The sequence below is a fragment of the Emydura macquarii genome, unplaced genomic scaffold, assembly GCF_026122565.2.
Source record: "Emydura macquarii macquarii isolate MOO-44397 ecotype Brisbane River unplaced genomic scaffold, CSIRO-AGI_Emac_v2 contig_2768, whole genome shotgun sequence".
Taxonomy (NCBI): Eukaryota; Metazoa; Chordata; order Testudines; family Chelidae; genus Emydura; species Emydura macquarii.
Window position 1 is genome coordinate 31,990,746 of NW_027132905.1, and position 139,429 is coordinate 32,130,174.

Here is a 139,429-nt window from a genome sequence, read left to right on the forward strand (position 1 = left end):
TTTCTCTGGCTTCCAGTCCAGAGGCCCCGTGTGAAGCAGCTAGAATCGCTTTTTCCCAATCTCTTATTGCTGCCTACCATGCTTCTCTTGTAGGCTGTTTCCCAGACTCAAGCTATATGATCTTCCTCCTCCTCCGGAGATCCAGGTACCTGGGTGGCTTCCCAGCAGTCTACTGCTCAAAGCCCCTGCTCTTAATAGTTCCTCAGCTTCTCTGGCAGCCCCCTCTCCCTGCTGCCCAGCAGCCTTTTTATCTCCCCAACTATTGCAGCACCACCAATCAGCCCTAGCTGAGGAGGCCGCTGCTCTCTCTGTTAACCCTTTAGTGGCTGGGACAGTATGAGGTCTGTACACACTATCACAGGCACCCAATAGCTTTAAGAAGGTCTGGGATGTCTTTGAAACAAAGCTCACCCTGATCCAAATGGAATCCTACAAAAGATGGGGAACTTGGGTGAATTGCTAAGGAGGAGTACAACAGAACAGCACAAGCAGGTAGGGACAAAATTGGAAAAACTAAATATAAAATGAGTTACACCTCACAGGGGGCGTAAAAGGGAATAAGAAGATGTACTTTGAATACATTAGAAGCAAGAGAAAGATGAAGGAAAGTGGAGGTCCTCTCCTTAGCAGGGAAGGAAGACTAATGACTGATGAGATGAAGAAGGCAGAGGTGTTTAATGCCTATTTTGCTTCAGTCTTTATTAGAAAGGTTCATGGTGACCAGATACGCAACACCATTAATATTAACAAGGGGGATCACAAGCCAAAATAGGGAAAGAACTGATATTCAGGTACTCCAGATGTATTCAAGATAGCAGAGCCTCATGAAATTCATCCTAGGGCACTCAGGGAACTAGCCGAAGCAATCTCAGAACTGTTACTCAGAACTGAATTATCTTTGAGAACTCATGGAGGATGGATTGGAGAATTGGAGAAGGGCAAACATACCTGTCTTTAAAAGGGAAACAAAGAGGACCCCAAAAATTCTAGACTAGTCAGCTTAACTTCGATACCTGGAAAGATACTGGAACAATTTATTAAACAATCAATCTATAAGCACCTAGAGAATAATAGGTTTATAAGGAATAGCCATCATGGATTTGTCAAGAACAAATCATGCCATACCAATCTAATTTTCTTCATTGTCAGGGTTACTGGCCTAGTGCGTGGGGGGGAGGGAGGGGAAGGGAAGCAGTAGACATGATATATCTTGACTTTAATAAGATGTTTGATACAGTTCTACATGACATTCTCATAAGCAAACTATGGAAATGTGGTCTAGACAAATTTACTATAAAGTAGGTGCATACCATACTCAAAGAGTAGTTATCTATGGTTCACTGTCAAACTGGGAGGGTGCATCTAGTGGGGTTTCACAGGGGTCATTCCTGGGTCTGGAACTATTCAATATTTTCATTGATTAGGTGGATAAAGGAGTGGATTGTGCACTTATACAATTTTGGGACAACACCAAGCTCTGAGGGGTTGCAAGTAGTTTGGAGGACAGGATTAGAATTCAAAATGACCTTGACAAATTGGAGAATTGATCTGAATACAACAAAATGAAATTCAGTGAAAACTAGTGCAAAGTGCTACACTTAGGAAAGCAAAATCAAATGCACAGCTACAAAATGGGGAATAACTGGCTAGGTGGTAATATTGCTGAAAAAAGAGCGGGGGCTTACAGTGGATCACAGATTGAATATGAGTCAGCAATGCGATGCAGTTGTGAAAAAAGCTAATATCATTCTGGGGTGTATTAGCAGAAGAGTTGTATGTAAGACACAGGAAGTAATTGTCCTGCTTTACTCAGCACTGCTGTGGCAGGGCATCACACTTTAATAAAATGTGGCTAAGTTGGAGACAGTCCAGAGGAGTGCAACAAAAATGATAAAAAGATTAGAAAACCTGACCTATGAGGAAAGGCTAAAAAATGGTCCCTTCTGGGCTTAAAATCTATGCACTGAGGATATTTAGTCCTGAGAAAAGAAGACATAGCAGGGACCTGATAGCTGCTGTTATAAAGAGGATGGTGATTGATTATTCTCCATGTCCACTGAAGGCAGGACAAGAAGAAATGGGCTTACTCTGCAGCAAGGGAGATTTAGGTTAGTTTTTAGGAAAAGTTTTCTAACTCTAAGGGTGGTTTAGCTCTGGAATAAACTTTCCAGGGAATCCCCATCACTGGAGGTTTTTACAAACAGGTTGGACAAACACTTGTCAGGGATGGTCTAGGTTTCCTTGACCCTGTCTCAGTGCCGGCGGTTGGACTTGATGACCTCTCGAGGTCCCTGCCAACCTGACATTTCTATGATTCTGTGATGACAGCCACCAGCACCTTCCAGCATAACAGCTCTACCAGCCCACCCCTGGCATGTGTCCAGGACCCCAGCACTCATCCCCGACACCTGCTCCTTCCCAGTGTGTTATCCTTCCTCCACAGCTAACCTTGTCCAAGAGACCCTGTGCCATCTGCTCCTGCCTGCTCATTAGCCTGACTCTTGCCATCTACTCCTACTTCCTCTGTCTTCTCAGCTGCCCCAGCCCCAACTGTCATCCCCATCCTGTTCCTTCTTGCTGCAGCTTTCTCTTGCCAGACGACCCCAGCCCCAGAGACCCCACCCCCTGCCTGGCCTTGCTTCTGCGGTTCATGTGACTATCTCTTGGTTTTTGATCCACATTACCCTGGATTCACTACATACCCACTGCACAAACGGAGGTCATTTAATGGCTGCTGTGACAGGCTTGAGGTATAATGGGACATGAAGTGGGTGCTGGCTGAGGCCTCTTGCCTTCTATACAGAACTGCCTGTTACAGCAATCACTCACAATCCTCCCAGGGGAGGGACCCAAACAAGACACAGGGTTTAGAAACATATGGTGTGACTGAGCCAGTGTTGCTGTGGTTGTGTTATTTTCACAACCAGCAGTTCTGTGCATAATAGACTGTACACTCTGATATTCTCTCAACAACACCATCACCGTGGCTGTGTACATGGACACTTCCTGCTCATCCGTTGTGTGCACTCACATATGCACACACACACAGAGGCTCTGATCAAACCAGAAACTAGTGCTGACTGTGTCTGTGCCATACACACAACCTGGCACCAACATATACATCAGCCTTGCAAAACTCTGCTCACCCTGAGTGGGGCTGGCAAATTCTCATGATAATGGTGCAAAGCAGATACTTCCACATACAGAGACACTGTGTGTGTTTGGTATCTGAGTGCTTCTAGGGACGCTATCCCCACAGTACCGTCTTCCCAAGAATTTAAAAAACAGACATGACAACAAATTGTTCTCTATCTTCCAAGTCCATATGAGAAATAGCTTAATTAGGAAGTGTTCCTTCTTGCTGCTGTGAGTGGGTGGGTGTGTTTGCTGCATGTGAACAACTTATTCAGTAGAAGCTAAGTAAAAAGAAATGAGCTTTGCATTCGTTTTGAGTGCATTGTGGCCTGTGGTCATTCTTATCATGTGTGAGAGTGAATTTCAGGTCCAGCTCCTGTGAAGGTTCTGTCCTGGCACTCACAAGAATGTCAGGCTCTCCTGTACTCACAGACCTGCTGGCTGGCACTTGCATTGTTTGGCTGGAATGCAGCTGTTGTGGGAGGTCACAGCTATGAGGGAGGGGAGGTTTCTCAGGTAGCGAGGGCCATTTGCATGGAGGGCTTTAAACAGCATAGCAGAAATCCTGAGCTGGACTCTGTATTCCATGGGGAGCCAGTGCAGAGAGCAAAGTGCTGGGTAGATGTGCTCCTGGCAGTATGCTGCTAGGTTGTATACAAGCTGGAGTCATTTCAGGGTGTGTGGTTTCATTCCTAGGTAGAATGAGCTGCAGTTATCAAGCCTGGAGGTCATAAATTCATGGGTTATCATGGACCCATCCATGTCTGATAGGGAGAGGCACAATTTTCTGGTCCGCTTTTGCCATTTTGATATTTGGAGACTAATAGCATGAAGTCCCAAAGGACCCCAAGGGGGCGAACTGCCATAGCCATAAGCAGGCAGATGCCTTTGACAGTGGGGATATTTGAAAGGAGGCCAGGTATGATGCTGGCAGACAAGGTGCCCGCTCATGCCAAAGCCCCAGGCCTCAATGAACACTTACAAATGCAGAGTTGGTAATTGCTAAATGTCTGACAATGTGTTTGGTGTTTAAACTTCATGAAAACTAAGACTGCCTGCACTTGTTTGTTTCCTGTTAGAATGTGATAGCAAACTTTTCCATCGTACAGACCGTCACTAACTAACCCATCACACCAGAAAGAAGCCTTGTGTTATGCAAATGAAGAACTTTAACAGGAAAGTGCTAATTCTGGTGCATTTCAAGGCCAGTGGTCATTGTGTGTGATGATCAGAGGTGAAAGGCTGTAAATACACTCCTCTCTCTCTCTCTCCACCCACAAAGAAAGAGACATGCAGGTAGTGACCCTGTCAGCTTGTTTTTTGTTTTTTGGGGTTTTTTGTGAGAAGAAGCTGTAAGTGTGGACACAAGTAAAAAAAATTTTCATATCTGGACTGTTTGGATTCTAACAGGGCAGAATAACTGAACGAGAAGACAAAGATCCCCAGATTTACTCTGGGTAGCCCTGAGAGACTTTTAGGGAACTGGCAGATTACTACATCTCTGCTACCATTTGGAAATTAGGGACTGACTCACCTGTACATATATTGTACCTGCTTTAACCTCTCAATAACTCCCATTTATTCTTCCTAGCTAATAAACCTTTAGTTAGTTTACTATAGGCTTGGCTACCAGCACTGTCGTTGGTGGGAAATCTAGGATATAAATTGACCGAGGTGTGTGACTGGTCTCTTGGGATTTGGTGTAACCTGAATATTGTGATTTTTGGTGTAAGCGACCTTTATCACATAGTCCAGCTTGCCTGGGTGGCAAGATAGACAGGAATGTCTAAGGGGACTGTCTATGACTCCATTATAAGAGTACAGTAGTACTTTAGGAGTTCACATTTGTCACTGGCTTGGTGAAATCTCATTGTAGAACATGCCACCAGTTTGGGGTGGTGTCTGCCCTGCTTTAGACAGTCTGCCCTGAGCTTGGCACTCCAGACAGTGGACACCAACTCTTCCAAGTGCTTCCCTCTTTTGCCCCATCTTGGCCTGGTTCAGCATTAGCCAGCTGCTGATTACCCAGACACTGGATGTGTAGGAGATGTGCAGCTGGGTGTCAGTTGTGAGCTGCTGGCATTCTCCCAGGTTGTCTCACCAGCTTTCCCAGTGGCTTCTTATATCATGTTAAATAGTGTGGTGGGGGAGGGTTGGGCCTTGTGGGACTCCACAGCTCTGGGGACAACAGCAGTTCCTCAGAACAACCTTCTGGGTTCAGTCTGAGAAGAAGGACCCAGAGCTGCTTCACGATGTTCCCAAACACCCCTGCAGCCTCTGGGAGATGGGGCAGGAGTGTTTGGTGAGGTGCAGTATCACAGACTGCTGAGGGTCCCGCTGGTGAGGATGTGCCTGGAGTTCCCTTGTCTTGGAGCAGGAGGAGGAGCAATCACTGCAGCAGTGAGAGTTGTCACTGTACTGGGCTTTGGCTGAGAGGGAGCCAGGGTTCTCACAGCTAAGAAGTTGTGCAGGAAACTGTTTTTATCAGGTTAGACCAGGCATAGATTGTGAAATCTCTGCCATCATAAGAGCACACTAGTGCTGTCATAATCATGCACACACACCAATGAACATGCACACCAGCGTTCATGTGTGCACAGGCACACATCCACTGGTACAGACATAATTTGGTGCTATTTGCTGTCATAAATACACAGGCTAGTGCAGATAAACTCATGTGTCTCCTCACCCCCAGCCCCAGCCCCACTCCACCACGCTGCCACACTCTTGATAACTATTATTTTCAGCATTGTCCTTTCAAAATCTCTCATTGCTCTGTAGCTGGCGAAGTGCTTTGGAAGAAAAGGTGCTGTAGAAATGGAGGCGATCGCTATTGTTTCCGTGATGCTAAAAGGTGTCGCTATCTGCCCCGCCTCCCCCTCCAGATGTGTGCAGCCTGCAAATGCTGGTTCGGTACCAGGGTCCCTCTTATGTGCTCCTTACAGCTGCCGCTGGCGTTGTCCTGGGGGAGCTCCCTCGATCTCTCCCCGCCCCCTGAGATACGGAAGGAGCTTCAGAGATTTTGTCGGTGTCAGAGAACAGGCAAGTCACGCAGGTGCCTCCTCTGACACAAAGCAGAGGGATAGACGCAGCCCAGAGCCTACTTGGCTTGCTCCTTCCCGAGGCCAGGGCTGGGGCAGGAGAAGGATGCTCCCAGCCGCAGCCAGCAGCAGGGATGCTGGGTTGCTAAGAGACAGGTGAAGAGGACAGATGTGCAGAGGCAGGACGCTCAGGTACCCGCTGCTCTCTGGCAGATGCTGGCCAGGGATGGCAGGAGGGATGGTGGCGGCTCCCAGCCGAGCTGTGCCCGGGCTGCCGACGCGGCCTGGAGTCCGAGAGCAGCCGGCTGAAGGACGCGGATTCCGGGACTAGCCCGGGGTGGGGAGCTGCGGCGGATGCTGAAGCCGGTGCAGCCCCCCCAGCTCCGGCTAGCAGGCGGCGCTGCCCGGCCGGCCGGCGCAGGGGCTCCGGGGCGCTCTGGGCAGGGCAGGCGATGCTGGAGCTGCCGGCCCGGCTCCCTTTGCATCTCCTGAGTGCTGCCTGCCGCGGGTCTAGTCTCGCTCGGCGCGGCTGAGCTTCCCCTCGCAGGCCCCCGGCCCCGCCGCTGTAAGTACCTGCCGCGGGAGGGCAAGGGGTGGGCAGCGGAGGCCGGGCTGAGGGAGGAGGGGGGCAGAGGGGCTGGCGAGGCGCAGCGAGCGCAGGGCTCCTCCGAGCTGCAGAGCCGGGTCGCGGGAGCTGTGCCCTTGGGGCAGCCGCAGCTGCGGGCCGAGACGGGAGCCGGAGCAGCAGGAACCGAGACACGGAAGAGCGCAGAGGGAGACCCAGACCCGGGAGAGCTGAGCGCAGGGCTGCTCGGAGCGGAGCCGGGAGGGAGGGAGGGACTGGCCGTGTCCTTGGGAAACCTGCAGCAGCGCAGAGAGCGAGGAATTCAGAGCGAGGCGGACAGGCAAACGGAACAGGAGCAGGGGGTCCCTGCAGCAACTCTGCCTCCCTGCCCTTGTCTCTGACCCCTCTGCTCTGAGCGCAGCCACGTGCCTGCGGGTCGCGCCCTGCTTAGGAAACCTTCAGGGGACCCAGACTGAGGCTTCCAAGAGTGGCCAGTTATTGACGCTGACCCTGAGAAAGGCCGAGCTGCGTCTCAGGAGCGGGCTCTGCACTGCCGGATGCACCAGTCACAGGGAGAACTGAAACCCCAGGGGAAAAGGAAAGGCCGTCCCATCCCGTAGCAGTGCGGGGAGGCGGTGTGGCGTGGCAGAGGGCCGGGAGCCGGTAGCAATGCGGCGAGTGGATGTGGAATGGCACAGGGCAGGGTGCAAGTAGCAGGACCCTGAGGTAGCATGGAATGGCAGAGGGCTGAGTGTCAGCAGGAGTACAGTGAGGCTGTGTGGAGTGGCAGAGGGCTGGGTTCCAGTAGCAGTGCAGCGAGGTGAAATGGCATGGGAGAGGGTAGGGTGTTGGTAGCAGTGCGGCGAGATGGTATAGAATGGCACAGGGCAGGGTGATGAGAGCAGTATGGTGAGATGGTCTGGAATGGCAGAGGGCAGTGTGTCAGTACGATTAAGGTGAGCCAGTGTGAATGGCCAAGGGCAGGGTGATGGTAGCCGTACAGGGAGACAGTATAGAATGGCAGAGGACAGGGTGCTGGTAACAGTACAACGAGGCGGTGTGGAATGGCACAGGGCAGGGTGCTGGTAGCAGTACGTTGTAGGCAGTATGGAATGGCACAGGGCTGGTGCTGGTAGCAGTATGGAGAGCCTGTATGGAATGGCAGAGGGCAGGGTGCCAGCAAGGCATTATGAAATCACAGAATCATAGGAGATTAGGGTTGGAAGGCACCTCAGGAGGTCAGCTAGTCCAACCCCCTGCTCAAAGCAGGACCAACCCCAGCTAAATCATCCTAGGCAGGGCTTTGTCAAGCTGGGCCTTAAAAATCTCTAAGGATGGAGATTCCACCATCTCCCTAGGAACCCATTCCAGTGCTTCGCCACTTTCCTAGTGAAAAACTTTTTTCCTAATATCCAGTCTAGACCTCCCCTACTGCAACTTGAGACCACTGCTCCTTGTTCTGTCATCTGCCACCAATGAGAGGAACCTAGCTCCATCCTCCCTGGAACCCCCCTTCAAGTAGTTGAAGGCTGCTATCAAATCCCCCCTCATTCTTCTCTTCTGCAGATTAAATAAGGCCAGATCCCTCAGCCTCTCCTCATAAATCATGTGCTCCAGTCCCCTAATCATTTTAATTGTCCTCCGCTGGACTGTCTCCAATTTGTCCACATATTTCCTGTAGTGGGGGCCCAAAAGTGGACACAATACTCCAAATGTGGTCTCACCAGTGCTGAATAGAGGGGAATAATCACTTCCCTCGATCTGCTGGCAATGCTCCTACTAACACAGCCTAATATGCCGTTAGCCTTCTTGGCAATAAGGGCACACTGTTGACTCATATTCATTTTCTTGTCCACTGTAACCCCTAGGTCCTTTTCTGCAGACATGCCAGTAAATGGCAGAGAGCAGGATGCCAGTGGCAGTATAGCAAGGCGATGTTGAATGGCAGAGGGCAGGGTGCCAGTGGCAGTAGGGTGAGGTGGTGTGGAATCGAAGAGAGATGGGTGCCAGTGGCAGTGCGGCAAGGTGGTGTGGAATCGCTGAGGGCCAGGTGCCAGTAGCAGTATGGAGAGATGATATGGAATGGCAGAGGGGACAGGCTGGTAGCAGTATGGTGCAGTGGTATGGAATGCCAGAGGGCCGGGTCCCGGTAGCAGTACAATAGCACAGTATATAATGGCAGAGGGGAATGTGTTCTGGGCTGTGTCCAGGGCTCTGAGTCGTTTTCCCTCCTGTCTCCTAGATCCCTATGTCAGAGCAGAACGGCACCAATGATGGGGATTCCGATCCCCATCACAGCATGTCCATGCTCTTCCTGCTTGTGCTGGTCTTCTTCATCATGGGTCTTGTGGGGTTCCTGATCTGCCACGTCCTGAAGAAAAAGGGTTATCGCTGCCGGACCTTCCGTGATGAGCTAGACCTGGAGCACAAGGAGGTGCTGACGGAGCTCCAGGCCAGTGAGTAATGGGACAGCAGGGTCGGGGAGGGCTCTCAGCTGGACCTGTTCTGCATGTCTTGGCAGCCCTCAACTCAGTCACAGGCTGGAGTTGAGGGTGCTGCGCCTGGGGAGCCTATGGTAGCCAGTGATGGGATCAGTTATCCAGTGAGTGGCTCAGAAAGCAGGAGTAAATGGCGAACTCGTACTGTGCGCTGCTGGGGCATGCAGCATGTATTCCTTACCTGTCACACAAGTGGGAGGGCCGGGGTCACAGGAAAAGCAGCCCATAGCAGGGTGGAAGAGAAAGTGGGCCCTCCTGTTAAATATGTCACCGATAGGGTAAATTCAGCCGTGGTGTAAATGGGTACAAGTCCCACTTGCAATCACACCTGTTTATGCCAAGGGCTGAATGCACAAGTTCCTCTCCTTTCCATTCACACTGAACGATGGATTGGTGGCAGTCACACTTACCAACATTCACAGCAGCCACATAATTTACACCATCATTTATGTTGCCAATGAATTTGGCCAGAGAGTCCAACTCTCTGTGACTGTGTCTGGCTCACAGATGCAGCAATGAGATACCTGGGGGATTTCACAGGGCCAAGATCAAGAGGGAATGAACTGTAGGGATGCTTTGCCAACAGCCCCTCACTGTCTGAACACGCCAGCCCAGCCACACACCTCGATTGCCTCAGCTGAGAGAGACCTCTGAGCACATCTGAGGTCACCACCACTGGGAACAAATGTGTGCCTGCATCCCCAGGGCAGCGCTGGGTCAGGATGGCAGCACAAGTCTGCTTTCATAATATAATCCCACGCCAACTTTGGAAAGCCAGAATTGGTGCTGAGTATGTTGCTCTCTAAAGCAGTGTTAATATAAAGTGATGGTTCTTAATGAAAGCTAGAAACTCAGTTCAGGTTCCCACACGTCATTTCTGACTCACATCCCCATCTAGCTTTTACCTACAAGCAGGAGACCCTCACTAGCTGACACAAAAGTCAGTCTGTCCTGTTGGGTGTGTGACTTCCCCTTAGATGCTCTCCAGTTGGCTGTTTCTATAGTTTACATGCACCCCTCAGCTGATATCATGCATAGGGGCTTCTCCACTATGGATCAGGAGGCTGTCAGGGAGGATTAAGGGTCCATCTTTGGGATCTGGGACCCAGGCTGGAAAGGGCCCCAAGATCTGGCAGTGCAGAGCTGAAGGCTGCAGGAGAGCTGCCTGTAACATGCAGGACAGGGACTGAGTGGGCAGAGGTGCAGGAGAAGGCTTTCCACCCCCTAGGATGCCTTGGTGTGAGAACTGAGGGAAGGGGATTTAGGGCAGTCAGGTGCTGCCGAGCAGGGCCCTCCAGACAGCAGCTCCCTTCTCCAACCATGGGGAGAGGAGTAGAAGGAAAGCCCTGCTCGGTATATGAAGTGTGCCGGGTGTGCTGCTATGTATGGCGAGAGGGTGGGGCAAAGTTGCATTTCTGGCTGGCATTTGAAAGATGGGATCTTCCATCCCTGCAGGGAGGGTGATTAGGCTAGGTGCAGCGGGGCTGCTAGAACACATTGGGAGGGTGGGCAAAGCAGATTGGAGTCTCCAGCCCAAAGTGGGACAGCTGGAGGGTGATGGAGCCTCTGGCCTGTTTGTGGGGAGCAGGTGCTCCCCAGGCAGTGGGCAGAGTGAAAGTGGGCATGGCAATGGGAAGAAGTCCTTGTTGCCAATGGGGATGGGTGAGAGGGCAGCATGGAGAGGGCAGAGTTAAGGGGGTATTGGAACCTTCCCCGCAAATATTCTGTCTTAATTATGTTTAATATTTTGTCAGACACTGAACCATTCTGCCAGCGCTGTTCCAAGGGGCCAGGCATGTATTATCTAACAGCCATAGCGCAGCCTGAGCCAGAGTTGTTGGGTAATTTCCTTAGCTTTTACTGAAGCGGAAACAATATGTGTTTTCACGCCCCTTTGGGAACTCAAAATGGCTGAGCAGCTCTTGCATCACAGCAGCAAGTCCTGCATTTCAGCAGTGGGCTTGGGAGAGCTACAGGCTCTGACCGCATGGTGCATCGCTGGCTGGCAGCGCTTACAATTCCACGGAGCAGGTGTGGCTCTCCCCAGCACCAACGCCCGGGCCCAGCTGTACAGGTGCAGCGTGAAACTTTCAGGGAGCCTCAGATCCAGGTTTGAGGAGGTTGGCTTTATGTGGAAACATATTTGGGCTTCCCTGAAATCATGCGCTGTGTGTGCTCAGCCAGCAGAGGACTCAATCCAAAGCCCGTTGAAATCAGTGGGAATCTTTTCTTTGCCTTCAGTAAGTGCTGGATCGGACCCAGAGATTGCAGCCATGGGGAATGCTTCAATTCAGGTCTTCCTAAAGTTACCGTCTCTGCTGGCATAGTACGTGGGGGGTCCAGAGCTCCACTTTTAAATAACCAGGAAAGTTTTCACAGGGCTCAAAATCCAGGGCCCCCTGTGGAAACCAATGACCCCTCTTGGACATTTTGCTCTGTCCACTGCAGGCAGAACACGTGAGGCTCTGAGAGTGGTCAGGCAGACCTGGCACCCTTACGTGCAGGTGGCCTTGGGAATGCGTCCCCAGAAAATGTTTGGGATGTCTGTCCACAAAATCGCTCAGGGTCATTCATTCAAACCATGTCTCCAATTGAAGTAAATCCTTGTGATGTATGGAAAACTGAACTAACATTGCAGAGCTAGGCTGTGAAATGCTCTGGGGTTTCCCGCTCCTGCTCAGAGCCCAGGGGGTTCTGAGGGACGTGTGTGAGCAGCAGCAGTCAAGTCAGCAGCCAGCCAGTCTAGTAATGCAGGGGAAGCTGTGCCTCTAGTTTAGGGAGTAGCCTGCTTTGTCTCTGGTTTTTGAGGTTCCTCTGTGTTAATGTTCTGAAGTTTAAATGATAAAGTAGGGTTAGATTGCAATCTTCCAGCAGTTGTGTGTGTGTGTGTGTGTGTGCACGCGCGCACGTGCCCATGTGCTGGGAACAGAACTACCCTTTCTCACCCTAGGTGGGAAGGATGAGGCAGGCCTGACTCAAAGGCAAAGCATCTGACACCATGTTCCCCTTTACTCAAGGAAGCAGGAGTCCAGCTTTCTGAGCTGGGCTTCCATGATGGCCTGCAGCCGCCTGTGCCAGTCCCTAGTGCACTGTAAAGTCAGGAGTGCGAGCGACAAAGGAATGTGCCTGCGGCAGGAGTGCCAGGTTCTGGGATTTTATCTGAGGTTGTTTCTCTTGGACATTGTGACATTCCTACCTTTTTATCTACAGGGGGCTCAGGAGCCATTGCCAGTATGGAGGGGAGCTGCTGCCCCGCAGGGTGAGATTAGAGATGGGCATTCCACCACCATCTGCCTCCCTGGGCACAGGCAGGGAGGCCCAGATCCTCAAAGATATTTAGGCTAGAGGCTTAAATACCTTTGAGGGTCTGGGCTGACGCTCCTACCACCACATGCCTTCTAAGAGAGGGATGTGAAGATTCCACCACTGAAGGAGATGCACCATGGCATCTAATTCCTGCTGCTGCTAGGGAGTCCCTGTAGCAACAAAGGCTAGGGACACTTCAGAGCATGGTTTTGCATCCCTGCCCAGCCACATGTCTGTTTGCCAGAAGCTGGGAATGGGCGATGGGATGGGTCACTTTGTGATTGCCTGTTCCGTTCATTCGCTAGGAAGCACTTGGCATTGGCCACTGTCCGAAGACAGTTGGGCTAGATGGACCCTGTTTGACCCAGTCTGGCTGTTCTTATGTTCTTTTGCAGTGTGTCAGTCCCAGGGCAGGGTCTCAGGGGAGCTCTGCGTTTCAGGGCTCTCCACATGTAGCTATGGGGCAATGGCAATGTTGTGCTTCATAACTGGGGCTGGCTGTGGATGGTCTCCTCCCTTCACTTGCTGCCACTTTCTCTCCTTTCAGATGAAGAGGAGGAGCTGAACGAGGACACGGTAGAGAAGATTGTGAGGTGCATCATTCAGAATGAAGGTGGGTGTTTCCTGGGTCCAGCTTGGAGGGCTTTCCCAAGCATCTGACTGCCCTGGCTGCTTCACGCATTTCCTCTTTCTTCTCTTTGCTAGCAAATGTGGAGGCTCTGAAGGAGATGTTGGTGGACAGTGAAGGGGATGTGCCAGTGCCCATGCTCAGGTGAGGCGAGATCCACCACTTCATGACCCTTGCAAGGTGTGGAGGAGTGGCTGGGCTCAGCATAGCAGCTTTTTCTTCTCTGGCCCCCCTGCTGGCAGTCACTCCTATCCTGGAGCGATCTGCCCCTTCTCACGACTCGGCCCTCTGGCCAGGTCACATTTAGCCTGACCCTTCTGGGTAACAGGGAGTCCAACGTCCTCACATCAGGTCTTTGGCCCCAACACTGGGGCCCATGGTCGTTACGTCCTCTTATCTCAGGGCTCTCAAAAGTCCTTATCCCCTTATATTAGGGGGCATCACACCACCTTCCCCAGTGGCTGGCAAGGGAACCCAGGCCCACTTTCCACACTGGGTTCCAGTTCAGGGACTTTATAACCAGTAGCCCAGATCTGCTCTATCAGCCACTCGCCTTCTTTCAGGGCCAGGACTCCCAAGCCTGTCTCCTAGAATCTGCTAATAAATCCCAAATCAAAACCAAGCTCTGCCCTCCACGAGCACCACCTTTCATCCTTCTCCTTCCTTTGCACTGCTCCTCCACTAACACCTCGCAGGGCTGTCACCTTTTATCAGGGTGCTTCACCACTGCAGTCTGCTCTAGCCATCTGCCTGCTTTGTGTCTCTCCTGGACTCTTGCCAGACTTCTCTACTCAGGCAGGGATCCCTGGGCCAGCTCTCCCCCGGGCTTCCTCCTGACTCCTACCAGTCCCTGGTCTCTCTACTGCCAAGAGAGGGACTGCAGAGTTTCACTCTGCAAACCTCCTCCCCTCCCAGGGTGATGTGATGGGCTAATTGGCCTCTCCAACTCCAGTTAACTCTTCCAGAGCCTGTCACACCAAGATCTGAGGGATCAGCAGTGCCAAGGGAAGTGTTCCAATTCAGAGACCCTCTGAGTTCGCTCCAGCTCCTTGTCCAGTCCCACTCAGACTCAATGGCTGACTGGAAAGTATCTTGCCATTGATGAGGACAAGTAGAGCTTGAGGCCTTATGGCTCAGCTGTGGAGGGGCTAGATCCTCCAGTATATGGGGACCTTACTTCTTTGACTCCATGTGAACACACTGGCCTGCTGTCAGGCTGGCACATGCCTTCCCTGCCTCCGTCCTATGGGTCACATTGCCCACATGCTGAGAGATAAAGGGGTGTTTCCTCAAAAGCTGCTTCTCAGGTCATTGCACAGTGAAGCTGGGCCAAGGGGAGGGGTAGAGTCCCCCAGGTGAAGGGAACTCACTGTCTTTCTGTTCGCTGTCCTACTGCAGCCTTTGTCCACATCGAACCAGCCAGGATGGGGGCCAGCCACATCACCACACGGTGCACCTGGGCTCCACACAGGCACCGTGCATTCACTGCAGCAAGAGGAAGAGGCCCCCACTGCACCGCCAAGGCAGATCCAAGGACGGCAAAGGCAGGATGCACCCTGGAGAGACTACCGTCTTCTCTGTGGGCAGGTAGGTGGCAAGAACAACCACTACATGTCTGTCTGCACTGGTGCTCTAGTCATGTTGGTCCTAGGTTATGAGAGAGACAAAGTGCGGGAGAGACAACGTGGTTTTATTGGACCAATGTCTGTTAGTAGAAGGTGTGGTGCTTGAAAGCTTGTCCCTTCCACTAACAGAAGTTGAGCCAATAAGAGATTCACTCCCCCACTGTGTCTCCCCCACATTTCAGTCAGCCTTAGTAGTTGTGTGTGACGCTCTCCTCAAGGACCCCAGAACCATATGCTTCTGTTTTATCTCTCTGCCCTAGCAAGAAAGAGCTCTGCTGGCATTTGAACGGTGTGTCAGCTCCCTGCCACACCAGCCTGCTGTACTACTGGCTCCTCAAGACTCTGCCACGCTAAGCTTCACCTTACAGTAACTGCCAATGAACCTCAGCTCCCCTGGTCCTCAGAGACATCCCCGGGCATTGTCCATTCCCTTTCACTGGGTACTTACAGAAATTATTAGGTTCCCTGTCTCCAAAGAGCCAGCACACCACACTAGCCTATTAGCCCAGCCGAAGGCACACACTTGACCTTAATACACAGCACGGAGATGGTTTATAATAAAACTACAAATAAGTTTATTAATAAAGAGCAGCGCTTTAAGTGATACTAAGCAAGAGAAAAAGAGACAGGTGCGGTTACAAAGGGAACACAAATAACACGCTTTCTAGTGACGACAGATCAACTTCAGCAAACTATGATCTTTGCCTAAGCAGCTTTCTCACTTCCACCAAGCTGCCAGCATCACCCCCCCCCCCCCCCGGTCCAAGGCAGGAGACTCTACCACTCACAGGTTCAGCAGGCGCTGACCCCTTTGTCCTCTAAGTGATGGGCAATGAAGGGCTTCTCTCCCCTGCTTTTTATTGTCTACTAACCTTTTGCAATACATTCCTTTCAAGCGCACACTCCAGCCCAAGTGCTTCTCCCCCGCTGGCGCAGATGCCCTGCTGTCATCCTCAGCCTCTGCTCAATTTGCTCTTCTGATTGGCCTAATCACCTTGTCTCGCGGAGCTGTCAATGTCCGTCCATTGCCCATTGCTTGTAATCAAGCCATGCCGACAGGGAAATCCACATCCCTTCCTCTAGCGCAGGCTTGTTTAGCAGCGGCCTGCAGGACATAGTTTAAGAAGACGTTCCCAACCCACATGCACAGCTCTTTATCCTCAGCCTGTGCATGCATCATACACTGAGCGCCATGCCCAGCAGGTCACTTGGCTTTCCACGATGCCATATACGGCACTGTCTGGGTAACTGTTCTGTGTCCTTTGCCAGTTGGTGTAAAGGGACTCTTAGGGTTCACACTGAGCAAAGGAGAAGGAGCTCCTAGGGAGAGTCTCTCTCCTGTCCCCTTACTTCTTCCCACTTAATTAATGCAGCCCAACGGGTCCCTGGCAACATGAGCCAGGGCCTCCCACTAGGTGTTTACGGCTCTGCACTGCACAGTCTATGCAGAGAGATTGGTGTCTATCCATGGTGACACTGCCCTCTGACATGTATATCTACCCGAGGAAAAACAGAGAGGACAGGGTCTCACCCAGTCATCTCATGAACCAATGGCAGAGCAAGAAACAGAGTCCAGGTCTCCTGGCTCCCAGTCAAACACCCCTTCCCCTTCCTCTTCCCCCCTGCCTCACTACAGTCCATATTGGCACAGAGAGAGCATCTCCTCTCCCCAGGGTCCAGTGCCTACTTGCCTTCCATACAAAGCCAAAGGCAAACCGATCCCTGCTGTCCTCTTCCCCTAGGGAAAGCAGACAGTTCCAACTTCCCTGGCTCGGCTCTGCTGGCTTTGTGATGCATGCTCGCCAACAGTCAGAGCAGCGCCCTTTGCTCACAGGCCCAACACCCCAATAGTGTGCAATTTGTGCTCTCCTGCCCTGCACCACTGTTGGTGTCAGGGGTCTCCTGTGGCCATATGGGCAAACGGTCCCTAAGGCAGGGCCTGACACCAAGCTGCCAGCAGCCGCCAGTGGCAGGCAAAAGGCAGAGTGAAGCAGCACTAATAAAGAGCTGAATATGTCAAAGAAGGGCAGTGCTGGGCCCCTCTTCTGTCAGAGGCTGGCAAAGCTTCCTTCAAAATCCATGACTTGCAGGGGCTAATGCTCTGCTGGCTAGAGAAAATGCCTTCTCTCCAGAAGCAGAGCCAGACAGGGCAATGCACCATTTGGGAATCACATGGGACTGACACAGTCACTTTCCCATGCGTGTCAGAAGGAAAGTTAACCAGATGATCTTCCTGCCGACTGGAGCGAGCAATAAATAAATGGAGACACACACATGCCTTCTCCCTTGAGAGGGTATTGCCCACTTAAACTGCACACTCTTTGGAGGATGACTTCAGTCGGGCCTCGGCTTACATGGTCAGGTTAAAACTGGTGGCTGCTTGTCTGTCAGCCCCTCTCAGAGCTTTGTGACCAGCTAGCAAGACAAATATGACAGCAACAGCCATTCTGCAAAGCATGAAGGGAAATGTGCACAAAGAAGAGGATGAGGGTTAGGACAGTATATCCAAGGGTCAGAGGTCAGGATGGGCACGCCCAAGGGGCAGGAGCGAAGGGTCAGGATGGGCATAGTGAAGGGGTTTGCTTGAAGAGGGTCAGAGGTCAGGTGTCAGCATGCATATGTGGTGTGGAGGGTCAGAGGCCCGACACCTGATGGCCTGTGGAAGTGGGAGGTCATTAGTGACATCTGGAGGGGTTGGTCTGAGTGGTCAGAGGTCAGCACCAGCATGAAGGAAGAGTTCGGCGTTCAGTTACAGTATGTTGAAAGACCACGTAAAGGAGCCGGGGTCAGAGACTGGAGCACAGCCGGGTTCACTACTCACGATTGGTGCCTCCTGGTAGCTGTGGCTGGAGTTTAGCTCTGCCAGTCTGATGCCCCTTCCTGTTGGTGCTCACTCGCTCCCAATCTCTCTCGTGACTCAACTGCTCCCTCTTTGTGACTTGGCCCTCTGGCTAGGTCACTGCAGTTTTCCCCTTCTGGGGTCAGGGGCGGAGGGAAGGGTACCAAAGTCTCTCTGTACCAGCCATCCCAGCAGCTTTCCAATTCACTGCCCCCCACTCATGCTCCTTCCACAGTGGTGGGCAGGGGAACCTGGGCCTGCCCTCTTCTTTAGTTCCAGCTCAGGCAACGTACAACCAGTGGCTAACATCTGCCCTGTCCCACCCCGGCTGCTGATTCCCTGGGCTGCTTCCTACATTGCCTCTATCAGGCTCCTTTTCCACACTCCTCCAGGTACGCCCATCCTGCCAGGCCAAGCTCCCTGCAATCCCTAGCCTCAGACAGAGTGACTGCAGGATTCCTCCCTGCAGTCCCCTTCTGCCCTCAGCTACCTGGCTTTATACCAGCCTTGCCTGTTCCTGTCCAGATGAGCTCATCCTTTAACTAGTCCTCATTGCTCCTTGGCTTCCACTCCAGGTGCAGCCTAGGAGGTTAATTGGCCCATCTAGCCCCCTTAAGCCCTTCAGGGGCACGTGGGGACAGAACACCCCATCACAGATGGAAATGAGGAGTTGGAGGCTGGAGGTCAGTGCCAGCACAGTGATAGGATGGTGTCGCAGGGTGAGCCCACCCCATCCCCCTTTGGGGTTCTAATTGGTTAGGGAAAGCAAGACAGTATGGCCCAATAGCCAGAGTCAGTATCACTGCCTGGGGGTTGTGAGGCAGGAAGGCCCAATGGCCAGAGTCAGTGAGCAACCCCTCCAGGTCAGGGCCACGTGGCCTGAGTCACCCATGCTGCCCAATTCTCGGGGACAATAGGACAGGATGGCGGAGTCGGGAGCCACCTAAGAGCATGTGGCACCCAAGGTAAGGGGGCTCAGGCCCACCCTGCTCTTCTGAGCCCCAGCCGAGAGCCCTAATGGTGGCTGGGGTACTTGCTACTGAGTCAGCAGGGATCCTCCCCCACAAAAGCTGACTCTTCGCATGGGTCGGGGCTTCCCTGGGCTACTTCCTACTCTGTCTCATCCAATGGTAATTCATCAGGCTTCTGGGTCCTTCAATGTGTCCAGCCTTCGGGCAGGCAGTTGCAGGTTTCTGGGCTTCTTCTGAGTCCATTGGGTCTCTAATCCTCCCAATTCCCAGGTGTGGTGGTTCCATAGAGGGAGCCTCCAGCAGGGCTCCTTGCTTCTCAGTGGTCAGCCCCAAATTAACTGGGCTGCTCCCTTTTATACTGAGATAGAAGTTGGAGCATGCCCAGCACAGTCTAAGGGGCGGGACTTCCTCCACCCATAATACAGGGTCAGCTCCCTTGTTTCAAGTGCAGCATAGGCACACCCTATCACACATGGGAATGAGAAGTTGGAGGCTGAAGGTTGACATTGGCACAGCGATAGGATAGGAATGAGGGGTCGGACACTGCTGATGGGGACCGGCAGAGAGATAGGGTGGGAATGAGGGGTTGGAGGCTGGAGGTGGGCACTGGCGTGCAGAAGGGCTAGGTGGGATTGTGGGAGGGACCTGTCACCACTTGTGACTTGACTGTTTTGCCCTGGTAGGTTTCATGTTACTCACATTGAGAAGAAGCCCATTTTCCCAGAGCCGCAGGATGAGTCCCTTCCTGAGGGCAGCAAGGAACCTGGTGCCCGAGACTCGGTGGCCCACAGCAATGAACAGCTCCATCAGGAGGGTCTGCAAAATGGAACCATCCAGACAGATGCTTGTTCCAATGGACTAGGCCAAGAAGGTTCTTTAAATGCCCCCGCCCAAGGGGAGGCTCCTCCCAATGCACCAGCCATGTCGGATGCTCCCACAACTGGACCAGAGGGGAAGGGATTTGTTAAGGCAGCTTCACTGCAGGATGCTGACCCCCAAGACATTGCCTCAGGGAATGGAAGTGACCAAAGGAAGGGTGAAGGGCTTCAGGCCCCAGGAGAGCAGGGGGGTGGAGCCCCTGAAGCCTTGCAGGAGGGGGTGAAGTGGGGTGAGCCACACAATGACCCACAGCAGGCGACTGTGAAAGGGGCAGCTAAAGAAACGCCGCCAATTAAAGGAAGCCCAGGTGTGCAAGGACCCCGAGCAGCTGCAGCTGGGAACGAGGATGCCAACAAGAAACAAAGTGGAGAGGAGGCCATGGGGCAACAGGTAGGGTCTTTTCCACTCTTTTCTCTCCAGTGCAGGGTCTCAAAATCCGCCCGGGGCTCCCCAAGCAGCAGCTCTTCAGGGAATCGTGCTTGAGAGTTAGTGAGCTAACGAGGGGGGTCAGAAAGCTCGGGCAGATAGCAGAGTTCTTGTAGTGCATCCAAAGCCTTTAAGTGTTTGGTGCTGCTGAATAGCCCAGGACAGGGAGTCCCCGGATCCACAGATGTGGTGCAATGCTGAGGGCTGGAGCAGCAGAGAAGGCGCAGTGCAGGACAAGCCACCAAAGCCGTTCGCTGCAAGTCATTACTCAGATTCCTGGAGACGGGGATTCTGGAGACAGGGAGCAGATCCCCCCACTCCAATGTAACCACATGCTAAAAGGGCTCTCCGAGGGCAGCTCCCTCAGTGCCAAGCCTCAGGGAAAGGAACTGCAAAGACCCCACAGACCTCAGCCCATTAATGAGATGGGCTTCAGCTCCTTGAGACAGAAATCGCCCAGGCCTTGGGGCTGTGAATCTGTCTACTTCCCCAGAGCAAGGCCCAGGGGCTGTGAGCTCCTTCCTTGTCTACAGATACTGATGGGAGGAAATGTCCCCTTTTCTGGGAGGGGCAGGGGAAAGGCCAAGTGTGTGCTCCGGGAGCATGGGGCACCCTGCATGGGGTGGCTGTGACAGCATCTCCTGGGGCCATGCACAGCCCATATCACTGGTGGTTAATGGAGTGTTTAATATTAAACTTCATTCTGGCAAAGAGAGCCCCTGAACCTCCTCCCCAGTGAGGAACCAGCCCACGGATGAAATGCCCCATTGCTAGTGCTGACCCTTGGAACTGGGTACTCTATGTGATCATCTGTTAGCATTTCCATGTGCTTGTGTCTCCCAGCCTACACAGGCCAGCACCCATCACTGATGCCCATGGCCCCGCCCTTACAGGCAGGCTAGGAGAGGGCAGCTATTCCTCCTTCCTTGAGCACTGCCAGCATGGGTCTGTGCTCTAGTGCATGCACCCTCGAACCTTCTGGAGGGCAGCCTGCACCAGAGGCTGCACCAGCCCCTCCCATGGCATCACTGAGGAGCTCAGGATCCAAGCCCCCAGTGTCACCCAGCGTCTTCCGCAGAGTGGCAGCAAGCAGTGAGCAGGAGCTCAGTGGTGTGCACTGCTGCCCCCTTTGGGGAAAGAGCAGATGTTTTAATTGTAGAGTGGGATTTTCAACAGGGCTTCCCTGGTCTAACTCTGCAGTGAGTCCAGTGGGAGCTGTGTTAGGCAAATGCTTCTGGAGCCTCCCATGTAGCTGAGGAGAGTTAGAGTTGGGACAAGCTTTTTAGACTTTTTGGACCATTGGGCCATTTTTTCCCAGGATGCTGAGTTTTCTTCATGTTCTCAGGCCTTTCCTTTCTAAGTGAGGCCAAGTCCTCTGGCCTCAAGCCATGTCCCTTCTGTGATGGCATCAGGGCCATGGCAGAAGAGCCCAATCGGTTTCTTTTCTGCCTGGCGGAGGGGCACGTTCCCCACAGAGCTCTTTGTGCCTAATGCACACACAGAGCTTCAAAGAGTTGCCCTGAGCTCCAGCTACCATCATGGCCCCATGGGCATCTCTTCCTGGTCTGACTGTGCAGAGGAGTCGACACCTGGGCCCTAGCTCGCTGAGTCAGGAACAGGCAGCCAGGTGGTTCTGTGCCGGGGTTGGATGCAGTAGCCAGCCCTGGATGATGTTGTCCCACACACGAGGCATCAGGTCTGAGAGTCAGTCTGACAAGCCTGCAAGGAACTCTCTGGCCTCTTTGTCATGTTCCCAAAAGTCAGCAACCAGAGTGGGAAGAGGCTGGCTCCACCCTCAGCACTAGCTGACTTAGAGGAAGAGTCCATGGACCAGGCCTAATGAAGCTTCCCAGAACTGGTTCCTGGCACCATGTTTCTCCCTCCATCCAAGCTGAGGAAGAAGGAGAAACTAAGTCATGAGTCACACACCTTGACTGCATGGTGCTATGCCAGCTTTGATGCCCAGAATGATGGGGACCTGCCCCTGGAGCCGCAGACCGGAGAGTCTCTGCTGCACTGGTGTGGAGCGGTCTGGTGCTGGCTGCTCTGGGCTTAGTCGCCTTGGTGAGAGGCCTTTTAGCCCTAGATGCATCAAACTCTCTCCGCTGGTGCTCAGTACTTTGACTAAGGGAGCCTGAGCATTGGCAAGGTCAGTCTAGGACATCGGTTACTGGCATCATCTGCTGCTTTGGCTGAGATCCCAGACACAGATCTGGGTTCCTGCCCAAGTCATAGTTTCTATAGGTTTTGTTATTGTCCTCTATGGCTCTGAGCCGGGAACCTTTCACTGCTTCCCTTGTTCATATCCCCCCATATCACATCCTGAGGGGTCAGTCCTGTGGCTATTGACTTGACCTCACTGCCTTCTGGGATGGTGCCTGAGGTTCACCCCAAGATCATTTGCCTGTATGGTCTACCTACCTGTCTCAGCTCGCGTAAGCCCATCTGCAGGTCCACCTTGGTATCCCTCTGGTTCATGAGTCCCTCTGGGGATGAATCCACCTTACCACTTGTCCCTATTGAATTCTGTGGACCCAGTCATCCGAGACCTTGGGAGGCAGCCGCTGCTGTGCCAGAAGGGCTGGGGAGCTCCCTGCCATCTCCTTTTACAAGACGCGTATCAGTGTCTTCCCAACATCTGTCTTCTCCTCAGTTCTCATTGGCTGGGAAAGCTTAGACTGCCAGAGACCACCAGTGCCCTGCTCCAGAGGTCTCACCACTGCCTGCTCACTTCCAGGGGACTACGGCACAGGATTTTCTCAGTAAGGACCCTTTCCTTTGGGAACCATTTCCCCCCCAGATCCCTGCTGGCCGCACTCTGTTGAACATCAGGACATGCTGCTAGACTCATCTCTTTAGCTCAAGGATGGGGGTGCTGCTCTGGGGGGTGGGTAATTTTTCATTAGTGCTGTGCCATTTTTTTTAGCCATTATGCTTTGTGGGTTTGCTGCTGGCTTCTTTCAGTGCATACCGATTGTGTTTCACACCTGGAGTATGAAACAGGCAGCTCTGGTGGTCTTATATTTCTAAATAAGCCATCAGCCATCCCATCAGACTGTCAGTTGCTTTCCAGTGCTCTGAGACCCTGGCTGAAGCCCTGGATCTGGGGTCACCCCACTCTCTTGTAGACTTTCTTCAGACATAGCAGCATGGGAGACAGCTTCTGCCATTTCGCAAGGGTAATTTGGAGCTATCTAATGCAGCCTCCAGCCTCCAATCCCCCCACAACTAAGGTTGCTGATTGCTTTCATTGGATCTTAAATACTCCGTACTCATTCAGTCTCCAGTTCCCTAGGTGTTTCTGCAGCTCAGGAGAGGTCAAGATGAGGCCAGATGGGGAGGGCCAGACTAAGGGATAGAGAACCAATGTGCGGAGATCTAGGCAGGAGGACATACTCAGAAACACTTTGCAAATGTAGACTTCAAACTATCAAGCCATGCTCGCTAAAAATATGGCTTTGGGGCTCTGCTATTATCTGGACAGGCTAAGAATGAGGTTAAAGCTGTGATCTCTGAAGGTCAATGGGGAACATGCTTGCAAAGCTGCCCCATCAACTCATCTCTACCATCTGCTGTGCTGGCAACAATATTTCAGGGCTAGACTAGGTCACCAACGTCAGGCCACAATCCAAAGCCTCTGGGCCCAGGAGCCCAAACTTCACCTAATATCTTGGAATTGGGAACAGTCTGTCAAGCCTGCCAGCCAGCCCTGCCTTGCCTGAAGAGCATCTGGTTCCAGCAGTTAGTGGACAATACTGCTGCCTTTTGCTAGAGCAGCCAGCAGGGTGTGGCCTATCTGGGACCTCTGGCTCAGACGGCCACCACGCTTTGGGGCTGGCATGTTGATCATGTTGCACCCACAGTGCTCCCTCTTCCAGGGCCAGAGAATAACTTTGGCAAGAAGCTGCCCATCATGAATGGTCCCTGGAGCAGTCAGCAGCCAGCATGAGAGCCTGCCAGGCGGCCATGTCTGCCACACAGTACCATGCCAAATACCATGCCAGTTCTGCTCAATGAGCCCAGGGTCTGCAGTGCATTCACTCCTCTAGGCCTGGAGCCTGTTGCTTCTCCAGGCTTTCCTTGGATTCCTTCCATTCCCAGGGTTCTGGCATGGGCCAGGCAGGACAGAGTCAAAGTGCTGCTCTTTAACCCAGCTTTATAGTTCCTGCTGCTTAATCTGCTGTATTTCCTGCCTGTAGGAAGGTGCAGTGGCCTTCCTCCATGCAGGTCCAGACAGAGAAAGGGCCGGCAGCCCAGTCTGCCCGGCAACCGGGAGGCCGGCTCGCGATAGGGCCTGCTGGCTGACCAATCCAGCACCAGAGGGGCAGAGTCTCAGCCAGGGCTGAGGATACAAAAAGCAGGCCCCACAGCTCAGAGAGGAGGAAGCTGCCGCCGGAGGGAGACATGCGGCCCCGCCGGCTACAGCTGAAGCCCGAACCAGGCCGGGCCGCTGACACAAGCGAGCGCCTCCTGGGGCAAAGACCCCGGGAGCAGCCCAAGTGACCAACCGCTAAGGGTTGGGTAGGGCCCCCGAGCCCCTAGACTAGCCAAGGCCTACAGGCCCCCTGGATTGGGCCAAGCCCATAGGCCATAGTGATTGGACTGAGTCCCCTGAGGCAGAGGGCTGGGAGACCCCCCCCCGAGGCCGGACCTGACCTAGAGGAGCTGCCCGAGGCCAAGCCATTCCCCGAGACAGGACAGGACCTAGAGGAGCTGCCGGAGGCCGAGCCATCCCCCGAGCCCTGGGACCTGGAGGAGCTGCCCCTCGCCGAGGAGCTTCCTGCCTTGCCGCCTGTGGACATTGAGGGACTGGCGAGCCTGCCGCGGGCGGTCTACCCCAGTGACTCCGAGGAACCCACAGATGCAGGTACCTGGGGATACGGGGAGGAAGTAGCCCAGGGGCAGCCATAACTGTGGCTGAGACAAAGGCAAGCCCCGTCGGCGTGTTGCGGCAGGAGCCCCATTGACTTAGTGGCATGCCTTTGCCACTGTTAGGGCCCTGGGCTGGGACGCAGTGGAGTTGGGTGGGCCTGCATCCCTCTCCCATCCCCCTTATCCTTGCCACCCAGAGAGTGAGTACCGTCTCCTGCACTCCTGACTCGAAAACCCTGCTTGCTTGCCCACCCTGCCAAGGGCTGGGACACCAGACTCATATCCGCAGCGAACATTCCCCTTTTTAGGAAGGTGCAGTGGCCTTCCTCCGAGCTGGGGCCCGAAGAAGGGCCACAACCGTGGGGCCAGAAAGGACCTCGTGTTACACTGCCCCAGAGGTGAAGCCAATCACCCAATCAGCAGTCTACACCCAATCAGAGGTCCCTGAGTCTGAGCCTGGATGCTAGCTGGTTGACAGCCTGAGCTGAGGTTACCCACTGAACTCTCTGCTCTATGAGATGGAGGAGGTTTTCCATCAGATCTTCATTCAGGAATATCTGCTTCACCCCAAGCAATTGGGCCTCATGCTCAGGGTAGGATTTCAATCTTCTGCCATGTCGTCTCACTTACAGGATGCTTAATGGTCTGATTTCATTTTTTTCCTCCTGCTCCAGAACCACCTGGATCCTGGGATGTAAATGTGACACTCCCCAAATTAATGGAGGCCCCTCTCCCTCCTTGAGCCATTGCCAGGAGATCTCTTGCTCCATCTCTCACTGCAGACAGAATTGCTGCTGTCTGATATATAGGCACTGCAGGATCACCTAGCCCACATGGTGCCCCACAAGGACAAGGGGGTTAATGCCTACACCCCAAATTCCTATCAAAAGCAGCCTCCAGTTTTCACCAACCAGTCCATCAGCCTACCTGCATTGTTCTGAGCCCCAGCCACTCCTGGGGAAGTCAGGTTACAGTGTCTAGGGCTGTTAGCAATTTGAACAGGACCATGCCTACTATCTGAGCAAGACATAACTCACCTAGATTGTAGGGCATACAGGTACTGCTAGGGACCAGGCAGTTTCTTCCCTGATACTAACTGAATCCCTGCATATACGCACAGGATTCCACTACCGACCACTGTTATAGCACGTGCCGCCAAAGGGAAGGCAGCCTCTAATCAATGCCTCAGAACTGTCAAATGGCTAAGATCTGGCCAGACCGCTGCAGCCCTACCTCGGGTCCAGACTCCGGGGAAGGCCACAGCGCCTTCCTAAATGGGGAACAGCATCTCCGTATACATCGTAGTCCGGACCCTCAGGGAGGGCGACTGTCCAGTAGTCTATCGCCCCGGCCCTTGGCAGGGCGGGCGAGCAAGCAGTCAATTGCCCTTAGGCAGAGCAAACAAGCAGTGGGTCCGCTATCTGCAGTGGTATGGAGGCGTAGGCTCTCCTGGGATGGCTAGGGAAGGGAGGGGAGGGGGGGGGGGAGGACGCAGGCCCACCCGTCTCCACTGCGTCCCAGCCCAGGGCCCTAGCAGTGGCAAAGGCGTTGCCACTGAGTCGGCGGGGCTCCCACCACAACACGCCAACAGGGTTTGGCCCCTGTCTCAGCCACAGCTATGGCTGTCCCTGGGCCACTTCCTCCCCGTATCCCCAGGTACCTGTCTCCTCAAGGTCCTTGGGGTCACTGGGATACTCAGTCCGGGGTAGGCCTGCCAGTCCCTCCTCGTCCACAGGTGGCAAGGCGGGGAGCTCCTCTGTGAGGGGTAGCTCCTTCAGGTCACAGGGCCCATGGGATGGCTCGGCCTCAGGCAGCTCATCCAGGTCCTGTCCCGTCTCTGGGGGCTCGGTGTCAGGCAGCTCCCTCGAGGTCCCGTCCGGCCTTGGGGGATATCTCCCATTCAGGTTGCTCAGGGGTCTCGGTGTAGTCCCAGGGTTCTGGTAGCTCGGTCCAGTCACTGTGGCCTGGTCCAGCTGCCCAAGGGCCCTACCCACTCTCCAGGCCCTGAGGCAGGATTGGGGAATGGTTGGGGTCTCTGCTCTGGGAGGCGAATGTCCCTGGTGTCGGCTCGGCTCCATTCCTCCACATCTGCCTCTGACAGCAGTCTCCTTACTGAGCTCTGGGGCCTGTCTTTTATACTGCCCCTTCCTGAAGGGACTCCACCCTGCTGTTGCTGGTTGGGCGGTTCTATCACGGCCCAGCCTTTTGGTTGCCAAGCAGACTGGCATGCCGGCCCTATCACAACCCAGCCTTTCTGTTGCTGGGCAGACTTGTCTGCTGGGCCTGTTTCAGTCCAGCCAGGTCGCTGCGGCCCTTCCTCAGGTCCAGACTCCAGGAAAGGCCACAGAGCCTTCCTACACAGGGTGAATACAAACTGGCTGTGCTGCTTCTTCCTTGTTCTCTAGTTATATACAGACAAGAAAAGAAACATTATCTATTTACCTCGATGATCTTCATTTTCTCCCTGGCCCATGGCGGCTGGATTCCTGCCTATCCCCACGACTTCCAAACCTCCCATCCAGTGGGCTGTGTTCATTTTCACAGTAAGTCCCTCCCCTCATTCTCCAGCTGCCTTCCCCACCACTCCATCCAGAGAGAAACTCCTGCCCTGGTGCACTTGTAGGTGGGCTGGCCTGGATAGATCTGAAAAAGCTCCCGGGGCTGGGAGGACGCTGCCCCAGCTGCTGCGTTATATCCACCTCCCCCTGCAGATATTGCAGATCCAGCAGTGACTGGTCTCTCACTTTCTCTCAAGGTTCAGGCTGTGCCTCTAGAAGGGAGAGATGGGGCGCTTGCCCCATGTGGATCCAGTGCAGGCGATGCACCTGGGCCACATGCCCCGGAGACCCTCACTGCTTGTTTTAGGCTTTCTGAGAGGAGACAGGGGAGTTCACTCATGCCCCCATCTCCTCCACTGTCATGGTTGTGCCATTCCAACCTCCTCTTCCTCTTTCTGCAGCTCTCACCTGAGTCTGCATCCTCTGGATGCCCAGGCACATGCACATACCCACCTCCTCCTCTCTGTGCTGCAGGTACCTGGGCTCTGGGAATCGCATGCAGCACTAGCCTTCTACTGCCAGCCCAGATTCAGAGCAATGATCAGCCCAGACCAGCTAGTTTTGGTCCCTCCGTGGGAAAACATGGTTCCTTCCTTAACTCTGCCTCCGGTTCCCCATCCACTGTGTACATCTGCCTGGGACCCATCTTGACTGCACTTTGATTTCCAGGAGAGCCCTCAGTGTCACTGTCTTCTCGCACCATCTAGTCAGTGGCCAAAGCCCAGATCCTCAAAGGTATTTAGGCTCAGAGCTTCCCCTGATTTCAAAAGGAGTCAGGTACCTAAATATCTTTGAGGACTGGGCCAAGCCAATCCCAGCCAGTTTGCTACGTACAGCCACAGACTTAGCCTCTACCCACCTCCCTTGGTGGGCTCTAAAGACACCAGAATCCCCCACTGCCCTCTACTGGCCAAACAACTTAACATCACCACATTTATGATGCTTTCCTTACACAGACTGGATGCAGCAGCAAGCCCATATCCCCATCTGTCACCAACAGCACCTTCACATGCAGGAGGGGAGCGACGCATGCACCTCTTGTAGGACTGCCTTGTGCCTTGAAGGGGCACATGGGCTGTGGGCATCCCCCACTGCAGGGTTTGCAGAGAGGAATTCTGGCTGATGCGGCAGCTCCACCACTCTTTAGCAAGTGCAGCATGCACCACACAGAGCTTAGTGATTCTGCTAGCCTGGCTCTGCTCCTGAGACACATTGCGGCTGAGCTCTGAGCAGGCCTGAATGGAGGGAAGGCCCCTCAGCCTCACACATCCATGCAGAGACAGCTCCAATCTGTCCTCTGTGCTGCTCACATTTACTGCACACGTCCAGGGAACCCGCTCACTGCCCTGTGCCGTGAGATCTTCCTCAGAGAGGGGGAAAGAATTGATGTAAACACAGACAATATGATATTGATCTTGCTAGTCAGTCAGCAGCACTTTAACATCCTTGTGTCCCACGGGCTGGGTGATGAGCAGGGCCAAAGGTGAAATAATGAACTAACTCCAGCCATTCAATCATGTTTGTGAATTTCATGTTTCGTTTTCTAGTTACTGCCTTTTTCTTTTTCTTTTTGTCAGTCTTGGCCACTGTCTTGCTGTCTTAACAATGGTTGTTGTCTGGAAATTCCCTTATTTTATTTTTAAGGGAGTTGATTTATTTATATAGACATTTCCGAGTGTTCATTGTACTTCTTTCTAACACTGTTTTAAAGCAGTAACTGTCTGGGAAAATGCATAGGAAAGAATAAAGACAACTCTTAGGGAATTTCCCTTGTATCAAATCCACAAAAGCATTGAAGCAGAATTAGCGGGGGCGGCTTGTCACCTCCCAGGAGATCTGGGACATGGCATTGACAGGGCTGCTCTTCACTAGCTGGGATACTTAAGGAATGGAAGCGCTGGTGAGTCACTCCCTGGCGAGAGATCCTAGGAGGAAATGATGGTTCCTTTTCTCTCGCAGGCAGCAACAACTCTGCTTACTTCCTCACATTCTGCAAGCACAGGACCTGTTAGGCCCTCTCAGAGAAATTGGTGTGGGAGGAAATTCTCATGGAGAAATTGTCCTACCTGATAGAGTTCCATGGTGGAGGTTTCTATGCAAAGGGCTTCTATACCCAAAGTTTTGTTGTAATGCCCAGAACAGCTTCTACACAACGAAACTTCCACAGATGTCCTCCCACATACAAACACATTGGCTAGACGTTTGCTATGCAAGGATTTCTGAGTTGGAAAGTCTTGGGTGCGAGGGACTTGGGGCGAGAGCTTTCGTTCCGCTCCCTGGGATGCTAGGGAGGGCTCCAAGCAGGTGTGGTAATTTAGGCCCAGATCCTATTTCAGTTTCTCGCTTCCTTTGCTATCAGTGGAAGTTAGGAGCCTAAACACCTTGGCAGAATCTGGCCCTTAAATTGGGGATTTTAAAAATAGGCCCTTAAGTGCCCAACTCTTAGACTTTCATTTTCTGCAAACTGCTACCTCTACCTACCATTGGCCATGATAATTACACGACACCACATCTTTCTCCTAAAGATTCACGTTTGGCTGGCTGTAGAAATGACAGATACTGGAAATCAAGGATTATTACGTTATAGAGAGAGCAGAAGTGGCCACTATAATTAAGATTGCAGTAGACTTCCTTTCTACAATGCTGGCCTTAGGCCTTCCTAAGACAAGTCAGCAAGAACTGGGCACTTAACTCTCCTAGGCCCCTTTGAAAATTCCAGCCTTAATGATTTCTCTGATATTTCAGCCTTCCGATTTAATGACTGAAATTGATTCAGAGTTATTTCAGTTGTGAGACTTACAAGGCAGATAAGTACCTTGAGTGCAGCTGTTGGCCTTTGATCCTTGAATGAGCTACCATGGGTTCATGATGATCAGCACTGAATAAATGGCCTGCAGACTTTGTAAGCTTCATAGCAGCACACATAGACTTACCAGATCTGTAGGATGAAGGCAGAGGGTCTTGTAAAGTGTGGTGGGCCTTTTTGTTTCTGTAATGATCTTGAGGGTTCCTTAAGAACAAACTATTGAATGAGGAAGGAATAGAACTTTAATAACACAGACGGAGTGACTCAGAGGAATACAGCTGGGAGCAGCTATGTGGGACACATCTCCCAATTCACACAACACTGTCCCATGCTAGGGAGCATCTCTAAATCACAATCTTCTACAAGCATATCTCTACAGCTTCCCTCCTATGGAAAACAATTTAACCCTTAGATACATATTTTAAAAAATCTATCTAATGATGCATGCACTAACATCTAATAACTCATAACAACTATCTAATAACACATGCATTATACAATTCCATAAACTCAATGTGTCAACTACCTAGAGAGGAGAGGTTACTAGTACATCACTCTCAAGTGAGTCTTTACCCCCACTTTCCTCACATATTCTATCAAGTCTCTATATGTCTTTCTGGATGTTTGATCACCCAATCACATCTTCTCAGCACCAGTCCTTCATTCGAGTCTGTGTTGTTCTCTTTTTCCCTGACAGTTTCTTCACCATGTGTTGTTGATACCAGCTCAGTCAGGAGATATGCTGGAATCTACCTCAACTTTCACAGTGTTGGAACTCTCTGGGATAACTTGTAAATCCTCTCGATTACGTCTAAATGTGTCCCCTTCCTCTGTCTGGACCACGTAAGACCGTGGATGCAGCTGTTCTTTAATGGTACCCTTTTGGCCCAAGTATTAGAAATGTGATTCCTCAGGCACACTCTGTCACCTGGGTTATGAGACAGGAGATCACGGGCCCTTCTATCAAAATATTTCTGCTTCCACTTCTTATTTTCTTTTGCCTTCCGAGAGATGGCATTGTTCTGAGATTGCAGTAAATTATCAGTAATGGGTAAATTAGATCTGATCCTTCTTCCCATTAACAGCTGAGCTGGAGAAAAGCCATTCACCAGGGGTTTACTTTGGTAGACCAGCAACACTATACATACTGGGAACTGTGTGATTATGCGAGACTTTAACTTCCCAGATATAGACTGGAAGACAAGTGCTAGTAGTAATAATAGGGCCCAGATTTTCCTGAATGTGATAACTGACGGATTCCTTCACCAAATAGTTACTGAACCAACAAGAGGGGATGCCATTTTAGATTTGGTATTAGTGAGTAGTGAGGACCTCATAGAAGAACTGGTTGTAGGGGACAACCTTGGTTCTAGCGACCATGAGCTAATTCAGTTCAAACTAAATGGAAGGAGAAACAAAAATAGATCTTTGACTAGGTCTTTGACATCAAAAGGGCTAATTTAAAAAAATTAAGGAATTAGTTGGGGAAGTGGACTGGACTGAAGAACTCATGGATCTAAAGGCAGAGGAGGTTTGGAATTACTTCAAGTCAAAGTTGCAGGAACTATCTGAAGCCTGCATCCCAAGAAAGGGGAAAAAATTCATAGGCAAGAGTTATAGACCAAGCTGGATGAGTAAGCATCTCAGACAGGTGATTAAGAGAAAGCAGAAAGCCTACAAGGAGTGAAAGATGGGAGGGATCAGCAAGGAAAGCTGCCTCTTGGAAGTCAGAACATGTAGAGATAAAGTGAGAAAGGCCAAAAGCCAAGTAGAGTTGGACTTTGCAAAGGGAATTAAAACCAATAGTAAAAGGTTCTATAGCCATATAAATAGGAAGAAAACAGAGAAAGAAGAAGTGGGGCCACTAAGCACTGAGGATGGGGTGGAGGTTAAGGATAATCTAGGCATGGCCAAATATCTAATCAAATACTTTGCCTCCGTTTTTAATGAGGCTAATGATAAGTGTGACCCGTCTGTGCCCAGGGTAGCCAAATGATAATGCCAAGGTCAGGGCAGGCTGCAAAAGGAGAGCAGATTCTCACTGCGCTGGTGGGTGACACTGAAGTCAGGCTTCCCAACCAGCCACGAACTGCTTCTGATTTCCCCACACTGGATATCAAGAAGCCAGTTCACAAATGCCCACAGTACCAGTTCAATATAAGTTTGGATCTTACCTAAAATACCACGCTGTCAGCCAATCCTTTAGTAACCAAACCAAAGGTTTATTGTAAAAAGAAAGAAATAAACCATGAGAGAAATGTTAAAGGGTTAAAGTAAATCACAGATATAAATGATTAAAAGTCCATATACATCAGGTTTCTGGAAGAAATGTGGAGTTGCAGGCTTGTATAGTTCCCTCTGGTTCACATGCAAGGTCTTGGAAAAAAATATGCAAGGTCTTGGAAAAAAAGTTTGAAAGAGAAAGTAGTTAAGGACATCAAGGTTAACAGTAATTGGGATAAAATACAACATGGCTTTACAAAGGTAGATCATGCCAGACCGACATGATCTCCTTTTTTGAGAAGATAACAGATTTTTTAGACGAAGGAAATGCAGTGGATCTAATTTACCTAGATTTCAGTAAGGCATTATTAGTTAAATTGGAAAAGATGGGGATTAATATGAAAATTGAAAGGTGAATAAGGAACTGGTTAAAGGGGAGACTACAATGGGTCATACTGAAAGGTGAACTGTCAGGCTGGAGGGAGGTTATTAGTGGAGTTCCTCAGGGATTGGTATTGGGACGAATCTTATTTAACCTTTTTATTACTGACCTTGGCACAAAAGTGGGAATGTGCTAATAAAGTTTGTGGATGACACAAAGTTGGGAGGCATTGCCAATATAGAGAAGGATCAGGATATCAAACAGGAAGATCTGGATGATCTTGTAAACTGGAGTAATAGAAATAGGATGAAATTTAATAGTGGAAAGTGCAAGCTCATGGATTTAGGGACTAAAGAATTTTTGCTATAAGCTGGGGACGCATCAGTTGGAAGTGACAGAGGAGGAGAAGGACCCGGGTGTATTGGTTGATCACAGGATGACTATGAGCTGCCAAGGTGCTGTGGCCGTGAAAAAAGCTAATGTGGTCCTAGGATGCATCAGATGAGGTATTTCCAGTAGAGATAGGAAGGTGTTAGTACCGTTATACAAGGTTCTGATGAGACCTCATCTGGAATACATGTGCAGTTCTGGTCCCCCATGTTTAAGAAAGATGAATTCAAACTGGAACAGGTGCAGAGAAGGGCAACTAGGATGATCTGCGGAATGGAAAACCTGCCTTCTGAGAGGAGACTCAAAGAACTTGGCTTGTTTAGCCTAACCAAAAGAAGGTTGAGGGGAGATATGATTGCTCTCGATAAATATATCAGAGGAATAAATACCAGGGAGGGAGAGGAATTATTTATGTTCAGCGCCAATGTGGACACAAGAACTAATGGATATAAACTGGCCATCAGGAAGTTTGGACTTGAAATTAGATGCAGGTTTCTAACCATCAGAGGAGTGAAGATCTGGAATAGACTTCCAAGGGGAGCAGTGGAGGCAAAAAACCTAGCTGGCTTCAAAACTGAACTTGATAAATTTATAGATGGGATGGTATGATGGGACAGCCTAGTTTGGCTTTGAGTACTGGTGGTAGATATGCCAATGGCCTGTGATGGGACATTTGATGGGGTAGGTTCTGAGTTATTACAGAGAATTCTTTCTTGGGTGTCTGGCTGGTGAGTCTTGCCCACATGCTCAGGGTTTAATTGATCGCCATATTTGGGGCCAGGAAGGAATTTTCCCCCAGGGCAGATTGGCAAAGGCTGTGGGGTTTTTTCACCTTCCTCTGTGGGGCATGATTCACTTGCTGATGGATTTTCTGTACCTTAAAATCTTTAAACTATGATTTGAGGACTTTAATAACTCAGTCATAGGTTAGTGGTTTATTACATGTGTGGGTGGGGTTCTGTGGCTTGCATTGTGCAGGAGGTCAGACTAGATGATCTTATTGGTCCCTACTGACCTTAGAGTCCATGAGTCTATATCACCCCCACTGTCAAAAGTCTTTTTCATCAGGTTCTTTACCGTCTGTATAGATCTTTCCACCAGTTGATTTGATTGGAGGTAATTTGGACTGGAGGTTTCATGATGAAAATCCCAATCCGAGGTAAATTGCCTAAACTCTGTGCTGAAAAATTGTGGTCCATTATCACTAAAGACCTCATCTAGAAAAAATTCCTTTCATGCCAGCTATCACCGACTTACTATTACTACCGTGCAGTATGCAAATTTCTGGATGCAGAGAGTAATAATCAGTGACTATTAAGTAATCCTTTGAATGCCAGGTAAATCAGTGCCAACCTTCTCATAAGGCCTTTGTGGAACTGGATGGGGTCTCAGTGACTCTGCCTGTTGGCATGGCTTGTACTTCAAGCATGAAAAGCAGTTTCTTATCACATTAGTGATGTCGTGATTGATCCGCAGCAAATATAGCCCCTCTCATGTTCATTATTTGCACTTCTCAGTTCCTAAATGACCCTCGTGGATCTTCTGTAGCATTTCTTTTCAGAGGCTCAGCAGAATTATGACCTTACTGCCCTTGAAAATCGCCCCATCTATCACAGTCCTTTCATGTCTGCAGTTCCAATAGTCTCTTATACTTAGACAGCAACTGCTTATTTATTCAGGCCACCTTTTAATTATCACTTCTTTAAGAATCCCCAACAATTCATCTTTCTCCATCTCCTCTTTTATTTGTTGCAGTCTCCTGTTAGCTGTGGGAATCGACCTCATAATCATATCTATGTAGGCTGACACCTCTGTCTCTACTATCTTCTTGGGTGCCGTGGGTGCCACAGCTCTGGAAAGTGCATCTGCTGCGAATATAAATTTACCAGGCCTTTGCAACTTTATCATCATTCTTTGAATCCTTAAGGTACAGTCATTTAGCGGTTTGCTAAATAATGGAATCAGGGGCTTGTGGTCTGTTTCAACTTCCACTGTCTGTCCATAAATATACTGACTGAATCTCTCACAGGCAAACAAGATTCCTAAAAGCTCCTTCTCAATTTGTGCATTTCTAGTTTCTGCATCAGTCAATGATTTGGATGCATATGCCACTAGTTGCCAGCAATCCTCATGCTTCTGTAAAATCACTGCACCCAACCCAGACTGTGATGCAACCACTGAAATCTTAATAGGCCTTCCTGGTGCATAGAACGTCAATACTGGTTCTTGAATCAGGTGTTGTTTTAGCCCTCCCCGTAATTCCTCATGTTTAGCACCCCAACACCATCCATTTTTGTCCTCTAAGAGTTATCTCAATGCCGCTGCTTTAGCAGAAAGATTGGGTCTGAATTTTCCAAGATAATTAACCATTACCAGGAATCATTGGACATCTTTCTTTGACGGGGGACATGGCATCATTTCAATGGCTAAAATCTTCCTCTTATCAGGTTTTACACCTTCATGGGAAATAATGTCTTCTACAAAAGTCAGTTCTCTAACTTCTAAGACACATTTGTCCCTATTTAGTTTGTGGTTTGCAGCTCTAGCTGCATCCAGCACTATCATGCTCCTCTTTTGTTGAGCCCCAGATGATGATGTTGTTCATGGAGGTGTCCACACTGCTAATATGTTCATAGCTCATGTGTATGATTTTGTGGTACACCTCTGGGGCTGAAGCTATATTGAAGGGTAAGCATAAAAATCTGTATCTTCTGAATGCAGTATTAAATGTGCATAATTTTGAGCTTTCCTCCATTAATTGTAGTTGCCAAAACTCTGAGGATGCATCCAATTTACTGAAATATGAAGCATTTGCAATCTGAGCCATAATCTCTTCTCTGGTTGGTAGTTTGAAATGTTCTCTTTGTAAAGCCTTGTTGAGGTCTCTGGGATCTAAACACATGTGTAGCTGGCTGGTGCTTTTTTCCACAATACTAGGGAGCTCACCCATTCTGCTGGTTCCTCTACTTTTTGTATTACGTGCATTGCTTCCATCTTTCCCAGCTCAGCCTTGAGTTTATCCTGGAGTGCAAATGGCACCTTTCTACACAGATGAATAACTGGAGGGACCTGTTTGTTTATCTGGATTGTATGTTCATCCTGCAAGCAACCCAATCCCTGGAACAGGTCTGATATTCCTGAAAGACTGCCTCATAGCCAGGTGCAGTACAGTCTTGCACCCTTTTTACCAGATTGAGTTTCTCACATGCAGCAAGGCTCAAAATTGGTGTCACCACCTGTGGCACTACAATGAAAAGGAGCCTGTATATGGTGTTTTTAATGGTTAACGCTAGCAAAGCATTGCCCCTGCACTGGTATATTTGTTCCAGAATAACCAGTTTCTTTTAAGTTTGTTGGTCCCATTTGAGGTCTTATTTTCAGTCTCTCATAATCTCATGAAGATAGAATATTGACCTGAGCTCCTGTGTCCAGTTTCAGTGGAATGACTGTTCCATTCACTGTCAGAGGCAGTATCCAGTCCCTCTCACCAGGCTTGCTTGATCCCAGTACATCTACAAAAAACTCCTAAGTCACATTGTCAGTAACTAAAAGCACTTGACTCTTCTGCCTTTGGGATCTGCAGCAGTTTGCAAAATGATTACGATTCCTGCAGTTATGACAGAGTTTCTCATAGGCAAAACACTGGGGCCATGCCGTGATCCACACTTGCCACATAATTGTCTAGACTCAGTCTTCTCTTTAGCAGGGATTGGTTCCACATTGTGATTTGAGACACTCTGGCTATATGCTGCTTTCCTTAGTGCATGGATGCCCCCTTCTGGTGAATTCAGCTGTTTTACTTGTGTTTTTACTGTTTCCTTGGCTCTGCATACTTGGAGAGCTTTGTTCAAAATTAACTCCCTCTCCTGGAGCAATCTCTTTCTTAACACATTGTTTCTATGCCGCAAATGAGTCTGTTTGTGATCAGAGACTCTGTCAAGCCACCAAAGTTACAGGTTTTAACTGAGTTTCCTTAATTCTGTGACATATTGCTCTATAGTGTCATCTGGTTTTTGCATGCATGTAAAAAAATCTATGTCTCACAAAAGTGATATTCATTTTTGGCATGTATTTAGTCAGTATTATATTTAACTTCTTGGTTTCAGCTTCCTCAAACTCAAAATTATTATATACATTCAGTGCCGCCTCCCCAGCAACATGTAAAAATCTAGATGATTTTAGGTTTGCATCTTTGTCTTGTGCCCCAATGGCAGACAAATACAAAAGAAATCGCTGCTTAAACTTTATCCAGTTTCCTGCAACATTGCCTGACATTTGCAGACTGGAAGGAGGCTGTAAAACATCCATTCTTAGAGTTGTGCTTTCACTTACTCGCTGAAGGCTGTTTGTCTGTGCTTTCAGGTATGCCCTTTGTTTGTCTGTGCTTTCAGTTGCAGAAACAGGAGTTCTCCTCCATATCCTTGTAGTTTCCAAACTCATTCACCACTACTGACACCATGTAATGATCTTGAGGGCTCCTTAAGAACAAACTATTGAATGAGGAAGGAATAGAACTTTAATAACACAATGGGAGTGACTCAGAGGAGTGCAGCTGGGAGCAGCCATGTTAGAGCTGATGTAGGGCACATCTCCCAATTCACACAACACTGTCCCATACTAGGGAGCATCTCTAAATCACAATTTTCTACAAGCGTATCTCTACAGCTTCCCTGGTGGTACTACTGGGCTGTGATGCCATCCAGCAGCAACCACCAAGCTCAAGGTGTCTACAAAGCTGATATCACCATGAGGAAATAACTAAGGACCATACCCCCTAGGGCACATGGAAGGGTGGAGTACCCTGTCTACCGCATCACTTCTCCTCTTTATACCCCACAGGAGCCACTTTAGGGGGACTCCAGAGTCAGGGGTGAGAGGGGATCTGGGGCCAGGAGGGAGGGGTGCTTTCTGCACTCCTATGCCTTTCGCAGATAGATTATTGCTGACCCCATCAGCTTAACTCACCCACTGTCCCATACTCCTGTGTGAACCCTGCCTCCTTAGGAAACTGCTGGTGCATGGGGCTCTGGCAGGAGGTGCCCATTAAGCTGGGAAGCAGCACAGAGGCACAGTGCCTCTGTGCAAATGGCCTGGAGCGCCTGCAGACCTCAGGGAATAACAAAGGAAAATCAATGGGTGCAAACCTGCAGCATTTCCTGCAGAGAGGTGACTATGACCCTATGCAGATTAGACACCGTATGAGGCTATTCACCTTGACCTCTGTGCTAGGCCCCCCGGGGCATATGTGTGAGATGAATTTGCGAACGTTAGCCCAAGCCATTTTTCAAATAGGGCCAATATCTGAATGGCTTTTCAATGCCTGGCACTAATTTTCAGTCACGTGGCTCCCACTCAGTGTGCCACGTCCCCCGGTGCTTCGCCACGGGTAAGCACAGCGCGCACAGTGTCGACCCAGGAGCCACTGACAAGGAGCTTGAGTCAAAGCTAGAAACTCTCTCCAAACCAATGGTGATGTCGCTGCTGTGACTTCACACTCCCTTATTGATCTCACCCGGGTGCTGGGAGGAATCATTAGCTGCTCTTTGTAAAGCCCTTTGAGATTTTCTGATGGAAGATTGTTGGGATGGTTGAAGCACTATTGTTCATTTGTCACCTTGCTCCTTGCTTCATTTGCTCCTCACCTTGACCGACAGTCTCCCGCAACCAGGGCAGTGCTCATGCAAAGTCATTTCAATGGAATACATGGGCCCAAAGAGTCAAAGGGGTTAACGTGACCCAGTCACTGTCCAGCACTAAACAGGGTTAAACCAGGGTTCGGGTTTGCCACCCAGAGACCTCAGCCTGCTTCGTGCCGTGACGAACATTAAACAGGCTGTTAACCGTCTAGTGGAGAGACGGCAATGAAGGAAAACAGCTAAAGCAGCTGAAATGGAGAGCGTTAAGTAAGACTGTCATTTTAACCATGTCCCTTGTTCTCTTCCCTGTTAGCTGGAGACTAGAAGGAAACTCCCCCCATGTGGCCGTCTTTTAAAATGGGAATAACTGTCCTTTTGGGGGCCAAGAGAAGAAGTCCGTCGAGATGGGCTGGAGCTGGCATTGTTAAAGTCCAATCCCATTTCTAAAAAACAGGACGAGACAAATCGCCATAGCAGGGCACAATCCAGGCCAATGAGTAGCAGGGTCACCCCTGCCTCTAACTTGGGATGCCCTTTACACTGCCTTGCAGCCTCCAGCTTGTCAGTCACTGTCAGCTATGTCTGTGTGTGCTGCAAGCAGCCAGCCTTAACGATTACACAGGGTGACCCCAACACACTCCCGGGCCCAGATTTTTCCCCAGAAACATGTCCTGTACTGCCCAGCCCTCTCCTGGACAGTGCAACTATAATCAGTCTGTTATTCCTTTAAGGGAATAATATGCACATATCTTGTGACCCCAAATGGAGTTACCCAGACACTTCATCTTGAGTATGCTGGATTAGATAAAACAATAAAACAAATTTAACAACTACAAAGAGAGAGATTTTAAGTGAATACAAGTGATGAGGCATAAAAGTCAGCAATGGTTACAAGAAAAATAAAGATATAATGCTTATTGATGCCTCACTTAACTACCTACATTCGATTCAAAGCAAAGTTTTCTCACCACATGCTGTTAGCAGTCTTACCAACCAAACACCTTAGGTCACAACCTCTTCCCTAGAGTTCATCAGCTGCTTCCTTTTTCTCCTCAGAAGCAGTGAATGTGATAGGCAGGGGGAGAAACCCTTGAGGTTACTATCCCTTCTTTTTATAGATTTAGTCCCCCTCTTGAAAAACATTTTCCAGATGAGAACCAGGAGCCAAAGCGTCTATGTGGAAGGATGTTCCCTGCTGCTTTTTTCACCTTTTTGAACTTCCTTTGTCTTCCCTTTCTTCTTGATGACTCTATTTATTGCTTAGATGCAAATGAAGCAGAGCTGTGTGGTTGGAATGTGTGTTAATAACATCACACAGGGAAATCTTATAATATCACATGCAATGTTGCCACACATATTTTACCAGGACAATACTGACCAGCAAATTATGAGTTGTAAAAGAATACCTTGCAAAGATTAGTACAATAGTGTGTGAACACAGGGGTGTATTCTGTCACACAGACACACACTGCAGGGGAGAGGCAAACAGCAAAGACAGGAAAATGCAGTTTCTGGCTCTGGTGTTGACTTTCATTTGCAACCTCACTGCTGGAGAAACACAGGCCCATTGCACAGTCTGATCAGCCTCTCTGAGACTTGGCACTCTTGCCAGTATCAGGCTGTTTAGAGCATTGTTTTTAGCTGCTTCTTTCTGGTTGCAGCTTCTCAGCAGCATTGCAAAATATACAGGCTTGGCTGATCGAGCTAGACTTTTATTAACCAGATGGCGAATAGAGAGAGAGGAAAGTGAAGAAATAAGGTGCGGAAGGAAAAGGACCCACGAAGTGTGTGTGAGTGACAAAGTCTCACGTCCCAGATGGTGGCTAGGATTTAGCTGGTGGAGGTGGTGATGTCATGAGGGTTGCTCTCGCTGGTCCAGTCTAGGCAGGACAAATGCCCAGCAGCATTAGGGTCGAGCCCAGTGTCCCAGGAGATTTTGAGATGGTGGCTCCTTTCCTGTCCTCCCAGCCAGCAGTTATAGAATCACAGACAATTAGGGTTGGAAGGGCCCTCAGGACATCAACTAGTCCAACCACCTGCTCAAAGCAGGACCAACCCCAACTAAATCATCCCAGCCAGGGGTTTGTCAAGCCGCGCCTTAAAAACCTCTAAGGAGCGAGATTTTACCACCTCCTTAGGTAACCCATTCCAGTGCTTCACCACCCTCCTTGAGGAAAAACTTTTTCCTAATATCCAACCTAGACCTCCCCCACTTGAGACCATTGCTCCTTGTTCTGTCATCTACTACCATTGAGAACAGCCTAGCTCCATCCTCCCTGGAACCCCCTTTCAGGTAGTTAAAGACTGCCATCAAATCCCCCCTCATTCTTCTCTTCTGCAGGCTAAACAAACCTAGTTCCCTCAGCTGCTCCTCAGAAGTCATGTGCTCCAGCCCCCTAATCATTTTTGTTGCCCTTTGCTGGACTCTCTCCATTTGTCCACATCCTTCCTGTAGTGTGTGTGTGGGGGGGGGGTGGAACTGGACACAATGCTCCAAATGTGGTCTTACTAGTGCCAAATAGTGCATAACTACTTCCCTCGATCTGTTGGCAATGCTCCTACTAATGCAGCCCAGTATGCCGTTAATCTTTTTGGCAATAAAGGCACACTGTTGCCTCATATCCAGCTTCTTGTCCACTGTAACTCACGGGTCCTTTTCTGCAGAACTCCTGCCTAGCCTGTCGGTCCCCAGTCTGTAGCTGAGCATGGGATTCTTCCGTCCTAAGTGATCGACTCTGCACTTGTCCTTGTTGAACCTCATCAGATTTCTTTTGGCCCAATCCTCTAATTTGTCTAGGTCACTCTGTATCCTATCCCTGCCCTCCAACGTATCTACCACTGCCACAGCTTAGCATCATCTGCAAACTTGCAGAGGGTGCAAGCCACCATCTTTCAGATCATTAATGAAGATGTTGAATAAAACCAGCCCTGGACCAACCCCTGGGGCTCTCTGCTTGATACTCGCTGTCAACTAGACATCGAGCAATTGATCACTACCCATTGAGCCCGATGATCTAGCCAACTTTCTGCTCACCTTATAGTCCATTCACCTAACCCATACTTCTGTAACTTGCTGGCAAGAATACTGTGGGAGACTGTATCAGAAGCTTTGCTAAAGTTGTCAAACAGCTTCTTCCTTTTCCCCCACCAAAGTCTGCTCTTGTGAGAACCTCAAAGCAGAGTTGTGGGTGGAATAGCCCGTCTCCTCCTTATTTTGGTCACTAGTTAGGCCTAATTTCTGACACACCAACTTTGGTTAATTGATTTCCAATCCCACATGCCTCTTGTTTAACAGGCATGATCCTAGCACAGTGCTTGAGTTATAGCAGGAAGCCTCTTTGTTGGGAATTACTTAGGTTTTTTTGTGTCTCACTTTGGCACCACTTCCCATCAACATTCATTGTTATGGGTCAGTGCGACCCTTTATGCACTTTCACTCACTGGTCACAGTTGAGCTTGTAAATTTGTGGGCAAATTTATCACACCAGGCCTCATGCAGCTCCACCACTGCACCTGAATCTTGACAAACCCTGTTCCCAGCTAGGGGTCCCTGTGTAGCTCTCCCAGTGCACCCCAGTCTGACCTGCAGCACCTCCCCCACACACTGCCGCTTTGACGAGCGAGCCACAAACCTCTCTGTGTTTTTGTCTCTCATGCTTCTTTCTTCCTCTCCCTCAGGAGCACAGCTCTGCGGTGCAGGACCCAGGAGTGACTGTATGACGTAAGTGCCACTTTCCAGCTAAAGACAGCAGGAACCAAAGCAGAGAGAGAGAGAGGGAGAGAGTGGGAGAGTGTGTGTGTGTGTGTGTGTGTGTGTGGACACGTGTCAGGGAGAAGGGATTTAACTCTGACTGGCAGCAACACTGTCTCAGGTTGTGATTCTCACTGATGTCACAAGCTAACAGGCACGAGCCTGCAAATATCTGAGTAAGAGACAGCTAAGGAATTCCCAGGTGCTGCAAGAAATGGAATTGATGACTCATCCCTGGTCCATACTCACCTGGTGATTTGGCAGCAGTCGACAGGAGTTACGCAAACTATGCAGAGTAGCATGCGTAACTCACGTTGACTGCGCTGCTTCCCTTTTGCGCGCTGTCTACACTGCGCTGCTGTTCCCGTCGACGCAGCGCTACGCTACTTGAGGGGGTGGTTTACCAGTGTCGACTTCCTGATCGATTGACCAGGTCTACACTGACTGCTCAATCGATCCAGAAAGATCGATCTGGCGGCGGCAAATTTGCCACCGTCAGTATAGACATGGCCTCAGTGGGCACACACCTCCCTCAGGCTGCATTGACCCCTGTGCCCTAGGGTAGCTATAATGGGCTGGTATAAAGCCAAGATAAAGCCCTTGTACTTTTCTGAGGTGTAGGAAAATCAGCTTCAGTTGCTGGCTGGCTTCCGTCTTGCATAGTTACATTCTGTCTCTCTAGACTTGCCGCTGCATTTTCAGCCAGACACAACATTCTCCCCTGCCCGTGCTAGGCTGCTGTGTTCCACTCCAGAGGCAGCTGCAGTTCTTTGAAAGCCGGCCCACCCAATCAGATTTTAAGCAATTCATCCCGCGTTTTTATCAGCTTCTGTTTTACTTGTGCCACAAGGCTTGTGCCCACCTGCCCTGCCAAAAAATCAACCACAGGCCCCACCAAAAAATCAGTCTGGCTACGCCTCTGGTGGCAGGTGAAGTGCTGGGGAGGGGAGGAAGCCATAACCAAAGATCCTGGGATCCCTCTGGCTGGAAGCCAATAGAGAAGTGCATTATAGAGACAGAGGAATCAGTGCAGTTGAAGGCCAGCAAGTTGCCAGCAGTGGGCTGTGGGTCCTTGTCCCTTTAACATTCCTGTCTCCTTGCAGTTGAGGCATCTGAACCCATAAGATCAGGGCAGAAGGGACCCATGAGCTCAGCGACTCAGGCCAGGCCCAGCAGCGGGGTGCCCTGAACAAGAATGGGCGGCTTGGTGGGCACAGTGGGGGTGTGTATGTTTTGGGCTAAGACTGCAGAGGCAGATGAGGAGCTTCTCTGCCTTCACATTGTCAGTCACCTTCCTCACCATTCCCATAGCATCCACCCACCCATAGCCATCTGACAGGCTTCTGCACGGGATCCCAGTCTGCCTGTGCGTGGCAGGGCAAGGGAGAGAGCAAGCACTGGGGAATGCCAGCATGGGGTCGGTCAAGCCTAAATGAAATTACTGAGCAGACAGGAACCTCCCTCACCTGGAGACCCCACTTCATGGGGACATCCTTTCAATGCAGGAGCCTAGACACTGCTCAGGATCTGGGTCACTGTGCCTGCTGGCCCTTCCCCTTATGTTCTCCATTGGTCCTGTTCTCTTCCATCCCTGCCTCCAGAGATTACCTCCGACTGCAGGCACGCCACACCCGCGGATTCCTATCCCTCCTGTGTGTGCGTGCTATGCCCTTGGGACTTCCCCTAGCCCCTACCCACAGGTTTTTGGTGGAGCCAGCAGCGGTACTGGTGTTTGCACCGTGAAAAGCAGGCCTGGGAGCTACAAGGTCCTGCTTCTGAACTACAGCAACTTGGTGGGATCTAGGCCTCCACGGAAAAGCGTCAACATGCTCGAAGTGCACTGCCTGGGGGGAGGAGGGGTGCCCTGAAATGGGTCAGCAAGGGCCAGACCCTAGCCCAGCTTTGCTCACCCGTCCTCTGTGATAGAGCAGCTGCCCTACCAACTGAAGGGCAAGACAAGCGCCTAGATGAAGGGTGCCATAGTTGGGCCTCACAGCTAACGCACCTGGCCCAGCACCAACAGGAGGCAGGAATTTCACTACCTTGAGGTGGCAGCGATTGCCAAGGTTGGGGAGGGCATGAATCCAGGATTAGGAAGCAGCCATCTGGCAAAGGCCAGGAACCCCCTAGGGTTGCCATGTCAGGTGTCTGGTTTTAAAGGGACCTGTCCAGTGTCCAGTCAGAAATACTGACCGGACACCAAAAGTCCGGTTAGCACAGGCGGGGCAGGGGAGGAGCAGGGTCATCAACTTCCACCAGCCCCTGCTCAGCCGAGGCCGCCTCCTACCTGCATCTCGTGGGCAGGCAGTTTGTGTCAGGCTGCAGCTCCCAGCCAGGGAGCAGAAGGAGCCCAGCTGGCGGGTGGGGAGGGCTGGAGGATCCAGCGAAGGGGAAGAGGAGGGAGCAGGGGGAGGATCCAGTTTTCAGAAGTTGGAAAGTTGGCAACCCTATGCTGGGGGCTCCCCACTCACCCCAGAGCTAGGCCCTGGCCAGTCCTGCCTCTTGTGGTTTCTCAGGTGACAGCTTTAACCAGCGCCAGCCAGAGCAGCAGAACCGCAGGCTCCAGCTTGTGAAGGGCCAGTGGCTGTGCCGAGCTGGCAGCTGCGGGGAGGAGCGGATGCTCGATATGGTTCTGTTCATTCTCTCCTCTCGCAGCTCCTCTCTGCCGAGCGAGGCCTGCCAAGCAGGGACGCAGCCAGCCAAGAGAGGCTTAGGGCAAGGAGCCAGCAGCGCCCACGTGGGAATGGTAGAGGTGAGCCCTGGCCCAGAAGAGCTCAACTGCGCTTGGCATGGCCAGAGCGCCACACGGATGCACCACTTCAATGACTGTACTTGGCACCAGACTCCTACCCATCCACAATAGTCACCTGAGGCTCCCAGCCCCCAACCCACCACCAGCCCTCCCGCAGCCTGAGTGCACTGCCCAGCACCTGGGGGTCAGCAGCAGCTCAGCACCCCACATTTGGCCCTCAGCTCCCCCATCCAAACTGACGCTGGTAGGAAACCACCAGCCTCATAAGCCTGGTGTTAGTGTGCTGGGTGCCCCGGCTGCTGTACAGATAATCCCACTTCCACCATCCGACTGGGGAGGATGCCAGGTCGGTGAGCCAGGCTGCAGGGCACAGGCCAGGGAGAGCCCAGCCATGACACTTTGACAGGCTCCACCCTGTGCTTCCCCCCAGTGCTTGAGGGACAGTCTCAGCCATAGAGCCCAGGCTCCAGCCTGGCAAAGACGGTCCCAGCTCTACCTCGCAGCCTTGGTGCTTTAAAGACGCCCACCCAAGGGGTGACCAGGGCCCAGTGCTTCTGAGTCACTTGGGATTCTGAGGTTCTGGAGCGGCCCTGGAGGAACCGCTGTGCCCACTCCGCCCCTCTGCCATTTCAAGACTAACCTCATCTCCATCAGCCCAGCGCCAGGCACCCCCCTCGGAAACACCTGGTGAGTGCAAAGGGGACATAGCAGGGTTAGTGTGGCCAATGCTGGGCACAGGCAAGGCTTCTCGCCCTGCCTAGTGCCTGCTGTGGGAGTTGGGCATGAGGCAGTACCCCCAAAAGGCCAAGCCCAGGCATGTCAGGAGCACATCTCCTGCTTGGAGAGCTAAGTGCAATGCAGAGCAAGACACCTGGGGCAGCTCAGGCAGGGTCTGTGTGCGTGAGGCCCCACAGAGCATGCTGAGGCAGACAGCTCACACCTCTGGCAGGGGCCTGACCCAGACCAATACCAGCCAAGGACTGGCAGAGCTGGTTCTGCAGCCGAGGACAGCACAACCAACGGTACCATCTCCTGTTCTCGAGTCACTCATTGCAACGCTGCTGCCCAACAAGCAGATGGGAGCTGCCTGGGAGAGTTCGGCTGTGGGGCGCCCTGGCAGGGGCAGACCACATGGAAGAACTTGGCTGGGGAAATGGCTTTCACCCAGCCCTGTAGCAGAGGGGCAGAGGCTCAGTGCAGACCACGGCAGCCTGCCCTTCCCAGCCTAGCTAGGAAGAAGGGGCCCAAGCCTGGCTCTGGCGCTTAGCCAGCTTGAAGCAGCATCCCCCATAGTTACATTGCTGTGTGTCGTAGTGTCGTAGTGTCAGCTGGGACCAGGGCAGCATGCAGCCCAGCTGCTGGGGGCCAGCTTTGGTGTTTATCTGCACTGTAAATAGACAAGCTGAAACCATTAAAGCTGCTGATCACACGTGCAGAGTGAATTCTGTTTATTGGGGCACAGCGACAAGGCCACTCCCCCCACTGCCCTCCCCAGCCCAGGCCCAGGGGCCAGCCAGAACAGAGAGCGACTCAGCAGAAGCAGCCACTGCTGGGCCCGGCAGGAAGAGGGGCACAGAGCCTGGGCACCTGGTGCAGCCTTTGCCAGTCCTGCCACACACTCGTCTGCAGCCCTGCTCTGTGGGGCAGGTCTCACGGGAACAGGCTCCTGGTGCCTTCCTGGAGGAATGTGCAGAAATGCCAGCTAGCAGCAGCTGAGCAAGGGAGGGGCAGGATGGGCGCTAGGGACACTAGATACTCTGCATCTGAAGAGCAGGATTAACCCCTGCATTCCCACAGCAGGGCCCCTCCTACCCCTGGGGTGAGCACTTGACAGGGGCAGGGGGGCTGGCAGAACTGAGAGCCCACGGGAATGGGCAGCAGAAGAAGGAAGGAGACAGTGTTGGCTACAGGCCCCCAGCTCCTCTCCAGCCTCCCTCTCCTGGCCTGGCGGGGGGCACCCTACTAGCGGCTGCCTGGAGGGAAAGTGGCTGCAGATGTGCTTCTCTGTCCCTCCCCTGCAGGTCTCCTAGGGGTGGGGGACCTGCTGTTCAGCCCCTCCCCCCCCAGTGCCTGGGGAGTGGGCAACATGCTGTCGCTGCATTCAGCAGTGCTCTGTGCTCCCCTGGGACCATGCTCCCACAGAGCGCTCCGGAACCATCAACCCACTGGGGCTCAGAGAGGTAGCCCAGGCTGCTGATCTGGTTCTCAGCCGCACTGGGGGTGTGCTCCAGCACACCCATCCTCGCGGTGGGCCTTTCCCCTGTTCTCCGCTGCCGACCAAGGAGGAGCGAGAAGGCTCTGAAGCAGTGAGAAGCCAGTGCACCCCCAGGGTGGCGAAGTCGGTGGCAGCAGTTTTGCTCAGGTGATGTGCTGTGCCAGCCGAAGGGACTGGGCTGGGCCAGGGAGGAGGCCAGAGGACCAGTACAGGGCAGTTGGGTAGCGTCAGCTGAGGCGTGGCTCAGGCTCAGGTTCCGGGGCTTTGGCAGGGGGTGGAGGCGGCGCTCTCAGCTGCAGAGAGAGAGAGATTGATTACAAAGAGCCTAGACCCCTGCACCGTACCCACACGCCCTGGCTCTGTGCCATCTGCATGCCTTCCCTCCCCAGGCACGGGGCACACAGAGAGCTGGATCACACGCCTCTGAGAGGAGAAACTGCCCCAGGCTAAGGCGTAATTACGGGGGCCTCTCCACAGCTTCCATGTTGAGAGGGATAGCGATGTCCACAGTCTCCGTGGGAGGCCTGGAAGCAGTGAGCAGCACAGGATGGTCAGAGGTTGTGTAACACACTGAGATCAACAGAGGATCCCCAGCCGCAAGCCCCCAAACAGCACGGAGAGAGCAGGGGTGAGGAGGGTCTTGCGGACGGAGGCTAGGGGAGAGGGGACAGGCTGGGGGGATTAGGGCGGGATGATGGCTGTGGAGCTAGCACAGGGCAGGAGCAGGGTGAGGATAGTTGGACACTTGGGAGGAGGTAAGAGGGGGTGACATTGCGAGGAGCCCAGGCAGGCTCAGGGTTCCCCAGGAAGACTTTGTCCTCACACCTGGAATCCAGCCTGCACATGCCTCTTACCGGGCGGATGCGCGCTGCTGCCAGGTCCGGAGAGCTGTGTCCACTGGCTGTGCCATCCTGCCTGCAGGCTGGGAACACAGGCCGGGGTTAATGGCAGGACACTGTGAGGCTCTCCATGCGCTTGCACACCAGCTCAGCAGGGAGCCCCCAGATGCTGGGCCCAGCCTCTTTGCATCCTCACCAGCTGTTCCCTCCCTATTCCACCAACCCCCACAACACAGACACCCCATACGCCCCTACCAATATCCCTTCCACCAGGAACCCCCTTCCCATACACTGCTGCCGTCAGGGGCTAGTGCACAGAGGGAAAACCTGCTGTCTTGCCCCTTCTGAGCGTCCTGCTTATCTCAAAGCCCTTAGGTCCATCTCCTGGAGGAAATCACTAGAGCAGCTGGGGCCAGAAACCCGGGAGGCACTCACCGCCCAGCAGCACTTCCGGAGAGGGATTGGAGCCCAGTCTGGCACCGGGCGCAAGGACTGGAGGGGAGAAGGCTGGAGGAGATGGTGAGGGAAGCTCCTGGAAATATAAGCACAGGCAGGCCCAGATTAAAGAATTTTGAGGCCCTACGCACTATGGAAATGGCTCCCCACACCTTCCTTAAAACTCCCCCATCCCACACAGACCCCAAATGCCCCTCCCACCTCACAAATAACCCCAGGCCCTGCGCCAATTACTATAGTGAAGGTGCTGAAAGCCACTGAACCAAACTGTAAACGCTGTACACCACGGAAGCCCGGCATTCAGCTGCTATTATTACTTCAAGCTGCCACACACCCAGCACCCCAGTTCCAGTGCCCCAGTGTACCCCAACAACCCTCCACCAACCCTCTCTGATCCTGACAGCCCCCCAACATCTGAGACATGCATCCCAATCGCTGCAGCCCCCACTCACCCCCAGCACTCCCCACTCTCCACATAGCCCATCACCAACTTGTCCTCACCTACTTCTCCTGGGACCTTCCTGGTCATTGACTGGCGCCCCCCGGCCGGCTCAGTAATCCATTCCCATCTCAGGCTAGGGTGACTCCTCCCAATCCCAGGGGCCCATCAGCACTCACTCTGCCCTGTACTTCGACAGCCCCGTGCCACTCAGGCATGGCCAGACAGAGCCCTCAGGGTATGGGGCAGAGGAGGGGAGCTCTGCAGACGTGGTCCCCAGGCTAGGGGAATGGACTTTCCATATGTGATATTCAGTTACCATGATCCAGTAGCAGAGCCTGGAGGGAATCTTCATTCAAGGCAGTGCCCCCTCCTGGGTGTGCAGGGGAACTCAATCCACAGGCTGGTCCTGGGAGGAATGGGGCGCACAGGCCTTGTCTACACTAGGGAACTTCAATACTTCTGAGGCCAGCAGTCACGTTAGCTGACCAAGGCTGGGGACTTGGAGGCCCTGTCCACACTTACAGCTGCTCTGGGCTCAGCCCCGGGCCACTTGTGCCATGCTGGGAATGGGGACCTGTCTCTGTGGGGTCATTCTGTTCAGGAGGAGGACACACAGACAGCCCAGCCCAGCTGGAGCACAGGGAAGGGGCAATGGAGACCAACCTGCCCAGCTGCTCCTGTGGCTCCAGTTATTTCTTCCACCACCAGTGAAGGGAAGACCCCGACACGCCCGTTGAAGTCTCCTTTCCAGAAGCCATCGTCCACTTCCCCCTCCTCTCTGGGGAGCACTTGGATGATGGCTCCCTCAGGGAAGGACAGCTCCTCCGCGCTCTGCCCCTCGTAATCATATAGGGCTCGTACCAGCCTTGCTGCAGGCAGCCAGAGAGAGCGGGCAGGCTGGCGCCAGCTGGGCACACAGCCGCTCAGCACATACAGACATTGACAGAGCCTCAGCCGCGTGGGCCGGGCTGAGCCCATTCTCCTGACTGTGAGGCAAAGGCACCAAGGCTTGAGAGCACTTGGCAAATGCTGATCCCAGCTTGAGGCACTGAGGCCTTGGTTTCAGAGGTGCTGCGAGCCCACCTCCACACTCCAGGTCAGGGAGGCCCGGGGGCGCCAAGCACCCCTGGGAATCAGACCCTTGGCCTGCCCTGGAGCAGGCACGCGAAGTCAGAGGCCACTCTTGGTAGCTCTGGCCAAAGGTTCCTGAGGGAGTTGGTAGCAGCGAGCTCCTGGCCCCAGTCCTGCGGCCAAACCAGCAGCCAGCCCCCCTGAGCCATGTGGCAGGCAGAGCTGCCAGCCCCCAGTCACCCAGGGACAGCCTGTGGGAACTGAACTCTTCCCCCACCCGTGGGCGCTTAGGGCCCCCCTCTGCCCACAAGCAGACACAACCCCAGTGTCCTGGTGCAGCCACACACAACCCCCACAACTTGCCACGCACCTCCCGGTTCCAGCACCAGGTCCATGGTCATGATGCTAGTCAGCTCCCTTTCCAAGGTGGTCTCGGAAGGGCCCTCCTGGCAGTGCCCGCTCAGCGTCCTACACTCACTCCCCACGGCGTCCAGGAACAGCAGGTACTTTTCAGGGACGTAGCCCACCTGCCCTGCCTGGTTCCGCGCCTGCAGACCACCACCAGAGGGCAGGAGAATCGGAGAGAGAAGGAGAAAACAAGGACACAGCCCTGAGCCAACTGAACTCCTGCGCGAGAGCCTAGGGCAACTGCCCTCCAGGCTCCCCCATCCCAGCCCCAGCCACAGGCCAGCACCCAGGAGGGAGAGTCAAGGGAGCCAGCGCCCACAGCCTGTTCCCCAGCCCCCTCCGGCATCACCTCCAGCCAGTGGAGACTAGCCAGCTGCTCTGCTGGAAGGGACAGCGTCCAGTGCGGCTCTTCATCTCCCGTCGCAGACACGTGCCCACTGCCCAGCACCCACCTTGACCCATTCTTCCACATCGCCGTCCTCAATGACCTCCAGCTCCTCGCCCTGGCAGATGGACAGCTCGTCAGACTGGCAGGCCTGCACAAGGGACACAGCGCCATGGGACAAGTCAGAAGCAGCACTCTCTGCAGCCAGCCGGTTGCCATGCCTGGAGGAATGCTATGCCCAGCCCAGAGAACCTGCTGCCAGCAGGCACTGCCCCAGCTGGGGGCACAGGGTCCTTCACTCAGGATCCAGAGCTCCCTGTAAGAGCACTGCATGCTTCAGAGGGTTCCTGGTGTGGACAGTCCTGGGTGCCAAGCTTGTGTCCCTGGGGCTGGGGACCTTACCTGGTACCCGAAGAACACCCTGCAGTTGGATGGGTAGGTGCGGGCGGTGCCAGGGCAGGGGCCAGCATCCTCAAAGAGCTCCTCATTGTCATCGTAATCGTCAAACTCCGCCAGATCAAACTCTTCCACCTGGTGACAGAGCCAGCGTGAGAGAGCACCCTGCATCCAGTCCCCTGACGCTCTCCGGACACACGGCGCAGCCACAGGGCCAAGCAGCACCCTCCCTTCCAGCCTGCCGCTCCTGGCCCACGCCACCCCTCCCTGCCGCTGGCACAGAAGGCTCCGGCCATGGGAGCTCTCGGGGGCAGATGGGCAGCCAGGAGTGCAGGGGCACCTCTCACCGTGGGGGTTGACTCCTTGTCCGACTTGCGGGCCTCGCTCAGCCGTCGCTCCTGCTCCAACTCCTCCAGCACTTGCCCCATGGCCCCTGCCACCCAGGTGTCCACATCTAGGCCAGCCTGGCACAGCAATGCCAGCCGGGCATCAGCCTTCACTCTGCTGACCTGGAGGGACAGAGGGAGCCAGCGCCTGGTCAGCCTGGGCCTGAGCACCTGCCATGGGCCTGGGCCCTCAGCCCCACCTAGCCAGGCTACCCACCATGAGGAAACCCTCTCCTCCCAGCCTGCTCACCCCAAACACAGGCCCACGCAGGCCCCAGAATGTCTCAGTTTACGGCCCTCCGGTGCTCACCTGGGCAGGGTCTGTCATTTGGCAGCTGGAGTCTCTGCCCCTCGGCCGCACCCCCACACTTGGAGCGACACGGACCAAGAGCTGGACTCAGACTCCGGGGCTGTTCTCGCCCCCTCAGCTCAGTTGACTCCCACAAAAGGCTACAAATCCGCCAGGGGCTTGGGGCAGGGCATGGGCCGCATCCGACCCACACACTGGCTCCTACACCAGGCCCTGGTGCTCCAGCTGGTGCCAGACACGAGAACAGTTCTGCATCAGACCAGGCCAGAGAGGCCAGCACATTTCCCACAGGCAAAATGCATTTTAGAGACAAACCGTCACCTGGCCCTGCCCTTCCGCTCCCCGCATGCACCAGGAAAAGAGACACCAGGCCAGGGACAATGCCCAGGTATTTTTAGTTACTGTTGGTGCATTTAGCAGCATGAGATGGGGAGCGGGCCCCACGGAGTGTCAAAGGCCCCTTGGCTCTGCACTCCTGAGGGCTGCTCCTTCCCCCACCCAACGTCCTCTCCCAGCCCTCCACTACCGCAGCCTCCTTCCTAGCTCTGCCCGGCCCCCTTCCAAACGTTCCTGCCCAGTCACCTTCCCCTTCCACCACACCAACCACCGCTCCCAACCCCGGCACCCACATCCCAGTTCTCATGTCAGGTCCCTGGTGCCCTCCAGCTCTTCTCAGTTCCTCGCTTATCCACCCCTCCATATCCTTCCTCACTTGCCCACTCTGCTCTGCTAGCCCCCACTCTGCAGGCACTAATTGCCCAGCTCTCCCAGGAAGATCCCAGGTCTCCCAACCCATGGGGAGCATGGTCTGCAGCTGATTTGGGCTGTGGGTTCCTTGGGGCATGGCCCTACAGCACGGAGCCCCTGAGAGAACTCAGGAAGTTTCACTGCGTCCTTCACTGACAGACAGGTACAGGGGACAACACAGAGGGTGTAAGTGGGACCATCTGTGCTGGCTGGATGCATGAGTGAAGGTCAGAGTTAAGGGTATCACTGAGACATGCCAATGCTTGTTATGCAAGTGTAGTGAGCAAAGAGTAACAGGTTACGGAAGTAAATGATCTTGGCTGGGCTGGATTTCAGGGGGCTGTGGTGCCCATGGCTGAAGCCTGGAGCCCCAGCACCCTCACAGGTTAAAGCCCCAAGCCCCGGCATCTCTGGGGGCTGAAGCCCAGAGACGCAGGTCTAAAGCCTGGAGCCCCGGTTCCACCACGGGATTGAAGCCCGAGTTGTGTGTCTGCCTGCGGAGCCCTGCAGGGCAGAAGGCCTGAACTCCCTCCCTGCTCAGAGCCCCATCGGCCTAAAGCTCTGAGCCACCCCCTCTCCATGGCTGAAGCTCCGAGCCCCCCAGGGATAAAGACCCGAGCCTTCCCCCTCTCCACCCAGTGGCTGAAGCCAGGATCTCCTCGCCACTCTGGGCCCTAGAATTTATATAGCACGTTGGCGGGCCCTCAGAAAGAAAAAGGTTGAGAACCTCTGGACTAGATCAAATGTAACAGAATAACAGGGGCCTGGATGGGCTGGCAGATTTGCCACTACACGAGCCTCGTAGTTAACAGTGGCCAGAGCAGACTGCACAGAGTCTGCGGGTGCTGCCGAAGTTATTCAGATGCATGCCACATACATGGCGTGAGCCAGAGACACTGGGCAAGGCCGGTGCTAGTGACAATTCAAACACTGCACAACGCCGCATGTGGACCAGAGACTGAAGGGCAGAGCCCTAGGCTACTCTGTTGGCTTGAGAAGAGCTCATGGACATGTAATTTGAGACCAGTGCCTCTGCTAAGGGGCAGAGGAAGGGAGGGGCCCACCTGTAGCTCTGCCGTTGCCTGATTCTGAGCAACACACGTGGCAAGCAGCACGTTCTCTCCACGGGCCTGTGTGCTCAAGTGTTAGCAACAGGGATGTCTGCATTGTGCTGGCCCACAACCTGCCATGGGAGCATAGTGTGTTGGGGACTTGATCACCCAGCCTGTCTGCCCCCTCACACGCCTCCCTGCCCCTCATTGCTGGGATTTACTTCCTGGCCAGTCCTTCCCACTCCATCTACTGGCAGCAGCAGTGGGGCAAACTGGTGGGCACAAAACGCATAGTGCATACAGGGTGCACACAGAACAAAGCCAGCAGACAGAGGGATGTGCAGCCCCCCAGACCTGCCCCCTGCCTACCAGACCCACCTCTGCTTTCCGGATGTTCTCGCTCACTTCTTCCATCCTCCTCTCCATGTCGGGCACCTCCGCTTCAGGGGCCTGCTGCCTCCTGGCTTCCAGCCTCTGCAGAACCTGCACGAGCCCAGGCCATACTAAGACCCACTGCCGCCTGGAGCTACGGCTCCACCACGGCCCCGCTGGCCCCAGGCCCCTGCCCCAGAGAGAGACCAGAACCCCTCTGTCAGGGGCTCCCCATGCCTCCCCTTGACAAGGCCAGAGACCCCCTGGCCATGCCCCACGGGAGGAGAGAGGTTGTTTGGGGTTGGGGAGAAATAGATCCGAGATTTAGGGCCCTATATGTTGTCCCCCCCCTTGAGGCAGAGGACAAGCCCTGCAGGGAGGGTGCTCCTTGCAGTGGAGTGAGCTCTGGGCTGAGGCTGAGCCTGGCCACTCACCTGCTCGCCATGAGTCTTTATTTTGTAATCTCTGGCTGTCCGGGTGGCCCATCGCCGCACCTCCTTCTCCATCCCGCTCTCACCAGCGCTGGCGCTCCACGCCTCCAGAGGTGCCTAGGGACAGAGCACCCCAGGTCAGAGTATGCCCTGCCGCCCTCTGCTCCCAGCCCTTGGACGGGGCTCTAGCAAGCGTCTCTGGCCCCAGGCAGCTGGCCACCCTGGCATCACACAGAGAAAGCTCAGTCCAGGGAGTCCCTAGTCATCACAGCTGCGTAAGACCAGCCTCCCACCTTACCTGGTCGGTGCCCGTCGGCTGGAACTGCTGCTCTGGAGTCAGGGTGAAGGCAGCGTTATCCTGCAGGAACAGGAGGAGGTTCTGCTCCCGGCACACCTGCAGCAGCAATACAGGGAGGGTGAGCAGGGCGGCATGCAGGGCCCTGAGGACGGGAATGGGAATGGGGCAAGGGCAGCTGGGGCCAAGGCACTGCTTAGTCACTTGGAACCCATGAAACAGTTGTCAGGGCCCTGGGCACAGTGTTGGCCAAAATCTTGTTTTTGAAATATATGTAAGAACAGAGCCACAAACACCCCCCCTTCCTACCAAAAGGCACATCAGTCTGAATCAAAAGCTAAAACCTCAAACTGACTCTTACTGTTCTACCCTTTTAAATGTTAATTCAAGTCTGTCTGCACTTTGTATAATTTTAAGATTATTTGTAAATGTCTGTACTATGTCCACTGGCCAGTTTATCTGTTAATTTTACCTGCTTCCAATATATTTGTAAAAATCCTATTCTAAGTACAAAAAGCCACACTGTGCAATGTAATGTATGTATCTAATTGTGAAAGACACTGTCAAAAATGAAATAAGGTTTGCTCTAAAAATAATATGTAAGTTCTTCAGCTAGGAGTTGGCCCTGAGTGATTGAAGTGTGAATGGCTGAGTTGGGTGTAGACAAAAAGAGTGATTGAACAATTGGTCTGAGTAAGGGATATCGAAACAGACATGAAGAAAACACCAGCCTCACCTAAAACGCTTGAGGGAAGAAGAAAGAAGCAAAGATGATCAAATGGCCGAAGAGGAACCCACCCTGATAACTTTGGAGCCAGCACATTTCAAAGGACAAAATCTGATCAGGCTTGCAACAATGTGGGTGATTAAGGATCACACCAAGTATGTAGTTGCAGCATGACAATGCAAAACCCATAGACTGACATGGGGTCCTTTCCCTATAAAATGGGACAAGAAGATGAAGGCTGGAGGTTCGGGTCTACAACATCACATCAGCCAGGAGTACCGATGCGCATCGGCAGAACCTTGCTCCTCATCCTCATGCTCTAGTCACCTGGCCAGTGACTATCATGAGCACCAAGAGGCTGGTAACTATGACATCTGGAAGATCCCGAAGTATATTTGTCTGTCTCCCTGTCTGTGTATGCCTGTCAGTCTGTGTGAGTGTGAATGAAAGCATCAATTGAAACATGTGTCTCTGTAATTGTAGTATTGATATAATGTTAATACTGTTTTCCTAGTGTTTACATTATTATTAATGTTATTTCATTAAGTAGAGCACAATATTAATGTTATTACAGTGTTGATACTTTTCTTTTCTTTGATACTATCTACAGAAGTTTCTGTGTTCACAATAAATGCGGCTTGTTGCCTTATCCCCTAATAAGATCCTGTAATATTTGTTATTTGAGTAACAACAGCAGTCCACCTCCAAGCCAGAGGCAGGGTCACAGGAGTCCTGGGGGGCTGGCACCATGCCATCAGGTGCGGGTGTGGGGACAGCCACCCTCACAACACAAGGTGGGGAGATGGGGTGGGACTGGCCCCTTCTTGCAAACCAGGGAAGATCCTAGTACCTGTGCAGAGGCCTCCAGGATCCCCTGAAACCGCTCCTGTGTGGCATGGCAGGCCTCCAGTTCTGTCTGGCTGACCAGGGTCAGGTGCTCCCGGAGCCGCTCGTACAGGTCACCATCCAGGGTCTGGGAAAGCACAATCAGGCCAGTTACTGAGGAGAGGACAGGGCTGGCAAAACTCTCCAGGAACGCCCTTGTCTGCCCTCAGGAGAGAAGGGTCCTCCTCTGAGATCTGCTGCACTCATCACACAGACCAGAGAAAAACTGGGATGGCTCCTCAAAGGGCAAGAGTGCCCCCTACTGCCAGGGTGGGGAGAAGGGAGCCAGTGAGGGACAACAGTGAGGTCTGCTCGGGGAAGAGGCAAGGAGGCCAAATAGGGCAGGGGAGAAAGGGGTCAGAGCTGTGAGGGGGTTTGGGTGGATTCAGGCTGATCCACGGTTTTTGTTCCCTGAGCTGGCACCAAGGGACATTCTAGGAAAGAACTGAAGGGACAGTGCTTGGCTAACGGGATGGGGCTACACACAGGGAATGCAGGGATTCCCCCTAAGCTGCTGTCCCAGTCACCCACATGTGAGTCTGTGGGCCTCTCCCAGCAGGGGTCGCTGTGGGGAGCGGGGCAGGAGGGCTGGCTGGGGGGAGCTCACTATCCCAGCCTCCCCCAGGAAGGCTGCTGTCCTGCCAGGGACTCGTTCAGCCCACCTGCAGCCTCACGCACCAAACGAAGAACACGCTGCTCCCTGCCCACGGGACACAGAGCTGGGGCTGCCCACTGGCAACAACCTTGGACTCCTCCCCTCCCAGAATCACGGTGGTTCTGCCACGCTGGAGGTACATGAGAGGAGCAGGTGGTGCCCCCCAGCCTGGCACAGGTAGATACATTCAGCAAACCCTCTGTGCCAAGAACCAGCCCCGTGTGCAGAGGCAGAGCCCGGTGGGCAGTTGCACAGGAGACACACCAGGCCCTGCCCCGCACACTGGGGCTCCAGGCAGCTTTGGCCTGGCTTGAGGTCTCAGGGGAAGCCCAGCGGGGGGGAGGGGCCTTCACCCAGCTACACCTGCAGCTGCACGGCAGAGACGCTTGCCAAAGCCAACCTGGGCCTCGAGCCACAGCTCCAGGATGGATCCCACACACTCCTGGGCTAAAAGGCTCCTACCCTCAGTGGGTTATGCAGGGAACCGCTGCTGCCCCCAGGATGCTGTCGCCCTTGAGAAACCGGCACAGAGAGGGGCGGGGCACCCAGGGAGGCAACAGCACAGCTGGGAACAGCCCCAGGAGTCTGGGTTGCTAATCCCCCCAGTCACTAGAGTTCACCCCCTCCCCTGGACTGGCTCCTAAGGGCAGGTGAGAGTGTGAAAGTCCTCCCGCTGCAGGAGGGGCTGGATGGATGCAGGGTCTTCTACCTTCATGACAGCAGGCAGCGCCACGTGGTAGTAGTGTTCCAGGTGGGCACTGGCAGCCCCCAGCGTCAGCAGGTACTCGTTCCGGGCCACTGCCAGCTGCTGCACGTACTCGGCCAGCTGCACGGAAAACTGAAGGGGAAGGAGAACTCAGCCTGGGAAACGGCTGCCCTGTGCCCTCTGCGGGGCTACCCCCACCCAGACCAGCCCCTCGGGGGCTCATCTTCCCCTGATCAGCCCCTCTCCCTGTCACTGTCCCATAACAGACTATCCTCCCAGCAGGCTTTCTACCCACAGCGCCTCCCCGCCCCACAGGGACACCCACACTTTCCCCACTAGGCCTGCTGGGTCACAGAGGCCCAGGCCTGCAGCGACGCTGACCTTGGTGCTGAGCTTCTGCAAACTGGCCTTGGTATGGAATATCCCATGGTCGCTCTTCCGCAGCCTGCAGGAGAAGGGGCATGGCCATCAGTGCTCACTCACAGGCAGATCACTTCCTCTTCTCAGGGGCCCCTCCACATCAGGTACGCCGGTCCTACACTGCAGGAGCCACCCCTGCAATGGGGGCTCTCTCCAGGGCCCCCCATATCACCCTGTTCTCATAGGCTGCAGCCAGACCCAAACTGGGCAGTCAGGAGATTCCCCTCCAGGTCAGCCAAGCCAGAGCAGGGTGGGACCATGTGTCCTGCATGGACCCCCTGACCAACACCCAGGCACCATGGTGCCCTCTGGCAGATGCCCTTACAGGCCCGCCCCAGCCCCGATCCACAGGACAGGTGCATCTCGCTCACCGGGCCTCCACGTCAGCCGCTTTCTCCTTGGCCACCTCAGTGACCCGCTGCAGATGCATGTAGTGCTTCTTGGATTTGCCAACTTCCTTCACTGTCTCCAGGAGCTCGGCCTGCACCCTCTGCAGCTGCTCTGTGCTCTGGGGCAGAGAGGGGGTGTGAACCCCATAGCCATGCAGACCTGCCCCCAGCTCACCCAGCACCTGCCCCTGCTCTGGGAAGCCCCCTGAAGAGGGGCATGTTGGGGCCTGTATCCCAGTCTCTTCCCCCCGGACCGTACCTTTTTAAGCAGGTGCTCCTTGGACAGCCGGGTGGTTTTAGCCACCTCCAGGCTCAGGCTGCGATAGGTCTCTGAGGCTGTAAGCCTGGCCTGTCCAGCACACACCATGCCATCAATTGCCCCCTTCCAGACTGCAAAGGCACTCCTGCAGGGAATGGACATCAGAGGGAGCCATGGTAACATCCACAGAAGAGCCCCTCCCCCAAATTGGCCCTGGAAATAGCCCCATCTTCCCCTCCCCCCATCCCCGCCCCCATCTCTGCAGGGGCTCCCCCATTGCACCTGGACAGCCACCCTGCTCCAGGGACCCCATGGCTCCCCCAGCCCTGGGAGAGCCTGGGGTGTTGCACACAGCCCGGCTGGCTGGCTCTTCCCTGTGGTTTTGCCAACATGCAGTCCCAGATCAATCCCGGCACCATTACACGGCCCTGCCTCTGGAAGCAGCAAAGCCATTTCCTGAGCCCAGCCCTGCTAATGACGGGCCACCCTTGCAGGCCCTCGGCACAATTGTGGCAGTCATGTCTGGGTTTTGGGAAGCCCCATCCCTCAGGATCTCAGAGATGATCAGAAAGTCTGACCCAGAAACACAGCAGCATTAGCGCATGAAGCACGCCTGGGGCTCTGCTTGCTTCTCAGTTCCTGCAGAACAGACATGGCCTAACACCCCATGGCCCATGACAGCTCCCTGCCCAGCCGCCATCCCCCTCCTGCCCCCTCCAGCTCCTGGCTCTCCCTCCCACTGGCCTCCACTTTGGATTTCTCTCTGGCCCTGGAGTATTCTTCTCTCCCCACATGTGCTCCATCAGGAGGGCAGGTCATCTCAACCTCTGAAGCACTGTCCCTACCCCTCCATGCAGAAACCCCTTCCCTCTCATATCTTTCTCTCCTGCCTCTTCCCTTCCTCCACTGCACCTCTTCCTCCTCATCACCACCCAGAACCCCAGCTCTCCAGACCAGGGCTGCCCTCCTCACACGCTCTCAATCTCAGTCGACACCTCAGGCACGCAGCAGGCGCCACAATGCAGGGGACAAGAGCCCACATTTTAAAGCCATTGATGGGCTGTTCCAATGAGCCAACGGGTCTTCTCTTCCTTTATGCTTCACCCATCAAGTATCTAGTAACAGCCCCTATATGTTTCTCCCCGTGATCTGAGCACTGTTAGTCCAAGAACCTTCTGTCTGCAACTCCTGGTCCCTGGACTAAGCTTTCTGCATCTCTCTGTCTCACTGGCTTTTGCCCTCCTCATCTCCCCAGTGAAAACCTCTTCGCCCCTCCACTTCCCCTCTCGTATAGCAGAAAGTAAATAGCTCTGAACGGTGTTTAGTGGGAGCACCTTCACCCTAGAATGCCAGAGCTCTCAGGAGTGCACATATGTATGCACATACACGTCACTGCAGTGCACAGTTAAACTCTGCCAAGTTTCACCCCAGAAGTGGCTGAATTTTCCTGGGAATCTTACATAGATATCACTTGTTCTGTAGATGTAGCCACTTCTGTGGTGAAACATGGCAGAGTTTAATGCCACACAGCCTGTTTGGAGGATGGGAAGCGAAGAAGAATCCTATTGTGATGTTGGCAGACCAGATGCCAGCTTATGCCAAGGCCCCAGGTCTCACTGGATGCTCACAAATGCATAGCTGCAAACCAGTCTTGCTTCCCTGTGTGTTAGCATCATCAAAATCGATACTAAATATTAAGTTGATATGAATTCGTTTAGTGTTTTATAGTGCGTCTAGGATGCTGCATGTATTGTTCTCACCCAGCTATGCCCCATATTATTAAATGATAGCAAGCACTTGCATTGTAAATTTCTGTGACTACCATCAAAAGGGGAAAAGCCTTGTGTAATGCAAAGGATGGTCTCTAAATGTTAAATCCTGTTCATTAAATGCAAAAGAGTCATTGTGTGAAACCAAAGACTTTGTTTAGTGCTTTCCTTCCCCCCCTTCCCCCGGGTTTGCCCAGAAAGTCTTTTTCAATGGACAGATTACTGCATCTCTGTCATCTTTAGGAATCATAGATGGAAACTCATTTGTGTGTCTGTGTTTGCTTTAACCTGTAAATAACTTATTTCCTTTGCCCAGTTAATAAACCTTTAGGGAGTTTACCACAGGATTGGCTATAGGTGTAGGATCTAGGGGACCAGTTGTTCTGGGATAAGTAACTGCTCTCTTGGACTGGAAGCAACCTGAATATTTTGTGAAGTTTGGTGTAAGTGATCATTTATCACTAAGTCCACCTGGCTGGGGTGACAACATGGAAAGCCTCAGGGGACTGTCTGTAACTCCCTGGCGAGACTGATATAGTGATCCAGGAGTTCACATTTTTTACTGGCTTGGTGAAATCTAATTTTAGAACACACCACCACTTTGGGTGTCTGCCCTGCTTCTGACAGTCTGCCCTCAGCTTGACGCTGACGGTCGTGAGCCCCAGACAGTGTGACAGCCATATCCCGTTCAAACGGGCAGAAAGATAATTGCCCACATTCAGTACCAAGAAATTCCAACAGCTAAGGCACACAGGCGGCATCTGCACTGAGCACTTGCAGTGCTTTCCCCATGGTTAGCCTAGCACCACTCCAGCTCTGCCTGGGGTAGCAATGGCAGGACCCATGATGGTTAGACACCGGTGAAATGCCTGCAGCCAGGTCTACACAATGGCTCCCACCAGAGTAGTTGAACTAGCGACAGGGGAACAGCAGGGCAAACACTGAGTTCTACTCTAACAGCATTAGCTAGCAGTGCTTCCCCCCCACACCAAGACCTAGCAACACCCTCATAGGATCTACACCCTCATACAGACACCACCCTGCCCACAAGACCTAGCCACACCCCCTTGGGATCTAGACCATGGCAGACACCCCTACTCCTCCGAGACCTAGCCACATCCCCCCAGTCCTGACACCCTGGGAATGTACACTCTGAAATGGACACCCCAGGAATCTAGCCCTTCTCCCCCGTGCTCCATCCTTCTGGGATCTTGTACCCATCCACACCCCTCTCCCCTCCTCGCAGATCAGCTGCCACAGCGAGGCAAGTCTCCACAGCAGGGGTGGGTGTGTCTGTGCTGGTGCAATTGGGGTGCAACACCCCTTCGGCTCTAGCTCCACCATCCCCCTCACAGCCTCACTGGCCCAACTCCTGCTGGCTGAAAATCCAGGATGTTCAAAATGGGACTGGTGAATCCATGTACGAATGTCTACATAACCAGCCAGACTGTCAGAGTGCGGTGCTCAGGGACTGCCTGCTGGCAATGGGGGGCTCAGCACTTGCAAATGTCAGGTCATGGAGAGGAGCACCTGAACAGCCTCCCTGAAACAACGCCCCATTGTTTACATTCTTGGCCTGAATTAGCAGCGACCTCCCCAAAGCCACTCCCCACAGCACCCCTGCTGGGAAAGACAAGGACTGGAATAGCTGGGAGCTGTTGTGATAATTGGGCCTACACATGTACCCTGCCTGTGAGCCTACTTGTGGGGTTTATGACATGTTCCAGTAACCGATAACAATGAAGTTCGATGGGAAAAGGGCAAAAGGGAGACAAAGAAACTAAATTAGTTCAAACAAAAGAGCCTCCCGTTACAGCTCAAGGACTGTGCTAGGACCATGCCTGGTGAACAAGAGAAGTGTGGGACCAGAAATCAATGGACCAAAATTGGTGTGTCAGAAATTAGACCTAAGAGGTGAACAACAGACTGAGAGGATGGGCTAATTCCACCATCACTCCTCGTGTTCTCAGAAAGACAATTTGGGGGGAGCTGGCCACTGTGACGCTGGCTCACTGAAAGAAGGGGAAGGAGCAAGCATCCCATGGTTACTAGCCCCACCATCTCCTGGGACCCCAGACCTTCTTTGTCCTCCATCTGGTCAGCAGTCCTGACCAGACCGGGCCAGAGAGGGGACCCAGGTGACATCGCCACCTGCACTGCTCCGGCTGAATCCCACCCACCACGGGGGATGTGAGACTTTGTTTCTCCCCCTCCAAACGTCCTTTTCCTCCTCTAACTTCTTTCTTCTCTTTCCTGGCCCTGATTTAACCCCGTTTAGTGCTGGACAGTGACTGGGTCACGTTAACCACTTTGACTCTTTGGGCCGATGTATTCCACCTAAGTTAACAGAACAGAGCTCCCCTGGCAGCCAGCTCTGCCCCTCTCCTTACAGCGCCCCCTGCCAGGAGAGGCTGGACTGAAGTGATGTGAGCTGGTGATCCTGTGCTGGTAGGTCTAGGACGAACACAGCAGAGAACTGCCCCGGCTAGGGCTCCCTCACAGCACCTGAGGTCAGCAGGGCAGGCTAGCCCCACCGAGCTGTCCCACCTGGAGTCGTTGGTCTCACTCCGGCCCCGCTGCCACTCTCTCTTCAGGAACTGACTCGCCAGCCTCTGCAGAGCCTGCAAACAAACTCTGGATCAGCCATCACCGCACCTCCTCTCCTGTTCACAGCCAACGAGGGGAGGGGCACCAGGCTCCTCCACCTGCTGCTTTGTTCCCGCAATGCCCCACTCAAAGAACAAAACTGCGGCTGTTCCCACGCACGCAGCCAGTGAGGTCCGCTCCCCGCATTGGAGGCAGCCAGGAGACCTGGGGAACGAGGGCAGCACTGACCTGGGCTGTGCAGTCATTCAGCCAGGAACAGAGCTAAGTGCGTTGTTGCTAACCATGAGCTCCCCTCCTGCCCTCCAGCCCCTCCCTCTGGGAGAAGCCAGCAGTGGAGCAGCGAGGAGCCAGCACTAAGCACCCTCCCTCCAGTGCCTCCTGCTGGGATTGGCCACTGCTCTCTGCTAGGTAGCAGGAAACACTGTGTGACGCTGCCCCTCTGGAATCCTTTGCTGCCTGCCACGACAATGAAAGGGGGGTGGAAAATGGAAGGGAAGCGTGAACGAGGGGACAGCTTGAGCTAGGTGGGAGGCCAGCAACAGAATGAGGCAGCCGGAAAGCAGAGCACAAGAACCTATTAAAGAGTACGCCTGGTCTGCGAGGGAGGCAGGGAACCAGGCCACTGAACTAGAGCTGAGCAGAGCAGGGATGGCAGAGTCACAGACCAAGGGCAGGCTTTGCCAGGATAGCTATACGGCTGTACTACCTTGGCAATGTGTTCCTCACGTGGCCTGACTGCACAGACACCTTACACTTCACTGACCCCCTCCCAGAGAAAGCAAGTAGCTGTGCTGCAGGGGCACGTCTCACTCCTGGGCATCATGCAGAAACCAGAGGCCTCCCAGAGGCAGAGGACATGGCAAACTCTGCTGAGACTGTGGCATTATCACATGATTGGACGGGGGAGGGCTTGGTGAGGCAATGACCACCCCCACCCAATGCAGCCCATCACCTCTGTGGTGCTCATGAAGGGTTGTCCACACAAGGGTGTTGTGCTGGTTTAACCCAGTGCATGAAACCCCCGTGTGGATGCTCTTATTCTGGATTGAATCAGCCTTTTGTCTGTTTTGGTTCAGTTGAGCGGGCCAGGTTTAAATTATGTGGAAGAGACAGTGTCCACAGCGGGATTTGCACCACTTTAACAACACCGATGTAAATGAACCTGGGGCACATTTCCAGTGTGGATGCAGGATGGCTAGAGCACCCACAAGAGGCAGCAATGCCAGCTAAGGAACAGCGGCCTGCAAATGCTATCTGTAGCTACCGGGAGGCCGGCACGTCACCTCCAGAGGGGCCACATTCCCCCAGCGAGGTGGAGAGCATGGAACCCCAGGGAGGAGCTGGGAGCGGAAGAACCCAGCTCTGTCTGGCACCGGCCCCACAGGAGTTCTCTTTGGCTAAGGAACTGATCCGGGGAGCCCCAGTGCCCCCAGATCTTACAGAAACCAGAACATCTGCTGGCTCAGCTGGCAGTGTCTGCAGCTCTCAGGAGCCTTCTAGCAACAGTTACCCTATAGAGCCACCGCCAGGGGACTGCACCCAGCCATCAGGCTCGACAATAAGCATCCGAATAACGTGATTTGGAAAGGGAACTGTCCTGCTGCTCCTGGGCCCTGCTCACCCGCCACGGGGTCAATGAGTGACAAGATGAAAGCAAACAACAAACAGTGACAGTTTTCAGCAGTGACAGCAACTAAAGATAAAGGAGTGAGGTCAGAGCCCCCGGGCAAGCTGGAAAGCCAGCAGCGGGCCAGAGTCCGTGGTTATGAAACACTCAATCACTCAGCCAAGTCACTTGCAACTTCCCAAAAAATTCTCCCCCAGCCCAAGACTAAAACCAAGAAATGTCAGGCCTGGAGGAGGGGCCTGGGGAGTTTGAGTGTGACAGCGAGTTTCCCTTCTCTTCCCCATCCCTCCAACTCAGACTGTGCCCCACCAGTGAACGTCCAGTTCATACTATGGGAAGAGGTGCCCAGCCAGGCTGCCCCAGGGTCCAGTTCCAGATACTCAGTAACAGCCTGGCAGACTGGGGGCTCTGCTGACAACACAGAATGATCTATGGTAATCAAGGTTGGGAGATTTAACCTAAGAAATGGGACAAGATGGCAGCAGACGGAATCGACACAGACGAGTGGAATGCAACACACAGCGGGGCCAGGTCAAGTACTCACACACCGCTGGGCAGGGAGTTAGCTGTACTCTCTCGAGCTAGGCCTAGGTGTCAGCATGGGCAGCTCAGTGAAGACGTCTGCTCAGCGCCCAGCAGCAGCCAGAAGAGAGAAGAGGAGGTTAGGTCGGAGCAGGGGCAGGCAGGGAATAACACAGGAAGGATGTCGTGTGAACAGGAGACATCTCTGCACTCTGGCTGCTGCACTCAGCTCGCCTCCCCACATCACAAGAGGATTGGTCCAGACAAGGAGACAGGGCGGCTAGAACATCCGCCAGAGGAAGCGACACAGACCAGGGCCTTTTCACTTTGTAAAGGAGAAAAGCAAGAGGCACTGACAGGCCCCAGCCCCCACTCAGAAGGGCATGCAGCTCTCCCCCTCCCCCCTCAGTGTGTTCCAGGTGCCCAACTCTGCTTTGCTCACGGTGCTCACCCATGTGGTGACACTGCTCCACTCTTGGCCAGCGATGCCATCAGCACACTGAGGGCCTCCATCACTCCCTCCACCTGCCCTTCTCCACTTCCTTTTGGATGAAGGTAATTTAAACAGGGCCTGGTGGCAGTGCCACCCTCCTCCCCAGGCACACCCCATTTCCTCCTGGTGTCACCACTAGGAGCCTCAGCTTCTTCTTTAGCCAGCCTCTCTTCAGCACACCCACGCGTCTAGCCTTGTCGTCATCTCACACCCCTGCCGACGGGGCCAGGGCCTCCATCAGCCCAGACAGCAGGACTCCCATCTGCTGGCTAGTCACACCTCTCATTTTCCTTCTTCTCAGCCACCCCCCCAGTCGTCATCTTCACTCTTACACAGCGACAGACCTTCAGGAGAGCACACACTTACCCCCTCTGGGAAATCTGGCCCAGCCAAGTGTGCCGAGCACTCGGGAACCCTGACCTTTCATGCCACAGGCTGACCCAGCGCTCCTCCCCTCATGCCCTCCGGCCACTCCCTTCACTCCTGTCTCCACCAATCCTTCCTCTCTCTACTAGCTCCAGCTCTTTGGGGTGCACTCATTCTTTCCTCTATTTCAAACCCTCTCTTCATGTGTCTTCCCGTCCTCCTTTTGCAGGTTCAATATTTGGTTCTCCCGGGGGCTGCAGTTCAGGGTGGACTGGTGTTCTTTATTGCCATTCTGAACAGAAGCTCTGTACCAATAAACACACCATAATATTGGATAATGAACACTCTTGAGAAGGCCAGTTACAGGCTTTTATTGCCCAAGAACAAGATGGTGCATGAAGTAAAAAGGCTAGTGTTCTGAATGAATAAAAGGAAAGAATTCTCTGCAACATGCCGCTAACCTGTGGAACTCACTGCTGCAGAACATTTGAGGCAAACCGCTTAAGCAGCATCAAAAAAAAGACCTGACACTTAAAAGATCAGCAAGCTCCATTGCCCTAGCAAGGAGAAAAGGGCAAGTGGGCCTCATCACCAAGTCCCTGAAAGATTCTAGCCCGCCCAGAGATATCCACTCTCTGCAAAATGGAGATTGGACTGGAACTTGACAAAAGGCACTTGCTGGACCAAGACTCTGGATTCTCCATCTTCAGGGCACAAGGTGAAGCCCAACCATGCTTAGAGAGGAATTTGCTTCCAAGGGGTAACATTGTGGACATAACACACAGCGTGACAGGGATTTCATGTTTTACATCAGGCCAGTATCCCGTTTAGGAATGATGGAGTCTCTGCTTCTATTGTAGGTGGGAGTGGGGGGATCAGGGTGTTTGTGTGGAAGATGGTGAAGAGGAAATCCAGATAAAGAGAGATGGGGAGATCTGTGCGAGTGCAGGAAGCATAAGGATTTTGTTGAATGAACACAGACTCCTCCTTGGGCCCAGTTCTACAGTTGCTTAGTCCCTCTCACGGTCCCGTTGGCACCAATGGGACCATGTGGATGAATTACTGTAGGATCAGGTCCTCTCTAGATATTTCTATTGCACCCATCATCATGGTCTCTCTCTAGCACCGGGAGAAAGCAGCCTCGCAGAAGGAACCAGATGCCCCTGTCTAGGAGTGGACACACAGCTCTTTCTCATGGACGCTCTCTCAGGCGTGAGCTATGCTAGAGGAGAAGCAGCTGGGCTGTGGGGGAGCAGCAGGAGGATAGGAGGGGCTAAAGGCAGCAACACCAAGTTCTGGTGTGGACGGCCTCGCCTGTTCCAGCAGTCTCACACCCAGCACTGCAGGCAGCAGGACAGAGCGAGCAGAAGCGTGTAAGCACAGCAGAGAGAGGCAGAGAGAAGCCCCTGGCTGTTATGCCCAGGGCCTTGCACATCACCCAGATGGTCTCCCCAGTGACAGCTCTGTGCTGGTGTCAACTGACACCGGAGGCGGCATCCCTGCTGGGCAAGTTAGTGATGAAATACGGATGCTGCACCTCCCCAGCTCGAGTACCGCAGGTGAAGGAGAGCTGACTCAGAGCTCTGTCTGGCGGAGGAACGGTGAGAGTCCGACACTCGGCTCCACCACATAAGATTTCAACAGATCCTTTTGAACCACAGCTGACGGGCCCAAACCTGCCGAGTTCAGTGGGAACAGTGGGTTCCAGCCCCTCATTGGACAGGGCCCAGTCTGGCTTTCCTGAAACATCATCCCAAGGAATGGATGTGATATGTGACCCAAACTCTGACTGCCTGACAAATGTGGGCTCCTAACAGACCAGATCCCAGCCCTGGGCTTTGGGCTCCCTCGTGTGTACTCTGATGGCTCCAAGGCACCTACGTGCACAAACAACCGAAGCCTCGGGAAGCAGATGACGACAACCACAAATCTCCATCCTCCCCCATACTCCCCAGTGAGGAAGTGCCACCCCAGGCCAGGGATCTGAGGTTCACTCTGCAGCTCGAAGGGCACTGCCTTGGAAGGGTGGAGCAGCCAATTCCTATTCCTCCCTCGCGGCGTGACGTTACTGGCAGCTCTGAACCATGACGGACGGACCATGCCAAATTGCTTTGACTTCTTGCCCTAATTGCCTTTGAGTCACCCCTGTCATGGCCTGTTATTAGCTACTTGTGATTCAAATGACACACACTGGTAGTGGACGTCTCGGTGACGTCTCTGAATAGAGGCCGAGAAGTGGCCTCTCCTTACCTGGCCATACTCCCTCTCGATAGCAGATCTTTGCTTGCTGTAGGACCTGCAGGGAGAGCACACGGTAAGTGGCTGCATGCACATGGCCCAGCCTGTGCCACAGGACATACCCAGAGCCCCTCACCCTTCCTCGTTCAGCACAGCTTCATCGCAGCTCCCCATCCACCCTGCAGGGCCACTGGGACACCACACCTTGACCTCAGCTAACCATGCATCTGGGGGACTGCCTGTATCAGAGCTGGTCAAAGGGTATGGAGCCTTGCACCTCCACGGCACCCATCCCACCAGACTCCAGGTTAGCAGTGAATGGGAGCAGCTCCCACACAATGGCTGTTCTGTGGCCCACAGGTGTAATGAGCTACTGAGTCTCAGTTCAGTCCCGAGTCGATAAGTGTTCTCTCCATGTAAAGTAACATCACAACCAGCACCAGCTTGCACCAAATGAAAAGGCCCTGCAGGCGGCCACACCATGTCAGGGCAGGGAGGGGAGGACGAATGGGCCCCGCAGGCGGCCACACCATGTCAGGGCAGGGAGGAGAGGACGAATGGGCCCCGCAGGCGGCCACACCATGTCAGGGCAGGGAGGAGAGGACGAATGGGCCCCGCAGGCGGCCACACCATGTCAGGGCAGGGAGGGGGGAGGGCAGGAAGCGTACTGCCACTGCCTACACCTTACAGGGCTGAGGGCTCAGTCTCCAGCTATGGCCAGTTAGTAGCTGCTAAGTGCATTTAAAATTACTGTGGCTTTAACATGTCCCCACTCCCCCTGCATTCCTGTGGGTCTCTCTCCATTCCCTCAACAATGGCCGGATCAAGAGCTGCTGGTGCACAGCCAGACCCAGGACCCGGCCTCCACTAAGCAGAACGTTTTGCACCAGTCAGCACAGCTGGGCTACATCCCCCAGGGCAGCGGAAGAAAGGAGCCAGCAGGCTCCTGTAGCCCTGCCTGCCCCTCAACTGGCTCTGGTTTGGGCCAATTCTGTGCAGCCAGAGCACAGGGATTCCCAGAGATTCCAGCTCCGCAGCTGCATTGAGTCTCCTTTTCCGTTGCCTCCACCTCACTCGCTGCCGGGGGCGGGGGGCGGCTCCCCAGCCGGGCACAGTCTGAGTTTGCAGGTCTCAGCTGGGAACCCAGCAAGGACGATCAGCCTGGGGCCTGCAGGGTAGCGACGAACAAGGCTCAGGCCAGCCAGGGCACATTTGACCTCCAGTACCTGATGTCCTCCAGCAGCTCTGTCTCTCGCTGCTGCTTGTTCTGCAGACTGGACAGCTGCTCCAGGAAGCGCACTTTCACCTCCTGGGTCAACTTCACCTACCAAGAAAGGAGTTCTTAGCTCAGGGCACCCACCTTTGCTCTCACCCTCCGCAGCACCAGCCTGCTCCGCTCAGACCCTGCCCACACCCCAAAACCACCCCACTGCTTGGCCTGACCTGCCCTCCCGGCTAAGCAAGAGCCCAGGAACGCCCTGGAAAAGCAGGCGGGGCTGAGGGGCCAGAGAGCAAGGGCAGGGGCTACTGCATGCAGGTCATCAGAGCCGAGCGGGCAGGGCCTAGGCACGGGGCATGACTGTGAGCTGCAGGTTCCCCGCGGGACTGCTCAGCGCCTCTCTGGCCAGGTGCAGGAAACGCTGCGGCTGCCGCAGGGGTCAGAGAAGGAGGCAGGCGGGGGACGAGCGCGCACCGCGGCTTTAGCCACACCCCCACTGGAATCAGTGACCCGAGAGCCGGGGGACTGAGAGAAGCAGCGGGGTCCCCTACAGCCAGCCCCGCCGTGCGCCCCTCTCCTCCTCCCGCATGCGGGAAAGGACCAGGCCCCTCCTCCGAGAGCTACAAGCACCCACCCGGCCGCGACCAGGGGCAGTGCCCGGGCGGGCAGGAGGGGGGCGAGCTGACTGCCCCGGGCATCCCCCGCCAACGCAGCCCCGACCCCGGGAAGCGAGGATTGAGCGTGGTAGCGCCGAGCCCGCCAGGCTCGGGGGGCCAGAGTGGTTCTGGGCACAGGGCTCGCACCGCCCCGATGCGCTCCCCGGCGCGTCCAGACCCACCTTGCGGGGAGGCGGCTGCATCTCCCCGGGCTGCGCAACGTCCTGCTGCAGCTGGGGCAGGGGAGCCCGGAACTGCCGGGATCCGCCCCCGCCTGCCGGCTCCGCCCCGGCCTGGGCCGGGCTCCTCCTCCCCGGAGTCCCCGACCCACCCCTCCCTTCCCCGGCCCGCCACCCCAGAGTCCGGTCAGAGCCCGCGGGCGAAGCCGGCGTCTCTCTCCAGCAGGGACCGGCGGGGGGCCCTGAGCACGGACCGGCGGGGAGAGAGGGATGGGCACCGTGAAAACGCTGCTTGGCGTCACTGTTACACCTGGGCTGTTGGTGCCTCTGATCCGGGCCCTGCGCCCCGCCTCTTCTCTCCCAGTTGCAGTTTTCGGTGCTAAGGGAGCCCCGTGGCTCTCTGGGGCAGCTGGTGTCCAGTGTTGGTGCCAGCTGCTTCCAGCTCCCTCTCCTTGCCTGAGCTGGCCCTCACAGCCAGCATTGCCCTGAACTCACCACCACAACCACCACCTGGTGAGGGGGGATCTTTCAGCTGGAGAATGTACAGTAGGCCCCCAGCCGCCCTTCCCTTCACCTCTTCCCCATCAAAGCTAGCTTCAACTCAGGCTACAGGATCCAGGATCTGCTTGCCTGGGGCTTGAGCTCTGCCCCAGGTATGGCCCTTGCCCTGCTGTGGCCTAGAGGTGAGGACAGTGTGGGACACATACCTGACTCCTGTGGGAGCTGGAGGGCTGCTGGCTGGGCCCTTTGCGGTGACTGACTGTGGCCTCATGGCTCTCTTCTGATGCCCATAATAGCCCCCGGGAAAGTGAGGGTTGTCACATCTGTGCCAATGCCGTTGGGGGGGGGCAGCATGACCAGAAGGGAGAGGGGCAGGTAAGAGCTGCAGCCTCAGCTCCTGGAGTCGTTTCAATCCCTGGGAATCTGGACAGGCTGGAGGACAGGTTTCAGTAGCAGCATGCCTGCCCTGCCACCCCAGGTCCTGGTGGTTATCCTCGCCAGCCATAAGGGATTGAACGGCAGCTCTGTCCTTTCCAGAGCTGGCATGTTCACAAGAAGCATGAGTAATGTCCTCCCTTTGGGGAGGGCACACGAAGGCCCATATGGGGGGAGATTGGAGGCAGGTGAAGCCTAGGTGGGGTGCTCGGATTGTGCCTGCGGAGAGGGCTCACTGGAAGAGACTGAGATTGTCGCCAATAAAACTGTTGCCATTCAGTGCCAGGGGTCCAGGCCAATCCTGCATTTGCATCCAACATGCACTAACTGCAAAGCTGCCGTTCCTTGCTTTCCCCTGCCCTCTCCCTACTGTCATCCCCATCTTTCTCTTCCCTTCTGCCTTCAACTCCCTTTCGCTGGCTCATACCATTTCCTATTTGATACATTGCACCTTGATTAGTCTCATTTCCCGTGACTGTTAATAGTGCCGTATTCTCCCAATCCTTCCCTTTGCCCCCATTCTCCACAAGGAGCTTCCCCGACCAAGGGACCTAATGGGATGCTGCTGATGGTGCTTCATGGGATGGAGCCAACCTAGGGTTTGGCCCAAGGAAGCCAGGCTACATGGGAGGTGTGTGGCGCATGGAGACTCCCAGAAAGATGCTGGAACAGAGATGGAGTAATAACTGACTGTTTGGTTTGGTGGCAATTCTGGAAAAAAGGGGGAAAAATTGGTTTAGGTCCAACTGAATCTGGAATTTTTGGTGAATTGAAAACGTCCATGTGGGGTCTGTTCCAGAGCCAGGATTCAAACCTTGGGCTCCTCCATCCCAGCTCACTACTGAGCTAAGGGGTCTGGGGCTGAGATGTAGGAGCATCACCACCTGCCTTCTCTTCCCCTGTCCAGTTTGGGAATGGCTGGAACTATTCAGGTCAAATGTGCAAACAGGTTTTGGTCGACCAAAACTGCCTTTTTCATTGTCCAAACAATGTTGCCAGCTGTACCCTGGAAGGGGAGCTTAGAGCTCCCAGTCCTGGGATGGGGTGCGTCCTGAGGCAGCACTGGGCACGTGGTGCTGTTGGTTAGCCTGGCATGGTGGTCCTGGAGAAAAGGGTTTGGGAACAGGGCAGTTTTCAGTCCTGGGACTGAAACATTCCAACCCAGCAATCGGGGAGCTTTGGGGGACCTGTCACTGGGGAGTGCCAGCTTTGAAGAGAGGCTGTGTCTGTGGGTGTCTTGCCCCATGCAGCACTATGGTCCTAGTGCGGTTTCCTCCTGTCCTGTACCATATACAGTCACAAAGCCTGAGTCCAGCAGGACAGTTTGTCAGCCCGTCACTGTGCAGCTAACGTTGACTCCTTGCTCAGTTATTTTGCTTTTGGCCTGCAACTGCTGCTCCAATGTAATCTGGCCTGTGGTGCTGAGCTACACAGTTCAGTGACTACTATTTAAATCCCCAGCTATGGGCATTTGCTACTGCATATGCTTAGTCTTGCATTTTCAGCTGTTATTTTAAACCAATTAATGGGTCAAAGCTGCTCTCCCCACTGTACTCTAGTGACTTGCCCATTCTGAACAGCGATCAGCCACGTCCAGGCTCTTCTCACCTACACAAGGTCAGAACTTTGTATGCTGGGAAAATCCCTCTTTTGACTCCTACCCCAGAAACACAGCCTGACTGTTTGGAAAAGCTTCCATGTGAGGAGAGATTAATAAAACTGGAACTTTTCATCTTGGAAAAGAGATGACTAAGGGGAGATATGATAGAGGGCTATAAAATCATGAATGGTGTGGAGAAAATGAATAAGGATGTGTTATTGACTCCTTCTCATAATACAAGAACTAGGGGACACCAAATGAAATTAATAGGCAGCAGGTTTAAAACAAACAAAAGGAAGTATTTCTTCCCATGACACACAGTCAATCTGCGGAACTCCTTGCCAGAGGATGTTGTGAAGGCCAAGACTATAATGGGGTTCAGAAAAGAACTAGATAAGTTCACGGAGGACAGGTCCGTCAAAGGCTATTAGCCAGATGGGCAGAGATTGCTGTTTGCCAGAAGCTGGGAGTGGACAATGGGATGGATCACTCGATGGTTGCCTGTTCTGCTCATTCCCTCAGAAGCACCTAGGATTGGTCACTGTCGGAAGACAAGATATCGGGCTAGATGGACCATTGCTCTGACCCAGTGTCCTATTAATTATTATTTCAGATTCACCCTAGAATAGCCTGTGTGCCCCTGCAGGTGAAGGTTTCAGCTGGTTCTATGGGTAGATAAATAGGATGCTGTTTTACATCTCTAGCATAGGAACTGTTTTGGAGCATTAATCATAACGATCACACCCAGTTTGTCAGCCCCGATCCTGTAGTCAGATCCAGGTGGGCAAAATGATGGGGCTCTCATGGACACAGGTAGGGTCGCCACCTCTGAGGTACAAAAATACAGGACATATGTGCTGATTCTGAGCCCAGAACTCTGGCCATCTGGTGGTGTGCACTGAGCACCTGTCCAGATTTCCTGACACAGCTACCTCAAATAATGGATGCTCTGGAGAAAAGCTGGGGCTCCCGCTGCCCAGATCTGACTGAGGGACTGCGACCTTAGTTAGTTTACTAGTGGTTTAAGTGGCACAGTCTGGGTCTCCCTGCTCCAGGCCCATTCTCTGTCTAGCCCCAGGCCCAGCCTGACCTCTAGGAAGAGGTGTCATGGGACCTTACTGCTTCTGAGCTCTGCCATGTTCTCCGCCGCAGGCCGGTTCTCTGAAGCGTGGCTCTAGCTCTGATGTTGCTAGGCCTGGCTCCTGCAATGTCCCTGCCGTTCCCCATTCCCGCAGCCGAGCTCCTCGGAACGCTCTGAAACTGGAATTGGTTGAATAATGCAAAAAATCGCTGAATAATTTATTCCCCCAATAACAGTATTATTCACTGACTCCATTATACTGCCAGCTGCACAGGAGCCCAGCTCGGGGCTTTCTGCTGTTCAAAAGGCGCCACGTTGAAGGAGAGCTGAACAACCCCGTCTGCACTAGTCCCGCTGGGAAGTGGCGGGATTTCTGCTCTCTCTGCTGGTGCTTTATTTATTGGGTTAAGATAGCTCAGGCTGCAGGTGAGGTAGACTCTGGGCAACAGCACTACAGCCTGGGGCTGTTAGTCACAGCTTGGAACTTGGGGTGAGATGGGAGCCCCCAGCACACGCTCCCCCCTGTTCACCTCTCCCCCCGCATAGTCTGCTGGCCTTTCCCTAAAGTGCACAGGGAGTTGGGCCATGTTACCAGACTTGCCCGTCACCTTGGGGTATGCTCATTTAGTAGGGCTAACTTCCTGGTGGGGGTGTGTGTGATTCTATTAATGTATTGCTTGTGTTACTTGGGGTGTACGTATCTATTAATGTACTACTCGTGTTACTTGTGTGCTCATATGGCTACAAGTCCCCTCCCAATGGAGCTATCCTGCAGGACCTAAGGTTTTCAGAGCTGGGTTCCTCCAGCCCCAGATTCAAATAAACCCTCCACAGATACACACACACATTCCAGATTAATCGAGTGCCTCTGAGCAGACCGGGCTATCAGCACTCTCAGCTGACCCCTTATATGTCCCTGAACTCAGCAGGCTGGGCGACACAGCACTTTCAGCTGCCACCCTTATATGCCCCTGGACTCCATAGGCTAGGCAGAGCAGCACTTCTCAGCTACCTTCCCCCTCACTCTACAATTGTTCTAGCAGTAACCCCCTTGATGAGCAAACCCCATGGGATTTTTGGGCACTCCAGGGATCTTTGGTTAGGTAAAAGAAGCATTGCTGCAGAGCAAGATAGGGAAGCCAAGAACACAAATGAGTAAATGAAGTTGGGAGAAAGAAAGATTGGCAACCAGCTTGATTATAACAGTTAGTTTATTGCCAGGTATATAGAACTTATGATACTAACAGTGATACCATGCAAGGAGAGAAAAACAATCAAACACAATACTACACAATTACAGTTGGGGTATTGGAGAAAACTATCCCAGGTTTGATTATAAAAGTAGAAAGTTATGCCTGGACTAAAAGAGAGAGAGTGTGTGTTGGGCTGGGGGAGATGGAGGGGTCTCACCACTTCGTGCAGCTCAGAGGTTCCCAGAAGACAGGCTGTTCCACGTAGGGTCTGGAGCGCTTGAGAGAGGCAGAGCCCCCAACATGATCAGTCAGGAAGAGGGGAAGTTCCAGTGGAACTGATGCAGAATTTGGATCCAGGCATCAGAACAGGGGGTTGAACTTGGGTAGGGGTTTTTGTAGACACCAGGTTTGTTTATGGGTAAACAATGTCTCAAGGAAGTATCCCAGAGTGGTTTTCTTTATGCAGGACAATAGGAGCTGATCACTCCTGGCTATGGGCAGTGTTCCTTGAGGGAGCTCACAATGCAATCAGGCAGATTCAGTGTTTTGCATATCAATAACTGGAATGGTCTGATAACTGCAGAGCTGGATGTGTGCAGGTGTGGGTTCATTTACATCAGGTGCAGAGATCTCCCATCATGCTGTGCATCCCTGCTTTGCCAATCCCAGAGTTCAGTGCGGTCCCTGCTTTGGAGGTTGTTTCTCCATTCGCTATGCTAATTCTTGTTCCATCTTCGATGTAGATGAGGCTTCTGTTCTCCATTCGATGTGCTAATTGAGATGCCTCCTTTTTACATCTTTGATGTAGATGAAGCATGGGGAGTTGTCTTAATCCTATTGTTACCCTTATTTGGAGGGTTTTAGATGTGTCTTCCGCTGCCTTTTCATTGCTTTTGGTTTCTGGTTCAAGCAGAGGCTGGGGGGAGGAGGGGGCAGGGGGATTCAGGTGAGCCAGAGAGAGTCGGGGTTTTGTGCACTGGTTCCCCAAGAACACAGAGCTGCCAGATAACAGCCACTGGGCCTTCTCTCTTCTTCCCATCACTCAGTGTCCCCCCCTCCATCTCACTGCAGGCAAGGGAGGAGCTGCTCGCAGGAAGCCGCCCACTTGGCTGTCAGGAGAGGGATGGGTGGGAGAAGGGAATCATGGCCAAGATTTCGAAAGTGCTCAGCCCCGGAGGAAGGACGAGAGTGGTAGAGGCTGCTGGTTTGCCAGCCTGCTACCAAGGAGGTGCCCAGACTGCCCAACTGGGGAGCAAGCTAAAGGCAGTAGGAGGTGTGTGGGGCACTGGAGAGCAGACCAGGAAGCTGCAAGTAGAGGCAGGCTTGCTGCTGCAGCGTGGCCCTGCCCCTTTGGCTCCTGCCCGTACACCACGGGGGGAAATGGGGTGTGTGGTCCAGCCCCGCTCCACAGGAGGGAATTTGTTCTTGCAGCAGCTGCTGCAGCTAAAGCAATGACAAGTGCTCCCATGCCACGGCAGTGCCCCGAACGAGTGGCAGCCGGCTCAGTGCCAGCCTCAGCAATAGCTGGACACCTTCACAAGCAGACATGGCATTTCTGGGAGCCTGCAGCGTGCCGTCCTCCCCTCCACCCACTCACGCATCCGATCCCTGCCATGCTGGTCACCCCACTATTCACAGCTCTCGGGGAATCTCCCACCATCACTGGTTGCTGGACATTGCAGTGCGGTCACCCTGTGGAAAAGTCCTGCAGGGTGTAAAAGAGAGTGATGCATTCCCAGAAACTTTTTGGCCCACCCTGGAGAATGTACTGGTGAAACTGACCTCTGCTAGCGAATTCTCTAGGATGGGTGAGGAAACCTCTAAAAGGACCCATCTGGTTCTGTATGAAATGCCCCAGCTTTCTAGACTCCTTTCTGTAGGCCCCCACTAAAGGTCTAGAGAACCCCAGTGGCTTAATCCTGTTTACAGTTTGTTGGTCTTTCCCACAAGGGTGTAGGGGTGGGGAGGAATCTTTGGACACCCGACCTCCTGCTTGTTCCTTTCAGCCCTAGTAGCTGGCTGCCACCTGTGGACAGTTCCAAGGCCCCCTCTGCAAGGACCAGGGCTAGAGATGTTGAGTCAGAGTTTGAAATGTATTTAGGTGCGTAAAGCTGCAGAGGCCCCGGCTGGGACTTTCCAAAGTGCCTTGGCGTGGGCGGCTAAATCCCTTTACAAATCTGCCTCTTGCTGCTGAGCTGAGATTCTGCTGCATAGGGCCCAGCGCTGGCTCCTTGGGCTCCCCAGGCACCACAGGGGCGTCTCGCCCCCTGCTGGCTTCCAAAGGCACACGTCTGGGTGCTCAGGCTCTGATCGGTGAGAGTGGTGGGGGCTGCTGCGCTCAAACGCAGACACAAAGAGGCCATGACCTGAAAAGAAAAAGGAACAGAAAGCGACAGAAAAGGAACCAGAGAGAGGTATTTAGCAACTGCCTCATCACCGTGATGCTCAGCTCATGGGCCAGCCCCTCATCTTCATACTCTCCAGACCACAGCAGGGCACTCAGCATGCTCTGCACTTGCTGTTCCAGCTCAGAGGAAGCCGAGCCCTCGTAGGCTGCAAACATGATGCCCTTGCAGTCTGTGCCATGCTCTGCAGCTCTCTGCACTTTGCTCCTGCTCACCTGTGCCTGGCTGGGCTGGGCAGAGCAATGCTCCACAGGTAAGGTGCTGCGAGGCTCCTTTGCTCCCCAGAGGCAGGACTGCCTGGCAGTTCCCCCTCTGCTTCAAGCTATCCCAATGCCCAGGGCTCCATTGCCTTGGGAACGCTGCAGCGGGGGTCAGGGGAGCGACTCCAGGGGTGACTCTCTGTAATGGCTGGGTGGAACTGGATTCATGTGCACAAGGGGGATCCAGTGGAGATAGTGTACTTTGATTTTCAGAAAGCCTGTAACAATGTCCCTCACCAAAGGCTCTTAAGCACACTAAGCTGTCATGGGATAAGAGGGAAGGTCCTGTCCTGGTTCAGTAACTGCTTAAAAAGAGAGGAAATAAAGGGTAGGAATAAATGGTCAGTTTTCTGAATGGAGAGAGAGAAATGGTGGTGTCCCCCATGGGTCTGTACTGGAACCTGTGCTGTTCAACATATTCATAAATGATCTGGGAAAAGGGGTAAACAGTGAGGTGGCAAAATTTGCAGCTGATACAAAACTACTCAAGATAGTTAAGGCCAAAGCAGACTGCAAAGAGGTACAAAGGGAACTTACAAAACCGGATGACTGGGCAACAGAATGGCAGATGAAATTCAATGCTGATAAATGCAAAGTGATGCACGCTGGAAAACATAATCCTTACTAGACATACAAAATGATGGGATCTAAATTAGCTGTTCCCACTCAAGAAAGAGATCTTGGAGTTTTGTGGATAGTTCTCTGAATACATCCACTCAATGTGCAGCGGCAGTCAAAAAAGCTAACAATGTTGGGAATCATTAGGAAAGGGACAGATAAAAAGACAGAAAATATGATACTTCCTATGTATAAATCCATGTTATGCACACACCTTGAATACTGTGTGCAGATCTCATTACCCCATCTCATAAAAGATATATTGGAATTGGAAAAGGTGCAGAAAAGGACAACTCTAATGATTAGGGGTATGGAAAAGCTTCTATATGAGGAGAGATTAATAGGACTGGAACTTTTCAGCTTGGAAAAGACACAACTAAAGGGGGGATATGATAGAAGGCCATAAAATCATGATTGGTGTTGAGAAAGTAAATAAGAAAGTGTTATTTACTCCTTCTCATAACACAAAAACTAGGTGTCACCAAATGAAATAAATAGATAGTAGGCTTAAAATGAACAAAAGGAAGTATTTCTTCACACAATGCACAATCAACCTGTGGAACTCCTTGCCAGAGGATGTTGTAAAGGCCAAGACTATAACAGGGTACAAAAAATAACTAGATAAGTTAATGGAGGATAGGTCCATCAATGGCTATTAGCCAGGATGGGCAGGGATTGCTGTTTACCAGAGGTTGGAAATGGCCGACGGGATGGCTCACTTGATGATTACCTGTTCTGCTCATTCCCTCTGAAGCACCTGGCATTGGCCATTGTTGGAAGACAGGATACAGGGCTAGATGGACCATTGTTCTGACCCAGTATGGCTATTCTTATGTCCTTATGCTGCTCTCAAGATTGCGTATGGCAAGTGAGTGCTTCCATCTCCCTGATGAGAAGGTGCCCAGAGCTGCCTGGTGGGTGAGGGCAGGGCCCCACAAGTTGTTAGGGGTGAATATGTTGCCACAGCTCCCTCTTTTGGTGCATGGATTTGCTCCTCCCAGAGGCCTCAGTTGGACACCTGTCTGATAGGATTTACAGACAATCTCTCTCCCATCACCTGAAGGGAAGGAATTCCCACCCAATAGCCCAGGGCTTGGTACTGCATTTCCTAAGGAGACTGAAAATGCCCACCCCAGGCAGGCTGGCCTGGGGCTGTCCCCACTGTGACCCACTGGGCAGCCATTGCCGTTGTCAGGATGTCTGGGCCCCCGACATCTCTGTTATGGCCAGAAGGACCAATGTCAGCAAGGGAGCTGAGCAGGGACGTGCTAGGACGTGTGTGAGGTCTGCAGGCTGTGCATTTCCTCCTTCTCGCTTGTAGACTTTCAAAATGCAAAAAGCAGGCTCCCTTCCTCCTGCCTCCTTCCACCACATCGTCTGGGCAAAAAGAACACACAATGTTCCTCCTGGCCTGCAATACTCCCTGCTTTGTCCGATAACCAAGGGGAAGGATTTGGTGCAGGCTGCAGGAAAGCCATCAAGCTGTGTCTGAGGTCGCTCCATACGTACAGCACTGCAGCGGCACAGCTATGCTGCCAGGAGACAGTAAAATTCTCCCTGCTGTGGATGCTGGCAGAGAGGGATGCTAGAAAGGCTTCACAGACATAGATGGGGCCGGCACGCTGGGCTCATGGTATAATATTCATCAAGCACTTTGTGGGCATCATGAGCACAGCAGGTTGATGGATAGACAGTGTCTGATGCGCTCCGGCCATTCAGCCAAAGGCAGTAAACGGGGGCTGGGAGGAGCATGGCTCAGCAGAACCCTTATGGAGTACAGCGTGAGCAGCGCCGTCTGTAAAGCCAGGTAGCTGGCTCCACGTATCTAAGCTTAATGCATCGTCTTGTAACATCCCCTCTGGCACGGGCACACACAGTACACGAATGCATTAACCATCCAATCTGCGCTCTCTGCCAGACAATAAGTCAGCACTAATGCCTGGGCAAAACGCTCCATTTTAAGCAACAGCAAACAGAGACAATGATTCCAACCACTGTCCCGCCTGGCGCCTGCTGAGTCTCTCTCTCTCTCTGCCTAACCCTGCAATCCAGCTGGAGTTGCAATCGGGTGCATCCCTGCGCTGCACACAGGTTGCTTTCTCAGTTGGCTCAGGCGCCAGTGGGAGCTATTTCAGTTTCCTTTGGTATAATTAATGTCGCTGTATCTCTGAGGAGTTTTCTCTGATGTCACTATAGCTGCCTTGCCAGAGTGTGTAGGCAGGGGCCTGCTCCCCCTTTCCAGCGGGGGGTGGTTGGAAATGCTCAGGCAGTGCTCCGGTCCCTGGGTGGAAGCACATCTTCACTGTGCAATCCGTGTATTGGGTGCTCAGTTCCTCTTTCCCCAGTTCCTTGTTGGCTGTTGAGAGCAGGGTGCAGGTTCCCCAGGACATTTGCTGTCACAGAAGTAGTCCAACGGGCCAGTGCCAGAGCTTGCAGAGCGCTGAGCATTCATGCTGACTCAGCCTTTCTGCTGGACAGACTGGGCTGTGTGCCTGTGGTCATGTGCTCCTACACCCAATCTTTGGCAGACCGCACCGACTCAGCACTATGAGCTGAGCACCACTACCAATTGTCACTGCCATAGGCATGTCTGTTCCTTGCAGCTGGCCAGTGGAGGCTGTGTTAGTGTCTGTGATCCATCTCCCAAATGCCACCCATCAGCTCTTACCGAGTGCTCTGGCCATTCGCTGTTGCTCAGCCCAGCCTCACTTGGTCCAAGCTGGGGTTGCCATTTCATGTGTTATATGTGGCTCCCTTGACTTTGATTACATGCTTTAGGGCCTTTCACAAGGTCTCCAATTTCCAACTCCCCACATGGTCAGAATTGCACCTCTTCAGCATTGCAGACACACATCTGTGGCTCGGTCAGTAGCGAGGACCCCTGCCAACGTCTCAGGCCTCAGAGCTCTGCATCTGACGGTTCTGGGCCCTTTGTAAGTGGGACCCATGCTGCACGCACCTTTCCTCTTCAGATCCCCTATGCTGTCAGCACTGGTGTCTTTCCCATCTAGTCGTCCTGCTGGAGCAGTTGCCTCAGGGCCGTGGGGTCTTGTTTTGCTATTGAATCTAGGTCAGGCACTGCTCCAACACACACAGGAAATCAGCAGGGCAACTGTTCAGGTTGTGCACTGAAGGGTACTAAGGCAGCAGTGAAGCATTTAGGCTGATAGGCAGGTGTCGAGTCTTTGCTCTCTGCACAACCTTAAGAACATGAAGAAGCTACACAGGCACCGCTGTGTTCCAAGTGACTGTGTTTGCAACCACATGCAAACCAGGCTTAGCTCTCTACACGCTCACATGCACAGCACACGCACGTGCTCTGTTAAGATCTGGTGGCATCTGCAATTAAGAACCGGGAGTCTCACTGTCCAATACCCATCCATTATACAAGGGGTTCTGAAGATATTCTTTAGAGGGGCATGGTCCAAATTGACACTAACCACATCTCAGTTATGGTTGCATCTCTCACACTCTGACATTTAGCACGGATTGGGTCAGGCTCCTGCAGCCAGCAGCGCACCATGGCGTGAGGGGAATCCAGCATCTGGACTCTGGCTTGTTTTAACCCCCTGAGTGTGAACAGTGTGCAGGCACTACCCCAGTCTTGGGGTTCCTAGGCACACTCTCAGGGTGCACACCATCGATCTACCACACCCTCCTGAGAGCTGGAGATCCCCTGCCCAGCCCCTGAACTAGGCCCTTGGACTCACCCTATCACTTAACCACGTGCGGTCGCAGAACCTGGGTTGCCATTTAACTGTCTTGGGGGCACAGGGCAGGGGTAACACAGAACCACAGACACTTTGTACAGAGATCCACACCACTGTTGCTCTTTACTTAGTCACACACAAGAAATACACAAATCCATACAAAAATAAACCCTACCTGCATTTCCCCTTCCTTTTTAGCTCACCCTTCCCTTTTTATCCTTGGGAGGCCACTTGTCTCCAGGTAGATGGCGTCCTCCCACCTCATCCAGCTTCCCTCATCTTAAACGGGTCAAAAATGACCAAAGAGAGAGAGAGGAGCAGCTTCTGCCCTTTATAACCTTCTAGCTTGCAATCAGGTGAGTCCCAGCAGATGATTTCGTTGCCAAGCAACCTCTCCCCTGACAAACCAGCCAGTTCTCCAGGGTGAAATCCAGCCTTTTGTCTACGAGGGTCCTTTTAGAATAGAGGACCATCAAGATTTAATGACCCTCTCTTGCCTTAGGAGGAGGTGGCACCAGCCATGCCAGCTCATGGTGGATACACACAGCCAAAGGGGGCTTTCAAGGTCGAGCAATTTCATCAGAACATCTTCATCAGAACCAGAATTCATAAGTGGTACAGGTTGATTTCCCTAATCACTGCAACACTATAGCAAGCAGAGCTGGTCAAATTCCGGCTGGATTTTATCAGTGTTCCAAGAGGCCATGCCAATTTTGACAGAATATTTCAGTGGGAAAATGATGCCATTGTCCAAACAAAACATTTGAAGTATTTTGTGTTCCATTTTATTTCTGGAAACTGAACAACAACAAAATGGTTTTCCAATTTGGTTTGACTATTTTTGGGGACTTCCCTCCCGCCCCCGGTTTTTCCACTGGTAAAAGGGGGGGTAACAAAGTGTTCCCAGGGTTGTGCCCAGTTCCTTCTCATTTGCATCCCAGTAACTTGTAGCTTCTACATTGGCATCCAGGCTGATGATTGCACGTCTCTGATAGCTTTGTCATGTGTTTAACAGCTCAGGACACTGGCTGCGAATGGCACACATTAGTGGGCAGACTGGCAAAGGTCATTCTCAATCTTCAGCACCCCCTTGTGGTGAAACCAGGCAACTTTGCCTCAGTTTCCCTGTTCTTTTGATGTACCAATTGCCATCTGGCCCGCTTGTTGGTTCTTTGCTATGACTTCAGTCCTCTGGTGAGGTTGTTGCTAGTCCTTTCCCTTTCAGGATGATAAAGAATCCACAATGTCAGGATGCCAGAAGCCTTGGATGAGGGGCTCACAGTCCCTGGGCTCTTCAAGGCTGGCTTGCTTGTTTAAGGCTTTACCAACCCCCTGGCTGGGTATGAAGGACCGGGGCGTAGGCAATCTGGCCAAGCAGTCATGGCTAGGGTGGTGTCCAACCATCAAGGATGGCCATGAGAAAGTCAGCAAGCAGGGATTGGAGTAATTGCTAGGGCCGTGATCGATAGGCAAGCGTCGGGGTCAGAGAGTGGAGAGCAGAGGAAGTCACCAGGCTGGGGTTGGCGACAGTGATCAGGAAGCCAGGTGCATTTTGGAGTGACAGCAAGTCTGTGTTTCTGTCCAGACAACTTCCTGGGGCACCCTCCAGGGTTAACTAGTGAGCTTGGGCCAATCAGAAGCCTGCAGGGTGCTGTCACTCTGGACCCTTTGTGCGGTACTTCCTGTGGTGCCTAATCTCGCTATGGCTCTGCCTGGTCTCCTGGGAACGATGTGGGCATCTGATCTTGGGCTCCCTCCCCAGGTCCTTGAAAATGGCTGAACAATTTCGGTTGCAACTTTCCCCCAAACATTCAGCCGGGGGCGGGGGCCCCACATGGGAAACGTCCACCCAAATGGATAGTTTTGTAAAGTTATAAGCAACTGAAAACAGGGCTCTATAATAGTAAGGTTGCTCAGCGCTTCCTAACTGGTGGTGCTGCCAGCCCAGTCCACCCCATGAAAAGTCCCCTGCTATTTTCCTTTTTGTGCCCCCTTCCCATTTCCCCTTTCTTAAATTCAGCCCATTGCTCCTAGTTGGACTCACTTCTGCCCCCTCTGCCCTTGGTGCTCTCTCACTCAGCGGCTGGGGAGCGCGGCCCTGCTTAATCACCGCTGCTTAGCCAAGCCCGCATTTCTTCTTTCCTCATTGGGGAGGGCTGCAGCTGCACGTGTCCAGTGGTGGGGGTAGGGGCGAAGGCTGTGCTCACACAACAACCTGCTGTGGTGTTGAAACACACATCAGAATCAGATTCTGGTCTTCGAGGCACGGGTTTCTTCATCACTTCTGCTAGAACAAATCCTGTGATCAGAGCAGAGAGTGAGGCGGAGTCTGGCTGGAGCAGGGCTCAAAAACAGCTTAACATTTAGCAGCTTAGCCGGCCACTACCACCGTGGTTAAAGTGTTCTGCTCCTCACCCAGCAGCCCAGGCCAGGCCTACTGCACAATAAAGCAGCAAACTGCAGCTGATTTCCTGTAACCGCATCTTCCTACTTTGAACCTGGCTTTAGTTAAGCAATAAATGGTCTCAACTGTTGTAAAGCACAAACTCCCAGCAGCCGCCTGTAATGCACAGCTGAGCACCAGGCTCCTGCAGGGAAGAAGGTTTGGACTAAACTGCCTGCCCATGCCACACTGCAACCCCTGCCACCAAGACCGGATGTGCCCTGCCGTTACACCCTCTGGGGAGCGCAGAGTGTGTGTGTCTGGGGCTGTGTGCTGGGGAGGCGGGGCTCAGTTATCAGTGTAAGCTCACAGCACGTCCCCGGAGTGTCTGCCACTTTGCAGTGTCCTGGGGTGCTGCTGCGGGTGGCATCCTTTGATCTAGGAGATTCCCCGGCTGATTCCTCCCATCTTCAGCCTGGCAGGATGACACTGACAGCACCTCAGCCGGGCAGGTGCCCGGTAACACAACCCTGCCCCTCAGCTGGAGGAAGAGCCATCCCCTCCCCCAACAAGCAGCTGAGAGAAAGACTGCTCCCCCCAAGGTGCCCCAGGGAGCTGCGGAGAGGGGTGGGGTTTTATTATTTGTGTTATCCCTGCCGTATTTTAACTGTGCTTGGTGTCTCTGGCCAGAGCGATGGGTCTGGGGGTGGCTCCCACCTGGGTGCAGTGGGGATAATCCCGGGGGTAAAAGTGCTCCGGGCAGAGCCCAGCCTGGCATTCCACTGCAGGGAATCCTGCTCAACCATGAGACAAGGTGGGTGAGGGCAGGTCTGTTAGTGGTGGGAGAGTCGCACTCCCAAGCTCTGCGTCACGGCTGGGACAGGCGCTCAGGCCAGCGCTACGTTCAAAGGTGATGGCAGCGCTGCCTTGTCACTCGGGGGGGTGAAAAATCCACCCCTGGGCCTCCTGGTTGACACGACCCCTGTAGAGACAGAGCAAGGTGGGCCGAAGACTTGCTGGGGAGGTGGGTGCACTGCGGCGCTGGAGGACCTCTCCCCTTGCGGCAGCATATGGCCAGAGCGGAGCAGCTGGGCCCCCAGCAGCGGTTGAAGAGTAGACGCGGCCCGTGGGTGTCCCTGTTTAGTGTAAGCAGCTAACGCCTGTTTCAAGGGACCGGTTCAGGGGAAGTGGTCGGTTAACACCTCTGGCTCTGAATACCTTCCCAGCCCTGACGAGCAGCTCTGGGTGGCTCCAAAGCATTTCTCGCACTCCCAGCAGCTGGGCCAATACAAGTATTTCCTCCCCCTTGTCTTTCTTACCTCCTGGGACCCACCCGGCTGCACCACTTCAAATTCCCATCAGGCGTCACTGGGATGGCGGGATGTGCTAGCCTGCTGCCACCTGGTGGCTACTTACCGTCATGGGAAGTATGGTCTGTGGCTTATGCACAGGACTTGGATCCAGGACTCCTGGGTTCTTATCCTGCTGCCTGTCTCTGACTGGCTGCGTGGCCTTGAGAGCCTCTTGCCTTCTCTGGGCCTTGATTCCCCTTCTGCAGAATGGAGATACCCAGGGACTGAGCTCCCCCTGCCTGTGCAGCACCCTAGGGTTCCCAGGTGCGCGGTTTTAAAAGGGAACAGGGCAGTGTCTGGTCAGCTGTGCTGACTGGACCTCCAAAGTCCAGTTACCTGCAGCCGCTGCTGGAGCCTGGAGGAGCCGCTCCTCCCGCCCCGCCTGATGGAGAGAACTGGCTGGCTCCCAGACCGGGCTCCAAACCAGGTACTGGCGCCACCATCTGGGGGGGAGGGGCTCCTGCCTGCCTTCCCCCCACTGCTGTGCCTCGATTTCCCACCCCGGCTCTCACTCTGGGGACTGACCCCCTGCCCCTGCTGTGCCCCGATTGGGAGGGCAGGCTCTGCATCAGCTACCAGTCTGACTCTGCAGGCGGCAGGTGAGTCCCAGGGGATGAGGGAATGAGCCATGGTGGGTGTAGGGGACAGGCAGGGCAGGGGGCAGGGCCTTGGGGGAAGAGGCGGGGCAAGATGTTCTATTTTCAGCAGTTAGAAAGTTGGCAACCCTAGGCCGGGCGTTGGTGATCTCAATGTGTGGTGTGGGGGGCAGCAAGCTGTGCCTTGCCTCCTGGCCTGCAGCTCTGTAGGAGCACCCTCAGCTTCTCTCTTGTCCCCACAGAACCCAAGCTAAGTAAAGGCCGAACCATGACCCGCCACTCAGCCTGCAAGGAAGCAGGCAGGAACTTCACGTTCTCTGACTCCTGGCTGAAGTATCACCTCCACAGCCCATTGACCACCTGGCTGCTCCCTGCACTCTACTCCACCGTGCTGCTGATCGGGCTGCCGGCCAACGCCCTGGCCTTCTGGGTCTTGGCCGCCAAGACCAAGAGATGTGCCTCCACTCTCTTCCTGCTCAACCTGGCTGGCGCTGACCTGCTCTTCTCCCTCCTGCTGCCCTTCAAGATCTCCTACCATCTGCTGGGCAACAACTGGCTCTTTGGGGACTACGCGTGCCGCGCCCTAGTCACCCTCTTCTATGGGAACATGTACAGCTCCATCCTCTTCCTTGCCTGCATCAGCCTGGACCGCTACATCTCCCTGATGCATCCCTTCATGCGGAACGGCTCCCGGCATGTGAGGCAGGCAGTGGGGATCTGTGTGGGGGTCTGGCTGGCTGTGGGGCTGGGGATGAGCCCACTGCTGAGTTTCCCCCATTCCCATCATGTGCCGGAACTGAACATCACCACCTGCCACGACATCCTGGAGCCGGACACGGAGCGTGACCTGGCCTATTACTTCCTCGCACTGGTTGTGCTGGGCTTTGCTGTGCCCTTCGCACTCATCACCTTCTCCTACAGCCAGATGCTGGTGCGGCTGTTCCTCAAGGGGCGGCGCTATGGCCACATGGTGCGCCTTCTGGGCCTGGTGCTGCTGGTCTTCACCCTGTGCTTCACGCCAAGCAACGTACTGCTCTTCTTCCACTACCTGCAGCCCCAGTCCGAGTGGCACAACCGCACCTACACCTGGTACGTGCTGGCCCTGGCCCTCAGCGCCTTCAACAACTGCCTCGACCCCTTCATCTACTTCTACGTCTCCCGGGACTTCCGGGCCCGGCTCAGGGAAGTGCCCTGCTGCGGGAGAGGGAATAACAAATCCTCCTTGGGCAGGACCTCCGAGAAGCTGGTGCTGCCCCAGAGATCCAGTGAGCAGAGCCAGCCCTAGGCCAGGGCTGTGGGGAGCCCTCGGGCTGTGGGAGGGGACTGGGAAGCTGCTTTGTGCTTCCCCCCTTTGCCCATGGAGCAGCCAGGCTTGGTCACCAGCTGCCACCCCCAGCACTTCCTCCCACACCTCACCCTGCCCCAGCTCCAGGTGGGCTGCACAGGAGGCACCGTCAGCCATGCCATGGGCACCATCTCAGGAGAGGACTAGGGGCTTGTGCAGGCCAGGTCCCAGGAGCAGCACTGACACTGCTTCCCTTGGCCACATCCCTTCCCCTTTAATATGCCCTGCCCCATAGTGCTCAGAGGCTCGATAGCGGCACCCAATGCAAACTGGCAGCATCCCAGATGTCCAACTGCGGCAGGGGTCAGGGAGCCGACTGAGGGCATGGACACGGGCCCCAGGTTACTGAGTGTGGAATTCAGCCCCCGCACTGGCTGCTGCCCCTGGCACCTGTCAGTGTTGCTTTGACAGTGTGGATCTGCGCTGTGACGTGGCCAGGGCGCATGGACAGCTTGGCAGAGGGGCTGCTGACCCCAGCACAGCCTGTTTGGAATCAAGGGAGTAAAATATTCACCAGCTGCTTCTGGTGCGATGCTGCGCCGCAGGCTCCTGTTTGCGCTGCCCTTGGGTTTCAGAGCCTGCCCCTGTTCAGAGGAGCTGTGGTTTCAGGCTGGCTGCAGGCTCAGGCAGGCTCCCTGCGTCGGTTATGCCAGGGCTGCAACTTGAGGTAAATGCACCTTCCCAAACAGGAGGCTGAGATCCCAGCACAGGCAGCTGCGGCACAGGCCCTGCTCCTGGCCCTGTCCATTAAACTAAAGGCAAAATGATTTTACCCTGGCTGTTTTCTGTGTCCCCATGGGTCTCAGGAACAGACCTCAGCTGGCACCTCCCCTCCCCCCATGAGCTTGGAAAGGTGGGGGGGAGTTGTTCCTTGGGAGCCCATCCCCCCACTTGCTCACTGCAGGGTGCTCTCAGCTTAGCCCCAATGTGACGCTAAGACTCCCCCAGCACTGACCTCCCACCTTGACCCCCAGCTCCATGCCAGTAACTCAATGACCCAGTGCAGCCCAGCACACCCCAGTGCTGCAGCACAACCCTTGTGGTGACCTGCCTCTCAGCCCAGGCCTGGCGCACTCTGCTAAGCTCTGAGCTTCTATGGCACAGCCACTGGGAGTTCTGCCATGATTTCCATCTCCCTGCTGCAGCCCCGAGGCCCCCACTGTGACCTGCACGCGGCCCTGCCCCTTCCTAACAGCAACATGAGCCCCCAGCCCTCCCCACAGGGCAGGCGCTGGCCCGTGGCGCAGCTTCCCCAGCGACCTCCAGCCAGCGGTGACCCGGCTCAGCCTGGCGATGCAGGAGGGAATGGGGAAGCAGCTCAGCCAGGGCCAGGGGTCTGCTGAGCTGTGTCACCCCAGCCACTTCCTCAGCTGCTGCCCGTCATGGAAAGCAGAACACGAGGCATGAGAGCCAGCGCTGCTTCCCTCTGAGAAACCCCCTTCCTGCCTGGGCATCCCCTCCCTGGGCTGCCCACATGGCCGAGGGCCTCAGAACAAATCCCACGGCAGCAGCATTTCCTTGCGCTGCTCCCCCATACCCCGGCGGGGCTGCTGTATTCACGTCCGTCAGGACAGTGGGCTCTGGCCTCTCCCAAAGCAGTGGCGCCCCTTCCCTGACTTTCCTGGCAGGACATCCCCACCCTCGGGCCGCATGAAGAGGAAGGGCCTGAGTACACGGCCTCCGGAGCAGTCTGTAGGCTGGCTGGGCCATGGGGCCAAGCGGGGACCTTGCATCCAAGGACGCTGCTTGGAGCCATTTCTGTGCGACGAGGCGGAGACCCAGCTCCAGCGGGGGCAGACAGGCCTGGAAGTTGGCCAGTTGCTCGGCGTCCGTGGTGAGAAGCGTGACCTTCCCTGAAGTCTGAAACAAAGAGCTTGGCAACAAGACCTGCAGTTCAGTGCTGCACTGCCCCCAAGACAGCAGGAGTCTTGGCTCCTGCCCATTCCAGTCTGGCTCCCTGGGGCTCCGGCTGCTCCCTGACCCGGCCTGTGCCCAGGGTCAACCGACAGGCCAAACTCCAGCTGCACTCTGGGCACCTTGTGGTGCGGGGCTCCTGTGTCTGTATTCCCAGTGTCACCACTAACAGGAGAGAAGCTGCAGGCAGCTTCTCCTTCCTGGACACCTGGGCTGGGCTTAGCCCGAGAGGCTGTGTGGGAAGGCGTCAATGAGGGCAGAGGCTGGCAGTGGAGATGCCCAGGGGAACCTGCGCCTCACATTGCAGCCCCCAGTGCACTAACATGATGGGCTGGTGCAGCTCCTTCCCCAGCCCCATGGCACCCCCCAGCCTCCTGTCATTCCAGCTGCACAGTCGCCCAGCATGTCCCAGCTGGTTTCACATGCGGTGCCGAGTCAGGCTCCTAACCCCACTTATGGGCACCTAATAAACAGCCTGATTCTCACCTGCTGAGTGCCCACAGCTCTGGCTGCCTTCAGGCCTTGGAACGGGGCCACTGGGGCATGCAGTGCCCACACAGCCCTCGGTACTGACCTCCCGCCCGGGTCCTAGCCAACCACCCCCAACCCTCCTCTGCTCACAGCGCCCTTCTGGCTCCCGCACCCCACGGCTCATGTGCACCCATCACAGCCTTCTAGCTGCCTCTGCCCATCACGCCTCAGCCCGTGCCATGGCTCACGTGTCCTTGTCACGCCTGCGCATCTCAGACTAGTCGCACCCTCTGGATGTACAAAGAGGCTTTATTTCCAAAGCAGGTGAACGGAATGGGTATAAATATCCAAGAACAGGGCTGGGGACATCCTCCAGGCCCAGGACCCAAGCCTGGTGTGCGGCGATCGCCCTGGCCCTGCCTGGGGCACCATGTACTGTATATACAGACACTATGTACACTGTATGGAGAGACGAGCTGGGCCGTGGCACAGCACAGGGAGGGCTACTCCCCTAATTCCTTGAACCCCTCTTCTCAGGAGTGGCCCCAATAGTGCTGGTCCCCTTCTCCTATGGGCACTTCCCCCACAGGCCACCAGTAGGGCCTGGCTGTAGCCACACTGCAAGAATTGGGGTCTTCTTCCATCTCCCTCCAGTTCTGGACCCCTCACCCCATGGGAGAGCAACCCCCTCAGTGCAGGAACCTGCGTGGCACAGACATTGTGCACACTAGAACCGCACATCACACACGTCCCGCACAGCCAACACAGCCATTGCACACGACCTGCACAGCCGGCACAGGCACTCTGCACACTGGAACCACACATAGCCATCGCACAGGTCCCACACAGCCGACACGGTCATCACACACAGCCGGCACAGCCATCGCACACATCCCGCACAGGCACTGTGCACACTGGAACCACACAGAACATGGACATTGCACACACCTCCCACGCAGCCGGCACTGGCACTGCACATTGCAACTACACACAGCTATCACACACCTCCCACGCAGCCATCATGCACACTGGAGCCACCTGGACAGACAGCCGCACACACCTCCCACACAGACACCCAGGCACAACACAAGTCTGCAAAAATTGGCCTCTTTTCTGTACTGTAATTTCTGCTTTTCCCTGCTCAGTAACTTCCCTTTGTTCTGCAGAGCTGAGCTCAGGCACAGTCTCCTCCTCTCGCCCCAATTGCCCTGCATGTGGCCCAGGGCAGGCTCCCGTCCCATCCCCTCCTCATGGCAAGGGAGGGTCAGGGGTATCTGAGCCGGTGTATCACCTGCTGTGGGTGCCATGCTCTGGTGGTGGACATTGCTTGGCTCAGTGCCTCGAGGGGCAGAGGCAGCTCCTGAATGCCACTAACAACAGCCTGGAAACCCTCTTTGCTGGCTTTAGCTGTCACTGCCTGGCCTAGGAAGGAGAGCTGGAGAAGCCCTGGGAAGCAGGGCTGGAGGCGCAAGTGCCGTGCCCACTCACAGGTTGGCTGGCTGGGCTCCTCGGGGTGGGGAGGAGGCGGGGGCAGGGCAGCCACCTCTGGGAATGCCAGCTGGGGAGCAAGGCAGGGGTGTCCAGAAAGGACTCAGGCATCACATGGTGTTACCTGTGTCCTGCCCTGCCACACAAGGTCATGTGACCTGCTGCCCAGGCCCGGCCGCCTGGCACTCGTTCTTCTTGAGGATGATGCTGCTGAGCTCCTGCATCAGTTTCTCACTGATGGGCGAGGGCAGCTGGGCACTCCTTTTCCTGGTGCCGTCCTGCGCGGGCTCGGGGCCGGGAGGAGGCTCCAGGGGAAGGGGCAGCAGTGGGGTGCACGCGTTCCGGGTCCAGGCCTGGTCCCTGCCCAGGGCAGGCAGCGCTTGGGGCAGCTCCATGTTTCTCTCAAGCGAGACTGTTTGGGTGGCTCTGAGCCCAGGGGCCCTGTCCCTCTCTGCAGCCTTTTCGGTCTCCGGGTTCAGACCACTTTCAAGTGAGAGCGTCTTGGTCAAGTGGGTGCCATCCCCTCTCTGCCCTGGGCTGAAGGGCTGTGAGGAACGAAGCGCTGTGGGCGGAGGCTGCTCTGGGAATGGGGCCAGCTTCCTGGATCTGTCCACAGGGGGCAGCTGGGAGAGCTCAGCCAGGAGGCCCCCGTCCAGCTCCAGCGGGGCCAGCGCTGGGAAGTCGCCCACTTCCTCATAGACAGGCTCCATGTCCACCACTGCCTCCTCCTGCTGCTCCTCTACCGAGTCCTGGTGCAACTTCATGGGCTGGGCAGGCCAAGGGGAGACAGGTGAGGGCTGGGCACCTTGCTCTGCGCCTCCAGGGCTAGTCCCCTCCAGAGCTGGACAGCCTGCAGTTCTCAGCCCTCCTGCCCTGCCCAGGAGCCCAGCCGCAGAGGGCCCAGACGGGGAGGAACACTGCACAGGACTGATCCCTCCCCACACGGCCTGGGGGGCAGACAGGGAGCAGGTACGTGTGGGCCCTGAGGGGCCAGCCCCTGGCCAGCTGCATACCAAGCACAGGAGCCACGTGAAGAGCAGGTGGCTGCAGGGGGCGGGGGCAGGGCCTTTCTGCAGTGAGGGCGGTGGATGAGCCCCAGGCTGCCGCCCCTGGGTCCAAGCGGCTCCTGTGCCTGACTTGCATTCATGAAGTCGTCCCCCCACCCCAGGCTGGCCCTAGACAGGAGGGGCTTAGCCTGCCCCAGTGCTACTCTGGGCACTTCTCAGCCAGCAGCTCTGCACCTGTCCCCGACAAGGCAGAGAGCAGCGATGGGCTGGGACTAAGAGTGTCCCCTGGTCAGCTGCATCCCAGACAGCCTCCCCCTCCGCTCTGCCTGATGCACACTTGGTGCCCGCCCCAGCCAGACGTCCCCTGGGGGGAAGGGGCCAGTGACCCGGGCACCCAGGGCTGACCAGCTCGTTCCCTTTACTGGCTTCCAAGGCAGAGGCAGCTGGCAGAGCTTCTGCATCCCAACCCCTGGCGGGGGCCTGGCACTATTCAGCACCCGTCTGAGCATTCTGAGAGCCAGGCTCTGCCTCTCCTAGCCCAGCTCTACTGCGCTGCCTCCACCGCTCGGCTCCTTCCCTGCTTGTGGGGAGACTCCAGTGTGGGGTTGGGACAGAGCACAAAGCCACACAGAGCCTGGAACCAGGCCCCCCAGCCCTAGCCAGCGGGCACGCTCCTTCCACATGTGCTCAGACGCCCGTGGGCAGCCCTGGGCTGGAGTGATGGGGCAGCTGGCTCCAAACACGAGGCAATGGGGCAGGGGAATGAAGAGACCTTTTCCCTTTGACAGGCTATTTGCCCTGCATTTTACACTCCAAAGCTGCCCTGGCGGTGAGCAGTGGTATCACAGCCCAGAGCGCCTGGGGTTCTCAGCCACAGCAGTGTTAGAACTGAGCCAGAGGGGTCTGTGTTGCCTGCCTCTGGGCTGGGACATGGCAGCTGTTGGACAGCACCAGTAGCAGGCATTCAGGGCAGCAAAGGAAGAGGACTCCCATGCCCAACTGAAGGGGCAGGGGAATTTAGGGAGGCCGAGGACAATGACTCAGAGCTCTCTCCCCAGCCAGCCCTTGGGAGAAGGGACATGGGAACTTTAAGGAGTGCAAGTGGCCAGAGCCTCTGCTTCCCAGGCCATGCTCCTCAGAGCTAAGCTCCTAGCCCAGGCGCAGACTCCACCACGTCACTGCACTGGCCGTGCTCGGGCCGGCACTACCAGGAAAGCGGCTTGCCCTGGAGTGCAATGCAAGTGCTGGGCTCTGCAGCTAACTCAGGGCTCACTGGGCCACCCTGGACACAGCAAGGCACAAGGCAAAGCACCCTGCGGAAACATGCATCCCACATGCAGATACTTACAAAGAACATAGACAAAGTCCTTCGCGTGTGCAGGCGCCGCTAGAAACAGAGGGAGACGGGGCACAGTAAACAAATGCCAGCACAGAGGGGGGCTGGGCTGCAGGACGGGGGAAGCAAAGGCCTCATATGGGGCAACGTAGGACAACACTACTACACACAGAGGAACATACTCCACATGCAGCCCTGCCCTCAGATCCACGGCCTTGTGCGCAGTCCCGCCCACAGACCCACAGCCCCCCGCCGAGACCTACGGCCCCACCGCACAGCCCCGTCCTCAGACCCACGTCCCCACCGCACAGCCCCGCCCTCAGACCCACGGCCCCTGCGTGCTGCCCCACCCACAGACCCACAGCCCCCACATGCAGCCCCATCCTCAGACCCACTGCCTTGTCCTCAGACCTGCTGCCCCACCCTCAGACCCACGGCCCCCACACGCAGCCCCGCCCTCAAACCCACGGTCCCTGCATGCAGCCCCGCCCTCAGACCCATGGCTCCCTCATGCTGCCCCACCCACAGACCCCACGCACTGCCCCGCCCACAGACCCATGGCCCCCTCATGCTGCCCCACCCACAGACCCACGGCCCCCGCGTGCAGCCCCATCCTCAGACCCGCTGCCTTGTCCTCAGACCCGCTGCCCCTGCCGCCCCGCCCTCAGACCCACGGCCCCCACATGCAGCCCCGCCCTCAGACCCACAGACCCCTGTGCTGCCCTGCCCTCAGACCCACAGCTCCCGCATGCTGCCCCATCCACAGACCCATGACCCTCGCGCGCTGCCCAGCTCACATGCACCGTGCCCAGCCCCAGCCGCCCTCACATAGAGCTGCCCCTGCCCAGCCATGGCCTAGCTCTCACACACAGCACAGAGAAGGAGCCCTGCACAGACACAGCCTGCAGCACATATGCACAATTCACGTGCTCTCGCCTGAGCCTGTCTGTAGTGGGGTGGGGGGAGTTTGGGAGCTGGAAGTCCAGGGCTGCAGGGACCGGCCCTGTCTTACCAAGGTCTGGTTGGCGGAGAGCATGGTGGCATCTGTGTTGTCTCCCCGCAGAGGGATCAAGGGCATGGTGCCAAACTTCTGCTTGGCGAGGTCGGAGGAGGAGTGCCGCCGCAGGATGACGGGGCGCAGATCATCGTGCTGCATGCGAATCACAAGAGCTGTCAGGCACTGATTGGCTTTCGTCCCCGCCCCCAACCACAGGCTCTTAGCGCACCCTGGCCCAGTGGCTCTCACCCACCTGAGCCTTCAAAATGCTGGTGGTCCAGTCCCACAGCTCGGCCTGCCCTGTGCACGCCAGGTACCTGCAGAGCCAGAGGAGACACGGCTGGATATTGGGGCCCTGGTACCTGCTGCTGCACACAGAGCGAGCACTATCCCCCTGGCAGCTCGCTGTGATGAGCACACCTGGCTTCAGCTCCCCCCCGGGCTGGCTCTAGATGGGAAATTCCCCACCCATGGGCCCGCGTGCTGGGATCCCAGCCAGGGATCAGCTCACCGCACAGCTCGGGTAGCCAGTGCCAGTGCCGCCCTTCCTTTAGTGCTGAGAACTTTGTGCACAGAACCCTCCCCTGATCGCACGGCACGGGCACATGAAGGGAGAGAGCCCCCCAAAGGGCCGCTGGGCCAGGACACCCTGTCTGCAGGGCGTTTACCATTCTCAACCTTCATACTGAACAACCACAGGGGTCACAGCCCAGGCCAGAGGGGCTGAAAGGAGAGAGGGAAGGGAAGTGGGTTGGCTAGTGTCACGCAGGACATGCTGGTATCCCTAGGCCGTACTGCCAGCTAACAGCCCTGAGCTGGGCCAGGCCACTGGGCCTGCTCAGCACAGCCCCAGCAGAGCAAAGGGGCAGGGACAGTGCTCTGGGGGCTGGCAGTGGGGGGGGGGTCTGAGTGGGCGGGGGGTGCACACCTGTCCCAGGAATGCTGTGGAGAGCAGTGTGCGATGCAGCGAGCTCATGGAGGAGTGGGAACATGGCATGAGGACCACACACCCTGCCAGGCTTCCTGCAGTGCGTGTGCTCACAGGCTGGGGACTATAAACCAGGAGAAAGGAGCGGGGAATGGACAAGCATCAGGCCTGTCACACGTGGGAGGCCAGGCCAGCAGAGCAATTGACAGGGGTGCAGGAGGCCACTTGCTGCGCCGGAGAGAGTTACACTCCCATGGAATGGGCAGTCTGGACAGCTCATGTGGGGAGCAGTGAATTCAGGGGCAGAGGCCAGTGCACATGCATGTGAATGTAGCACAGGGGCCGGTGGGTGAGAGTGTGGGGGGGAGGGACTGAGCAGCGCATAGAACAGAGGCTGGGGAGCGTGGGGGCAAGGAGCTGAGAGCAGGCAGTGTCCATGCTGCTGGCGCTCTGCAGTCTGTGCCCACAGGAAGGGCAGCGAATGGCTCTGGCAGCACGTGGCTGCCGTGCAGTCGCAGTCAGTTTGTTGTTATTTCCAGGCTCAGCAGGTGCGTGGAAAGCCCCATGCCCAGCCATTCTCCCAGCCCCATGCTCAGGGTGTGGCAGGCAGCAAACACACAGAGAGTGAGAGTGTACACACCCACACACACAGTGGGTGTGCATGAACATAGACATGCGCACACGTGCACATAGGGTGCACAGACACGTGCACAGAATCTTTGAAGCAGAGAGACACAATTTGCTTCTCCCATTTTCTGGGGCCTGTGCAGCTTCCCCACCAAGGTCCCTCAGCTTCTGCTCCATCAGCCTAGGGTTGCCAACCCAGCCTGTGGTCTCAGGAACCATTCGGGCCTGCTCTCCCACCCTGCCTGTGCTGAGACCCCGGGTCACTGTGCACCTGCCCGGGTGCTCCCAGGTTCCAGCTACCTGAGCACTGATGGAGCCAGGCTCCTGACCTCTCACTGCTGGGGAGGGAGTGAAGGGGGCTGGGGGCTGGGCAGGAAGGGGAAAGGGGATCCAGATGGCCTGATAAGAACTGGGGATCCTGAGCGGCAGGCCATGGCTTCAGGGCCCCGGCATCCTGCCTCTGTCGGGAGCAGAGGGCACAGCCTGTGGGATGAGGGGACCAGAGACGTACTCACAGCTGCTGCTTGTCCAGGATCAGAGTCAATCCCCACCTAGAGCAGAGGGACACACGGCACAGTCAGGCCAGGCGTCATGAGAGCTGAGGGAGCAGTAGAGCCAGAGCTATGGGCGGGGGGTGAAGGTTGAACTGTGGGGTCACAGTGTCTGAGTTGGGGCAGATGGGCAGGTCCCTGCCAGGCCAGCACTAAGCCCATGTTCAGGGCTGGGGCCCTGCGGACAGGCAATGGGATCAGAGCTCACCTGGCATGACCAGGGCATGGGATGAGTCCAGGGTAGGGTTGGAGTAGTGCCAGGTAAACGGGGCCGTGGCCCAGGCGTTTGGGAAGCCGGAGTGCTGGCAGAGGCCAGGCTTGGCAGGGTGCTGGGGCTGGCTCTGGGCAGGTGAGGGCATGGGGGTGGCCGTCAGAGCAGGCATTAGCACCCCGAGGGGTCCCGCACACCAACTCTTACTGGGAGGGCGGCTTCAGCTTCTTCCGAATCCCCATGTAAACCTTGGCTGCATCGAGGGGCCACTCCCGCTCCGGCCTGGCACTCTGGGGAGGGAGAACCAGATATTCAGCCCTGCCTGCCCGCATGCCCTGCCCTCCCCTCCTCCCCACTGACACCCCTTCCCCCAGCCCTGCCATCACCTCTTTGCTAGCTCCCCTCCCCCGTCCTGCACTCCTCGTTGACGTTCCCCACCTTTCCAGCTGACACTCTCCCTGCCCCACCGCCAGCCCTGCAGTGACCTGCACCCTTCCCAACCATCCCCAGGGATGGGACAGGCCCCCCTGCTCTGCACAGAGGGAAAGGGTCCCACTCCCTGGGCATGCAGAGGGGCACAGACAGAGAGAGAGAACCCAGAACCTTGCCCTGGCACAAGTTGGCCCAACAGCCATCTTTCGGAGCTGGGCCTGGGAGACTCTCCCCACACGCTCCATTCCCGTGCCCAGAGGCAGGGCAGGCAGGGCACTGGCCCGGCTGCCTTCCCTTGGGGAAAGCTTTCCACGATGGGAGGAGAGCACCAGGCAGGCTCCCTCCTAGCCCAGGGCTTCCCATATGTCTGGGCTGTCCAGGGAGCGCCTGGTCTGGGTCCTGCTTACCCTTTTCTCCTTCAGCAGCAGCAGTTTGCGATCCTGGATCACAAAGTATCGCTCCTGAAACTTGCACCCCAGGAGTTTGGGGGGCTCCTCCCTGCACTTCAGCACCCCACATTTGGGGCTCTCGCGCTTGGCACCTGCACCACAGGGGAGAACAATGGGGTGAGGAATGTCTTGGGGACCCAGGGAGAGTTCCTGGGAAAGGCAGGAGAGGGTTGGGGACAGGGGTTAGGAGTGGAGAGGGTTGGGGGGGAGATGAGACAATGGTGGGGGTCAGAGAGTAGGGGCAGGCGGGGATCAGACAATAGGAGTGGGGTGGGAGAGGGTCAAGGCCCCCTTGCCCATGAGAGTCAACACTAAGAATCATATAGGCAGATCAGGTTCCTTGTTGAATTGTCTAAGTAAACTAAAAATAAAAGTAAATGAATATGATAATGGCTATTGTGTAGAGTATAATATTGCTTGACATAAGTAGACTCCATTTTGTTGGATTTTTCCATGTTGCTGTTTTTCTGAACCTTGTACTATTGAACCTAAAAACAGGTAGACTAACTGCTTTTTGGGTCTGCGTGAGGAATGTGTGTGAAGGGTGTGAATAGATAAAAAAGATGCCAGCCCAAACTGTTCAGACAACAAAGAGGGGAGTAAAGATGCCAGCTGCAGCTATCGTCCTGACCCTAAAGGCTGAAGAATGCAAATAAACAGCCTGAAAAGCATGAAAAAAATCCACCCTAAAACAAAATAAAGGGAAAAATAAAAGGAAAAAAGGCCATGCCTGCTTGCAATTGACTGGTGATGAACCACCATACAGAATCCGGAGGCTGTGTGACACAGCAAGACTTATAGGGTTGTATGGAAACTGACCACTATAAAGGACAGTGTGAGAATATGGATTCTTTGGGTTCATTCTGCAATCATCAGTCATCATCCTCATCATACAGGAGCATCAAATCGTGACCGACAAAGGCCTGGCTTCCCCTCATGCTCAGTCTAATTGGCCACTAGGCTGACTTGAGCACCACATAAGAACTAGTAACTATATTATACCAGAACTATATTATTGCAGAACGTTTTGGGTATAAATAGGTGTGTGAATGCCTTATCCCCTTAATAAGATCCTGCGGTCTTTTCTTAAGTATAACACCCAGGCCCTGTTCCCTGGTGAGGGGCTGTTGCCCTACAGGAGTGGCTGGTGCACGGCACTGGCTGACTCCGGGCATTACTAACTGGACATGGCACTTTTCATCTGCATGGGGTGAGGAGCAGCCTAGCCCGGGGCCGGGGCACCACAGCTCACTCCATGGCCTGTGGGCTCCCAGCCCTGCAGCCTAGATCACACAACAGACACCAACTGCCCCCATGGACAGCCTCGGCACAAACTGCGCAGCCATGGGGACAAGCCAGTATTGCTTCTCTGGGTCATGTGGCTGGATTAGGCCATGTTGAGGTCAGGGGCCAGAGCCATCGGCAAGGCAGGGCCTGACTGAGACCATGGGTAGGGCAAGGCAAGGCAGGGCTGGGGCCATAGGCCAGGGGAGGTGGGGCCAGGCTGAACCACAGCCTTGGGCAAGGGAAGCTGGGGCCAGGGCTGGGCTCACCAGTGAAGAGACAGCTGCCTTCTCCAATGGGGACCTTCCTCACCAGCAGGTAGGCGGTGCTGGGCTCAGGCAGCTTGCACCACTGCAGAGCCTGCTCCAGGACCTTCTCCTTGGGGTGCAAGGGGCGCTCTAGGGAGAGGAGAGGAGAGGAGGCTGTCTGCACCCCGGGCAGCAGAGGAACTGCCATGGGCACTGAGGCCAGGAAGGGAGGGTGGGTCCAGTGCCCACTGGGTCAGTGCTGCCATGCTGTGCGGGGGCATGGGGCTGTCGGAAGGCGCGGGCGCAGTGAAGGCAGGGAGGGGGTCCAAGATGGGAGCGCCGCATGGATGGAAAGGACCAGCCTTTCTTCCCTCACAGCCCTGTGGGCCCCCGTCCCTCACCCAACCCCCAACCCCAATGGTGAAGGATCACCCTGACTCCCATGGTGAGGTGCAGCCCCCACCTCTCGCCCAGCCCCCCACTCCAATGGAAAGAGGCCACACCCCCATCCCTTCCCCCACCCCCTGCCACTCATCTAGCCCCCCATCTTAATACAGAGACATGCTCCCACCACTCACCCAGCCCCGGGCCCTACGATGGCAGGTGCCTCCCATCACTCACCCAGCTCCCCATTCTCCAGGGCCTCGAAGGTCAGCCAGATGTCCAGGCTTGCTGGCACGTTGCGCATCTCCAGAACCTGATTGGTCAGCTCCTCTGCCACCATGGTAGGCGACACCTATGGGGATGAGCAGAGATCAACTTGTGCCAGGTCCCCATCCCAGGGCCAAGGGCTGGCCTGAGCCCTACGGGCATCCCCTAGTCTGCTGGCATGTGAAGCTGGCAGCAGGATGGGAACTAGCCAGCGAGCGGCGTCCCCTGCCCACCGGGCACTGGAAGATCTCCCCACACTGCTGGGCAGCCTCAGCTCCCTGAAGGCCCCGCCCAGGAGACAGCGAGCCTGACGCGTGCGTCTTGGGCCATCTCCCCCTGAACATAAGAGGGTGGCCATGCAGCTGCCCTGCTGGAGCCAGGGCTGCAGCCAGAAGATGCTCACTCACCTTCAGGGTGACACAGCAGTCAGGCAGCTTCTGCTCCAAGTAAACCTCAATGATGAGATCTCCAGCCTGCGAGAGCTGCAGGGAGAGGGCAGAGGGTGGGCAAAGCCTGGGCAGAGGTGCTGGGGTGGCTGGAGACTAGCATAGGGAGCTGGCACAGGGGGCTGGCTGGGCCAGCAGCACCTCTCAGTGTCTGCCTGCAGACAGGGCCAGATTAAACTTTCATGGGCCCAGCGCCAAACATATTTGTGGATCCTCATGGGGACAATAGGGCATGGGGCAGGAGGTGTCGGTCTCTGGAACAATGGGCTGGCCGGAGGCTATGGGGCATGGTGCGGCGGAGGCAGCCTGGCTCCACCAAGCCCAGCGTGAGGGCATTGTTTACAAACTGGCAGCTGCCAGACACACACTGGCCCGTTGGCCCTGTGCTGCCAGCACACTACTTCCCCTCAGGGCTGGGCCCGCACCTCTTGTCGCGCCACCTTTGCCCCCGGCAGTGACCCCCCGAACCCTAGGCCCATTCCCCCCCCCAGACTTCCCCCCAGACCCGTATGCCCAGCGCCTCCCCACAGACCCCCCACCATAACTGCACAGTGCCCTGCACACCATCCCCTCACCCAGCACTCCTCCGTCCACAGACCCCTATGCCCAGTGCCCCCCACAGCCCCACCACCACAACGGGGCAGTGCCCCCCCAAACACCTCCCAGAGACCCACTCCCCCACACCCTGCCCCACTCACCGGTGGGGCTCAGACGGCAGCATGGATGGGGCTGGTTCCAGGGCAGGGATCGTTCCGGCCCATTGGGAGCGGCGCGATCAGCCAGGCTGGAGCAGGAATGGGCCTGTCCAGGCTGGGCTCCCTCAGGACCCACTTGCCCGGTGAGGCCTGGCGGAGCCCCCTTTCTGCCCCTCTCCGTTCCCTCTCCAGTCACCGAGACCAGACCAGCCTCTGGAGAGGCAGGCTGGGCCCCACAGGTGGTGGGCAGCAGAGACTGCTCGGAGCTGGAGCCATAATGGGCCCCTCCGAGTGTGGGCCCGGTGCCATTGGTAACCCGGTACTGCCTGCAGAGAGCTGGGGAAGGGGACGCTTCTGCTCCCCTGGTCCAGAGCGGCTGTTCGCTATGACCAGTATCAGGGTGGGGGTTACAAGGCAGGTGGGGCCCCACCCACCAGGGAGAGGGGCCACGAGGACCAGGACCTGGGACAAGGTGAGCAGGGGACACTAAGCCATTTCCCATTGCTGGGGAGGCCTTGTGCAAGGTGATCTTGTGGAGGTGTCAATCTGGGCAGACTAGGGCAGCCCCATGCTGAGCAGGGATCCGAGCAGGGATAGGAGGACTTGCAGCCATGGACCTGTGCTGGGCCACTCTCCAGCTGTCTGCCTCCACCACACAGGGTCATCCATGCCCATGCGCCCCGGTAGAGACCAACAGACAAATCAGCAGGAGGATCCAAGACACAGGGAGTGTGTGGCGCCAGTACCTGAACATCCCTCCAGGTGGTGATCAGGCTGTTCTCTAGATCCATCTGTGACACCTGGTCCTCGTTGATCTAGCAGGCCAAGAGTAAGGGTGTGAGAGCGTACAAGAAGGAGAGGGGGTGCAGTGCCAGAGCAGGGGGACAGTGGGTGAGTGTGAGCCCGAGGGAGAGGGCTTACGTTGAAAATGCGGACATAGTTGTCAATCAGGTCCTCCATCACCTTGACCTCATGCTCCCCTTTGCCGTCCGTCTGGAAGAGGCTAGGAGCGAAGAGCAGTGACAGGTTCTTGGTGCTCATCTGATTGAAGTCAGCACATTTCTGCACGCTGTGAGTAGGGGCAGAGAGAGATTGTTCTCAGCGTGTGAACAGCTGCCCCAGCACTGGACATGGCTGGGCCACTCAGAATCACACATCCAGCTGATGGAGCCAGGCAGAACTTTTTGTTCCAAACATTTTTCAAACTTTCATGCACAAAAATGTCAAGGTTAGGAAATGTCCCAGTTTTTCATTGAAATTTAAAGTAAAAAAAAATTAATTTCAACATTTTGAATGTCAAGTTTTTGACCTTTTGTTCTTCCCCAGTTGGCCACTGATTGCACTTGATTGTGCGATGGCCTGTGCGGGGGTTTTTCCCACTTCTTCCAATTTTCCTTTTTTGTCCTTTGTAACTTTTCAAAACTTTTCCACCTTTGGAAAAGTCAGATAGCAGCAGACGGCAAAATTCACAGGCACCTAGCTACTCCGTCCTCCAGCGCTGGGGAAGTTCTGAAAAGGTACAAAGTAACAAAAGGAAAACTGGGGCGGGGGAGCGGATGAAAAAGTGAAACCCCAGCGGCTGGGCACCTGTCATTTGCTGGCACTCATTGGCAAAATAGAACCAGAGGATAACAACTGTGGAGAAAGGGGGAAAAACTCACAAAGAGTAAAGAATGTTACCTCCCCCCCCACCAAGCTGTTCTGTGCCGACCCCTGAGGAATGCTGATGAGTTCACCTTTGTTTGCACAATTGGTTTGCCATTTTTTGACCCAGTCTAGCTGCTGCCAGAGGAAAGGCCCAGCCCTGGGCTAACTGCACAGCCCTCTCGCCTTTCCGCACAGCTCAGAGAATGAGTGACTTATCATGGAATACTGACCAGGGACATGGGGGCATCACAGGGCCATTTGTAAAACTCTATCCCTGGATCACCCCCCACCAGCACTGGGGAATCTGCCCACCCCATATCCTCAGGGGGACCCAGAGACCCGCTGTGCCCCAAGAAGTGTGGGAAGTGAAGGGGGCAGACAGTGGACGTGCATGGCTAGAGACTGAACCATGTCAGCCGGTGCCGGCCAGCCCAGGGCTCCCCATATTTCCTGGGAAAGTGACATATCCACACTGACTAAAGAGGGACAGACTGACCGGTAGAGGTGACCAATCAGAGCAGCCAGTGTCCTGCGGTTGAGGCGGGGCAGGCGGTTGATCAGCTCCTTGTAGCGCTCCAGCCGTTGGAGCTTCGGGGCAATTGCTGAAGGAAGCACACCGTCACAAACGCAACACTGAGCAAGACACAACTACCACAGCACTGGGCCTGAGACGCCGGCCAGGCCATGCTGTCCCACCCATCCCAGCACAGACTGGCAGGGCCATGGGGGAGCTGAGCCCTGATTTACCCACACTGCTAACAGCTGCCCCGAGCCCTGCCCCTCCTGGAATCAGTTACACCTCTGCAGAGCAGGTGTAAAATGCTACAGGTCAGACTGGGATGATTCCCACCCTTGGTGCATTGGGGCAAATGATGGCGCCAACAGCAGGGCAGGGGTGAATCAGGCCCAGAGCCCCCCATCCCTAGCCCCTGTGGCAGGAGAAGGAGAGTCAGGGTGAGAGGGAGCCAAAGGCAGAGAAGAGTGGCTGTGTGATTGTTAGGGTTAACAGTATAAAATGCAGGTTTGTATAAGTGCTAAGGCCTGTGTATAGAATTTTGGGCTTGCTTGTCCGCCTGAAAGCTAAAATACACCTGTGAACTGTGGTCTACCCACATGCAGATGGATTTTCTTTATTACTGTGAAAAATGATAAGGCAGCAGTTAGAATGTTTTGAGGTGCAGAAGGGGTTTGATATATGAATGTGAAAATGAAGGACAGCTTGGAGTCTGACTCCTCTTCAAGACAGAACCCGGAGCAAGGTCGAGAACCGGTTGGCAGGCGCAAGGGGGCAAAGGGAGGTGTGAGAACGAAACACTAAAAGGCCATAAAGTGACCATGGCCAAACCGTAACCTTGCTCCCTCCCGCTCCCAAGGGGTAGAAAAGAGGTGGCACCAAAGCCCCCATACAACTCCAGACCCTCCAAAATGGAACATGACCATAAATGGTAAGGGGGGGGGACACAACAAGTATAAGTAAGCCTGCGAAGGAGGAGGGGAGAGGAAGCTCTGTCCTCATCTGGGGCTATAGTTAAAGGGGAAGGAAACTCTATCCTCCTACAGAGCTATGGTTATAAGAAAGGAAGCTTGACTGGTGTGTAGGGCTCTGGTTTTATGCTTGCTTGGTTAGCCCCAATAAACATCACACTGCCTGCAGTCTAGACTCTGGCCTGCTGCTTCCTGTCTGGGAACGTGTCTGGGAACTGAGAGAGACATGGCAAGGGAACCTTAACAGTGGTGAGGATTGGAGGGGAGGGGCAGGGAGATGGGCACCTGCAGCCTCCTTCCACTGGGGGTGTAGCTCTGAGGTGAAGATGGGGTCCTCGAGCTCCCGGAAGAATCGCTTCAGCACATCGGTCACGTCCTCAATGAAGTTGTCGTTGATGCGCAGCTTGACGTTGCGGGCATCCCTGCGGAACTCCTCCATCAGCACCTTGATCCGGGATTTGGCCCCATTCTTCCGGTAAATCCCTTCATGCCGCAGCCCTGCGGGCAAAGAGGGAGAGAGATGGTGTCCTGGGATCCGAGTGCTGAAGGAGGAGCCCAGATCAGCATCACCAAAGCACAGGGGGTGCAGGTAGCAGACTAATGGAGAGCCCAGAGTGTGCCCTCCCAGCTCTAAATCACTGTGTGTAGGAGGGGGAGGGGGCTAGCAGGTAAATTACAGTGTGCCCTCGCAGACCCAGATAACTGTGTGTGTATTGTGGGGTGGTGGATAGCTTTGACCATGCCCTCCCAACTACAGCGCCTCCTGCTTCCAATGGATGCCCCACGCCATCACAGGAGTTGCCTGACGGCCCAGAAGCTCCCTCAGAGACGGTGCTGCCTGCCGCACAGGAGAACCAAGGTGCAGGGCTCCCGGCAGTGCTGCCAGCGACCAGCTGGAGTGCCAGGTGGGGCCGCGGGCAGAGGGGCTCACCATACTGGGTGATGAAGGCAATGCAGCTGTCCACGAGGATGGGGATGTCGCTCCTGCTGAGCTGCTGGTCACGCAGGGCGTTGCCGCGGCCCCCCGCTGAGGCCTGGATGTCTGCACACCACGCTGCGAAGTCCAGCCGTGACATCCCCTGCAGGTAAAAGGTCCTGAGGACAGAGCAGAGAGCAGGGGATGAAATCCAGCAAGGGATGCAGTACGGGGCCGACTCCCTCAGCACCCCTCCCCCCCGCTCCCTCCCTGCCTCTTCCCCACCCACTGCTCTTGGTGTAGGTGCGGGAGAGCCGGCTGGCCTGAGAGCCTGGCTCCTCACAGCAGAGACAGCCTGCCTACGGGCACTGCCCCAGCCCTAGGGGAGGACAGACATTTAGGGGAGACCGGGGGTGGGGCTAAGAGCAATGTGGGAAATTAGACCAAGGAAATCTAGGCTGAGCCACAGGGTGCCCCCTGGTGGTGAGAAACCCCACTGCAGGGCTCCCACTCGGGGCAAGGATCAGAACCCCCATTCCATGCAGGCTCAGGCAGGCTCCTCTGTCCCACTGGGCCCAGACTCCATTCCCTGGCACTCCACTGCCCAGGCTGTTGTGTCTTTATTCCCCCTCAGGCGGAGTCTGCCCCCGGCACTGGGCCAGGAACACCTTCTGGCAGGCAGGGGGCACTGCCCATCTGCCCAGGGCACCCCACGGGAGGGTGGCTGGGGTTCAGCCTGTGCCACGTCCCAGAAGAGCTCACCTCCCCATCTCCACCAGGATCAGCAGCTCCTTCTTCTCAGGTGCCTCAGTGAGGGGGACCACACCTGCACGGGAGCAAACGGAGTCTCAGTCACAAACATCACCCGGGAGCCAGAGGAGACCTTGTGCCAGGCCCCCAACAGGCCCCCCAGACTCAGCTAGAAGGATGCCCAATGTGTTATATGCTGTATACATGAAATCATTGACCTAGCACCAGAACGCAGCCCTCTCTGGGGTGGGGCATGGCTGCTGTGTCACACGGTTGGGACAGACAAGTGCTGTACTCACTGAGCTCCTGCAACCTCCGGAGGTTGATGCTGTCCTCGGCTGCGCCCTCCTCCCCTGGGCAGATAAACAGGTGGGCTTTCTGCAGGATGAAGAAGCCCTGCAGCCACTGGTCAGGGTTGAGCATGGATCTGTAGCGCAGCCGCCCCACTCTCTGGAATTCGTAGCCCAGCAGGCAGTGACAGCTGAGTGGCGTGAACCACTGCATGGGACGGAGAGACAGGTTAGATCCAAGGTGAATGCAGGGTGAGGGCACTGCAGTGGGCTGTGTCCCCAGGTTGCGGGGTGGGGGCTGGGACAGGGACAACACCCTGCACTGGGGACAGGACCAGGGCAGAACGCTAAGCCTTGCATGTGTGTGTGGAGGCAGGGGATGGGATCAGGGCACAGGGATATGTCCCGTATGGCCGAGGGACAGGGCCAGAGCAGAAGGCTATGTCCCGTGTGGTGGTGGGTGAGAGGGAGGGAAACGCTGATCAGGTCTAGGACCCTCCCCAGCCAGCAGCATGCCAGTGGAGGGAGGTCTCTCATGCCAGGGAGATGAGGCAAGTTAGTCCTGCGGCTCTCAGCAGCTGCTTCCCAGCCCAGCCCATGGAGGAAATTGATGTTGCTGGGGGCGGTGCCACACTGGGCCCGTGTCCGTGCTGTGTACCTTGCCAATGGCACTGGCCCAGGCCTGCAGGGTGTCTGGCCCATCAGTTCCCAGCTGCTGCACTTTGTCACCACCCAGGAAGAGCTCCAAGGTGAAGTGGAATCTGCAGATGAGGGCAAAGGCATGAGGGGGGCTAGGCTCCCCCACCCCACGGCCCAGCCCCCAGGTGCCCGGAGCCCTTGCACTCCAGCTCAGCAGTGAAAGTGACCCTGGGCCAGGACATGCTGAGCTCTGCTGAGGCGAGGTCTGGCCCTGCTCACCAGGCTGGCTGGGCCCAGAGTGCAAGGCAAGCAGCTGGCCGGAGCCAAGGGCTGCTGGCCCTGTGCTGCAGGGTCTAAACAAGCCCTTCCAAATGGCCTTGGCTGGCCCAGCACTAGCTGCCTCTCCACACACAGGAACCAGAGTGCGACTCCCCCGGGCAGCAGGGATGGGGGCTCAGGGTCACTGGGCAGCCTTTGCTGAGGCATCTGCAGCACAAGGAGACCTCAGCGGTGAGGGTCGGGCTGCCCAGAAAAGGGAAAACTCAGAGGGCCTGGCTAGGGAGAGCCGCATGAGGCAGGGACCCGGCTGTGAGGACTCAGATGACACATCCCCTGCACCACAGCCCCTTCGCTGCAAATCACCCTCCCGTCCCAGGGCACGTCTCAGGAACCGCTCTGACCCCCAGGTGGCTGCCAGTCTTCCTTACAGGGCAGCGCCATGCCCAAAGCCCCTGTTTGCACCCAATGCTGGGCTCTGGCCATGGTGCGGATTGAGGTGGGAGAAGGTGGGCGTGCCCCGGGGCACAGATGGGGGAGAGGGCATGTCCCTTCAGGGCAGGGTACCTGTCCACAGGTCCAGGACTGGGCAGTCCTCCCACTCTGCTCACGCCCAGCGAGACCACATCAGCCAGCTCAACTTTCCCCACTGGCTCAGCACTCTTGTCAGTCTCATAGAAGAGGAGGGACTTCTCCAGGGAACACCAGACTCGGTGCAATTCTGCAGGGAACAAACTGTCAGCAAGGGCAGGTCCCTGCTGCACTGAGCAGCATCTATCTGTCCTAGCCACCCTGGGGCCTGACCCCATACCTACCATCTCTGCTTTTCCTGAGGCCAGAGAGCTTGGAGAGGGTTGGTGCCTTGTAGAGGTAGCCACTGTGCACGACGGGCTGGGTGATCTCATTGTAAACCCCTTCCAGGCTCAGCTCCCACGTGCCAGGGCTCCCTGCCAAACACATCAGAATGGCCAGATTGGGTCAGAGCAATGGTCCATCTAGCCCAGTGTCCTTCCGATAGTGGCTAATGCCAGGTGCTTCAGAGGGAATGAACAGAGCAGGCAACCATCGAGTGATCCATCCCCTGTTGTCCACTCCAAGCTTCTAGTGAACAGAGGCCACAGACACCCAGAGCATGGTTTTGTATCCCTGTCCAACCTGGCTACGAGCCATTGATGGACCTATCCTCCATGAACTTATCTAGTTCTTTTTTGAACCCTGTTATAGTCTTGGCCTTCACAACATCCTCTGGCAAGGAGTTCCACAGGTTGATTGTGCGCTGTGTGAAGAAATACTTCCTTGTGTTTGTTTTAAACCTGCTGCCTATTAATTTCATTGGGTGACCCCTGGTTCTTGTGTTATGTTAGGGGGTAAATAATGCTTCCCAACTCACTTTCTCCATCCCAGTCAAGATTTTATAGACCTCTATCATATCCCCCCCTTAGTCATCTCTTTTCTGAGATGAACAGTCCCAGTCTTTTTAATCTCTCCTCATAAGGAAGCTGTTCCATACCCCCTAATAATTTTTGTTACCCTTTTTCTGTACCTTTTCCAATTCCAACATATCTTTTTGAGGTGGGGTGATCAGAACTACATGCAGTACTCAAGGTGTGGGCATACCATGGATTTTTATAGTGGCATTATGATATTTACTGTCTTATTATCTGTCTCTTTCCTAATGATTCCTAACATTCTGTTAATTTTTTTTATTGCTGCTGCATATTGAGCAGATATTTTCAGAGAACTATCTATGACTCCAAGATCTCTTTCTTGAGTGGTAACAGCTAATTTAGTGCCCATCATTTCGTATGTCTAGTTGGGATTATGTTTTCCAATGTGCATTACTTTGCATTTATCAGCACTGAATTTCATTTGCCATTTTGTTACCCAGTCACCCAGTTTTGTAAGATCCCTTTGTAACTGTTCCCAGTCAAATTATCTTGAGTAATTTTGTATTGTCTCACTCACTGTTTACCCCCTTTTCCAGATCATTTATGAATATGTTGAACAGCTGTGGTCCCAGTACAGATCCCTGGGAGACATCGTTATTTACCTCTCTCCATTCTGAGAACTGACCATTTATTCCTACCCTTTGTTTCCTGTTTTTTAATCACTTACTCATCCAGGAGAGGATCTTTCCACTTATTCCATAAGCCCTTATTTTGCTTAAGAGCTTTTGGTGAGGAACCTTGTCAAAGGCTTTCTGAAAGTCCACGTATGCTATATCCACTTGATCCCCCTTGTCCAAATGCTTGTTGACCCCCTCAAAGAATTCTAGTAGACTGGTGAAGCACGATTTCCCTTTACAAAAGCTGTGTTGACCCTTCCCCAACAACATTGCAGAGAGGAGCAGAGCAAAACCTGTGGGCAGAGCTCTGCATGGATAAAAAATTTGTATCCACATCTGATCCGCAAAAATGATCCATGGCTATAAAGTGGGGATCTGCAGCTTTGCAGTGCTTTAGATATAAAATTTGGATGGCATCCATCTGTAATCGGCAAAAAAGTCCACGGATATCCGCATCCTGCAGCTTTCTTGACCCCATGGAAACACTGCCACCTTGCAGGGGTGGAGGGACGACTCTGGGCTGGTCAATGGCACAGAAACCAATGGTCCTAGTGTGGGGAAGGCGGAGTCCCAGGGGAGGTGGGTTGCCAGTGGAGCACAGAGTCCTCTCCTAGTGCAGGGCACAGGGGGCTCACAGGCATCCCCCTTATCCGGCAATGGCTCAACTGTGGGCACAGTGTGAGACACAGACAAAGCTGACCCCTGCGGGTGCTGGAGGGCTGAGGCCTCGGCCCCGAGAGGGGGACTGGCTCTAGCCAGAGCTTCAGCCTCACAGCTCTCTTCTGATGCCCATGATGTTCCCCAGCAAGACGGGGGGTGGCCCATCTTTGGCAACACAGGACTAGAATGGGGTATCTCAGAGGTATGCTCAGCGGGGCAGTGACAGATGAGCCACTATGGGGCAGAGGGACCCTGGTCTCCAGTTACCTGGATGGTTTCTATGCCAGCTGCTCTCAGGGGTCCGCCAGAGCTCGGCTGCCTGCAACCCGTCACAGCCCACTGTGTCGGCTGCCATCCCGGCTTCAGTGGCAGAGAAGAACTGCAGGATTGTCTTCAGCAGGTTGGGTCCTGCCACAGCAGCACAGAGCGCCTGAGGCAAGAACACATCAATGGGCTGGGGCTCCCCAGCCACCCCACGCCCCTGTTCCAAGCACACCTGGCCTTCTGTGTGGGCCACTAGTGCATGCGTGCGCCCACACAGAAGGCCAGGCACACCCTGCCCATCCCCACAGCCTCTGAGCCCCTGCCACAAGTGCAGGCAGGGGGTCTGGGGTCCATGCGGGGTTCAATGCACTCTCCAGAGCTTGTGCCCAATGCCCCCAGACCATGGTTTATGTTCCCAGGGGTGTACCCATGCCAACCGGCTCATGCATGCCCAGGGGACACTCCAAGCCCAGCCCAGCGGTTACCTGCAGCATCTCATCCTGGCTGATGTAGTGGGAGTGCGGGAGGCGGTACCGCCCATCGCGGTATTTGCGGGTGACGAAGTCCCGTCTCTGCTCCGCGCTGGCGTCTGGGAAAAGGGCCTCGGAGGACGGGAGGCGCGCAGCCCAGAACCGGTTCGCTCGCTCATTCCCCAGCACGATGAACAGCTGAATGAAAGTGTGGCGTCACTGGGGGAAGGGTGAGCTCAGCTCTGGGGGGTCCTGTGGTGTGCGAGGGGGAGACATCTCAAGGCCCTGGAGGGGGCTGGCTATCAGAGATGGACAGGGGATGTCCCAGCCCTGGGGCATGCTGGGCGTGCTCTCCCACCTGCCATGGCAGCCCAGGACGGTAAGCCCCCATAGATCCCAACTGGCGTCCCGGCTACACCACACATTTCTGTGATGTCCCTTTGCCTTTTGGAGTCTGGGTGCTGGGCGGCCGCAGCATGGGGCGCGGGGCGAGCAGGACAGCCTCTGTACCTGCACCATCTCATTGCTCCAGACGCTGATGTCCAGCTTCAGGCTCTGCACCTTTGAAATGTTGGAGCCCAGGCTCCGGTGCTGACCTATGGGGACCGGCAGAGAGCCTGTGAGTAGCCTGGCCACATGGCGACTGCACGACCGCTATGCCACTGACCCAGCCGGCCGGTCTGCTGCTGACCCACCAGCCCACCCTCTGACCCAGCCGCCTGGCCCACAGACTGACTGACTCACTGCCATCCCAATGTAACCACCCACCCTCACACTGAGCCAATATACCCACCCCCCTCGACCAGCCCAATATACGGACCCAGCCTCCCCCGGCCTCTGACCAGTCCTATGTACCTACCCACCCAACCAACAACCCACCTGATATACAGACCTGCCCTGCCCCCTATCGTGCCAATATACCCACTTCCCCGACCTGCCCAATACATGGACCCATCCCCCTCGCCCTCCCACCAGTCCTATATACCTACCCACCCAACCACCTTCCCCACTCTCCCACCGGGCCAATATACCCACCCAACCATGACCTGCTCGATATATGGACCCCGCCATCCTGCCACCACCCTATATACCCACCCACCCACTGACCAATTCACCCAATTTTCTGACCCACTCCCATCCACCCTCCCACTGGGCCAATATACCCATCCACCCACCTACCTCACCTGCCTGATATATGGACCCACCTGGCTGATATACTCACTCATCGATCTATCCAACTGATACTGCCGCCCACCCACCCACTAACCCACCCTGCAGAGATATCCCCTCACCCACTTGCCGACCCGCTTGGCCAATATACCTACCTGCCCACCCACTGACCCGCCCAATCAGACTATACTGAGCCACCCAGCCAATATATCCCTCCCCACGCGGGCAGGGAAGGAGGAAATGCACTGGCCTGCACACTGCTTGCAGATCACCACGCACAGGTTGATGGACGCCCAGTCGGGGCTCAGGGCTCTGCAGTCAGCACAGAACTTGTTGGCTTTGTTGGACCAGATCTTCTCAGCCACCTCATAGTCGTAGAGAGTCTCTGCAATGGCGTCCTGCAGGGCATCCATCCACTCCCGCTTCTCCCGCTCTGACTCAGCCACAAAGCTGGGGACAGGCACAGCCAGCCCATTTAGAGGGTCCTGGGCTCTTCCTTGGTCACCCAAGCTACACAGAGCTCCAGGGCAGCACCCCAGGTGGGCCCCAAGGTGTGGTAGGTTCCCCAGCCTCTGGCCAAGTCCCCGCCTGGCGCCCCCAGGCAGTTACCTGAAGATCTTGAGTGGGCTGATGAGCTCGAAGCTGCGGTTCTTGGCCTCCCGGATGGTGGCGCTGTGCAGCTCGATCACGCAGATGGCGATGCCCATTTTAAAGAACTGTGAATGGAGACGGACACAGTGAGAGGCTGTGGCGAGCGCCAGCCCTGCAGTGCCACAGCTCTCGCCCAGCGGGCACAGCGCCCACCACCACACGCTGTGTGCAGGAGAGCTCCAACACACCAGGCAGGGACCCACAGACAGCAATGCCTGCACAGGGCACTCTCCCCCTTGGCATGCCAGGGGCCTGCCTTGATGGCCTGCAGAGACCTCCCACAAGCACATGTCCTGTGGGGCACGGGCCACACACCTACGCATGCACGCCACCCATGCCAGGTGAGGTGGGGCTCAGGCCTGGGCTTTAAGAGCAGAGTCTCAGTCTGCTACATTGTCCTCTCTGGCCCTGTCCTCACACACGTCACTGGGGTTGGGCCAGGCCAGGGAGAACAGTCCCCCCGTGTTATGGATGGGGAGCGACTGGCCCTAGAGCCAGGGGCAGCCCAGCTCCCCCTCCCAGCCCAGTGCTCTCTTCTCCGTCAGGTCCCACAGGGAGCTGCTGCTCCCAGGCCAGGAGCTGTGGGCAAGGGGCCGGTCCCCACTCAGAGCGGCCTGGCCTGCACTGGCATTAGACACACTTGAAGCCGCAGGGTCTTCAAGAAGCGCCACCAAACCACAGCTGAGCGGGCGTTCCCCAGCTTGTCAGCCTGCCCGCAGGGCGTGGGCACACAGGCTCCGGGCTATTGTCTCTGCTCCCGGCAACAGGGGCCTCAGCAACATGTTGGTCCCTCTTTGGGAGTCCTGACTGGGCCCATTGGGTACTGGCGAGGGGGCCTCAGACTCAGCCTGGCCCCATTCTGCTGAGGGCTCCCTGCCCACAGCCCAGACAGGCCCCGCCGCCCTGCTCACCTGCTCGCTCTTGTACAGCCACATCTCGGCCAGGATGAGGGCTGCAAACAGCCTGGACTTGTGACCCTTGAGCTCCAGGGTGCCACACTTCTGGCAGTGAGCACTGCTGCCAAGGCGGGGCCGGGGGCAGACCAGCCGTTGCTCTGCCACCTTCCGCTGCAGGGTCGAGCACCACTCGTTTCTCTGAGCTGCAGGGCACGGGCAGGGCAGGGGCAAGCAGGGCCGGGATGGGGAGGTGGAGACGGGCAATGAGCGGCCACATGCAGTCTGACACCTCCAGCTCTGGGGTCAGCCCCAAGCCCCTGTGCCGACCCAACCACAAGCCAGCCCCAGACACCTCCACCTCCCAGCCCAGGAAGCAGGAGTGAGTCGCAGGCCCAGCAGCAGCAGAGGGGAGCTCCCATCACAGCAGGCTGGGTTGGGGGAGCAGCGAGTGCTGTTGGGGAAGTGGGGGCTCCAGGGGGAAGCTGTGATGGAGGGAGGCCCTGGGGTGGGATGGGCCATACAGGGGGCACAGAGATCGGGTAGAGGAGGCTGTGGGGGGAGGGGCTGTGGATGGGGGCACCCAAGGGAGTTTGGGCTGGAGGACCTGTAGCAGGGATGTTGGCTCTGACTGGAGAGGGGAGGGCTCTGGCTGGGGGGCTCTGGCTGGGGATTGTGGTTATGAGGGGCTGTGGCCAGAGGCTGTGGATGGGGGCTGTGGTTACAGGGGACTGTGGGGCGGGGGGAGAGCTCTGGCCAGGGATTCTGGCTGGGGGCTGTGGATGGGGGTTTCTCTCACCCTCGTTCTCGGCTCTGAAGGCAAAGATCCTGTGGCTTGTGACGACCTGGAACTTGTTCTCCTTGGTGGCGCGGGCCATCTCGATGATGGAGAGTGGGATCACACCCTTGGGATATGGATCCTGGAACGGCCTCCAAAAGGTTACATCCCAGACTCCTGCCCATGAGCCACACGGGACCCTGTTGCTGACGGCAGTACACCCCTTCAGGCAGGGCCTAGGGGGTTTGCTTTGGGCTAAGTCACTAGCATTTACATGGCCCTTTCCTAGCCCAGCCCCATCCCGGCCCTGGTGAGGCAGGGGAGTGGGGACCTGGGAGCCCAGGGAGAGGAGGGACCTTGCCCAAGAGCAGGCTGTGGCAGAGCTGGGATCAGAGGGGGTTCCTGGCTCCCAGTCCCATACTCAGACCAAGCTGCGTCCCTCCCTGTGTCAGTGAATCGCTGCCCCAAGCACAGGCCAGAAGTGGTGGAGCTGCCGCTCAGGTGCGAAAGGAAGAGAAAGGTCACTTGGTGCCGTGCTCACAAGCCCAGCCCCGTTACGAGGCCAGGCTGAGCAGCGCCCGGCGTCGTGTGGAACTGTGCACACCTGGGCCAAGTGGGCTCTGCTCTGGTGTGACTGACGACACTGGCTGCAGGGCGCTGGCCCACCGTGCTGCCCAAATGTAGCTCTACAGCCGTCCTCTTCCTTACCCAGCCTGCCCGGGCCCAGCTTCCACGCCAGCATGGCTGGGGAGAGATTCCGGATTCTGCTCCAACAGAACCGGCTGGCAGTTCCCAGCACTCCCAGCCGGGCGAGCCTGGGAAGGTGTGCACAGGACCTCAAGGGCCCTAACCTGCCCCACAACACCTAGGTGATGGTAAGGGGTTGTGAGCAGACAGGGCCCCAGCCTGAGCCCAGGCCAACTCCCTGTGCTGGTGTGTTCGTCCAGGAGCCTGCTCATGGGCTATTCCTCATCAACAGCACTAGGCGGGCACAGCAACCTCCCCTAAGGATGCCCTGAGCAGGCGAAAGGCGCTCAGGCCCCCTCCTGGGCTGTTCCCAGGATCAGGCCCTGTACGCACTGGGAGCTGCATGGCCCCTGGGTACAAGCTGCACCATTCCACGGTGCCTGGGGGCAGGAGAGTCCTGGTGCCCAGGAGAGCAGCCCGGCGCAGTGCCGTGTCACTGACATGCACGGCCTTCCTTAGGTCCTGAGCTCCCCTGTCCCCAAGGGCCCAGACCCAGCCTTGCACTGGCCCAGGGCAATGCAAAGGCCCCCTGCTCAGGCCGATCCACCTCACTGTCCAAGAGGGCCCCTCTCCCCAGAGCTGGGGGGGCACAGGCTGTTCAAGGGGGGTTATATTGGGGGAAATACACCATTCCCCTGCCCCACCCCTCCCCTCGGACACAGAGGGCAGAACCAGTTTACCTCACACTTAAAGTTGCCCCCCCGGGCCAAGTCCAGCCTGGTCACAGCCTGAGGGGGGAGGGGTAGGGGGCATTTCAGCAGGTCCTGGACAGCAGGGAATCCAGGGCCAGAAACAGATGGAAACTGCTATGCACTGGGGCCCCAGGGGGCATCGCTGCTCCTGTTAAACAAGACCTGGGCCACCCCCTCCCGCCCCTTCCCCATTAAACTCATCCCCTATCGACCTATCCTCAACCCAGCCCCAACAACCTCACCCCCAATCCCACCCTACCCCAGCCCCGCCCCTCTCCCCTTCTCCCACCTTGCCTATCCCAGTCCTGCCCTGCCAGCCCCAGCCCCTGACTTGGCCCTGGCAGCAGATTGCTCCCTCATGCAAACTCACCTTCTCACTGTGGAAGTACATGAGGTTTTTCCCATCGAATCTGATGAAGCGCCTCTGGAAAACGTAATTCCTGGTGGGAGGGCAGAAGTGGGGAAGCTGTGGGACCAGGCCCTGGCACAGCCCTGGCCCCAGGGGCACCCCCAGACCAGCTAGAGCCCACTGCAGAAACAAGGGGAGGGCCCCCTCAGGAGGTGAGAGTGTGGCTGTGTGGGTTGGATGCCCCCTCCCAGCAACCCAGCCACCTGACTGGCCCAACAGGCCTGGGCGCGGCATGACCCACTGAAAGGCTCCCAGCGTTGAAGGTCTGGCTGCAGCTGGCAGCCTCACCCAGATGGCAGTGCCCAGCATATTCTCATGTGAAGACCTGCCAGCTCCCACCCAGGAGCAAACCAGCCTCCTGGGGTCTCCTGCAGGCAGAGTGGAGCGTGGGCAAAGCCAGTGTGGGTCACAAACCCGGCTCCATCCAGAGCTGCACACGGCCTTACTCAGGCACAGGGTGGGGACCTGCTCGCCCCTCCCCAAGGCCCCCATGGGCACTCACAAGCCCTCCCTGGGGCTGGGTACCTACCCCTGTGGGGAAAGCTTGTCCAGCCAGCCGCTGAGCACAGTGGGTGGGCGCTCAGACAGCGAGCTGTAGCTGGCGTACGGGGAGATGGTCAGGTCGTCCAGGACTTCGTCTGGGTAGAGGTGAGACGGGAGGCTGAACTGGGAGCTCTCGGCCTGGGGGGCCTCCACAGTGGAATAGCCCTCCGTGTCGTTCTGGATAATCCGGTCGATCCGCTGGGCCCGGCTCTCGTCCTCTTCGCTGCTGCACTCACCGCTCGCCCTGCGGGTGGGGAACACGTCCAGGCTACTGTTGCTTTCTGAGTAACAAAGGGCAGCAGAGACACAGCCTCGGGCAGAAGGCACAGACCTAGCCCTCCCCACTCTTCCAGCATCACTTTCCCCCACAAGCCAATGCTCCACAGGGCACTGGGTGAGAGGTTTAGGCTGCACTTGTGGGGCCCAGAAATGGAGACATGGTGCTAGGTGTCGCTGGCAGACGGAGTGCCCCACCAGCACCCAGATCTCTTGGGCTCTCCCAGCTGGCCTTAAATGGCAGGGAACCCTGTGCGACCCCGGTGCAGGCGGAGAGCACCAGCCTAACCCTGCTGTGATGGAGCCCCACAGTACCGTGCCTTGGGGCCACTCAGGGTGAAGCTAGGCAGGACTCTATTGGAGCAGGTCTCCCTGCAGGGCCCTCGCACCAGTGCAACCGCCTCCTGAATCTGGCCTCACAGCATCCAGCCCCCCTGTTCTGCCGTGAGCTCCCTGCAGTGAGTCTTCCTGGACGGGACCCTGCGGAGCCCTCACATGCCCCAAAGGGGCCATGCACCCAGCCTTGTAGTTAGAAGTGATTCGCAGCCAGCATGGAAATCAGAAGGGTTTATTAGTCCTCAGGATCACAGTGCAGCACAGACTTTGTTAGCAGATGAATGAGAAAGTTACAGCAACAACCACCTGAGGAAGTTCCAGAGCCCTATTCTTGGGCTCTGCTCCCCCGGACTCCCCACAGGGGACTGGCCCTTCCCACCCCCTGCCTCAGACCCACCCCCCTTGCCCTTCCCCAGTTTTTTGCCTCTTTCCCCAGCAACAAGGTCACTTCTCCTTGTTTCTGCGGGCCAGGTTGTGACCTGTCACAGCCAGTTGGCTCAAGGGAAGAGGGGTCCTGACCATTGTCTGTGTACATGCACTACAGTAAGGCCCACCTGCCCTCTAGTGGTCTCTACAATGATCACACACTGTGTCCCATCATCAAAATACATGAGTAACCCATAGGGGAAACTGAGGCACACACACACAGCATTCAGAGAAAACATGAAGCATATCTCCCGTCACACCTACGCGCTGGGATTGCTCACAGAGAAAGCAGCAGAGCCCCTGGGGGGGCATCCTTGGGCTGCCAGCAGGCTCTGCAGCCACACCCCTGCTCAGGGGGAGGAAAGGCAGCTGGCACAGCCCATTGCTATCTAAGGGGCATCTCCAGGATATTCCCAGCAGGGCCCACGCTGACCATGGCCAGGCAGTGCTCTCTCCCACACCTTCAAATCACCTCCAAAAGGCAGAGGTCTGCCCACCTGACCAATCACCCTCCCACGTACAGGGCAACCGTGGCTTCCTGGGTAACAGGCTTGCCTCGCCCTGCTGCAAGGAGCCCTGCCACAATGCCTTTCCACCATACAAATGACACAACGCTGACCTCCTTTCTGCCCACATGTGTGATCAAGACCAACAGTGGAGAGTTCAACAGAAACCATTGACATCTACAGGTCTGTTCCTCAGAAAGAGGAATCAACAGAGCAAACTCTACAGATGGCAGATGCAGAACAAGATAACGACTCAAGGATTCTAAACTGACCACTGCTAGTCATTGCAACTAATGGACGGTCAACTGTCCCAGCGGTTATGCGTTCGGGTTGTGTAATTAGAAAACTAGCACAATTCAGAAACTCTTAACAGAAAAATCCTTACTGAACTTCAAAGCCAGTGTGATAGTGTAAATATTGTAAATGGTGGAATGTAGATCTTTTGATGTGATGGAATTATACTTTTCAGATACTAGGTGACACAGTATGTAAAATACCTTATTTAAACTAACCTCAGCCATTATCCGGGAGAGCATTCAAGTATCTTATGAAGAACACAGCCAGTGTGTGTAAGCAAGCTCTGTAGCCAGTCCAGATTTGGTCCAGGAGAACCTGACACCTTCCATCAACCCCCAAGTGAAGTGTGTGTGGCTGAGGGAGGTAGATCATATGCTAAATCTGACCATTGTATCACCCAGCTTCATGCAACATCCCTGTCCCATAGCTCTCTAGTGTGTTATCAGTTCGACTGTAAGCACTAATGCTGCTGCCTTAGACTGTAAAGCACCCTGTGCACAGTTGGTGCTGCACAATTGTGGTAATCAGTTCACAGTATACTGCAGAGGAACACTGGACTCCAGCAGGGCTGAGTGGAGGTTAACTGAGTAGGGTTGGTTTGCTAGAGGAGAGCTGTAAATGTCTGCAGGTTGTTTGTGTGAGAAGGCAGAGTGCCTGTGGATGTATGAGAAGGCAGGGTGCCTCTGGTTGGGTATGGGTGAGAAGGCAGGGTGTCTGTGGGTTCAGATGCACGCCTTTACGGTACATTTCTTCGGGTTTGGTGGGAAAGTTTGAATTTTACTGTTTTTAGCCGCACTAACTGGCTTCAATGAGTTTTTATGTCTAAATAATACATTAAGGGAAAACCTTGGCTGAATGTCAAGAAGCTTTTTCCCAGACACACGAGCTCCATGAGGATGCCACTCATCACCAAGGAGCTAGCGAAATAACTCGGCCCCAAACACTGAGCCTATTTACAGTGGCTTCTCTCAGTGCTAGCACAGAGAGGGAGAAATTCAGCCCTGCGCAGAGGGCAGCACAAAGAGGACATAAATGAAACCTAAGCGGGTCACGGATCTTGGGCAGGTCTGGGATGCAAAGTTTGAGGCTGGAAATGAACATTCACCAAGTTCCAGGTGTCTGTCTTGGGCCTCTTGCTGCAGAGAATTAGGCAAAAAGCAGTGATATGGATTTAGCTCTGTTAGCAACGCAGGACAATGAATTGGTTTTTGCTACATGAATCAGTGGGAAAAGCCATTTTCTGTCTCCATTCTAAGGTGCTATCAGAAGTAATGGAAAGTCAATCTAAAAAGTAAGTATTGGAGAGTGTCCCTTTAAATTCTGCTGGGATTTACTTGCTGGAGGAGGGGACTAATTTAAACTTTTAAACTGAGACTTTCTGATGGGGGGAGGGAGAGAGATGGGTTTCTGAATTCGTTGATATACTTGGCTAAATAAATTCCATAGAGAGCAGAATCGCTTCAATCTCGTTAACAAATGAGAGTCCTGTAGCACCATAAAGACTAACAAATTCCTGCAGGCATAAGCTTTCGTGGGCTGCAATCCACTTCATCAGATGCATGAAATGGAAATCACAGATAGAAGGTATCTATATACATCTAAGGGTAAGAAACAACTATGGGGATGGCAAGTGCTAACAAAGTCAATTCAGTTAAAGTAGATGAGGCCTATTCACAACCGTTGTTTAGAAAGTGAGAATGTGTGAACAGTGACAATTACTTCTTGTAATGAGATAACCATGCCAAGAGAGCTCCTGAAGGTGTGGCTGATGTGGTTAGGACCTGTGATGGTGTCACTAGAGTCGATGTGCAGGCAGAGTTGGCAATGGGGTTTGTTGCAGGAATAGGTTCCTGGGTTAGTGTTCTTGTTATATGGTGTACGGTTGCTGGTGAGTATTTGCTTCAGATTGGGGGCTGTCTATAAGCAAGGATAGGCCTGTCTCCCACAGCTTGAGCGAGTGAGAGATCATCTGCTAGGATAGGTTGTAGATCCTTAATGATGTGTTGGAGAGATTTTTAGCTGGGGGCTGCAGGTGATGGCCAGTGGTGTTCTGTTGTTTTCTTTTGTGGGTCTGTCCTGTAGTAGGTGACTTCTGGGTCCCCTTCTGACTCTGTCAATTTGTTTCTTCACCTCTCCAGGTGGGTATTGTAGTTTTAAGAATGTTTTATGGAGATCCTGTAGGTGTTTGTCTCTGTCTGAGGGAACAGAGAAAATCCGGTTGTATCTTAGGGCTTGGCTGTAGACAAGGGATCGTGTAATGTGTCCAGGGTGGAAGCTGGAGGCATAAAGATACGTATTGCGGTCAGTTGGTTTTTGGTATAGGGTGGTATTAATGTGACCATCCTTTATTTGCATTGTAGTGTCCAGGAAGTGGATTTCTTGTGTGTACTGGTCCAGGCTGAGATTGATGGTGGGGTAGAAATTATTGAAATCACAGTGGAATTCTTCAACGGACTCTTTCCCGTGGGTCCAGATGATGAAAATGTTATCAATGTAGCGTAGGTAAAGAAGAGATACTTGGGGATGAGTTTCGAGGAAGCGGTGTTTTAAGTCAGCCATAAAAATGTTGGCATACTGTGGGGCCATGCAGGTGCCCATAACTGTGCCACTGACTTGAAGGTGTAGATTGTCTCCAAATCTGAAGTAGTTGTGGTCAGGACAAAGTCACAAAGTTCAGCTACCAAGTGTGCCAGATCATCATCAAGGAAAATGTTCCTGATGGCTTGTAGTCCATCTTTCTGTGGAATGTTGGTGTAGAGAGCTTCTACATCCATAGTGGCTAGGATGGTGTTTTCTGGGAAATCACCGATGGATTGTAGTTTTCTCAGGAAGTCAGTAGTATCATAAAGATAGCTGGCGTGCTGGTGGCATAGGGCCTGAGGAGAGAGTCCACATAGCCGGACAGTCCTGCTGTGAGAGTGCCAATGCCTGAGATGATGGGGTGTTCAGGATTCCCAGGTTTGTGGATCCTGGGTAGCAGCTAGAATAACCCTGGTCGGGGCTCAGGGGGTGTGTCTGTGTAGATTTGTTCCTGTGTTTCTTTAGGGAGTTTCTTAAGTAGATATTGTAGTTTCTTTTGGTATTCTTCAGTGGGATTGGACAGTAGTGGCTTGTAGAATGTGGTGTTGGAGAGTTGTCTGGCAGCCTCCTGTTCATAATCTGACCTATTCATGACGACTACAGCACCTCCTTTGTCAGCATCTTTGATTATAATGTCAGAGTTGTTATTGAGGCTATGGATGGCGTTGCGTTCTGCACGGCTGAGGTTATGGGGCAAGCGATGTTGCTTGTCTACAATCTCAGCTTGTGCACATCTGTGGAAACACTATGTAAAAGTCTAGTCTGTTGTTTCGACCGTCAGAAGGAGTCCATGCAGAATTCTTTTTCTTGTAGCGTTGGTAGGAAGGTATCTGTGTATTAGTGTGTTGTTCAGTGGTGTGGTGGAAATATTCCTTGAATCGGAGAGGGTGAAAGTAGGATTCCAGGTCACCGCAGAACTGTATCATGTGTGTGTGGGTGGTGGAGCAGAAACAGAGTCCCCGAGACAAGACAGACTCTTCTGCTGGGTTAAGTGTATAGCTGGATAGATTTACAATATTGTTGGATGAGTCAAGGGAAGAGCTGAGGGGAAATAATAGCTGGTAGCAAACAACAGAGATAAAACATGAGGGGGAAAAATGAAAAAAATCTAAGTCCTTAAGAATCACTTTAATCTAATCTGGGTTCCCAAACACTGAAATGTTTTGATCATAACTGTAGGGATTGTGCATGTTGTCACAGGGTGGCTACAGTTTCTGCTGGAGGAGAAACTTTCAGTTATGAAGCATAATGGGGGAAAATTATCATTAAACCTACCAAAATAAAATAAAAAGCATTCCAATGTAGCCTATGCCCAAAGTCGCAGCATTAGCTACATGGCAGTTTAAAGAGTTGGTGTTATTCCTACACTCATTAACAGATTTACACGCTGTGACCAAGTGGGAATATGTTGTAGTATTTTTATGAGTCCTGCTGGTGCTTCAGTTTCCCCTAAGTGCTGCACTGTGTCGTCCTGTCCCCTCCCTGCCAGTGGAAGGGGGCTGTTTCCTTTCAGGGCAGGCTGAGACACAGAGGCGTGAGCATAGCCTGTCTCCATAGGAAGGGAACACCTGAAATGACAATGGCAAACCCAATCACCAGGACATTGGCACCTAGCAACCAATGACCCAGAGGGATATGGACTTCCCCACCTTTCCTTGAGGAAGATGAACAACAATGCTCCAAGTCGGGATCAAAGGACTGGAGAAGGTGAGGTGGGGGATAAGCATTGGCTGCGGGAAAGAGTTAGGGCTATCACCTGGAGTCTGACAAAGTGGATGTAGGCAGACAGAGCGTGAACCTAGGGTTCACTACAGCTTGGCTGGGCTCTAGGCTAACTAGAATGGACGATGCTTTAATCTTCATTTTTGTATGCTACCCTCAGCACTCCCTCTGCTGTGTCCAGTTAACAAATAAATCCGACTGTTTCGACAGCGCTGTGTGAGCATCACTGCAATGCTGATGAGGTGCATTGATCCCTGCAGAGTGGGCAAGTCTCCATCATGGTCTGTCTCACTTGGACTTGCTAAATGGAGCTCATGATGTGAAGCAGGGTTGCTAAAGGCCCAGAGGCCCAGTCTGCAGAGACAGGGAAGCCACATGGCTTACACTGGAGGAAGAGGGAGACCCCTTGGGGGTCTGGCACACTGACATGGTTCCTCCTAGTGACTGTTCCTACTCTGGGGCCAAAGCACCGATCCCGTGGATCCATGACAGGTGACGGCAGTAGTGGAATGCTGAATGCTCCAGGAGTATTTTGAAATAAGTGACTTGCAGCAGTAGAACAAGGGTAGTTAAAGGAAACAACAAGAAATGGCATTTAACCACCTCCCTAAGAAGGACATTGCAAACCTGTGCAGGGAGAGAGGGTTAAGGGTTGGGAAATTCAACAAGGCGCAGCTGATTGCACAACTGGAGAAGGATATTTGGTCCAAGAAGCAGATTCCAGATCTAAATGAAGTTCCAAGAGCATCTGAGAATAATGAAGGCAGCAGCAGAGACAACAGCAGGGTGCCCTCAAGACCCAGTTCCCCATCCAGCATGGTGTCTTCATGATCCGGTTCCCCATTGACAGCTTTGAAGTGGTGAGAGTTGGTGCTGAAAGTGAAGGAGCTAGCTGACCATCAGAAGCAGTGGAAGCATGGGGAAGAGCAGTGGAAGCACCAGAAGAAGCAGAGAAAGCATGAACTGGAGCTGGAGAAGCGGAGGGGATCCACTGAGGATAAGTGGGGAAAGGCCCCGAGATATCCATTCTGCAAGGAACCTAGACACCAAATTGTTGCCCTATTTGGTGAGAGGCAGATAATGATGGGTTGGAACAACTCTGTGAGATCTGTCCCCATGAGTTTGAATTGTAGTTAGAGAACAGGAAGCCTACGGAACTGCAGAGTGAAAACGGCATGGCAGATGAGGTTGTGGCTAGTAGGTCTGGGTATGAAAAGGGAGCCAAAAGGCATTGGCCTAGGCCTGGGTCCAGGGTTCTGGGAAAGGGAACTAGTGGAGGCACCCTAGAAGTGGGACTCGGGTAGACCCAAAGTGGGGGAGCAGTCGCTGTGGGACTGCCAAGACATGAGATGCAATATCTGTAGGAAGTCAGGGCGTAAGTGAGCAGAACGCCCAAGGCTTGATGAAATACGGTTTGCCTGGGACAGAGGGGCTAACTCACCCTCTGTGCAGCCAAGAGGGCACCCTGATGCTCAGGCTCTGAGCATGAACTATGTGCCTGAACTTTTGGAGGAAAGCAGTTGCCTAGCCAGCTCCTCAGGAGCTCAGGGGATGGTGACAGATGGGCTCCCATGCCAGGCCCATGTGTACATGTCCTGTTGTACTCTCCTGTGCTCAGACACATCTGATGCCCAGTGGGAGAGGAAGGTGGTAGCCGATGGGAAGACATTCATGGGAAGGAGAGATTCTGGGACACTGAGACCCCTTGTCAAACCCTGTGTGGTGCAACCCCATCGAAGGTGAAGGGTTGTGTAACCTGGGTGAAGGTCCCAATGTGAGGCCATTTCCCCTACCTATGGCTCGGCTCCCTGGGCAGACACAGGCAGGATTGGTGGGGGATGAGGAGGTGGGCACTGGTAGTTGGGGTTCTCACTTTGACATCCTTGTGGGGAATGATCATATCACCTTAAGGCAAAGTTCAGTTCTTGGTTCTGTGCCAGCCGAGGGTTTGAACCACTTGAGGCAGAAGGCTCAGAGTGGAGGTGCTAGTGCAAATGCAAAGAGCTGGGCTGGCAGAGAGAAGGAGGGTTCCCTCCCTGCTTGCAACACAAAGGAAAGGCTGCTAAGATCGGGATAAGTTTCTGTCTGTAACCAGGCCTCTGGATCTGAGGGGGGCAGAGGAATGGCCCCCACCCAGCTCCACACAGGATATGTGAGTCGCCTTGGCTCAGGCATAACTTCCTTGGAGCCTGGTGCTGTGACCAATGGAGCAAGCTCACGGGCTGCCCTCCCTGGGGAAGCAGAGGCAGAGCTGAGTCCTGTAGTAGCTGAGAACCCAGCTGGGCGTGGGGGGAGACAGGTGGGGATGAAAGGACTGCCAGAAAGATTTGCCCTGTCCAGAGGTGAGAGAAGTGCCAGGGAAGGGTAGAGCAGCTGGAAGGCCGCTGCTGGTAACAAAGCCACCTGGCCAGAGAGCCAAAAATCACAGCCCTCCAGGTGGCGGAGGAGGAGAGGACTCAGTCCTGGGGGTGAAGGCAACAGGTTGACCCCAAGAGGAGAAATGGGCTCCCTGCCTATGCACAGCCCTGGGGTTGGGACCCAACTCGAGGGGGCCTGCCAATGTGTGGGAGTATCTTGCACCCCTGCCTCACCAGCCCCTCGGACACCGGAGCCCCAGAGATATGGCTGGGTTAAGACCGAATGCCCAAGGGGTCAATCCTACCCCCACCTAGGGTCAGAACACCACATGATGCTAACACATAGTGGAACATGGACACACTATCCTCCCCACTCCCTGGCAGACGAGGGAGGACAAGGAAGTGGGAGGACCCCAGTCCAGTTTCAAACCCACAGGTTGGGGCGGGGGGGCGGGCAAAAGGGAGCAGGGCCACATGAAAAGTCCCATGTGCACCCTGCTAGTGTGCGGTGAGACTCTTGGAAGTGCCTGGTAGGTAGGAGTCAGACAGCTACAAAGTGGAGAGGAAAGATGCTGTGGCATCTATGAATAACATTTCTGGGTTTGAACTTGCCCAGGTCCTGCGTTAAAGTGACCCTGCTCAATTTGGTTTCGAAGGGGGAAGAGAGGTGATAAAGTGGGAATATGTTGTTATATTTTTATGAGCACTGTTTGTGCCTCAGTTTCCCCTAGGTGCTGCATTGTCACCCAATGAGTGGAAAGGGACAGTCTGCTCTCCAGGCAGGCTGAGACACACAGGTGTGGGATGTCACCTAGCTGTCTGGGCCTTAGTCTCCCTATCAAGAGAGCATCTGAAAAGACAATGGTGAATCCCATCACCAGGACACTGGCACCTAGCAACCAACAACCCAGCAGTGATATGGATTTCCCCACCTCTCTCTAGGGAAGCTGAACAACAATCCCTCAACTTGGGATCGAAGGACTGGGTGGGGTGAGGTGGGGATAAGGGTTGGCTGCTGGAAGGAGTCAGTGCTCTCACCTGGTGTCTGATGAAGGAGGTCAGACGAGGGACAGACAGACAGTTTGAACCAAGGGGTTCCTACAGCTTGGCTGGGCTCTGGGCTGACCAGAACGGACCACGCTTAAACCTTTAGTTCTCTGGGATAACCTAAGGACAGTTAACAAATAAACCCGACGGTTTCACAGCACTGTCTGAGCATCACTGCAAACGCTGGGCGAGGTGCAGTGATCACTGCAGGGCAGGGAAGTCTCCATTGGGGTCTGTCTGAGTGGGACTCGCTGAACAGAGCTCATGGTGTGAAGCAGGGGTGCTGAAGGCCCAGAGGTCCAGGCTAAAGAGACGAAGCCATGTGGCTTACCTTGGAAGAAGAGTGAGACCCCTCAGGGGTCTGGCACACTGAAGGGCCCCTCCCAGAGACCTTTCCACAGCTGGAGCCATGGCACCGATCCTGTGGATCCATGACACATTCATGCTATGCTGAGAGTGAGTGCTGTCATTTTGAGAAGACTAAATACTCTGCGTTTTATACATAAGAGGTCGAATCAGGACTTTAAGTGCAAACCCTGAGCCTAATTCTGGGTTGCTATTGATGATTCTGCACCAGTCTGATTCGGCCCCAGTCCTGCCACCTGCAGTTGGCATTGCCCTTGCGCAGCCCATCTGCAAGCCAGGGTGAAGCTGGGGAGGAGTGTGCGGAGAGGACACTAACAACGGCTGAGAGGAACAATGTGTTTGATGCCCAACCAACCCCTGGAGCATCTGGGAAACAGTTTCTCCTGCAGAGACCTCTGTGAGTACATGATGCCACTGATCTCTAAGCAGCAGTGCCAGACCTCGCTAGGAGCTCTGCTCTGCCCCCTACAAACCAGCGTCTGCTGGTCCACGACTGCCCAGTGCCTCACCCGCTGTCCCAACCTAACAGCAAGAGAAGGAGCATGTCCAGCTGCAAGGCTCATACAACAATCCCCAGTGCCAGCCTTGCACACCCCGGCACCCCCAGTTTCTCCATGGGTCGGCAGCCGGATTTTCCCACCCACTGAGGGAGTGGCTCCTGCAACCAAACCAGACTGACCCTGGCTCTCCTTGCTCTCTGTTGCCCCAGCAGCAGACACCTCTCCCCAAAGTCTGGCAACTACCATTCAATCTGTTTCCCCTGCCCCCTGAGAGCAGAGAGGCTCCACAGGGGAGATTCGGGGCCGGGGCTAAGAGCAGAGGTGCTTACCTGGGCCCTTCTCTCTCCAGCTCTGGGAAATGCCCTGGCACCGCTTCACAGCCTGGCATGGGGGGGGTCCCTGTGCCCTGAAAGGAGATGCTCAGTGAGAACTCTGCTCCCTGGTTCTGTCTGCCTGGGCCACCCGCCCATCAACCGCAAGCCTCCATGGACTGCATTCTCCTGCACCAGGCAGTGCCCAGGAGCCGAGCCTAGTGCCACCCCATTGCCTGGCTCTCCCAGGGACTGCACTCCCCCGAGCAGCTGAGCCTGTCGCCCAGCATGGGCTGCTGCAAGGCGCCAGGGTGTGGCCTTGCCCCATTTCATCCACACTCAGGGCAAGCTGGGCCCAACTATCCCCGCCCAGCCTGCACACCATGCCCTCACCTTCTGCTCCCAGGCAGGCAGACTGCGCCCAAAGACGGCCTCGCAGTATGGGCTGATGGGCTCCTTGGCAGGCTCTGCAGGCACAGACATAGCAGGAAAGGCAGTGAGCTGCCAGTCAGGGCTCTGCTGGGGCTGGGGACCCAGCAAAAGCAGGAGAAAGCCCCTTGTGACTCCGTCCCTCAGCGCATGAGTGCCCGCTGCCCTAGCCAGGAGCACAGCCCAGCACAGGTGCTGCGCCGCCTACCCCCAGCACTCCCCAGCAGGCTGTCCAGGCATGTGTGGGGGCAACACTTGTTAGGCAGAGAGCCATGGGGTCACCCTCCGGAGGGGACAGCGGCCACCATGGGAACCAACCCCACCAGGTAGGTTCTGCAGGGTTGGCAGCTTCCACAGCCACAGGATACAGACCCCCCAACTTCCTCTGCTCTAGCAGTGCCCCCCATCCCTCTATGGGCCCCAACTCCCGCCACTTTAGCAATGCCCCATCCCCATCCCTGTATGGGCCTCAACCCCTCCCTGTCCCATTCCCCTGTTGGGTCCCACCACCCACTCACCAGCAGCTTTAGCAGTTCCCTGCCCTCCATCCGTCTATAGGCCTCAATCCTCTCCCACTCTACCAATGCCCTCAGCCCCGCATTCGCACATGGGCCCCACCGCCACCCCCTAGTTACACACCCCTCAGTCCCGGAGCGGGAGGAGATGACATGTCCCAGGGACAGGCTGTGTGTGGACAAAGTTCTCACCTGGCCGGCTGGCAGGTCTCTGGGGAACGGGGGGTAGGTCCAGGCCGGGCCATCGGGGAGAGCTGGGAGAGCACAGGAGACATGTCAGAGCTTCGGGCAGCAGTGTTGCCACCTGGCACCCTGGCGACCACGCCCCTGTGTGCTGCCCAGCCAGGGGGCAGCAAGGCCACGCAGGGCAGAAGGCCCAGTTCTGGAGGAGGGAGAGCTGCGGAGCTGGGCGCAGAGCGCCAGTCAGTGTCTGTGGGGAAACCCCCAGGCTGTGGGGAGGGCTCTGACCTCATGGCCTGGGGGCCCTTGGGAGAAGGGCTGGTGCTTGCACTCACTGTCTTCCCTCAGCTTCTGACTACACAGGCCAGGGTGGCAGGGCTACCTGCCATGGGAGCAGGGCCATTCCCCCCCAGCACCATGACAGGGGAGCCTGTGACTGGAGGGTAGGAGGATTTGAAGGCTTCTTTCCCCCTGGATTTCCCTCAGTCCTGCTCTCATCTGGAGTGCCCTGTGGGGCGGGGTGTCAGGAGAGCAGGGCCTCAACCTGTCCAAACAGCCCCCTCCTGGCTTTGCTTGCCTAGCTCTCCAGTGAGCTCAGGCCATTATTGCTGCCCTCGCCCTGGCCCAGCACTGACGCTGCAGATTCCCTCCCCTGGTGGGTCTGGCCTGGCCACCTGGCTATTGGCCATCAGTTCTAAATCATCAGCCAAGCCTCTGGGCAGAGCCGCCTGGCGCTGCCCCCCTTGTCCCACCCCACCCATCACTGCCCATTCTCCATGCCACAGTGAAGCACGGTAGAGTCCCTGCAGATGAGCCTCCCTCAGCCCCAGCAGCATGCCACTGGCTCCCCTGCCTGCCATCACTGAGCTTCTTGGGACCCACTTCTGCTGGGTCAGTGCCAGAGCCTGGGGCAGGAATCAGCAAGTGATGGGACCAGGGGAGCTCCCTTCCCCGGCTGGAGGGTGTGTGCCTGCTGCCCTCGGGACAGCAGATGAAGGATCCCCAAACTAGCTGCAATCTAGTTAGACAATAGCCGTGATGGCACAGGCAGCACCCCCAGAGTTTGCAGCCAGGGTTCTGGGTGGGACTGGACTCAGGCATCTGGCCCACACTGCCGCGGCAGGTACCCCGCTATTCCCCGGGAGCAAGCTCAATCGGTGCTAGCACAGGCAGGCGAACACCTGCTGCAGTGCACCTCCCAACTGCACTGGACACACACCCGGCGGGGCAGAGCCTATGTCTCCCAACGAGTTAGGAGGGGACCAGGCAGGGAGCAGGGATGAAGGAAAACCATGATCCCCAGCTGGCCCCTGCACTGTGACCTGGCCACAGGCCCTCCCCAGCCTGGCACATCCCTGTGCCGTGTGACCTGCAGTTCCTTCCTCTTCTAACCTCGAGGAACTGGACCCTGGAACAGCAGTGCCACCCATTGACCACAGGGACCTCCGCTGCCGCAAGCCAGCCCCCAAGTGACCTCAGCACATCCCCTCTGACCAGATGACCTCAAGGCCCAGCAGACCCCTTCCTCAGGGTGTAACCCATGCTCAGGGCTGGCCTGTTTTCCACACCCACACCCCCGAGAAATCTTGGCCTGGCCCATCTATGCTGTGCGCCTTGCAGCAGGGCACTCCTGGTTTCTGACCTCAGTGCAGAGACGAGGTAATGCAGAGTACTGTGAAAGGGGCTTTGTTAGGATCCACGCATGCCTTCCACCCCCCTCCCAGAAGGAGTAGCACAGGGAGGTTGGGAGCCGCAAGGAGATGGGGCCCTGGGGCCGTCATATAGGCCAACTGGCTGCACAACCGGACATTGTCCTCCGCAGACGACACTCTCAGAGGAGACCTGAGCACTGTCTCCAGGAGACGTTCAGAAGAGAGGGATGTAGCAGGGGAATTGGCCAGCCCTGCCCTGACTGAGATCTGCCCATACTCCTGCCCCCACATGGAGGGCAGGCTGTGGTGCTAGGAGCAGGCTTTCACTTACTCAGGCTTCTTTGCCGGAGTGGCCCCTTGCTGCATGGCCGGGTCTGGTGGCCTTGGGGTAGGTGGACACCCAGCTGGTTGTGAAGGGGGCTCCAGTCCCTCATAAATGATATTGGAAACCATCTCCATCCTGCCCTGCCCAGAGGCTGGCTGGGAGGGGGTGCCCGGAGCCGGCGAGGGCTCTCTCTGCGCACTGGCAGCAAGGGCAATGGGAGCAGATGGTGGGTAGCTGCATGGCGAATGGCTCGTCCCTGGGCTCAGCGGGCTGCAATCAGCTGGCTGGATCCTGTGGCTGAGGCACGGAGAGATGCCGGCGATGAAAGGAGTGGATTTTCCAGACCCAGCCTGGACCTCCACATCATCCAAATCCACTTCGTCCACACCAGCCCGGAGCGCCAGCGTAGGCTCCAGACCACTCTCCCCCACCACAGGCTGGGGTGCCTGGGGGCCCTGTGAGACTGTCTCTCCTGAGCCGGCCTGCTGCTCCAGGGGGAATGCTGAATGCCCAAGATCCATGGAGCTTTCCCCTGGCACACACCCCTCGCGTACAATGAAAGCTGCAGAAGGTCCCTCAGAGCCAGGTTTGCATGTTGGCACTGAGGTCCGTGCCGGCAGCATGGGCACCAGGCCGTGCTGTGACCTTGCTGTGGGACAAGGGTGATGGAAGATCGTCCTGGGCTTGGGTACTGGCTTGGCGATGGGTGGGGCAGGTTCCTTCTCCACAGGTGGGTTTTGGCTGAGGCCAGCAGAGCACTGGTGATTCCCAAGCCCATCAATGGCTGCTACTGAGGCTTCAGTAGCTGTACTTGTACCACTGTTCTCCTTGCCTGCTTGGCACCCTCTTAGCCCATCCAGGGCTTCTGTGCATGTGCCAGGCTTGGCATGGGCATCTCCTGCCATGGGCCCCCCTTTGTCTTGCACCAACAGCTGCGTCTGCTGCACCAGATTCAGGATCCTTTTGCGGTGCCCAGTGGCAGTGATGCCAATCAGCTGCAGGTCCTCATTGTCCAGGGAGACAGCATCTCTGGCCACGTGGTACCCATGCTGCTTAAAGGTTTCCTGGTATTTCTCCAGATGGATGGTGGACAGCCAGTCAGCAATGTCAGAGTCGGCATGGCACTGAGAGAGCATGGCCCAGGGGACCCCAGCAGGGATGAGGAGGGACTGTCAGGCCATCACCTGAGGAAAGAGAAGAGAGAAGTTAAGTACGAGACAGGAAGAGACGGCAGTGCCACAGACTAGCCAGCAGGCCCAGTGCAAGGGAGAACCTAACCCAAGGCCTGTAGGATCCATGCACGCTCCAGCGTTCTCCAGGGAGTGGGGAGCCCCAGGACTGCCCGACTGAGACCAGGCCCCTCTGGGGTCAGACTGCTCTGCTCTGTTAGACCCTGCCATGGGCAGATCCTCCCCTGGCCAGTGGGCTCACTGGCGGTTGGAGGGTGTGAGCGCACTGAGCAAGGGCTGTTCACTCTCCAGCTCCCCCACACGTCTTCAAACCCTGACCCTCCTTTCATCTGAGAGGTTGTGACCCCAGCCTACGCAGGAACCGTCTCTCCCTGGGAAGGGGATGGGGGAGGGTCTTGCACACATACAGCCTCCGGCTCCCTGAGACAGAGCTGATTTGATCAGACACGGGGGCATCCCTGGCCAGACAAAAGCGAGCCCTGTCCAGAAGCATGACACTGGCTCCAGCCCTGCCAGCCCCTCCTCAGGAAGGACGGCAGAGGAGCCAGTGTTTGGTTCTGGCTGGGATTTGTGCTTTGCTGGGAGGGAAAATATTGGGCTATTTGCTGCATCCAGAATCTCGCCCCCATCCGTCCCTTGCAGAGGGGGGCTGGGGAAAGCCGCTAACAATGGTGCAGCTGGGCCCTTCCCTAGGGAGGGTTCACAGATGCTGGCTGGCTGGGGGAGGGTTCTGCTACTGGAAGGACAGCATCACAATCTCCCTGACTGCTGGGGAGGCCATGAGAGAGGTCAGCGTGACTCACAGGCAAGCCCAGAGACAGCATCTGGGGCCCAGCCATGCAGCTTCCAGGCTGGATGGGCTCCCCGAGCAGGAGATTGCCCACACAGCCTTGGAGGGGTAGCCCCTCTCCCTTCAGATAAGGGCCTCTCTCAGGATCTGTATGAGAGACAGATACCTTGGGACCCTGCGTGTCTGTGTAGCACCCAGCACAACAGGGCCCTGGTCCAGAATACCACCAGCTCTCCTCTGCCCCCAGCTCTGGACTGCTAGCACTGCTCCCTCCACCCCAGGTCCCAGGAGCCCTGTCTGTAGCACAGTTCGGCTGCTGTGAGGGCCTTTTCCCATGAATTGCGTTGCTCTGCACTAAGCCATCTGTGCTGACTCCACTGCCACCAGCTCGTTTTCCAGTTCCTTCATTTCCCCCCATTGTTTAGGGCAGACTTCCTTCCTTCCTGCCACTCACATTTTCCCACACAGCCCCCTCCTGCCTCCCCACAGGAGCCGTGTCGGCTCTGCCCTGGGAACGTGCGGTGCTGGGAACGGGTAGGTGGGTACGACTGTGTGCTGTTGTGTCTGCAAGGGTGTGATGTGTGAGGCTGGGCGAGTCTGTTGGTGTCCGCAGCAGTGTATAGTCATGTGGGCACGCACCCATGTGCTGTTGTGCAGACATGTTTGTGCACTAATCTTTCCAGAACCAACTAGCTAAAAAGCCTGGTATGCCAATTAATCTGGAGAGCTCTGCCCCTCACAGCAGGAAGCAGGGCTGCTTATGTGTAGGACCTACAGTAAGTGCCACAAATGTTTTAAATGCTATCCAGTTTTGGAAAGGTGCGCAGGCTAGAGCAGCGATGGACATCTTCAGTGGGAACAACCGCCAGGCCCCAGCCTGCACAGGCATTCAGCCATCTGGCCCTTCGCTAGCAGCCCCCGTCTCTGCAGGACATAAAGGGAGATCCAGTCCACTGAGGTGGGGCAGGAGCAGAGCCTGCCTCTGGCTGTGGTGTTATAATCTCACCTTCCCATGGACCAGAAACATTCCTCTTTGCTCTGTCAGTGCAGGAGGGCCCCAAACCAACACCTAGGCACAGACTGACTGTGCAGGGCAATGGTGACCCTGCTGAGCAGCCCATGGAGGCCAGGAGAGAGGCATTTCTCTGCAGGAACCTGCCCTCCCCCCATCCCCCACCCCATACCAGGCGCCGGGGGCACTGGCTGGCGGGACGGGGGGGGGTTCAGCCCCCCAGTACCAGGCGCCGGGGGCACTGGCTGGCGGGAGGCGGGGGGGGGTTCAGCCCCCCAGTACCAGGCGCCGGGGGCACTGGCTGGCAGGAGGCGGGGGGGGGGTTCAGCCCCCCAGTACCAGGCGCCGGGGGTACTGGCTGGCGGGAGGCGGGGGGGGGGTTCAGCCCCCCAGTACCAGGCGCCGGGGGCACTGGCTGGCGGGATGGGGGGGCGGGGGAGTTCAGCCCCCCAGTACCAGGCGCCGGGGGCACTGGCTGGCGGGATGGGGGGAGGGGAGGGTTCAGCCCCCCAGTACCAGGCGCCGGGGGCACTGGCTGGCGGGACGGGGGGGAGGGAGGGTTCAGCCCCCCAGTACCAGGGGCACTGGCTGGCGGGACGGGGGGGGGGTTCAGCCCCCCAGTACCAGGCGCCGGGGGCACTGGCTGCCGGGGAGGGGGGGCAGGAGGGAACTACTATCTTTTCAACCGAAGGAGGAAGTTTCCTGCGGGCCAGGGAAGCAGAACCCCCGGCCCGGCCGGCCCGGCTACCTAGCCCGCAGAACCTCGACGGGGAACGGAACCGCCCCAGTCACCGTTCCCGGCCGTTAACTCTGGAGCCGAGCGATGCGCAGTCCGAAGCCCCCGCACCGTTACACTGACACAGCCGAGCCCCAGCGAGGAGCCGGCTCACGCCGGCCGGTCCTGCCTGGCAGAGCCGCTGCTGCGCGCGGTGCCCTGCGGCTGCGGCCGCGGCCCCAGCCCGGAGTCTCTCACCTCTCGTTCTGCAGCACCGGCCGCTCCCCGGGCACGGCTCTGCGCTGCTCGCCGGGCAGCCGGGCTTACAGGAACTGAGCCTGGCGCTCGGCTCGGCAACAGGACCGGACGCAGCGCCCTCCCCCAGCCGGCCCGGCCCCTCCCCTCGCCGGCACTGCCCCTGCCCAGCCCTTCCTCGCCCGTCCTCCGGCCGCTGCCCCGAGCCCGCATTGCCCCTGCCCTTCCCCTCCTCGACACTGCCCTGTCCCCCTTCTCCGAGCCCCTTCATTCCCCCCCCCCCCAGCACTGTTGCCACCCGCTGCTCTTCCTCGCCCATCCCCCGCGCACTGCCCCTACCCCCACCACATCATTGCCCCTGCCCTTCCATGCCTCTCCCTCCCCAGGCACTGCCCCTGCCCTTCCTCTTCCATCCACCGGCTTCTGCCCCTGCCCCTGCATCTGTCACTGCCCTGTCCTTGACACTGGATCTGTACCTGCAAACCCCTCCTCCTCTCCCGCCCATGCCCTGCCCATTTGCCCTGACCTTCTCCCTCCTTCTCAGCCTGTTTCTTGCCCCCTGTCTGGCAGTCGCTCTCTGAAGTAGCCAGTGTAAGATGCTGTGGGGTGGGGATACCAGACTCAGCAGTGCCAGGTTCTGGTTAATGTGGGAGCTGTAGAGTTACTAGGCTAGAAGGGCCCCTGGATCTGAGCTGGTGTGGCAAGGGAGCTGGAGGGATCCCAAGGGGATCCCAGGAGCCACAGGCAGCAGGAGGGATCTGCAGCGTCACTCACCAGTGAGTCCTCAGGTTGGTCTAACCTTCTCTTGCTCTCCTGACGGGTGTGATTCACCCGCCCTGCTGGCTGGCCCAGAGATCAGAGATGCAGCTTCCTCCACAGAGACAGCTCTAGCCCCTACTGGGGTCCCCCTGACCACAGTGCACTGCAGGAAAGTCGTGGGGAGTGGCCTGAGCTGGGGCTTGCCAGGTTGGTGCAGTCTGGCCCTGTGCAAACTCCAGCACCGCTGGCCTCCCTCTCACTGGAACTGACTCAGCAGCCACAGCTGCTGGAGGAATGAGACCCCATTATCTGGTCAGATCCCTGGGAGCTGTGGCCTCCGATGTGGTTTATATGGCACCCTGGCGGTGATAGACCAGCTATGTGCTCTTTGTGTAGCCCTGGCATTGTGGGCTCCATGGAAAGCCAGGGATGAGCTGGTGCCACCTCTGCCACTCATGGTGGAGGACGGGGAAGTAGCTGGAGGATCCCCCTATGGCATTGCTGGGCCTGCTTTGCTCCTTTGCCCCCCAAGACACAGGAGTCCCCTGGAGGGACTCCACCCAGCTCGAGTGCCAGAGCGTCTTTCACACAGTCCAGCCTGCTCGGCTCAAGTGCAGCCCTTCGCAAGCACCATGTGCAGCCTGGGATTACACCACTGCTGCCCTGTTACTCAACTCCAGCCACAGGGCAAGGCGGGTGCTGAAGAGCTACTCTCACAATATCATTCAGCTCCTCGGAGAATAAGTGCTCTGCACCCAGTGGGGTATTGCCCAAGCACCCAGCTCCCCGCACTAGAGCCCTATCTCCCTTCCCCAGGCATAGGCCCAGCCTGCAGGGAGGACTCGGAGGGTGTGCAGCTGCGGGTGAGAAGCTGATAAGAGGCCTGTGGCAGTCTCTGAATCACACCTCTGGGGCAGAGGCGCAACTTCTCCTTATCGTTGGGTTGTTTCCATATTGGACGCAGCAGAAGCAGAAGTCTGAGAGGGCTCAGGACTGCGTCTAAGCAGAGCGTCTTCCCCTTCCTTCCTCCATCTCTGTCACTGGCCAGCACCTGAGCCACAGTACTGCACAGGGCAGATGCCCCCTCCTCCCCCTCCCACAAAGCCAGCAAGGAACCCTCACAGGCTGTCTGCAGAGTCTGGAAAGCCTGAGCTGGCTGACCACTGATTGTGCCATCAGATAAGGCTAGCAGCTAACACCCCTTCACTCAGCGGCTGCATCCGTTCCGCTGCTGACTGAAGAGAAACTGCTCAGCCTGCTGGCTGAAAGTTTGACTTTGCTGCGGCAGGAACAGCCCTTCTCAGCACCATGCTGGCTCAGCAGGATGGGTGCTCTGAGGGGCTGTTTATACAAGGCCCATGCTCCTGAACAGGGATTGGAGTGATGATACCAGACACAGGGATGTAACACTGGCAGAGACATTAGAGAGCTGGCCAAGTTCTGTTCCATCATCCACCGTCTCCTGGGGCCTCTGTGGGTTGGTCTGCACAGGACGTTTGCTACTACTGTGTCCTGCGATTCAGAAGTGCTTGTTTGTTATGCCCCCAGATCCCCCTAATCATGCCATCCCCCGAGATCTGGTGGATGAGCAGGTGTGCCCTAGGCATGGGGAGTGGGGAGCAGGTGGGGCCTTGGTACGAGGGGAGGTGGCGGAGCACGGATGTGCTTGGCACAGAGGGGAGGGTGGGGAAGCAAGCGGGGTTTGCGCTGCCATGTCAGAGGCTGGGGAAGGGAATCTGTGTGAGTGGGAACCTGTCACTCAAAGCTATTTCTGATGTTGTTGTGACTGGGGCCCTTCCTGTGTGTTTCCTGTTGATTTATTTGCTGATGTGCTGGTTTAAGCCTCCTGCCTACAGCCTGGCTGTCTCTGCCCAGTGGAGCTGATGGGACATTTTTGATGAAATACCTTTTCACAGAAATCTTCTGTTTCACTGAAGCTGAAACACTTCATGGAGAAATATAGATTTTAGCCAAGTGTTTGATAGGAAGGTCTCTGAGATCAAGATGGGAATCAGTTCCAGAGAGAGGGAGGAAGACGGGGGAAGCCAGATCAAATACTTGACCTTTTTGATCCAAAAACTATAGTTTTACACATTTCCATTTTGTGATAATGTGTGAAAGATTTTAGTTTTGTTCCAGAGTGAAACCTCCAAAAATGTCACAAAATGGAATTGTCATCCTCTGACCTGCTTATCTATCTATCTATCCATCCATCCATCGCTGAACATTGCAGTGTCTAGATGCAGGAATGCAGCTTTTTCTGCACTTTGAGTTTGAGCTGCGTCCTGGCTGTAGAATAGAGGTTGGCGATAGCTGTGCCTGGACATGCAGCTGGGAGCAGATGGACATTAGTCACTTGGTCTCTGTAATGGACCTGCAGAAAGTACCGGTAAGGAAGCAAAACTGAACACTGGGGGGCAACAGTAGTTGGAGGAGCAGCCTCTCTGCAATGCCCTTTGTGCCCTTATTCTCGATGTGCTGTGTGAGCTGCAAGTTGGGCTAGAGGCTGTGCAGCTGTGAGGGCCACTGTGGTTCCAGGGCAGTAATGAGATATCTCCCTTTATTGAGGGAGTCTGAGGCCTGGACTGAGGTCCCAGCCCTGACCAGACTCAAAGACCTGAGTGGGTTTGTTTACAGACTGGGGACCGACGAGCTAGGCAGCAGATCTGCAGAAAAGGACCTGGGGGTAACAGTGGATAAAAAGCTGGATATGAGCCAGCAGTGTGCCCTGGTTGCCAAGAAGGCTAATATCATATTGGGCTGCATTAGTAGGAGCATTGCCAGCAGATCAAGGGAAGTGATTATTCCCCTCTATTCGGCATTGATGAGGCCGCATTTGGAGTATTGTGTCCAGTTTTGTGCCCCCCACTACAAAAAGAATGTGGAGAAGTTGGAGAGAGTCCAGCAGAGGGCAACAAAAATGATTAGGGGGCTGGAGCACAAGACGTCTGAGGAGAGGCTGAGGGAACTAGGCTTGTTTAGCCTGCAGAAGAGAAGAATGAGGGGGGATTTGATAGCAGCCTTTAACTACCTGAAAGGGGGTTCCAGGGAGGATGGAGCTAGGCTGTTCTCAGTGGTGGCAGACGACAGAACGAGGAGCAACAGTCTCAAGTTGCAGGGGGGGAGGTCTAGGTTGGACATTAGGAAAAAGTTTTTCACTAGGAGGGTGGTGAAGCACTGGAATGGGTTACCTAGGGAGGTGTTGGAATCTCCATCCTTACAGGTTTTTAAGCTGCATCTTGACAAAACCCTTGCTGGGATTATTTAACTGAGGTTAGTCCTGCTTTGAGCAGGGGGTTGGACTAGATGACCTCCTGAGGTCCCTTCCAACTCTATGTTCTATGTCAGTGTTTCTCAACCTTTTAAGTAGCAAGTACCTCCTAACTTCTGAAAATTTTAATAAGTACCCCAACACTCAATTTTCCACTCTGAGAAATACAATCTTTTTCCCCTTTACCTCTGGACGACTGTATTTCTTGTAAAGCAGGAGAGTTCTGAGTTCTGCAATGCTGTGTGGCT

General features: G+C 55.1%; 4 protein-coding genes across 8 annotated transcripts; 2 read left to right on the forward strand and 2 right to left on the reverse strand.

The window, feature by feature from the left end:
* Window positions 1-6,203: 6,203 nt before the first annotated feature.
* Window positions 6,204-46,713, forward strand: RELL2 (RELT like 2). 2 transcript variants are annotated; one of them, XM_067566957.1, is made up of 8 exons: window positions 6,204-6,741; window positions 8,984-9,197; window positions 13,093-13,158; window positions 13,251-13,317; window positions 14,572-14,760; window positions 19,292-19,877; window positions 42,459-42,501; window positions 45,187-46,713. In XM_067566957.1, the coding sequence occupies exons 2-7, from the start codon at window positions 8,990-8,992 to the stop codon at window positions 42,498-42,500; spliced, it is 1,158 nt and encodes a 385-aa protein (XP_067423058.1). In that variant the 5' UTR covers window positions 6,204-6,741; window positions 8,984-8,989; the 3' UTR covers window position 42,501; window positions 45,187-46,713. The 2 variants fall into 2 exon arrangements, with proteins under 2 accessions (XP_067423058.1, XP_067423057.1); XM_067566956.1 differs by having other exon boundaries at window positions 6,204-6,368.
* Window positions 46,714-46,730: 17 nt separating this feature from the next.
* FCHSD1 (FCH and double SH3 domains 1) lies at window positions 46,731-70,912 on the reverse strand. Of its 4 annotated transcripts, none has more exons than XM_067566952.1 (20): window positions 70,809-70,912; window positions 69,978-70,075; window positions 68,764-68,809; window positions 63,446-63,519; window positions 59,130-59,274; window positions 58,853-58,989; window positions 58,443-58,506; window positions 58,065-58,193; window positions 56,666-56,788; window positions 55,092-55,187; window positions 54,797-54,910; window positions 54,369-54,473; window positions 51,843-52,004; window positions 51,502-51,630; window positions 51,167-51,250; window positions 50,677-50,854; window positions 49,899-50,104; window positions 48,773-48,869; window positions 48,353-48,420; window positions 46,731-47,791 (listed from the first exon to the last, which is right to left on the reverse strand). In XM_067566952.1, exons 1-20 carry the CDS (start codon window positions 70,827-70,829, stop codon window positions 47,726-47,728), a joined length of 2,142 nt encoding a protein of 713 aa, XP_067423053.1. In that variant the 5' UTR covers window positions 70,830-70,912; the 3' UTR covers window positions 46,731-47,725. The 4 variants fall into 4 exon arrangements, with proteins under 4 accessions (XP_067423053.1, XP_067423055.1, XP_067423054.1 ...); XM_067566954.1 differs by lacking the exon at window positions 70,809-70,912 and adding an exon at window positions 70,605-70,798; XM_067566953.1 differs by lacking the exons at window positions 63,446-63,519; window positions 70,809-70,912 and adding an exon at window positions 70,605-70,798.
* A 7,201-nt stretch (window positions 70,913-78,113) lies between these two features.
* On the forward strand, window positions 78,114-89,684 carry LOC137165635 (proteinase-activated receptor 3-like). The gene is made up of 2 exons (XM_067566959.1): window positions 78,114-78,273; window positions 87,182-89,684. The coding sequence occupies exons 1-2, from the start codon at window positions 78,177-78,179 to the stop codon at window positions 88,222-88,224; spliced, it is 1,140 nt and encodes a 379-aa protein (XP_067423060.1). The 5' UTR covers window positions 78,114-78,176; the 3' UTR covers window positions 88,225-89,684.
* A 1,453-nt stretch (window positions 89,685-91,137) lies between these two features.
* ARAP3 (ArfGAP with RhoGAP domain, ankyrin repeat and PH domain 3) lies at window positions 91,138-135,002 on the reverse strand. Its single transcript, XM_067566958.1, has 34 exons — window positions 134,930-135,002; window positions 131,196-132,373; window positions 129,225-129,286; window positions 128,482-128,555; window positions 128,107-128,183; window positions 117,351-117,608; window positions 116,783-116,852; window positions 114,995-115,115; window positions 114,214-114,401; window positions 113,261-113,367; window positions 112,902-113,101; window positions 111,992-112,077; window positions 111,497-111,679; window positions 111,015-111,177; window positions 108,838-108,969; window positions 108,590-108,743; window positions 107,766-107,868; window positions 107,117-107,315; window positions 106,830-106,893; window positions 106,083-106,246; window positions 105,437-105,649; window positions 104,163-104,268; window positions 102,941-103,088; window positions 102,766-102,834; window positions 101,286-101,360; window positions 100,849-100,963; window positions 100,249-100,377; window positions 98,654-98,787; window positions 98,022-98,104; window positions 97,568-97,603; window positions 95,751-95,814; window positions 95,513-95,650; window positions 94,513-94,551; window positions 91,138-92,924 (listed from the first exon to the last, which is right to left on the reverse strand). Exons 2-34 carry the CDS (start codon window positions 132,323-132,325, stop codon window positions 92,307-92,309), a joined length of 5,502 nt encoding a protein of 1,833 aa, XP_067423059.1. The 5' UTR covers window positions 132,326-132,373; window positions 134,930-135,002; the 3' UTR covers window positions 91,138-92,306.
* Window positions 135,003-139,429: the final 4,427 nt, after the last annotated feature.

What these genes read in the sequence shown, in the direction of transcription:
- FCHSD1 (XM_067566951.1), bottom strand. Translation starts at nt 59,582, where the DNA reads ATGGCTTTGCTGCTTCCAGAGGCAGGGCCGTGTAATGGTGCCGGGATT. An exon ending in GGGTGTTCTTCGGGTACCAG is followed by an intron (nt 51,251 to 51,501) that starts GTAAGGTCCCCA and finishes TCCCTTGTGCAG; the next exon opens with GCCTGCCAGTCTGACGAGCT. An exon ending in CCACAGGAGCAGCTGGGCAG is followed by an intron (nt 48,870 to 49,898) that starts GTTGGTCTCCAT and finishes TTATATTTCCAG; the next exon opens with GAGCTTCCCTCACCATCTCC.
- LOC137165635 (XM_067566959.1), top strand. Translation starts at nt 78,177, where the DNA reads ATGATGCCCTTGCAGTCTGTGCCATGCTCTGCAGCTCTCTGCACTTTG. An exon ending in GGCAGAGCAATGCTCCACAG is followed by an intron (nt 78,274 to 87,181) that starts GTAAGGTGCTGC and finishes TTGTCCCCACAG; the next exon opens with AACCCAAGCTAAGTAAAGGC.
- ARAP3 (XM_067566958.1), bottom strand. Translation starts at nt 132,325, where the DNA reads ATGCTCTCTCAGTGCCATGCCGACTCTGACATTGCTGACTGGCTGTCC. An exon ending in GCCAGGATGAGATGCTGCAG is followed by an intron (nt 111,178 to 111,496) that starts GTAACCGCTGGG and finishes TTCTTGCCTCAG; the next exon opens with GCGCTCTGTGCTGCTGTGGC. An exon ending in CCTCAGGAAAAGCAGAGATG is followed by an intron (nt 108,744 to 108,837) that starts GTAGGTATGGGG and finishes TGTTCCCTGCAG; the next exon opens with AATTGCACCGAGTCTGGTGT.
- RELL2 (XM_067566957.1), top strand. Translation starts at nt 8,990, where the DNA reads ATGTCAGAGCAGAACGGCACCAATGATGGGGATTCCGATCCCCATCAC. An exon ending in GTGCCAGTGCCCATGCTCAG is followed by an intron (nt 13,318 to 14,571) that starts GTGAGGCGAGAT and finishes GTCCTACTGCAG; the next exon opens with CCTTTGTCCACATCGAACCA. An exon ending in ACCGTCTTCTCTGTGGGCAG is followed by an intron (nt 14,761 to 19,291) that starts GTAGGTGGCAAG and finishes TTGCCCTGGTAG; the next exon opens with GTTTCATGTTACTCACATTG.